The sequence below is a fragment of the Galleria mellonella genome, unplaced genomic scaffold (assembly GCF_026898425.1).
Source record: "Galleria mellonella isolate WM207_F2 unplaced genomic scaffold, CSIRO_AGI_GalMel_v1 utg38, whole genome shotgun sequence".
NCBI lineage: Eukaryota > Metazoa > Arthropoda > Insecta > Lepidoptera > Pyralidae > Galleria > Galleria mellonella.
Window position 1 is genome coordinate 9,974,833 of NW_026442090.1, and position 121,896 is coordinate 10,096,728.

At 31.2% G+C, this 121,896-nt stretch overlaps 4 protein-coding genes across 6 annotated transcripts; all 4 read left to right on the forward strand.

Moving 5' to 3' along the window:
• Positions 1 to 3,951: 3,951 nt before the first annotated feature.
• On the forward strand, positions 3,952 to 12,735 carry LOC113511335 (kynurenine formamidase). Of its 2 annotated transcripts, none has more exons than XM_052897919.1 (5): positions 3,952 to 4,199; positions 5,950 to 6,093; positions 8,165 to 8,266; positions 9,389 to 9,602; positions 10,961 to 12,735. In XM_052897919.1, the coding sequence occupies exons 1-5, from the start codon at positions 4,109 to 4,111 to the stop codon at positions 11,418 to 11,420; spliced, it is 1,011 nt and encodes a 336-aa protein (XP_052753879.1). In that variant the 5' UTR covers positions 3,952 to 4,108; the 3' UTR covers positions 11,421 to 12,735. The 2 variants fall into 2 exon arrangements, with proteins under 2 accessions (XP_052753879.1, XP_052753878.1); XM_052897918.1 differs by having other exon boundaries at positions 3,952 to 4,195; positions 5,946 to 6,093.
• Positions 12,736 to 24,439: 11,704 nt separating this feature from the next.
• Positions 24,440 to 92,154, forward strand: LOC113522945 (uncharacterized). The gene is made up of 3 exons (XM_026908800.3): positions 24,440 to 24,719; positions 88,946 to 89,714; positions 90,538 to 92,154. The coding sequence occupies exons 1-3, from the start codon at positions 24,711 to 24,713 to the stop codon at positions 90,750 to 90,752; spliced, it is 993 nt and encodes a 330-aa protein (XP_026764601.2). The 5' UTR covers positions 24,440 to 24,710; the 3' UTR covers positions 90,753 to 92,154.
• A 183-nt stretch (positions 92,155 to 92,337) lies between these two features.
• LOC113522679 (probable maleylacetoacetate isomerase 1) lies at positions 92,338 to 109,099 on the forward strand. 2 transcript variants are annotated; one of them, XM_026908447.3, is made up of 5 exons: positions 92,338 to 92,485; positions 93,109 to 93,364; positions 104,651 to 104,769; positions 107,914 to 108,131; positions 108,901 to 109,099. In XM_026908447.3, the coding sequence occupies exons 2-5, from the start codon at positions 93,151 to 93,153 to the stop codon at positions 109,010 to 109,012; spliced, it is 663 nt and encodes a 220-aa protein (XP_026764248.1). In that variant the 5' UTR covers positions 92,338 to 92,485; positions 93,109 to 93,150; the 3' UTR covers positions 109,013 to 109,099. The 2 variants fall into 2 exon arrangements, with proteins under 2 accessions (XP_026764248.1, XP_026764249.1); XM_026908448.3 differs by having other exon boundaries at positions 93,178 to 93,364.
• A 1,046-nt stretch (positions 109,100 to 110,145) lies between these two features.
• LOC128201271 (uncharacterized) lies at positions 110,146 to 115,243 on the forward strand. The gene is made up of 3 exons (XM_052897739.1): positions 110,146 to 112,522; positions 112,611 to 114,118; positions 114,596 to 115,243. Exons 1-3 carry the CDS (start codon positions 110,146 to 110,148, stop codon positions 115,241 to 115,243), a joined length of 4,533 nt encoding a protein of 1,510 aa, XP_052753699.1.
• Positions 115,244 to 121,896: the final 6,653 nt, after the last annotated feature.

Below are 121,896 nucleotides of genomic sequence, written 5' to 3' on the forward strand. Positions count from 1 at the left end.
TTTTTTTGCTCGTTTTTTTTATACAACTTAGAATCGCAAACAAGCTGACGGCCCACCTGATAGAAAGTGGTAACCGTCGCCTATAAACATGAGCAGTACCATGGACATAACAGAGTATACTGTTTCGCCCGTGATACCCCCCATACGTTGCCATTCCTGAGGACTTGATCATTTTCTTAATCTAAATATTACTACTATTGCGTGTCATTTTTATTAGGATCATAGTTACTACCCTTAATCTATATCTTGAATTATATGATCTAAGCATATGTTCTATTTAATTAAAAAGAAACAACGAATGCGTTGTGTATTCAAAACGGCTGTCCAATTTAATTAATTTCGTAGCCCCCAACCCTACCCATCTATGTTTGTTTAATTAAAGACATTTACGTCCACAATGTCGCTCCTCGGACAGTTGCTTGTACAATTAGACAGAACTCAAACATTGCTGTGACGACTCTAGCCCCAACAAACTTTCACTGAAACACAAACATATAACCTTAATGATGTAATTAAGAACAAAACAAAAATAGTAGGGTCAATTAATATATATTTAAATAAAAAAAAAGTTCTTGGAACTTATATGCGCTTAAAAACTGACAGTTTATAGATTAAATTGTGCTGCTTTACAAATTGCTACTAAAATTATACGAGTGTATAAACAGGAAATAGATTCGTTTATACTCGTAGTCAAATGACCTAGTATTTAACTTTTTAATAAGCACCTTTTTGTAATAAGCTATAACGGGTACTTAGTACTTTTTTAAGTGGTCGAGATTCTGTTCTTTTCAATTTCCTCCTTTCCCTTCGTATTCCTTTACCTAGTTCAATTCTAGTATTTATAATTGAGAAGGAATTTAGTCTTAATAATTTAGAAGTATATAATTTGATTTCCTCTTTTATTCTTATCAATAATATTAAATTATATATATATATTTGATTTGGCGAATGCACTCTATGCCGTCCAATATGAACAGAAAAAAAATGGTCGAGAACTTGTTTAATTTATATGTGCATATTTGCATTTCTGACTATAGTTTTAGTGGAGATAAAGTTAACAAACTAAATAAAACCGAAAATTAGTGTCACGTTAAATTCAAATATATGTATTTGGCGAAATAAAAATTAAGTATTATGTTCACTACTCCGATTAAAATAGAATCTATTTTTCATTCGACATACAACTTAAGCTGTTGAGGTTATAAACTAGTTATTTTACGTATACATTCAATTTACGACGTAAACAAAATAGAAAAAAAATATTTCTCGAAATTTCCACGGAAAAGAGAGATAACGATATATATCTTGTTTGTCCATGAAATGTCTCTGGTACTATTTGAAGTTAGTATTATTACTATTTGTACGACTGTGTTTATTAAGATACGATGAAACTCATAGAAGGTTATAGTAAATAATAATACAGAAATAAATAATTTATTCATAATCCTGAACAAGTAGATTTTGTTTCATACAAAAACACGGACTTCAATTGTAAAAAAAAAGTTACTCGTATTTTGATTTAAAAGACTTAAATACTGAACGGACTTTAATAAAATTTCTATGGGACTTAAATGACATTTGGTCAATGGTTTAGTTATATCCTAACTTAGGGCATAGAATACTATATACACTGATTCACGCGGGTAAAGATACAATGAGTATAAAATAATATAAAAATGACAATATGTGTGTACCTATAGGTAGGTCAGCTTAAAAACTTTTTAAATAATGTAACTAACTCTTCAGTGTGGTAGAGGCCAGTTTCATTTTGTACTGCTTTAATAAAAATGTAAACAACTCCTAAAGATGTCCAGCAAAAGCTGACGTTTCCAGCCCTTCCTTAGCCTGACCCCTATTGAAACAGAAAAGTACATACTCTCTCGAGACATTCTGCTATTACGGAAGCTTCGTCTATGAAAATTTACTATAGTCGATTCTGGTATAGAAATGGGAAATATGAACAATTACTTTATCTATGTTATCTAAATGATTTTATGTAACTTTATTACAAGTTAATAAAACTTATATAATTTACATTTATTGTTGGTAAACGGCAATGTTCTGAATTAGATACTTCTTATGATGTCTTTACAACAGTAAAGTACTTATAAAATTTAAATACAATTCTTATTACCTAAATTAATTTTTGTTTGTTTTGTGTTTCAACTATAATCAAAGAGATTAGAGGTGAAACATATGTTGCAAAATGTGTGTAAACAAAATGGTAGTCGAAGATTGATGGCTAATATGGAAGGTTGTGGAACTTGGCAGTCATACACATACTAATGGTAGCGGAATTAAACAAAATAATTTTAATTAAATAACCAATGATATAAACTTAAACAAGATAACATGTAGTTCAGTAAAATAAATTAAATTCGTTAGGTATGCATACGTGTATGCATGTACGTAAGTAGGTAATTGGTAATAATTCATGCTCATCAAGTAGCGCTCATGAGGTAATGAATACGTGTCACCATTTCTTTCCATCGTCAGGATGTCCTAAAAGGCGATTAAAAGGATAAAATACACCGGTTCTCTCTCGAATTAAAACTTTAACTAAGTCGCCTGTCCAACATGCTATAAGTAACTAGAAACATTTCCTTATGGAGAGAGACGCGCTAAACCTTATCAACCTATTAGTTGTTGCCCGTAGCTTTACACGTTTGATTTCGTATTTTCCCTTTAAGCTAAAATTTTTAATCGACTTAAGAAAAAAGGTTCTCAATACGGTTGTATTTTTTCAAATTTCTTTCCTCATAATTCCGTCATTTATAAACTGATTAATAATTTTTTATCTGAAAGGATATACATTCAGATTGGTCTCATAGAAATTTTTCTAAAACCGGTTTAATAGTTTAGTTTTTAAACCAAAATAATCGGTTTTGTAGCGTGTTTTTGTAGAACAAAATTTTAGTCAGTATGTTTTTGTGGAACAAAATCTTAAACTATTAAAAAACACTTCTTAGCGGATGTTTACATTACAAAATAAACCTGTGATTCAAATTTCAGTTGTCTAGATTAAGCAATTTTTGCTGTGTGTTGGTAGTCAGTCAAACTAAACAATTTTGTAAATATTAATTAATATCCCATATAAGATTGTTAAGTTAACATGAAATCCTTCTAACAGAAACTAAAGACATATGGACTGTTCTATTACAAGAATTGCCTGGTCCCTACACAGAATATGATCAAAGATTACATATAGGATTGAAAGACATATGTACAATAATGTATACGGGGGAGAAAAGGGATTGCTAGTAATGGAGTTTAACACCATCATTGATAGCAATACACCCTATCAGATCGACCTCAACCTTAAATTCGTTATAATGGGCTAACTGACTTGCTTTGATCCTCACTTATCACCACTCACTAGTATTCCGCAAGCATAGTGCAGGCGGACCATTACCATTCTATCGTTACCCACTAAAAACACAAAAAATAATTCGTACACCTTTTTTTAGGGACCAGGTCACCTAGAAAATAATCTTAAAAACACCAATGATTAACTAATAGTATGCTATTCCTGCATAAACTAAAATAAATTACAGCATTAAAAGATATTGGTGTGTTATTTTGAATGTGGATAAAAATATCTCAACACTTAAAGTTGTTTTCACAGACAATGTATGGAAAGAAACGCAAAATCATTTAGAATTAGACTGTAAATTTAGTATTAATTGTTATTTAACTTACCCAGACGTTTATGAGAAAAATATTTATACAGACACATGTTTATTTATAGAGACAAAGAAATAGATAAAATATCTATGTATAAGGAGATTTTGTCCTTTATGCGTCGGAAAAATGAAAATAATAACTTAAGTATATCAACTGGATTATCTTAGACGGTAGGTAGATCGCAGAGAAAATTTGGAAACACCAATTCTGTTACTGCGATAAGATAAACGAATATAGTGGTATATATACAACACGTTTCTTATCGTGTTATTAACTCGCAAGTAAACTTTTTAAAGTATCGTACATTTATTCTGTTCTAATGTTTATTTTGTTATACTGTTTACGAATTTTAAACTTGAGTATTGAAATTAATTTTCTAACTATAAACTGATGGGTACATGTGTACCTAAGACTAATACCAACTATGTTGAAACTGAAATTATTTCATATATTCTTATATAAAATTAATATGTTTCTCACCAATATCAGCACGATTTTCAAGACGGAAAAGGTAACTTTTTTAATACTAATTAAAAGTCGTGTCATATTGTGTTCTACTCATACCTTCAAGTAATTTAAATTAACCTTATTGGGGGGAATGGTATTGTTAGTAATGAGACTAGAGGCCCCATTGCTAACAATATACCTTATCGGGTCAACCTCCACCCAGTTCTCCATGGAAACCATCTTGATTGTTTTTTTATGAATTCCTCAACTTTGGGCCAACTGACCTGCTTTCATTCTCACCTATCATCCCTCACTTGTGCCCCGCCAGTATATATAGTTAGCGCAGGCGGAGTTAACTATACCATTATCATCCTTTAAAAAAATAACCTTATTTATGTAAACATAATGTGATATTTTCATACTAACGCTAACTACGGGATTTTTAATAAACATGTTTATGATTGAAGACTTCTGCGTTTTACGCGATTTCAAGCAATTTAAGCTCTACGTAATTCCTATTAATATAATAAATGCAAACGTTTGTAACAATGGATGAATGGATGAATAAGTGGTCATTATTCTTGCACGCAAAAATTACTGAACGGACTTGAATGAAATTTGGTGCACGGGTAGGTAAGTAGGTAGGTTTGGTGTACCCTAACTCAGCACATCATCATATCAACCTTTAACTGTCCACTGCTGCACATAAGCCTTCCCTTTGGGGTTTTGTCAGTAGTTGCCATGGATGGCAGGCGGATTGGCAACCGCAGTCAGGCTTTGAAGATGTTTTAAGAGGGCCGCTGCTGCCCGTCCCTCGCCCTCTCTTAGTCGGCTTTTACGACACCCAAGGGAAAGGAAGGGGTGTCTTATTCTATGCCAGAACCACACGGCTAGTACATATGATATTTATTTTGAATGCTAATTCACGAGTTTAATTTTTTCAAGTTACTAATTTAAGCCGCGAGATAAAGCTACTAATTTATAAATCTTTTAATTAATTATTAAAAAAAATATTATTTAACAGGTACTTAAGTTTTAAATACACGATTGAGAAATTTTGTTAAAATTCATTGAGGATTTTCTTGTAGCGATGTAACAAAGAGACATAAATTTTAAGACTGATATGGTTCCCATCTTGTGTTTATACTCCATGTTCTGACATTTGATAATATTTTATTATCTTATCATCATCATCATCATCAAAACAACCTTTGACTGTCCACTCCTGAACATAGCCTCCCCCTTACGGTGTTTTGCCAGTAGTTGCCATACTTGGCAAACAGATTGGTACTCACAGTTAGACTTTAGAGATGTTTTAAAAAGGACACTGCGGCCCATTCCCGGCTCTCCCTTAGTCGCCTCTTACGACACCACGGCAATATCACTATCATAAATGTGAACAAATCAACAGGCGTTCATAGGCTACAGTAACCGCTTACCATCGACTGGGCCGTATGCTTATTTGCCACCGCAATAGTATAAAAAATTGTACAATCGACAGGTAAAATATGATATTCAATCGACTTGAAAAAGAAGAAGTTCTTAATTTAGTATTTTTATGTTTATTACTCCATAAAGTTGTAAACCGATTTGGAAAGGTCTTTTTTATTCAAAAGTATATAGTTACAGATTAGAACTCTTTCATGTCCTAAATAAAAAAAAATATATTATCTTATCCTAAGGTTTCTTTTAAATACAACTTTAAGAAAATTATTTCATTTACCTAAAACGACACACTACAGTTGCAAGTCCTATTCATACTTGTCTCGTTTTTTAACAACTTTTTTTAATTTACACTTGTACATTTATTCCAGGTACCACAGTTAAAAGAGCAGTCGAGCAATATGTCTGTTATACTAGAATCTTTGGATTTGGAAAGGGAGTATACTCCAAGCATGTGGTCAGAAAGGTTCGCCACCTCTCAAGAAGTGCTCCAGCATCACGTACAGCATGTAACTGAAGGTATTATAAGTATACTTAATACTCTCAATATATTGATTTCAAATGTACAAATATTAGTGACTTAAAAGGTTGACTTGTATGGCGCACAGAGCAAGTAATAACTACGTTATAATATGGCAGGAAAGAAAGCTTTTTTTAATATCTAAAAATAAACCCACTAAACAAAGGCCACTTCTTCATTCTTTCAAATACGTTGGATCGACAAGCAGAATACAAAATCATTGGTCAATTATTCTTTCAATTACTATTGAATAAACCATTATAGTCGACTTAAATTTTATTTATTAGTCAAAATGGACACTGAATATTGCTATTTACGTGGTATTGATTTAAGTATTAAAACGGGTCAAAATATTCATTACTAATGCATATAATCTTATCTTATAGATATTTTAAAATAGATTATATTCGCAACGATAAAAATAACAATCCTTATCAGAATTTAGATTTTTGTTTTAAAAATAAAACTGCAAAAAAAGACATTTGCAAACATTAATGTTCTCAATCAATTTAAAGTGGCCTAAATATTTATTATATTTAACAATGCTTAGACATATTTAAAAACAGAAGCCCTAATATATTTTTATTGTCTACTGTATTTTTATTTTTCTTTTATCGAAAAAAGAATGTTGCGTTAGTTTGACCATTTGGAAAGGATGTATAAAAGAAAAGTTACGAAACAGATTAATCAAGCACGAATGAATGTAGATGACAGCCATGCAAACACAACTGCTTCACGGTTGAAACACGAATGGGACGTACCCAAGCAATCGACTTTTGTACAAAGTCTCCCTCTGATGTATAAAAGAAAAGTTACGAAACAGATTAATCAAGCACGAATGAATGTAGATGACAGTAGAGACCGCCCTAAATGGCCATTCGTGTCGGTCAAATAAGCAATGTGCTAAAGGACCAAATTAAAACTACCTGTATCTGGCAAATGTGTATGAATAGATTGATGAATGTGAAGGAAGCGAAAGAGGTGTGTTTGAATCGGAGCATTTCACATCCCATTGTTCCTATCTACTCCAATGGGAAACCGGAGTGATGAATATGTATGAATTTTTACTATACACCTATATTTGATTTGTATTGTATTTTACAAAATATTTTTATTATTGCTTATCATACGGTATGTAATCATATCATAATCTAGCCTAGCAACTTGTCGTCATACTCGCATTTTATCCTCAACTGTAAACAGTAAATAACAATAATTAGTATTGTTTTATTTAATACCTAGTGTTTTTTTTGTTTTGTTTTATTGGAAAGCTGTTATTATAATATCATCATCATTAGCAATGGGCTGGTAAGTCCAATGCCACTCCAGCTTGCATATCCATCGGGTTATGTCGTTCACAATGGTTCTTCTGCGGATATCCTTATTTTGAATTCCATCACGCAATGAAACACCGAGCATAGCCCTTTCCATAACTCGCTGAGCAACTCGGAAATCCCCTCTTAGTACCCAAATGCAATAAGCTAAAAAACCACTATATAAAATTTTATGTTTATAGACTGCAGTTTTTTGGCTGTACTTATTTTGATTACTTAATACATTTCTTCTTCTATAATATACTTCGAAATATATTCATTTATGTAGATCTACTGTATCGGTACCGCCGGCTGCATTAAATCTCCGCAGACAATTTCTCATTCCATGAATTTGGCTAAGTTCAGATGACATGCGTTTATACTGAGTGTATGAATTATACATTTTTACAAACAAACAATTCTATGTGTTGTATTTGACGTACAGCAAATAATGCCAGTTGTTTCTCGTCTGTTAATATCCTAATTTGGAATGCAGTGTTCAAAATAATTAATGCGAAAGTTTATAAAGATATTTAGATGTTAGTATGTTTGTTATTCAATAATGTTTAAATGATACGATGGATTTGATTGAAATTTAGTACACGGATTGGTTTTAGGCTTACTTAATACATAGAAGACTTTATATATTGATTCACGCGAGTGAAGTGAGAACAATTATTAATCTTCAATAAAAGTTAAAGTTTTTGCAATTTTATGATTAATTAATGACCTATTTAAAAAATGGTAACATTTTCAGCCAGCGAGGTTGCTACAAACAAAATTCCTCATAAACTGGAAATTGAATATGGATCTACAAATGGACAGAAACTAGACATTCTCGGTACAGATCTTCCAGATGGTAAGCGGATTTCAGTATTTGTTCTCATAGCTAACAAACTCGACTTCACAAACAAGCTGACGATCCAAGTAATCAAATGAAAGTGGTAAACTTCGTCAACACATCGTACACGTAGGCAGCATCATGGACAACACAGAAAATACATACTATTTAGAAATTTATGTATACTTCTAACTTTATCCGTCAGGAATATCTTGAAATAGAGTATTATTCTATTAATATTATTATCCTTTAGACACAAAATGAAATCAATGGTCAAGCTTGAAAGATAGGACGGTATAACACTATCTAACTAGATGAGTTATAAAATCTGTACTAATATTGTAAAAAGGAAAAATTTGATTATTTGTAATGGATAAACACAAAAACTACTCAATCAATTATAAAACTTCTGCCACCTATAGTAAGCTACATTATCAGCTTTTCTATCTACCCGTGTAAAGGCGGGCTAGATCACTAAAAGTATATAAACAAATGACAAATATTAATTAAGACGAAAATACATAAAACCTATGATTCACAGTGTCATGTCAACACAAATTCATATCGATTCACAATGTAAGCTTTAGAGCATAATGTAGAGCGGTTGTTATCAGACATCCCTTAAATTAATGAGGTGGAAGGATGTGGAAAAATAAATTGAAAAACACTCGTGTGTTTCACGATTAAGTAAAAAAATCTCAATTCTAACAATATTAATTGACGCAATCACAAATTTTAGTTAATTACATCATTAAAGTTATAATTTTGTGCTCTATTGAGTAGTATGTTATTATTAAATAATTGTATTTTGAAATCCAATTTACGCCTCCTTGCTAATGTTTCTCATCATAAGTCTGTAACATTATTTTGTTCTAATATAATTTCGGATTGTTTGTGTTGTGTTAATTAAGTTCATTTCATTTACGGCAACTGTCGAAATGTACCTTTATATAAATAAAAAAAATCTTAGAATAATGTATTTATTTGTATTTATAACATACTAGATATTTTAGATAGATATTTTTCTGGTTTCTAAACAATTCATATGTGCTTTGCCCCTTATGGGATACATAGATATACTTATTAGTAAATTATGCATGTATAAAAGAAAGCTTACTTTTTTATATTTGAAATTCACAGATTCACCAATACTTGTATACGTGCACGGGGGGTATTGGCAGGAGATGTCACGAGAAATATCAAGATATCCAGCATTGCCTCTATATCGGTCTAAGATCAAGACCATTGTAGTGGGATACGACCTCTGTCCGACCGCAACACTGGCAGAAATTGTCAATCAGATCCTGTCAGCTGCCAAATTTGTGTTCGAATATGCTGAAAAAATGGATAGCAGGTGAGAAATATGATTTCTATAATTTGTATCACTGAAATGTGATAATATATAATTTTATACCATCATGATTTATTCTGTGATTTATAAATGGTACCTTCTTTCTAAATCGTCATAAAGATTTTGTAAGTTTTCAGCAATTTATGATCACCATATTTTTTGTCTTTTGATAAAAAAATATTATTCAGTTGTAAAAATTATATTATATATTTGTTATACTTACTGAAAATTATTAAATAAATAAAAGCTATGAGCCCCAATAGTTTTATCTGCAACTGGTATGATACTGAAAATCTTTTATACTAGCCTTAATACAATATGTATACAACCATCCACATATATTCTTCTCGAAAAAAAAGCAGCAGTTTTAATCACCTAGTTCGTTAGTTCCTATTACTCAACTAATACTCCAAAAACACTTAATCCGTATCCAAAACTACCTCTTAAAGAGAGATATAATAAATAAAAACAAATAATAACAATTATTATTTATATATATGTGTATATCTGTAATCGATACTGTATTCTTACAATTAAAACAAATCTGACAACGCTCTCCTTTTAACGATAATAAAATAAGTAAAGTCTTATTCTCAAACAGTTATCTCATTTATCTTGACTTTCAGTATTTAACATGAATAAATAATACATTTATCCAAAGCGATTCCTATCTGGCTCTATAGACGAATTCAAGATCGAAGGATAACAGCCGGTATTCAGCATTAACATACAGAATGTAGATCGGGCCTTATCATTCAAATTGAGTTGTTGAATAAATTCTAACAGCTTAGACCAGGAATGACAAATTTTATAGCAGAAAATTCTTACTTGAATCTTTTCCCACTTGTTTCGTACTTCAAAAATTGAGTAAAGCCATGCATGCATATGCGTGCAGTATGATCTCTGGAGAATGATGCAATTTCATTTAAAGATACCATTCACACATTTCACCGCGAAGGCATAGATAAACCACGCCAGTCGTCTCTCCACTGGAGCGTAAATGTTAAAATTTTGCAACTCCTGATTTATCTCAAGAATTGCATAATGCAAAAGGATGGGCATCATTTTAGTTTATTCTGTCAATTACATAATGGTATTTTTGTCTAGAAACGATTGTCAGTATAATTTACAACAGTCATGCCACTTTTTTTGCAATTCCAAGTTGCTTAAAAAATAAGTAGGTATGTACTGATTTCTTATTAATCAGTTTGGTACTTCAAGTAACACATAAATAGCAACCTTCAATTCAATCTATGAAAACAATAACGTATAACTCGATGTAGTATAATGATAATGAACGTATAATATTTTGTATAATAATTTTGTATAATTAGTTTTCACCAACAGCTGCTTACTTACAGGGGAGTATACTTCGCTGGACACTCAGCCGGGGCGCATCTTGTAGCAAAACTCCTATCCAACGGTGACTTCCTTGAGAGTACCGTGGGATCCTCCCGTCTTCGTGGGGCGTTCCTCGTGTCTGGTGTATACGACCTTCGAGAACTTACCCACACTACTGTTAATGACGCCGTCCAGCTGCCAAACGAATGGGCCATCCCTCTTTCACCACAGTTTGATTCTTACACGCATTTGCAAGAAAGAAAAGTACGGATATACATTTTGGCGGGACAAAATGACAGTCCCACATTCAAAAGACAATCCAGAGAGTTTTACGAACTGCTGCACAACACATGCCTAATGCAAAATATGTATTTGGAAATAAAAGACAATATGGACCATTTTGACATTGTAGAATGTTTCGCGAATGACGATAATTTTCTTAAGAATTTGTTGGTGCATGACATACGGAAGCATCTGTGAATTTGTTCAAGTTACCTGACGACTGCCCAAGCATGTTTGATGACATTAAATTTATAAGTAACTTGTAGAAGCGCTAGATATGTTTTGTGTTCTTAAAAATGTATGTGCATATTGCAATAATATTATTTACAACCAACTTCAAAAAGAAGGAGGTTCTCAATTCGTTTGTATTATTTTTATATTGGTTACCGTTATTTGTAACTCCGTCAATTGTAAACCGATTTGAAAAAATAACAATTTTTTAAAGGTTATACCTTACAGAATGGTCCAATAAAAGTTTTACCAAAATCGGCTCGGTAGTCTAGTTTTGAAATCTAAATAATTGATTTTACCACAATTGTAGTCGATTTTTTTTTGTGGAACACAGTCTTAATTATAAAATGTATTTATCTTCAAATAGTACCGTCCATAGTATAAATAGGTTATAAGTGCATATTGAAATATAATTTAATACATCATTATCATAATATCATAGGTGTCTTTGAACAAAAAAGTTTACTTTAAGAATTTTTAAAATACCTTCTATAATATAATAATAATAATGTCGTTAATTGTCCTAATAAATTTAATTTTAAGAATATACAATTTTCTGATTTAATTAATTATTATTATAATGCGATGTTCACAATGCTATTTTAGGTTGTTTGTTCTAGCTATTAAGGAATGGTCGCAATTAAGGACCTGTTTACAAAAGGACGCGCTTCAATTAAAACTTTTCCTATATACACCTGTACATATTGGTATAATAAATTACCATGCATACTTATATAAAAATTCTACAATAAAAACGCAAGTAAATCTACAAAAACATCTATTAATGTGAATGGTTCTGAATGGTGCTCTTGACTATATATTAATTCCCATTTATAATCATAATTTCCAAGTTTAACTAATGTTAAAACTAACCATATGGTTTCTATTATAATCTACACTATCATGTTTAGGTACGCTAAACAGGCTTTCGAGGATTTCCACGCTTGGCAGGCGGGTTGACAGTCGTAGTTAGGCTTTGGTAATGTTTAAAGAGCGGCACTGCTACCCCTCCCTCTACCATTCAGTTCCCTTAGTCCTCCCTTACAGCATTCTTACAAAAGAAAGAGGAGTTTTATTCAATGCTGGGATCACACAGCCAAACCAAAGTACAATTGAATTAAAAATTTATATTTTGCATTCAAATTCTAAAGACTGATATTACTCATGGTTGTAAAAATTAAAATGGCAATTATTTTTTAATATTTTTATTATAATGTTGTCTTTTAACGTTTTCTATATTTTATATTATAATCTTATGAGAAATATATAAATATAGTATGAGTACCGTTGTATTATTGATATAATCTTTCTTGTTGCTTATCGCAGCTATTTATCGCGACCTCTCCCGAACGGAAGGACCTGAACGAAATCTCCCGATATTTCCCATCCCGTAACATCGTAAAATGAATCTATATTCAATGTTTCAGATTTTCAACCTTAGTGGTTTAGTCTGTGCGTAATAAATCAGACAGAGTAAGTCTTTATAGGTAGGTAAGTAGTCATAGGTAACGAGTTCTTTCGGAGCAATGGAAAGACAAATAATGATCCCGCATAAGAGTAGCTATTTAGATATGGAACTATATATGTATCTATGGGTAGCCCGCATTAAAAAATACTTGGATGTACAAGACATATATAGATTACGGATAGCAATTGCGGCCCTGAACAAAGCGAGAAAAACTTATCGCGTCTTTATTAATTGAAATAAAACCTCCGTAATCTATGGATTGTCTATAAGCTAAATTTCCTTTTATATATTATGCACATATGTTGTAGCATGTAATTTTAGAAGATTTTTTTATGACTGAAATATACACTCCTATAATTATTGTTTCTAGTTGTTTTAAGTCTAGAAAAACGAAACAAATTTATAGATTAATTTTGTTTGCAAGAAAATATTCCACGTCTATACAGGTTACGACACTATGAGATAAAGATTATATGCGTATAGTTTATGATTAAGTTCTATCACACTACAGGCAGTACAACAAAATAGACTTTTTTGTGATGTTCAAACTAATTCGCAGTGCATTTTAAGGATCAAAATTGAACGTCAAAAATAAATGTATGTAGCTGTAGAGGACCATAAACAGGTTGTCCAGCGTGCTGCTCATGTCTATAAGTGACAATTCCTACTTTGCAGTTACATCGTTGTTTGCCATTATACGTTGCATTAAAAATACAATGAAACCAATAAGGAAATTTTGTTAAATATCAATTTTAATATATGACCAAAAAAATGTTACGTAGAAATAGAGATAGGCAAAACAATAAAAAATCTCTATAACTATTATCCTTACTAGGTAATTTTATAAACGTGAAAGTAAATTTGTTTGTTTGTTACCTTTTAGCGTTTTACTGTCTTAACGAATTATTTTGAAATTTGATATATACGTACATGGGATACCAAGAATATAGACTACGTTTTATCTCAATCAGTAAACATCAGGCCTACCCTTAAATAATATCATTAGCACTTCAATTTGATGCCAATAAAATTTTGTACTGTACTCATGAAATAACAATTAGAGAGTTCATCCTCGTATCCTAGAGCCTAGATAGTCGCGTACAACGCGATTCCATAGATGTTGTTTCCGACGAACGCTAGTACTTTATAAATGTCAGTTAGGAGATATGTAATAGTAGTTACTTTTTTATAAAACTTGAAAACCAAGCTAACAGTCGAATCATTTCTTACCATGGACATAAAACTAGTTTAGCTGGGGTTCTTCTACAATAACTCATTCTTCAATTCGAAACATAACAGAAATATAGCATACACTGCTAAAAAAACATTTGCTGTGGCTCTCTTCAGGGTCTTAATATCTCTTAAAGCATTAAATAGGTACCATGTCTTGGTATTGCAGATGTTCATAGGCTACGGTAACCGCTTACCAGCAGGTGAGCCGTATGTTTGTTTGCTACCTCAGTGCTATAGAAAGAGTTATTCAAACATATTCGTTTCACGACAGAAATACGAATGAGACAGAGGTACCCAAACAAACGAGTTTTGGACAAAGTCTCCCTCTATCAAGCTTTGATCTATTCTTATAACAAAATTACAAAAAAAAAGGATAGAACTAAAAAAAATATTTTACCTGTATCCAGTACCTATATCTACTATGTCGTTATCGTACTAGTTTCGAGATATATATATTAAATTATAGCAGTCGAATCAAATGGAGCTAAAAGCAAAAACGATCTACCTACTTACAAAATAAATCGTGTTTATTGTATTGATATGTCTGCAACAGGAATGTCAGTGGAAATAAAAATCAACAAATAGCTACTATTGAACATAATTCATTTCGGGACAGGACAATAGCCTGAGGAAATTGCCGAGAAGTATATCGGTATAATATACAGTGCCTTTTTGATATTAGAAATTTATTATTAAAACTATACCTCTTTTCACTGGTTATTCGATTAGAATTATATAATATTTAATTCTGCTACCATTAGTATGTGTGACTGCCAACACTCAAAAATTGCCCACCACTGTTAATACTACAGATAATATAATACTATACTAGTAACCATAGTAAGTGCCACAATTTTTCATATTAGCCATCTGTCTCCAACTGCCAAATAGTGGTATGGACCTATCCTCAGATAATACCTAGTTCAGTAAAATATACTTCCTTTTGTTAAATATATTTATCAATATTTATTAATTATGACGTCGCAACAATATCTTGCCGTGTGGTCCCGAAATAGAGTAGGCCACCCGTTCCTTTGCGGTAGGTGTCATAAGAATCGACTAAGGAGGGCGAGGGATGGGCAGCAGTGTCCCTCTTAAAATATCTCTATAGTCTAACTGCGGTTGCCAACCCGCCTGCCAAGCGTGGCAACTACTGGCAAAACCCCTTAAGGGGGAGGCTTATGTTCAGCAGTGGAAAGTTTACAAGTGGACAGTGAACAATATCTTGAGAAATTTATTGTGATACCAATATTTTATTATCGAGGGAAAGGCATTGTAAAAAAAAAGCAAATTAATTCTCCTTGCTAAAAAAATGCCACGTCAGGTCCATACTGTCCTCCATGAAAACCATCATGGTTAATTCCTAATAAATTCATTATGATTATCTTAGTGGCCTCTTTTCATTTCATCTATTTTTACTCACTTGTACTCCGATAGCGTATACGGGGTTACAATTTCACTATTATCATTAAAAATTGTTTTTTTTATTATTAGACATTGCCGAATCAATAAATAATTGGAAAACTAAGCAAAATAACATTTTGCTCAGCTGATATACAGTGCCTTGCTAATATTGTTAAGTTACAAAACGTGCAATTACTACTGTTATAAAGAGAAAACATTAGATCTTCTCTTTATAATAGGTAAACTCAAAAAAATTCTACCTATATATTTATTTATTTAAACTTTAATGCACAGTAAAATTCTATGTACAATTGGCGGACTTAAGACCGGACGGTGTTCTCTACCAGTCAACCATTGGCCAAACCGAGAAATACATAGGCGCTGCATTATTGAATAGAGGAAAAATATATACCTGCGTGAATCCAGAGCGGGTTGCTAGTCTCATATACTTTTGAAATAAACTAATGATATCACTTTTCATTTCTACTCTGTACTAAAGTCTGTCCCTGTACTTGACAGTATAATGTACCTTTAAGTCACTCGCGCGTTGCGACCCTTACGACATAAAGGTCTTGATTCACCTATATAAATAACTGCTTAACGACAGAAACAAGTGAGATAGAGGAGAACGCAAACAACTTTGTACAAAGACTTCCTCTAATTTAAGTTTTAAGAATTAAATATCTGATTGATGTGAAAAAAGAGTCCACTAAAGAAGTCTTTGTGATTTCGTCAATGTATTTTAGAGTCTTAATTACAAGATTTATTTCAGTGCGAAAATTACAGTGGTTCACGAGATTTACGAGCGGTTACTGATTAACGATGGTATTAATTCTTATAAGCCATTAGCCTTCCTGCCTAATTTGTATTTAAGTCGTAACTGTAAATTTCAGACAATAGAGGTTGCTGGAGTAATGGACTAAGGAACATTTTGGGTAAGAATCATCACCTGTCAAACTCTGTGGTTTCTAGAGGAAACTGTTAGGTTTATAAGCATGATTCAATGTACAAGGTGTTCTTTTATGAACCAACTTCAAAAAGGTGGACGTTCAATCGTGTTAACTCGATTGTTATTTTTTTGTGTGTAGTGGAACACACAAAAATATAAATAATCGAATGAGAGATGGAATATCACATGCGATAACTTTGCCAACTCTGTATAAATTAATACGATGATAACAAATAATATTTTAATGAAGTTACCTCTCTGTTAGTCTTATACTTACAACATCAAGATTAAAATACATATTTTTATGAAATTGTGAATTCTGTTTTTGTTTTTCACTTGTTGACCCATAGCGAGTCTCTGACGCCTGTCATTTAAATAAACCTATATATAATATTACACTAGCTTCTGCTAGCGATTTGTAGCTCAGAATTTAGCTATCACAACAAAATGTGAATTAGTTTCTAAAATATATGTTTAGTATCTAATATACACTCAAAAACCGTGTGTGGGAGATATTGTGTTTGTAAACGCAAATTACCTTCTTACACTAAAATTATTAAACTAAATTATATAAAGCAGGAAAGTCGTTGTTTATAGTTCTATTTTCTACTCCTATGTAAATTTCTGGTAAGGGTTTTAGCCGATTATTTTTATTGTATATTTTACGTAAATAGGTATTCTTTAAACATAGGTATTTACGAGTATATAGAAATTAGCTATCATACAATTTATTCAACCGACTTTAAAAAGAGAGATTTTCAATTCGATTGTATTTTTGTATATTATCTTGTAACGCCGCTAGTTGTAAACCAATTTTATAAAATTTTTACTTATCTAAAAGGATATACTCACAGATTGGTCCCATGTAAATTTTATAAAAATCGATTTAGTGGTTTAGTTTTAGTGGTTTTACTATAATTTAAGTATTTTTTTTTTGTGGAACACAATTTTTATAATGTTATATACAAGTAAAAAACGTGTGTGGACTGTATACGAGTATAATTATAAATTTCCATCAATCACATAAAAAAGTATTGAAATATGGTTTTCATATTTATTTTCCTTATTACTGTTCCTTTTTTTATATATTTTGTGCCATTATGCTGTATAGGGAAGAACACTGCTTATCCTAAAGTACAGTAATTACCTATTTAGGTAGCAAGGTTTCGCCATTTACTTTGAAATTAACTTATTATTATTAATAAATTTAATTATCTAAGAAAACTTACAATTAATAGTAAACTAATATTATTATCATTACTGTTAATTTGCAATTAATAAATTGTCATACGTTTATTTAAAAATTATTTAAAAAGTCAGATTTTTATTCTCAAATACCTATATATTTTGAACATTACATATTCTGTACATTTATACCGTCTCTCCCGTTCCATCTACCAAATGAATGACATATACCTACCCATTTCCTAATATTCTAATGAATATATAACTATTTTGCTGTTAATTATTATTCATAAAGCACGACTCCAATATGACAGTAAAAGCATTTTAGATTTATGTCAATTAATTGTACCCACGCTATTCCGCCTACCATAGGTAGGTTGGCCTTCGTTCAATCTGAACAGTACAATTTGAAAATTTATTCTCATTGAAAACAGAATCTAGTCATCTCAGATAAAAGTAAAAATATATAAACAGATACCGTGATACAGATACAGATGTAAACGCCGTGTAGGACGACCCCCCCACTAGATGGAGTGACGACCTGAAATGCATTACAGTGTCAGTGGACGCAAGTGGCTCCGGACCGTTCTTTATGGCAGTCTATGGGGGAGGCTTATGTTCAGCAATGGACGGATTATAGTTGGCTATATATATGGTTGGTATATGTATATATATATATATATATATATATATATATATATATATATATATATATATATATATATATATATATATATATATATATATATATATACATAACTTGCACGTCATCTTAAATTTAAGTAATCTAGAAATGACAACAGCGTTACAAGTTTTTTACTATGTAATCCAATTACTCCGAATGATTTAGCTAGGAAATATATTTTTTGCTTACCTTTCATCAAGTTTGGGTCTTTAAAGGCTTTAACATAAAACAAAAACAGTTTTTGTTTGGACATACCTATCGTGACATTTCGAAATTTAGGGCCCTACATGCACCCACGTCGTATTAATAATAAACTTTTTGTTTGACATCTTATTTCTATCAAACCCCTACTTAGTATAAAAATATACAGGTGAAGTGACGCAAAACTAAAAGTTACCCGAATTTTAGAATATGATGTATAAGAGAAGAAATTTTGTGAACCAAAAATTAAAAAATGACAAACGATATTTTTTATTGCGTTTCGATCCGTATTTGTTTGTTTGTAATGTAATAACAACTGAGTTAAAGGACATCTCGAGAAAGCCCGACTAAAAAATAGAGAAGCATGTTTCCGTGGTAAAATATTCAATTTTAGATAAAACATGATCCTAGAACAATACTAACGATTTCAATTTTAACCTATAACTATTTTTATTTATGTTTCAAGTATATTTATTTTTTATACAACTTAAAATGGCAAACAAGCTGACGGCCCACCTGATGGAAAGTGGTAACCGTCGCCAATAGACATGAGCAGTACCATAGACATAACAGTGTATAGTGTGTAACTGTTTCGCCCATGATACCCCCCATGCGTTGCCATTCCTGAGGACTCTAGTATTATTCCTCTGTACCCTGTAATCTAAAATAAATAAATAAATAAATATATGTATATATTGCACTTCAATTTACATTTAGACAATTTATTTTTATTTATATAGATCTATTATAAGTATCTCATTGTAATTATTTCTTGTAATTATTTAATTTATAATAAGTTTACTATTGAAATCTTTTGGAGGAAACAATAAAGAGTATCTATCTATCTATCTACTAAGGCAGAGCGAGGGATGAGTGCAAACCCTCTTAAAACGTTGCAACTACTGGCAATACTCCCCTTATGGGTAAGGCTTATGTCCAGCAGTGGACAGTTAACGGCTGAAATAATAATAATAATAATAAGTACTTACTGTGATACTACGAAAACTGTTAATTGTTAAGGAATTATTTTATCTATGACTATTTTAACTAACCTACTACTACTACTTCCGTGACGTCACAGACGTCTGTGCTTACGTATAGATGCTCACTGTTATAATCAAGTAAAAATATTATCGAAAGCTTTTTTGTATATTCCTGAAGAATATATATTGTGAATATAGGAATACTGTTGAAATTTTTGCAAAAATAAAGTGAACAAAGTTTTATAACTTTGCGTCAGTCCAAAAGTACTTTTTTTTTCGAGTTGTGTAAATTGGAACAATAATATGAATAATATCATATAAATATGTATAGAGTAGAAAAAATAGGATTAGATAAATATTAAAAAGTGTATTAGGGTGTGCGGGAAATTTTTATATCAGCGAAAAATCCATGGATTAGGCCTGTGTAAATACCCTATATAAACTGAAATGGATCATAATAGACAAGTAGACGTGACATATTTTGACTTCAAAAAAGCATTTGATCGCGTTCACAATGATATTTTTTAAAAAAGTTCTCATGGAAGGATTTACACCTAAACTTTTAAAATTATTTATTAGTTATTTTCCGATCGCTCGCAATACGTCCAATTACATGGTTATCGATCTGAATCCTATGTTACCGGCCTGTGTGAATATACCCTGGGTCCATTGCAGTTCCTAATTATGATATGATGCCAGATGTTGTTAACACTGCTCAGTGTCTCATGTTTGCTGACGATGTGAAGCTATTCATGGCTATCGGAACCATGGAAGACTGTGTAACTCTACAGCGAGATATTGACAACGTTGTGGCATGGGCTGGACATAATAACTTGGAATTTAATATTTCAAAGTGTAAAACATTCACGCGGTCTCGTGTTCCCCATTCTTATGTCTACAATATATCTGGTACGCCGCTTGAACGTGTGTCACAAATACGCGATTTAGGCCTTACGCTGGACACTGCTTTAACTTTTAATAATCATATAACCATCGTTTGTAGTCGTGCATATAAATCGTCAGGTTTTGTGATAAGACAGTCGGCACAACTTCAAGATAAAGGTGCAATATTATTATTATATTATTCATTTGTACGAAGCATTTTAGAATTCAATTCAATTATTTGGAACCCTCATGAAACAAAATACAAGATAATGATAGAAAGAGTTCAGAGGAAATTTGCACGTGTTCTATATAGTAAACTTTACGGCTACTATCCTTATTTGTACCCATCACTGTTCGTATCCGGTATGGTAGGTCTAGACACGCTCGAGGTAAGGCGAAAGTGCAATTTGATGATGCACTATTATCAGTTGCTCAACGGCGGAATAGACAATCCTGCAACTCTTAGCCGTTGTTCTTTGTACGCACCCCAACGCTGCATGCGATTGCGTGCTTGTAGACTACTATCGGCACCGCCGGTTCGTACCTGTACTGCTCAGTTTGCTCCCACGTATCAGGCTATTTCTCTGCTCAATCTCTGATTGCTCAGCAGCCAGATATTGACATATTTAATTACAAAAGAAGTATATTTTTAAAATGTTGTACAAAATTTGTAAGTTTGTGAAATAAAACTTTGGCTCACTACACGTTTTGGGAAACTGTAAGTGTAGTGAGAAATTTTCAAATAAATAAATAAATAAATAAATAAATAAATACCCCAAGATGTATATAGGTGCACCCTTCCTGACGTTGTACAAAATGTAACTCCAAAATACCAAGAAATAATAAAGGGAGTATTGAGTATTGCGATATGAGAATCTCAAACTGAAGCCGAGAACTCCACAGTAATGGAAATTACTGCAGATTTCCTCAAATGAGATATCGCACATGAGCTTCACCAGTTAACTAATGAGGTAAAAAGTCGAGTTTAAAGCATAAAAATGTAAACTAATAAAACTTAGGAGTACTGTAAATATCGTTATTGTCACTTGGATAAGCTGAAGGGTAGGATGAAGGATATAGAGCGACGAGTGAATGAGAGATGTATCAATGCTATTACAGATACAACTAGAACTCTGGAGTTAATAGTACAGAAGTTAAAACCTCAAATTAATGTTCGTGATAAGGACCTACTCGCAAATGATGTGAAGATCGCGGGCATACCGTCGCGTCGTCGTCGTCGGATAAAGCGTGGTGCTGTACAGTTTGTGGTAATATAATTTGTTAAGAAGTTTGGATTTTTCATTACTCAATGAAAAATTAAATGTTAGATCGAATTTATATGAAACTTCGTACGCAAATAGACCATACTATATATTTCTATCATGTGTGTTATATACATATTTTATGTATGTATATTAACACTCAGAATAGGTAACCCTTGCAGAAAAATTTCGTCTACACTTAAATACAAGTTTTTTTTTTTTATTTGTAACATTATAGTTTATATTAAGCTAATGTTTTCCAAACATTTTTTTAATAATAATCCCAAGGATAATAGCAAATATGTATACAGTATTAAAATTTATTATTTTAAATGTGAAATAAGACATCTTTTTTCGTCATTTTCTTTTATGTGACATTGACCTTTTGCTCAAAGCAAATTAGGGTTTTGGAGGTAAGATTTTCTATTCAGTTATTAATGTACAAATGCCTTCGGAGAGATGATTCCTTTCATATCTACACCCTATATAAATAAATCCCAGTTGGCCCTTTCGCGTAAGCTTACCTTACGAAGGACGTTAGACGATAAACATAAAAGAATTTCAATAATGCTTTGGAGAAATTTATATATTATATATCCATATTTGACTTTCAAAGGGGGTGAGTGGACATCAAATAGATTAAATATATCACAGCATATTTTTTATCTATTGGGATTTACTTAGTACCTTTTTTATCTGTATACTGTGTACTTATACTACAGATAAAAAAGTACCCTCAAAAAATATGTCATGTAACGTAAAAAGAAAATGTCACAGGCACTTTTAATATTAATAAAGTTTGTTTGAACGTTTGGGGTAAGTAATTTTCTGTACTACGGATCCGATTTAAAAATTCTTTCATTGTTAGTAAGATACTATTATTAAGTGTCATGGACTACTTTTTTTTTTGTAAATATATAATGTTTCAATAATCAATCATAATAAATGTAATTGAAATAGGCAAAAATTCTAAAATATGGCGCGGGCTATTTAAGCGGTTTGAAAAAAAGAAATAAAATCTATAGCAAAAACATTAATTACTTTTAGATTTACAAAAATCACTAATCACTATATATCTAAGTTTAATATTTTAGCCAAATAAATAGTTTTTATGTTAAAAGTGAAACAAGCCGTTCATTTTATAATGCTTTCATTTTTCATACACCCCAAAATATCAACCTTATCACAGATAACATAATACTATACTAAAACGTGTTGAACACTTTAAAAGTTATAAAAACAAATATTACATCCGTGCAAAATCGAGGCGGGTCGCTAGTCCTTAATATATGTCATGTAATTATTCTAAAGGGAAGATGAATTCATTCGACGATTCATTTCAATCAATTCTACTCTTAACTAATCCTAAAGCAATTTGGATAATTATTTTACAATATGTATATTTATTCATGATTTAAGCTGTTTATTTACAATGTAAAATCTAATGTAAAACCACGTGGTATGAAAGTATATTTTTTTTATTTTATACTCATGCTGTTCTTTTGCTTTACTTACTTTATATTAGTAATTGCCAATTTCAGTTGGGCGATTATCAAACAATTTCTCCTTTTAGATATTAGAAAAATAGAGAGCGTTATGGTCTAGTGTCTTGTTACTGGAACGACTCTTAGGCCTCAATGGTCGTAAGCTCTAATCATGGACATTATTTTGTTCAAGAAGTTTCGTCATACCAAATTTTAGGATTCAAACATTCTATAATTTGCTATCATCGTCATCATTTTAAAGAATGGTTTGAAGGATGGGATATGGCGTGAATTTACTGGGTACAGAAGAATAACACCTGAGTCCTCAGGAATGGCAACGCATGGGGGGTATCATGGGCGAAACAGTATACTCTGTTATGTCCATGGTACTGCTCATGTCTATAGGCGACGGTTACCACTTTACATCAGGTGGGTCGTCAGCTTGTTTGCCATTCTAAGTTATATAAAAAAAAAAAAAAAAAAAAAAGAGCGGTCCTGAACCACCTGCATACATAGACTCTTTGTCTTAATTTCCTATGCTATTAATTCATTAAATATAGCATTTATGCAAAAACTTTACTAATTTTATTTTTTGACTAGCTCACCAGTAATAGTCATGTTTTTAGGTGATCATATAAACTATTAACAATCTAGTCTATAGAACAGCCTTAGACTATGGCAAAGACTGGCACAACCAGTTATTTTGATTAAAAAATTACTTTTTAAATGCCACATTTGTGTTGTGCCACATTTAAAGTCAATGTTTTGGAACACAATCTTAATTGCGACTATGATACGCGATTACTTCGCTTCTTTTAAACTACTTTTTGAAATTCTTTTTAGTTGTTAGGGTTTGTTTTTGCGTTAATCTTATATTAAGCTTTCGAATCGTTATTTAAAGCGTAAACTATCGAGGATTATTCTGATATTTGAAAACATCTAATCAAACTTCTGCGTAACTCGTCGGTTGATATACCTGAATTTTTCCTTTCGATTGAAAGTGCTTTTTATTTTTGCAGAGCAAAAAATGCATGTTGCGAAGCAAAATGTACATATAATGACGATTTCGCTTTGATTTTTAAGATACTGGTGTCTAGAAAACATCTCGGAATTTATTGATGCGCATGAGTGCATGTGTGTGTGTTCACGAAATCTTTTTTTTTTTTTGACGGAGCTATGCGTACTTGTATGTACTAAGTTTTTCGTGGAGGCTGCGTAAAGTTCGACTTGGTAGCGTACTACGAAGGCGGGCGGCAGAGGGCAGACCGCCGCGCGCCGCCGCCCTGTGTACACTCCGCGACTTCGCAACATGTGAACCAAATATGCGATTGCCGAAACTTTATAAAAACAGTAAAACATTCACATAAGAACTGTGAATTTACATAGCAATATCACCAATATTCACGTTAGATTACTTAATTATACTTAATAAAAGTTTCCAAATAGTTATTTAGATATCAACTAGTTTTTCGACGTGTATATTAAATGTCGAAGTAGTTTCCTGTGCTTATCGTCGACATGCTAAAGGTAAGTATGTTTTTTATTAACAATATATTAAATTGATTTTTAATAATGTCAAGTAGATATGCAAAGAAAATATAAACTTTATTAAAGTATAAAACACAAACTAAAAAGCACTAAACAAAAGTCAAGAATTATATCAGAAAGCAAACTCAGAAACATTTTAATTTTTTTTATAATAAATATAATAATATTTTATTATTTATTATTATTTTTATTATTATACTTCCAAAAATTTTTGAGTGTCCTCATATATTCCTCCACATAACTTTCCCGCCATTATTCTAAATGGGAAGCGCTCTATATTGATACACCTACATATGTGCGTATGTAGGTATTTGAAAAAACAAAATATAATTTAAATTTTGGTTATTAATTATTTTTTTATTTATAGTAATAGGAAAATTAAAATCAAAAGATATTTATATTCCGCTTTTCTTATAGGTAACGTTTTTATTTGACTTTTACATATGTGCCTATTGGAAATATAAGAACTGTAACATTTTCCTTATTGAGAAAAAAATATCACATGGAACATAAAAGCAATAATGGTGTCAGATGTTCTATAAATAAGTACCTAATTTCCATATAAATTAATTCTTACCAAAAATATAGCTAACGATATACGTTAGTGATGAATAGAAAAATATAAATTATTTCTTATATAGGTATAATATATTCTATTGTCTAATATTGCACTGCATTTCCACCAAACGTAGATACCTATGAATGTATATGGTGATATATGTATAAAACATAATTTTAATTTAAGTATATAACAAAAAGCGGTTCTATTAAAGTACTTATTAACATAGTTTTGCATGCAAACAGGAGTATTGATTTTATCATTATTTTGTTATAAATAATGATCATCATTCAAATATATCTGTTGCTGTCAAAAACAGCAACCAAAGTGAACCATTCATTATGCATTGAATATAGGCCTATCCATTTATGATCAGAAAACTTGAAAGACGCGCTTCACTTTCCCCAGGGACTGCATGGGCTTCAGCACGCATTACGTGTATGCCGAACCCTCTATATAGATACGGGAATATGCAATGGAATTATCTTATTACTTCCTACTTGTACTTAATGTAAAAGTTTATTATAGACATCAACATTCTGATGTAATGTTTTTTCATTATTGAATCATTATTAAAAGGTTGTATTGATTTGAATTAAATTTGATACACGGATGGATTATATACAGAATTCATTAAAAATTCTAATAAGGTGAAGTGCAAGTAGCCTAGAATGGTGCGATGAGCGTTATACCACAATAAACTAGTTGTATTCAATGGCTTTGCCCACATGAATTAGAAAAGTATTTTATGTGGATATGATCTATCTAATTTTATTCAAATTAGTACTAAATGCAAATTTAAGAGAAACAAACATCTTAACAAATTGTCGCATTAATTTATAAGCAAAAGAATAAGACGCAGGATGTTGCCGTTTCGTTCTACCTCAAGCATGCGGTAGCGATAATTTAGCAATCACCTATAGATGGAGACCTACAATATTATGATAAATTAGATCTGTCATGTCATTATCATTATACGATAAATCGTATATTAGCAGGCAAGGGTATCGAGACTCTTGGAAACCAGCGTGTATGTATAAGACGATTCATAAAAGTGGATAAAGCAAGATATGTGTAAAGACAGAGCTCTCTTTGATAGTTCTCAGTCGGTATCAGTCAATATTCCCGGTAAAAAGAATAGCCTAGATAAATTTTAATATATCTTAGCCCTTAAAAGTGGTGATACTGAGGCATTAGAGGATGCGGAATAGTAGGTACTATTACTATATTGTAAATAATATAATACAAGTGATTAATATAAATGCTGTGAGGGAATGGATTGTTGATAATGAGGCCATACCCAGTCAGGACGACCTTCACACAGCCCCTCCTGGATCACTAGAAATGATTCCTAGTGAATTCACCACAATTAGTCAAATGACTGGCTTCATCTTCATCTATCATCAGTTATTGGTGCCCTGCCAGCGTATACCAATAGCGCAGGCGGGGTGAGGTTACTATCCCACTTCAACCTCATTAAATATCAGCAGTGTTAGTCATATATCTATGAGCGACGGTTCGTATTTTAAGGTGGACCATCAGCTTGTTTATCATTTCCAACAAATAATTAGACGATGCGACCATCGCGCAAAAACCCGACAGTTAAATTTTGCAACACTTTCCAATTCTATATCCAATAGCTCTTACACTTTATTTTTTATCATATAAGTCCATAACACGTTAACAAATTTTTTATTAAGATCTATTTTGGCTAATAATCAATACGCTCAGCTGAGCATCCTATTAAGTATTTCCTTCCTTTGCCAATCATGCAAAAAATAACGCACGACTTTTTTTATATGAGACCGTTGAAATAAATATTGCATTCTAAAAAAATATTAAAAGTGAAGGCTTTGATAAATTAGAGGCACTTTCTAAATTAAGGTCTACGCCCTCTCGACGTGAAAGGCAATAACCTAGCGGGATTATAATTATAAGGGTGATATGATTTGTAAATATTAGTTATTTATAGCCTGCGCAGGCAAAAGACATGCCCACAAATAAAATGTCTCATTGTGTTTGCCTCGTCTTCTCAGGTTTTGAATGTCCCATGATAGAGAATCCTCCTCATAATTTTTCATTCGGTTATAATAAAAAACCCTAAAATTACACAAAGGAAAATTGTTCATCGATTGTGCAGGCCTTTAAAATGTATTTACCCTTTACATGGCAAGAACTTTCTTCCGCTGTTTCACTTCTATCATATCATATCAATGGCGCTACTCCTTACCTTTCAATAAATTCTCCATCTCAGCTCCTGCCCTTAGATTTTCTCTGCATTGGCATTTTTTAAGTGAAGAGCTCTATCATAGGATCTAGCTCATCTTGCGAGAGACGAATGGATACTGCCAGATTCCTATCGACTAAAACAACATAGTATTCTACTGTATTTCTCGTCGTAATTGCAAGCTCACTTTCTTATGCAATTGATTCCAGCAGAAAAGCCTCCAGCCGTTTCTGCTGGGGTCACAATTGAGCCTTTCTCCTCGTAGCAGGAACACTTATTAGTTCTCTTTTTTCATGCTCCACAGGGGCACACTAGTACTCTGTACTATATACACTCAAGGAGCATCCTACTTCTTGAATTCCAATGATAAGCACCAGATCCCCTTACCTTCGCAATGAAGAAGTTACATCACAATCCCAAGAATTTTGGCATTTGATCTCTGTCAATAAAGAGACAATATAAAAGCAAACAACCACTGCAACGTATTAAACCCGACACGCCAAATCTCCCGTGTCTACCTATATCCCTAAAAATCCTGCAGCACTTAAGGCTCGTAACACATAGTGCCGTGCAACCGTCTGCAATAACTTTGTGACTTTTTTAAAAAATTAAAAATTATGTTTAAGAAACAAAAAAATCTTTCGACTACGGAGTTATTAAGCGTGGCAACTACTGGCAACCTCACTCTCTCCATTATGAGGGAGACCTATGTTCAACAATGGACAATTAACGGCTGATGTATTATTAATAATAAAATAAAAATCGAAGTTTTTGCACATAGCATCATAGCATCTTATGTCTAACTTATATCTATGAAGACATGTTATTTATTGCTCCTAGAAGCGCATCAGCCGCAACTATTGACTCGTGCTCTTCCTCACTACTCTCAGTAGGATGTGAGCGAAGCTTCGTAAAGACGTTTTTAAAAGTACATACGACTAAATGTCTTTTTGAGGGTCCAGGCTCTTCCTAGAAAATAAACTCAAGTACGCCAATGAACAACACAAATGCACAAAATTTTATAAATTATAAACCGTATTTCAATCTTTTGGTCTTTTAATAGCTTAAAAGAGCATAATTTTATGTTAATTGCTGGCTAATTTTATCAAGATTGTTATAAAAAATGTAACAAACTTTTAAGTATTAAATAATATATATGATAGGATTTTATACCAAATTAAATTTGCACAGTATTGTTACCGGAACTTAAGCAAATTGAGAGTGGAACTCGTAATTTATTTCGAAATGCTGAGAAAACAACTGTAATTCGTCTACATTATTAATTTCGTCTCAGCTAACGAGTTGTAAGGATTAGTGAAACAAACAACGAGCTACGACATTTTATTAAATTACAATACCGTAGGTATAGTCAGCACAAAAATAGATTTACGCATCGAAATACCAAACAATCGTTCAATCAAATTTCCACAAAGACTGTACACTGTTAGTTTTTTTTTATTATTATACATATGAAGGTACAGCTTTGCCGTTGTCCCATTTATTTGGGGCCATCGTATATGTCCTCCTTTTCCACTGATATATATCAACTGTCATACTAGGGTTTAATTCTCTTTTGTGCATATTATCCTTCTTAAAATCCATCCACCTTTTATTTCACCATCCCTTATCCTTTAGTACTACAATATTTATTTGATTTCGTTGCTGTCTGTAGACACTTGTAGGGATAACAAATAAACATCGATAATGAACTGACTACAAAACACTTTGCTAAATTAATTTTCTTAGTTTATTTTGATCTTTAAAATGGAGTTAGATGATTGATTTGTTTTATCTCGTTTTAATATAAATACTGTTCTATTGAAAACTAGTTGTGAATAACGACTTTGCCCGTATAAGGTAAAAAATATATATAATAAATAGTATATACATATGTTAATCTAGTTGAGTCCCATTCGTTTGCTGGTTAAGCGCAACTGCTTAATGAAGTTTTACATTTAATTGAAAACAATTTATTAAAATATACGTGATAAACGTATTTCTATATTGTCTAAGTGATGATTTTATTTTTATTTTTATGATTATTAGAAACGAACCTTCTTTTTGTTTTAACTTATAGATTTTTATACATAAAACTAAATGTAAAATAAATAAAGTATTTAATTAAAAAAAATATTTTGTACCTTTTATAAACAATGACGGTGATGATAAATCGCTCAACACAGTCATAGATACATACACGCGCGCGCACACATCGCATACATATACGAGTAAATGTGTATTAAATGCAGCCTGTTCATTTAGTCTCCATGACACAAGATAATCCTAGTTAAGAGACGATTATGCGAAAGTAATAACATAGATATATATTAAACTTTCTATTGTAACTTTCTTAAATAAATATTTCTCATTTATTACAAACTTTATGTAGCTTTGTAACTGGTCCGTGTGTCAAAATCTTTTGCAGTTGTTAATTTATTGTCATTGTTGTAAAGCCCTTAAACCCATAAATAAATAAACGTCATAAAAACCTAATAGACTAAATTCGTTTTAACGTCATTATTAATCATTCTTCGAGAATTTTTATGAAATAAATCGATTGTATCATTAGTCATGCTCATGAGTCATTGGAAAAAAATATATTAGGAATACTTTTAATAATCCTTAATGCTTTTCTAAGTAAAGTAATAAAGCATTGGCATTCATATAATATGCAGGCCAGGACCGTTCCTTATGACAGTCTGTGGGGGAGGCCTAAGTTTAGCAGTGAACATATAATGACTGAGATGATGATGTTAATGATAATCTATATAAAATTTAACAGATTCGATACATTTTAAAATAAAGTAAACGTTTTGAAAGCATGTATGATGTGCTCAGAATAAAAATCTTCTTTTGTTAGAAACTCTCGGGCTTTCATGGGATTAAAATGGTTCATAACTTTAACGAAATGTGACAACGTCGCAATTATCTGTAAATTTTCAAAAACAAATACTTAAATATTTAAATAATTTCTCATTAAAAATTGTTTAATTATTTTTGATAGCTTTTAGCTGTCATATTTATGTTATTATACCTTCATGTATAGCCCTGCTACATTTAAGGTAGATAAATTTAACAATACCCTAAATTGCATTTCGTATTTAACATCATTTAGATACGTACACTTCAAAAAATTGCACACTGTTCTTCGACGTTGGGGTAAAACTCGTATATTACGCGGACTTATAGCTAGTAAACTAGAAACATTATTATCTATTTGAATAAATCTTGATTATAGAAAAATATCAAAATCATAATAAAATATAACTCTAACTAACAAGGTGATGAGAAGAATTTGTTGACTGTTCTCATTATAGTAAATGTAATACTCGATAATATATAAATAAATGACCAATAGTGTACCATCTTCTTAAATATGTGAATAAAAAATGGAAAGGATAGGAGCTTTGTTTTATATCGTATGCGTATGTATCTGAAGGTCCTTTACCCAATATCGTTTAAGACATTTTGTTCTTCATAAAAAAAAAAAAAACTTGAAAGGTTAGTTTTACTTAAAAGGAACTCTTTTATGTCAACTTTATAAATTGTTAAAACGTCTATTGTTCTTATATTTCGCTAAATAAACTATGAATCAATTTCTCTAGTATTAAAATGTGCGATTGGGTTTTGTAAAATTTATTTTAAAATAACTTTTAGAATAGGAAACTAAATGTCACGCTAAATTAAGATTATTATTCGGAAAAGAATGAAGGAGAATTCAGAGAAGAAAATTCTATTTAAAATTAGTGAAGTCATATAAAAAATTACAAATAAAATTAAAACCTCTACCTTTTGTTAACCACTTAAAAAACCAGAACCATACCATATGAGACCCAAATTCACACAATTTATATATATAAAACCGAAACTAAATAGTATGTAAATTGTTAAATAAGTACTCGTAGTACATAAAAGGTCTAAGCGCGATTGCCAATCCGCTTGCCAAACGTGACAACTACTGGCAAACCCCTTCTTAAGTAAAAGGCCTATGATTAGCAGTGGACAATTAACGATTGATATAATTATGTAAATTAACAAACCACAAAAAGTGTATGTACATCCATTATAATACACCACGCAATACAAAAATTTCGAATTATTAAATAGAATGAAACGATACTCATTTCATAACTAACAGTAAAATTGTATTACACACAGGATATGTGAATAGATCTATTTTAGCCAAACGCCATCCATGACGCGATTGCAGGACGCATTGCTCCATCTAGATATATCCATTAAATGATCGTGGTAAGAAAAATATCTTCAGACTGTAGTCTTCTTATTGAGGAAATCTTTGTTCAGATTAGGATAACATATGTTAGAGTAATCTATCAAGGTTTCAAAGGAAATATCTGCGGCCGACAGACGGTTACGCGAAAGATATAAGGGTTCTGTTTAATTACTAATTTCATAAGGGTTCCTTTTATATTATGAAAATTAAAAGCTTTTAATTAAAACCGTCGTTCATATTAACTGGCAATGTCGTTTTTAAACGGTTGTTTATTTTTGGGAACGTTAGGGTAAAAACCTATAAAATTATGACATAATTGTATTTAAAATTTTTAATTAAAACATTTAACGAAAAGCAAAATAACAAAAAAGCATCCATTAAACTAACTTACCAAAGTATGGAAACGTTGCAATTATCTGCCAATTTCCAAAAACAAATATATAAAATTTCAATGTTTCCGATTGACTATTTAAAAAGCGCGTTACGTAGTACGTTAATACATTAATCATAGAAAATGTTCTATATAAATTATTACCAAAAAAAAAATATTCGCTGCATATTTTATTTTGGAATTTTCCAAATGCACATTTTCCATTAAACTAAAATTTTTAGTGATAGCTTAATAAGAATATTATTGTACGATTAATGATTTAGTTTGAAAATTGACATATTGTTTCTGACAATTGACGGATAACTACGACGTTGCTACACTTCAATATATATAATGTTAAAAATGATCTTAAAGAAAATTCTAATGAAAATATTTATTTATTCATTAAAATAATATTATTGACCAAAAGAGAATGAAACTTAGGTGGACTTACTGCTAGTAGTATTCTCTACAATTCACCCCTTTCAAGTGTCTACAATTCATTCTCTACAATTCACTGACGTCTCCTTAAAACCTACCGTGCTTTTCTTTGAATTCTTAATAAATAGGTTTCTTATAGTTGGCATATATTTAGCACTAAACTAACGAGGTATTTAAGGAATATTTAAAGTAATGTAATATGTATATTTTTACTTAATTACTGTATATTTAATCAATCTTACTAGTTACTATAAAAATGTGCAAGTGTCTTTATTTTTTAACGTCCTCACGATTAAAGCAATTAGAAGATATTTGGCTTATCTACATATACATAGATTAACCTTTCCAGTCTATTAATAGGTCAAACAAACAATATTAATAAACCTATAAATTGTAATAGTTTATTGCCGAAAATAAATTGCAGTATACAAAATTAAAAGGATTAACAGTTTAATTGGCAATCAGAATATACTGAGCAGTCTTCTGAATTACTGTGCCTTACTTGTATATGCACATCAGTACGAATGCGTTATACCGCAGATAGTATGTTATACTATGGTTATTATATATAGGCAAGGCTGCTTATCAGTTCAAGTGACAAGGGTAAACCCCTGTCACTCCAGCTCAGGTATTAGTTAACTAATTGGTATATTTAACAATTAGTTTCCACTTATTGCAAATATTTTTGATTCAGGTATTTTTTAACATTATAGTTCAATATTTTGTATAACTTTTTTTTATTGTAAGCAAAGACTCAAGATCCTTCAAAAATAAAATAAAAATACAATGAATTCATGATATTGTATCACAGAGTGCTATTTAACTACTTAAGTCGTAATTAACAAAGTATTAAATCAAGTATAAAGAAAAATAAGTATTAAACCCTTAAAGCTTAGGAGAGATTTTGTCTCGCACTACGTATTCTATCGCTTGTATAACGGACTGTACTTAGAGGAATTGTTCAATGTAATAGCCACAGTCATTTTCTACCATCGTACTTCTAGTCACCGCCAGGATGTTTACCCCCCTTGATGGTTGTGTATAGCGCGGTTTCAGACATGTTTCCTCCCATGAACACTCAGATTATGGAATGATCTCCCTGTCGAAGTTTCTTCAACATCGGATTCTTCATAAAAGGGGTATAGAGATTTCTTTAGGGTCGATAACGCTCGCGTAATTTTGGCCTGGCCGTATCTTATGAACGCTTATCATGTTTCTTGTAATCGCATACCATCAGGTAGGCCATTAGCTTCTTTGTCACCTCAGTGATATAAAAAAACAACTATCATATCCATTTACATCTTTTGTGAAAAGAAGTGTATATGTTTTTATTTTTCAATACACAGATATTTTAAATAAGTGTAAAAAAAAATTTAATATTATAGGTACTTTAATCGTATGAAATGGCATTTCAATTTACTAGAACCATTTTTTTTAATACTAGTTGAAACTGTTCATTACTCAGTGGGGGCAACGAACTAAAACCCTTGACTCTTTTGCCATAAGCTTTGTCCATTAATTTTTACCATAAATAGGCGATATCGATAGCGCACACATGAAATCTGAGAATAAAAATAGTTCTACTACTGATAACAAATATATATCTACCAAGGTAAGATTTTAAACAAAAATCGTGTACTTCTGTCCCATTCGTGTTTCTATCGTGAAGCAGTTGTGTTTGCATGGCTGTGTTTTGGATTGAATTTACAGGGTACAGACGAATAACACCTTAGTCCTTAGGAATGGCAACGCATGTAGGGTATTATGGGCAAAACGGTATATTCTGTTACATCCATGGTATTGCTCATGTCTATAGGTGATGGTTAACACTTCCCATTAGGTGGGTCATCCGCAATCATGTTGTAACATATCGAATATAATTTAAAAAAAAATCCTTATTATTTTGGGTAAGATGAAAAATAATTTATGTAAATAAAAAATGGTCTTATCGTAAGCAATTTCTTTAAACAATATATTTGTAAGCAATCTCTTCTAAGTAATCTTTGAGTAAATAACATCGAGTAAAAAGATTTAATGAACAAGAAGAAGGACAGAAGAGATCGTCGTTATACCCAGGTCATTCATCTTCATATCAAATTCCGTACTCAAAATAACAAAATAATAAACAATCCTTCAAGGCTTCAATATACAGTAAGAAAATATAATAAAATATATTTCTACAAGTCAGTAAAGAAAATTCAAACAATACTCTAGGCTACAATTTGAGGTTGGCATATTTTATGTCTTTCGCCGACGCAGTCAAATTACTGCGCTTGTCTAGTTAAATGAAGAATCCAACAGTGAAATGACTCGTCAATATACAAATTAACGAACCCTAGCAGGTTAAGAATGCTCTTCGAATTCCAAGACCAGCAATTAGTAAAGACTAATGACCGACAACGAATTGTTGAGAAAATAGCTTAAATTCTGATTCATTACTTTGTTAATGATTTCACACCACTTATTTAATATTAAAACGTTCATTTGTCAATAATCCTAATGGAGTAAAATTATTTATTAGATTAGCCCAAATATTATAAGAGCATATAAAATATATTTTTATACTAGCCATAAATTAAAGATAGTACCTGCGGGTAACAGCTGACGCGACTGACGTCAATCTGTCAGAAGATGTATTTAACATAGATTTAACATCAATATTTTTTTAAATATTTGAATTGGCAGCTAGGAACAATTCGTGTAAAAAAAGAAAATAATTCTACGTTTTCTTGAGCAATTTTTCTCTTCATAAAAACCTTCCTGAGACTTTGATTGAAAATAAAAACATATTGACTAACTTGATCCTGCCTAATTCTGCGTAATTTAGATAATTTTTTTGTATCAAATTATATTACCGCGGGCCAAAATTTTTTATGTTCTGTAACGGCATTTTTTTTTTAATCAACCTAGTCTAGAAAATGTTTAATCCCATTACTTACAATCTTCTTGCACTTTTGAAAAAAACCGCGTTTTATTTTTGTTTCTAAAAGAATTTAGTCAGCCAAACGTCAAATTAGCTGACTGATTTTGACACGTTTTTAATACAAATTAAGTATTAAAATTAAGTACATGAAGTATAAAATGATACATTACGAAGATAAATAGTACTTAAAATTATATATGAATAATTAGTTCATTATATTTGTAACATACTAGATTTAATGGGCATATATAATGTTTCTTTGGTCCAGCCATTCCCTAGTTTTGCGCTTATCTTACATTTTTATTTATATAGATTGCTTGTAAAGATAATTCTGTTTTTCTAATAAAATGTCCGTAAATTTCTTCGGCTACCTAGGTGTTGTTTTTATATTCTTTTTTTTATTTTCTATTTGATGTACCTATGTTTTTGACATTTTTATAGACGTCTAAATATATACAGTTTTACGTGACGTGCACAGTTGTTATTGTTCCCCAGTCACACTACGGCTATATTCCATTTCAATTATTTGAATGACGAAAATAAACCACAAATATATATGTATTGAGAATTTAAAGTCATTTATTTATCAAATCAAAAAATATAAAACATTTTGATGAAATACTAGTATCATAACTTTTAGACTAACGTTGCATGATTTATAGTTCTCATCTCTTATAAACCATAAAGTAAAAATGTTTTAGTATATTTTTTCGACGCTGTTAGTGATCTGTTACCCGCGCAATATCATAAGGCACGAATTGCATTATGATTTTATTCCTATTGAAATAGAGCGTCATTACGTTAAGTATATAAAAAATACAAAGGCAACAATGAACCAATAATAATGACGAAGTTTTGAAATAGGCTGAGATTAAAATAGCATCCTTTGAAGAGAGGATTTTAAAGTGAACATGTTCACCAAGGAAACTTGAGTTGAATTGAAAGTCAAAGTCTCCTATAATTACACGACACGTTGAGCTATTACATTGTTGACGTTGACTTAGAATCTTTTGTCTTTTTCATTTCATTCATGAACCTGTTGTTCTAATTTGTTATGTAACAAGGGTAGATTCTTAGTTTTAAGTATCGCTTTCAATTTCACTTTGTAGTAATGACCTTCCATACATCTTTATAAACGTCCACTTAAACATATTTATTAGTGGAATTATCGCATTATGAAACATATCAATCACTCTACTGAAATATCGTATATTACGGAATAACTTAGCCTATTTCGTAATCTAATAAATATGTATTAGACAGCACATCAGCGTTGCCGTGAAAATGTAAAACAAATAGCATTACTTACGAGTACTTATTGCAAATATGGAATAAGTAAATTACGTCTATCCTTCAACAAGATGTGTGTGAGGTATTAAAAATGTTATTTTTGATGTCAGTATTTACTTATCTGTCTTTCTTAACTTGAAATTCTTGAAAGAATAATTAAATAGGTAGATAAAATTTTACCTTAAAATTTTAAAATTCTCTCATTATTATAGTTTTAAATATTATTTATCTCCATGTACTCGTTCATGCCTTCAAAGCTCAAACAAAAAGATTTTACAATTGACAGTTGACTTACTTATATATATAATAATTATGTTTATATTTTTACTAATTTTTATTTATTACTAATTTATACTAATTTGTATCTATGTATATATATGCATAATTTTATTTATCTATACGCTTTAACTAACTATATAGCTACAAATAATATTATTTATTATTTATTATATTATTTTTGCACCATATATGTTATGCTTTATATAAAAACCCCTATAGACATTTTCTCCTTGCGGGCTCTCAAGGCTGACTGAAATAAATCCCTTTAAGGGAGAAGTTCGCTTATGTACATTTTTCTTATAACCTCATATCTATATTATAAGTAAATGTACAAAAGCATACAAATAAATAAATAAATACTCGAATATTCACATTGGCGTATTTAAAGTTCTTTTCTAGGGAGGCCTAGCTTCTTAAAAAAGATGCATATGCATTCTTAAAGGTGTTTTTAAAGCTTTACTCACATTCTAGGGTGGACATATCTAATTTTTACTTTTAATATGATATAAGAAAATTTTGACGTTTTCTCTTCGGTTTATGCAAAAACCACAAACAACCATTAGCCAATATAAATTAGAAAGATAGCGGACATAGCCCACTTTGCTGACGATACTTTGAATAACCCGTCACTGACCTTATTAATACAAATAGCAATTTTTCTCCTGCCTTAGAATGGTTTCAAGAATATCGAGAAGTACTCAAATAACAAAATGTAATTTTTTGAAAAGGTAACAGTGACTTTTTGCCCGTTTTTCATAACTGAAATTGAGTTGCAAGAATTATAAAAAATTACTATTGAAAAATGCTATTTAAGTTTACCTGAATAAAAGTTATTTCTTTTTGTTTTTCTAATATATATATTGTTCACAATAATATTGGCGGATAATGTGTCTATGTGTTGGATAATTATTGTAATATTTATATCTCTATGTACTTATTAATTATGTTAGCTATTGAAAACTGTTTGTATTCCTGTGCGATATGACGATACCAAAGAAGTAAACTTGGGTAATATTGGTACTACTACAATATCTATATTTTAGGTTCTTCTGGACATTGTTAGCGGAAAAAAGGTCATTACCCATTCCCCGATATCATCCGTATTTGTCGAATATCTATATTAATTTCGATCGGGTTTCTCATTTCGACATTAAATGATAAATAACAGACATTTAACAAATTCGTTTTTGGACCAGTTTATATATTATAAATATTGTAACTAAAATATATAGATATTGCTGTATAATATCCACCCCAACAAAGAAGATGATTCGTTATGAAAATTATTTTTTGTGATTTTACTTGTTGGTTTAATTTTATTTTTACCACTGACAATATTTTTTTTCACAATACATATTGTTTTGTTGGATTGATAAACGTATTATATCGTATAATGCTAATAATACTGGCCATACTATATACAATGCAATTAATATTTACTACGTAAAAACACTATATTTCAATGTTTTGAAAATTTACAACTCTATCCGATTGGATTCGAATCCACACTCATTAGTATCCAAGCTAAGTTTAGTCCTAGTTACACCACCACTAGTTGGATCGAACTATCGAAAGATGCATTTTTCAAATTGGTATTATTTCAGATTTCTCAAATGCAGGGTTATAAATGCAAAATATTTTTTGGTTTAATATTTTAGAATTCCAGTAAACTAAATAATTGAAAATAAGTTATTTATATAAGATAGCAATTTAACAAATCTAAAAACATAAGTATTAATTATATTAATAAGAATTAGTTATATTTATATAAGTTCACACTTTAGGACACTTACTCAAAGTGACTTTAATTTGAATTAAGGGTACCTGACCCTTATCTAATGTAACTGGAATTTAATCTGTCCAAATAGCTATTGCATCTGTGTGTAGTATGACAAGAATATTAGGATAGTAAATGTGTGTAATGTAACTGTAATCTTATTCAGATTCAGGGCTAGTTAAAAGCTCCATTATCATATTATCTAAGTACCTGTAGTTAAGACGAAAACAATATATATTTTGTCACTATAGTCCAGATTATTTAGATCGATTTAAACAAATTATTACAAAGAATATTATAACAAAGAACAGTTTTTTTTTTCCTTTTTTAAGCGATTTAAAAAAAAAACGTGGATATTAATTTTTAAAACATTGATGTCGCTGATTTTTTAGATTATTAAAATCTTAAGATATTATCTATTATCATTAGAAGATAGGCAAAGAAAACTAAGTGCTAACTGGGCATCACTACAGTGATACTGTGATGCCTATAATACACCTCATGTGTTGTCATTCCTGAGGACTGTGACGTTATGCCTCTGTACCCTATAATTTCACTGCCATAACGTCGGAGTGGGACTATTTAAACCGATCTACTTTTGTATAAAGTCTTTCCCTGGTACCTAAAATAATATTTATATGCTCTTGTAAGAGCATCAAAATGTTCTACAGATTATTCTACTGTAGTAGTAGCATATAAGAAAATGCATATATGTAATATTCACAATTATTTTTGTAATTTAATACGGTAGATGTAGTAGCATTCTCACGTCCCTTACACATTATTTATGCAGTATATATTTGTAATTTTATCATCATATTTATTTTTCTCCTAGGAAAATTTTGTTACTATGAATGGTAATTAATGGGCTGCGTATTTTAAGGTGATATTTCTAGCTGCTACGTGTTAAAATATTTACCTTAATGCGAACCTGTCCCACGCTCCAATAAACCTACTCAATATCCACCATCTTATTTTCTCAAGAGACATGACATTTTGTTTTTATATTATATTTACATATAATCGAATATACCTTTGACCTGGTCATGACATAAATACGGACTTCAAATTAATATTTTCATTTACATTATTTTAAAGTTGAAAGAGTTTGTTAAATTTTTAAAAATAATTTTTATATATTTACGAAACAGATATCAAGAATTACAGTTTTTCCAATTCATATGGCAAGTTTTTATATTACTTATACTAATTGCTCTATCGTTTCTTTTAATAAATAATATAATAATAAATTATTTTACATAATGTACAATACATTTTACATTAATTAATTAACACCAGAAATGAACTCCGTTACCATCTTGTGAATACTTATTTAACGTATTATTAAGAAGACACTGGCATGTGTGAGGGGAAAATATTTAGCTGTATTTCGGTTTGATGAGTGAAATATATCAGTTAAATTGCAAATACGTGAGCATATCTTAATTCTCAAGAAAATCATCATCAGAATTGCTCTCCCGTGGCTGTCGTAAAAGGCGACTAAGGGAGGGCGAGGGATGGGCAGAAGTGTCCCTCTTAAAAAATCTCCAAAACGAAACTGCGGTTGCCAATCTGCCTGCCAAGCGTGGCAACTACTGGCAAAACCCCTCAGGGGGGAGGCTTATGTTTAGCAGTGGACAGTTAAAAGTCGATATGATGATGATAAATATATGTTATTTTTTCTCCTACCCAATCGAAATTACACGGACGAAGTTATGAGTAAAGATTAATTTGAAACAAACACGACAATTAATCTGAATTTCCATTTATACTTATGTATAAATAATATAGATAGATACTCTTTATTGTTTCCTCCATAAGATTACAAAAGTAAACTTATTATAAATACAAACAATTACAAGAAAAAAAATACACTAAGAAAACAGGTAGCCTTATTGCTAAGAGCGATCTCTTCCAGGCAACCTTTGGATGGAGAAGAGTAATTATAAACAGTTTGACTGGAGGCACGAAACTCTGTTCGTTTTTTTTAAATAGATATAGGGATATGCATATAATATAATAAGGTAATCCTTTACTCCTTTAGAGGCCAGTTAAAAATAAAACTAAATAACAACTCACTGCACTGACTAGTGTCTACTACTCACACTATAGACAATGGTTTTTCATCCGACTTCAAAAAGAGGAGGAGGTTCTCAAATTGGTTTTTTTTTTACGTTAAATCTCCGACATTTATAAACCAATTTAGAAAATTCTATCTAACGTCCTATAGTTATTTATATATATATATATTGTAACAAGGATAAATATATTTCGATAGTAAAGCTATATATACAAGGAACGCAATAATCAACAAAGCACCTAAATGAACACTTCGGTGCTGTTTATTGAGGACGTTTTCTGACGCTATTTTAGTTTCCTTAGTAGGTAACAGAGACAATAGGATTCCAACAGCATCTTTCCTTTCATCTATTATCAATAATGTTTGTCTTATGCATTCAATAAAGGTATTTAGACTATAGGCGTATAGGCATAATTCTATTAATATTGTTAACGTGATGTATGGTTATTTGGACGTTTGCGTATTTGTATGTTTGTCACACAATCATGCATACACGTCTAAAGAGATTTGAAATTTGGTACACGATTGGGTTATATTCCAATTTAATACATAGGATACTTTACATTGGCCGTGTTGTCCCGGCATAGAATTTGCCACCTCTTCTTTCTCGTAGGTGTCGTAAGAGGCGACTAAGGCAGGGTGAGGATGGGCAACAGCGTCTCTCTTGAAACATCTCTAAAGTCTGACTGCGGTTATCAATCTGCCTGTCAAGCATCGTATCTAGTGGCAAAACCCCCCAAAGGGAGGTTTATGTTCAGCAGTGGACAGTTGGCTGATATAATGATGATGATGTTACTTTATATATGCTAATACACGCGGACAACACTATAGGAAACAATATTGTGATATTACGTGAAAGTTTTTTTATGATACTTAGGATATCAAATAAGCTGATGACCTACCTAATGGAAAGTGTTTTTTTGTTAGGTAATAGTGTTTCTCTAAGCCTAGGAGCTATTTACGCTTCGCTATTACGAAATTAAGCGTTAAGGTGTTTAAACGGTTTTTTATCTTTTATTGTTTTCTTTTTTTATTATTCTTTAAAAGTAGGTATCAGTAGGTAAAAGTAGGTATAGGTTATGGAACGTTCTAACCATCGCCAATATACATGAACAATACGATGACCATTGCATATTATGCAATACGCCAAGTACTCCTCATGCATTGCCATTCCTGAGGACTAAAATATTAATCCTCTGTACCTAGTAACTTCTATGCCACAATGATAAATAATAAAAAATAATCATAATTTCCACCCTTCAAACCAAAACACAGCAAAAACATGTTTAGGACATAGGTTCCCTTTTTTGCATAAAGTTTCCCACTGTTTTTTCTCCGTAGTGAGTTCAAAATAGAGTGAACAATCACTATTTGGATTGAATAAGGACAAGGTTACTTTTTATCTTGAACTATCGACATACCTTACTATACTTTGTACAAAAGTCGATTGCTTGGGTACCTTTGTCCCATTCGTGTTTCAACCGTAAAGTAGTTGTGTTTGCATGGCTGTGTTTCGATTTGAAGGGTGGGATAAGCGTGAATTTACTGGGTACGGAGGAATAACACCTGAGTCCTCAGAAATGGCAAGGCATGGGGGGTATCATAGGCGAAACAATATACTGTGTTATGTCCATTTGGTTTATGGTTATCACTTTCCATCAGGTGGGCCGTTAGCTTGTTTGCCATTCTAAATTGTATAAAAAAAAATAAAAAAATAGTTTACTAATACTTTATGGATTATTAGGATGAACGAGATATGAGATGGGCTATTATTTTTTATATACAGATATTATAAAACATTTTGATAGCATTTTGATCAAGTCCATATTAAAATAAATATTTCAGGTATTTCTATCTTTACTAAAATCTACTTGATAAAATCGAAATTATTAGCATTACTTAAAGGGAATTTGAGGCTCGTCTACATAGCGCGTTCAATCAAGTAAATATGGAAAGCTTTATTATATCGTTCTTCGAACTATATTTCTTTGAGATAAATTTTCAAATTCGCTGGTAGAATACTTTATTAAAATAATGCTAATTATTTCGAATTTAATACTTTAACAGCTCAAACAGTAAACATAAAATTTCTTATTTACTTATCTACCAAAATAGTATTCAGCATGGCGACAGACATAATTTTATTCTGATCATTATTAATGTCTCAATCACGTAAAGGAAGTCGTGGGCACAATAAGTCATTATGATATAATAAGTAATCACTTCTACGTATTTTTATTCATGTATTATTCATTCATAGTACTTATCTATACCTATGCAGGCACGCGATGTATTTCCACAGACTAGTAATATTACGAATACTGTTTTACGAGTAATACATGGTAATAAAAATATCCCATCATAAACATAAAATTTTACAAATCTATTTTTTTTAACGCGCCACCTACCTACGAATCGTATTTATGCTTTAATTCCTTCTACCCAAAGGTTGTCTGGAAAAGATTGCTTAGCAATAAGACCGCCTTTTGTACTACACTATACGTATTGAAAATTGTTTAACAAATCATGTTATGTTGGTGCAATAAAGTGTTAAATAAATAAAAAAATAAATAAATAAAATGTAAAAAAACATCAAGTTTCACAACGCAGTTCATCCACTACAAAAAGTCGTAAGATCTCATATAAAACCAAATCTATTATTTTAGTTTGTATATATAGGAGCACCTATTCAACAACTTGGTTATAAATTGTTATCCAAGCTATTATCTATTAACATGTATAGTGACCGTATCAATTTTAGACATCTTTATTTCTATAATAATTATAATGACTTGGTAATTGCTTGGCAACATATTCTACTAATAAAATATTTTATTCTTTGTTTATTCTTATGCGCACTATTTAAATTTATTTAGTAATTGAAAGAGTAGATTTTGTATAAGATTATTCTTTTATAATTATGTTCAAAAGTGCTGATACGGCTGATGATGATACGGCTATGTTCGACTTTACGGGGACACTATCGTACTCCCTTGGTTACGTACTTACCTTTGCTCAAAAAATCTCGTTTAGATACTTATTATTAAATCTGCGATATTTATTTATACTTTGTTGTTGTGCATATATATTTATATATATATATATATTAAAGAATACTATATTTTAAACTCGGAGGAAAGAATAACGTTATTTTAATTAATATAATTAACCACATTTTAATTTTCTTATTGTTAATGCTGTTAAATTCGGTGGTAGTTTATTGTCTCAAAAAGTACACTTTTTTTAATAGATATTAATGGAACGATAATCTCCCCCGCTATATACTGGCGGAGCACCAGTAAGCGAAGATAAGAAGATTGAAAAGGCAGGTCAGAATACATGTAATGAATACATCTGGAATTCAGTACGATGATTTCCAGAGGGAACCACATGGAAGTCGACCTGACAGGGCATATTGCTAGCGATGGGACTGGTAGTGCGCATAGTAATACTATCAATCATTGCCCCACCCCTTAAACATTACTTGACCTACGAAGAAGTAAGCAAAGAACTGTTATTTGATGTAGGTCCGACAATATTAATATAGCATATATTGCAAGTACAAACATTATAATGTATACACAAAGCATTATGTTAAAACTTTGTTGGGTTCCCATTACAATGAACATAATTCCTAGCAATTAACAGAGAAAAGCTAAGATATGGGAACATTCAGCGATGCTACGTCACAGTCAAGTGTAGACCTACTCATAACCACCTCGTAAATCAGGAACGTGTTATCTTGTCGAAATGCCGCTGGCACAAAGACAATACTCCCGCTTTTATACTTCAAAATTAAGCCTTTACAACCATTAAGTTACATATTGTCAAAGCTTTTATGTTCGTCTTGTGTAATATATTTTCCGTTTACTTAGAAATTGTTCGCTATTATTAGATCCTGCAGCTAAAAGATAACTGTAACCAAATCAATAATTTGCTTGTTCATCACCTCTTTACATTCCCTTTTACCAACACAAATGTAATTTATTGTCAATCGACAAGGATGAGATAATTTTATGATATTACTAAATAATAATCTATATCGCTGTAAATATTTCCGCTTACTTATTTATCATCGTATTCTTACGCTTTCTTTCAATTTTTTGGGCATCTGCTTCAATTGCTTCCATTCAGATCTATTTTGGACGATCAAAGTCCTGTTCTCACAATATCGTTATTAACTTTTTATTCTTTAGTTATTCTAACCTTTCTATGTCTTTTTTAATTTTATAGATTTCATTCTAATCATCATCTTCCTTTTAACCATTATCTATCCATTGCTGAACATAGATCTCCCCCATAGACTGCCATAAGAAATGGTCCTCAGCCACTTAATTCAAATGCTTCCTTATCTGTCCTACTCATCTACTGCCATTACAATTTCGCACGTATATTGTGATTCGATTCATTTTGAATAACCCGCCGATTTAAATAGTTTTCTTAAGTTGAAGGCGTAATATAAACGGATTAGTAAATTTTCATTAGCAAGTTATACGGAACGAATCGTATTACTAAGCACCTCTTTTAAACACCAATCTCTTTAGAGTGTCTTCTGAGGCATTTGCAACATTGCAAAACGTTTGCAAGTTTCCACACAAAGTACAAGTTTCTCTTGCCCTTTGAGCCACGGTTGACTTAGAAAGTTCTTCGTAAACCGTTCAGTCTCACCATTTTAATATTATATCTAAATCTACTTCGACATTTATCTAGTAATATATAATATTATTGCTATAATAAAAAAAAATGAAAGGCTATTTTTAAATACACAATCGGAACTTAACGCGATGAAAAAGGTTTTACATGTTAACAGTACCTACATACATGTTTCTTTATTGCCGACGTTTCGACGTAGATTGCACCACGTAGTGGTCACGACAGGACGAAAACAACGCGAAAGTTTAAAATTTCTTTTTTTAAGTATTTATTATCATTCTCTGTACTGATTTCTTAAATAAAATTTTATCTATTTTCTCTTGGAAAGAGAGGAATTAATGGGCATTAATAATTTATATAGATGTCCAAAAATTTCAGCTAATATAAATTAAATAAACCCCTTATAAAATTTATTTAAGTGAAATTGGCACATTTATTCTTCTCTTTTCGTCGAGTTTATATGATACTTTAACAGTATTTATTGCACATCATCAATGGTTAATATTTCAATATCTCTTACATAATTTTACAATTTTCCTCTTCTGTTAAATAAATATATTGTATTTACGAACACATGCAAGGTTTTGATACTACGGTCATGATACCGTGTCTTTATTTACTTTTATTTAGAAGGCAAAGTTATAAAACTTGTGTGTATCCAGGGAAAAAACTTCAAACTTCACAATAAGTAAACAACTTATGTGTGTTTACTTGTATTAAAACGGGATCAACAAAATTCTATGTATTTTTTACAATATAATAAAGAGATAAAATAGACTGTACTCGTATAAAGAACAGTTAATATTTAGATTTAGGGCTTCTAGATTTCATTTAAAATTCTAAATCTGATATAGTGCTCTTGAAATATACGTTCACTACACCAATTTGTTGGAAAGAGCAATAAAGAGTGTCTATTTATCTATAAGTATTCAATATGAATTATAATTATTTCCCAAGGAAAATCCCACGGGATTTGGAGGCAACTACTTTGCACGGATGCAGCGAGTTCAAATATGAATAATTTCCATATTTAAAGTTATACTGTGAAATTAGTTCGTTAGTGTGTTTCGAAATTAAACAATCGCGCTAATATCATCTATTTTTAAGTAATAACGAACAGTTATGTTAATTTAAATTTAAACTATATAGAAAATGATATAGATATAAATATGATTACAGATGCAGGTGGCTCAGAAGCGTTTTTTATGGCAATAGCAGGCTGACATGATAATGACGATATTGATAAATAAATAAGACTTTTGAAAAATTTTTATATTTGACTTACTTATATCATTAAATAGAGCCTCAAAACAAAAGCTCTGACAAAAATGTTCTATCTCTTTAGGGTTCCATACTAAAAAGTTACAAGGGAATGGTTGTGATCCAAACAAAAAATATTTTATCACCGAGTAAATTTATGAAATGTAAAATTTGAAATTATTACAGTTTAAAAAGATATATAATATATGAACTTTACAGGAAAAATAAAACAAAGTTTCTAACTAGCACTGTTTTTGAAAAATTATCAAAGACTCTCCAAAATAAACTTACTTATACGGTTTAGTCATTTTACAACACAGATACGGCTCAAAATAAGAAATTACTTAAATAAGATTAATTAAATAAGAAATTAATATTAATAGTAATCTACTAGATATATATTTCAATAAAGTAATAATAATTCAATAATAGCCGCGTGGTCCCGACATAGAATAGGCCACCCCTTCCTTTCCCGTGGGTGTCGTAAGAAACAATTAAGGGAAGGCGTTGGATGGGCAGCAGCGTCTTAACTGGACGGACTGGTCTGCATTGGTCACTGCAACCAATTCTTTTTATTGATTTGTTTTAATTATATACTATATACTTTAAATTTTATGATCTAGTAGTTGGTTCCTTTATTTGCAAATTATGTATATAGTTAAACTTTTTGAAAAAAACGACAGTTGAGTTTCCTGCTTGTTCTTCTTGGCTGAAATTACGTTGCTATTGAGCGGTAATGAAAAAATGACTATTCAAAAATGCTCAAATCTGAGTTTACTTGAATATAAATATTTCTTTCTTTCTTTCGAAGTAATTTCCATTTTTCGGCGTAATTATTTAATTATTCTTATCATACAAAAGCATTCAAACCTACTCTATTACCTGCAGTCAATTCCCAATATCCCCGCTTTCGTCTTTTACCTTATTTCGAATTGATCTTCTGATACGAGTAGATTCTAATTAAATTATGATAAGGTCCAATAATTGGATTACTTATTTCTTATTCCGAACGTAAGTTAATAAAATTGAATTCAGTAAGTCATCTTAAGACTACTAATTAACGTCGTATAATTCCTTTGGAATTAACACCATTTTATTTACATTACAAACTTTTGCCCGCGGCTTCGTATGCGTAGATTTTAGAAGTAGGAAATGTAATGAAATACACCATTTTTAGATAGCGTATCAAGATATCTGATAGAAAACATCATCTGGTGTTAAATCTGTTAAATGTACATACATTATGTGTAAGAAAGTTTAAATAAATAACATAACCTACATTTTAAAATTTACCTGTGAAAACCACGTTCAATTTGGTGCAGAAGTTTTTTTGTAATGCCAGAACAAATATACAGACAGAAAGACAAAAATCCTGAAAATTAAGATCTTGGCTTTTATTTCTCATAATAAGACCTCTTATCTATTTACCCCGGTCACGCAAGCGAAGTCATAGATAAAAACTATACTAATTAACCGTTCCCTATTACTGGGCGTCACATACCCTTTCTTTCAATAGTCTGGCTTCAAATTGAAGGATATTCTCAAATTGATTATATTAGTACGTATATGACCAATACGGAGAGAGCTCCTCTTGATTAAATGAACATCACAATTCGTTTAGAATTAACAAAGATATTGCGTAGCTAAGATACCCAAAAAAATACCGTGGAATGAAACGAAGTTAAACCTCCATCCTTTATTATTAATTCACTGCGACCACGTATATTGCGAGTGTGTGGGCCTTATGGATACTTTTCTTGTTCATGTTTTAAAAGCCAGGTAGAGCCTCTGATCTAACTACTAATATTTTACTAAACAACTAAATAATTAGAAAAATTATATCCGTTCAGATAAACAATAAAATTTTCAAATCGGCTTATCAACAAAAGACTTCTAAGGTAACATAAAAAAAAATGAATTGAGATCCTTCACATTTCTTAAGTCGATTGAAAATTATATTTTGTCATACAATATAGGAATTAATCATCTCATGATTACCTATAGAATGTATTTATTTATGGTGAAAATGGAATAACAGCCCTGCCTACGCTAACGGAATAATCTGGTGGAATACCAGTGAAGAGTGATAGATGAGAATGAAAACAGGTCTTCCAATCATGACAAATTCATCAGGAAATACCTACGATGATTTGCAGAAGGGACCGCGTGAAGGTCAACCTGGTTCGATATATAAATTCCCTACCCTTATAAAATGTATAGGAGAAAGGAATTATTAGTAATAGAGATTAGCGAGACATATAATACTTTATACTACGTCTTCGTAGACGTAGTATGAAGTTACCAACAACAGGCGGGCCTATTACCAGCAACAGGTGTAAATCACGGCTTCACACATTGAATACTGAGAATCAGAAGTCTATAGCTCACATAATACAAAAGAGAGCAAATGACAACTATCTATCCTCTCTCTTCATTTATTTCTTTCATTATTCGTCCATAGATGCCATGTTGAATTCGCGGAAACGTCAAACAGAAGATTAGATATTGTTATTCTTGTAACCATTATTATTTGAATGTTGTTGGAGCAAATTTTTGTATTGATTAATTTCCGGAGGTTTCAATTAAAAACTGTAATTATAATTTTTAATTATTTGCGATAAATTACGTTGTGAATTGCGTTAGTAGACAACAGAACACCAAACATAATAAGTAAAAGTTGTATCATTTTATCTACTACAATACTTAGATTTCATCTTAGTATTTATAGATTTCAATATTCCACAATAATCCCCAGAGTATTGAAATCAATAACTATAAAATATTTTATAATTAGATATAGGCGTGAAAATTTTATAGGTAAGAGCACAGAGCAAGTAATCCTATGTGGTAAGAGGAATTTCACTTTTAAACATCCAAAAAAATTAAAAAATAAATAGCTGTCATTTTCAATATGTAGCATTTTTGTAAGATGGGATAGTTACTTAAACAGAGACTCATTTGAAATCATAGATTAAGGTAGTACCTACGTCTTATCGGACGATATACAATACTACTATGTAGTTTGTGGTGTAATCTATCAGGTCAACCTCTATACGGTCCTGCCGCAGTAACGATCTCGGTTAACCGAGATTAATTTGCCATTTTGATCCAAACTGACTTGACTTTATCCTCAGATATCATTCCTCACCTTTGGGGAGGGAAGAGATTGTTAGTAATGCGAAATACTAGTTCCATTGCTAGCAATATACCCTGTCAGATGACCTCCACGTAGTCCCCCCTGAAAACCATCGTGCTGGATTCCAAGTGTATTCATCTTGATGTGCTAACTGACCTGCCTTTTCATTTTCACCTATCATCCCCTCACTGGTGTCCTTCCAGCATATAATACTGTACATGCAGGCGGAGTTACTATTTCATTATTATCCATTAAAAAAATGGTATCCCTTTAACGTAAAAGAATTTACTATATTCATACATTTAAAATCCTATATACCTATACATATGATCTGTTGAAATCATTTTAGCATAGAGGTCCTTTCCATTAACTGCAATAAATGTCGATTTTGTGCAAAAATGGCCAATATAATTGCTTTTATCGCAGTAGCTCGAGGCTGGTTTACTCAACAATAAAATACCTAACCCCACAGAGAGTGCGGTATTTATGATGTATTTCTATTTAACAGTATTTTCACGCACAACCACCTCTTCGCCGAATGTTATTGATCAAAAATGAGCAAGAATTATGTAATGTAAATGTTATGTAAATATATTTTGGTCAATTTGTCTAGCAGTTTACGTGTGTTTTTACTAGTAATAATAATTTTTAGACATCGTCCTAAAGAATTATTGGAAAAATGTTCACTTTGATGATTATAAGGAAAAATGAGAAAAACAAGGAAAATTACATCAGATGGAACTGCTAATATCCAAGTAACATGCAATACATGATAGTATTAAGGTGATTAGGTTGGTTAATAATACAAACAAAAATGCTCTATTATTTTTTCTCATCTTATTTCATCTCATTTATTAATTATTTATTACAAAAATAATTCAAATTACGAAATAATATAGTCATTACAATAGAATTCTCTAGTTGAACTAGCTATATTCCTTAGTTTTGATTACGTGAATTGGAATGCATAATCCTTACTAATATGAAAAACGTGAAAAAAAAACATGAGTTTGTTTGTTACCTTATAGTGTCTTCAATCACTTTAAATTTGATATATATTCCATCCCTCTGGTAATGCAATTTATAAAAAAATTGCAAAGAAGCAACAATAGAAGATAAAGTCCTAAATAAAGTATAGATTTTTAAAAAAGATTTAAAAAAAAGAGGGAGACTTTGTTCAAAAGTCGTTTGCTTGGGCTCCTCTGCCTCATTCGTGTTTCTACCGTGAAGCAGTTGTGTTTGCATAGCTGTGTTTCGATTTGGGTGGGATATGCCAGTGGATTTACAGGATACTGAGAAATAACACCCGAGACTTCAGGAATAGCAACGCATAAGGGGCATCATGGGCGAAACAGTACACTCTGTTATGTCCATAGTACTACTTATGTCTGTAGGTAACAGTTACCACTTTTCATCAGGTGGACCTTTAGCTTGTTTGTCATTCTAAGTTGCATAAAAAAAATAATAGATGTTATTGGGAGTTATCAGTAAAGGTTAATTGATAAGTACCTACTTAAATATTTAACATAGTTTCTATGTTTCACTAAAACTACTTCGAACTGAACTAATGTACTACCTAATAAAATGTTGTTCTCCTTAAAAGCCTGCTGAGTCGGTATCCGTCCAGTGGACGCACAAATAAGCAGCAATGATAATATTACTATCCCATTTGTAGAAGATTGCGCCTAACTTCATTTATCAAAACGACGCTACGCTTCCAGATATTTTTTCCTACTTCATTTTTAAAATAAAATACCTAACTAGCTTCTTGCTCAATATTCCGTACGCATGGATTTTGGAAATAGGAAATTCAGATAAATAAACCACTTCTAGTTGGTGTATCAAAATAAAACATACGCTAGATTTTAAGTTAAGCGTTCAGAAATACAACTATTATAAAAAGAAAATATTATCCAATTTGGTAGAGTAGTTTTTGCGTGATACCGGAACAAATATACAGACAGAAAAACAGACCGAAATTCTAAAAATTATTATGATCCCTCATATATTTTTTTCTTAAATACCTTCTATTTACAAACATTATCTAGTTGCAATTTGCTACCGACTTTAAAAAGACGAAAACTTTCAATTCTTTGTATTTTTTTTTACGTTTGCTACTTCATAACTCTGTTAGTTGTAAACCTATTTGAAAAATTCTTTTTTTTTTATCTAAAAGTATATACATACAAATTGCACTCATATAACTTTTATCAAAATCAATTCAGTACTTTTAAATTAAAATAACTAGTTTTGACACAATTGGAGTCGATTTAATTTATATCATGTTAATATGATAAGTTAGTAAGCACGATAAATAAACTGTACAAAATTATTTAGATAAAATAGATACTTCTTTTTGTTCTTAGCTCTTTTCCAATTTATGTGGGTTGACTCTCCTAATTTTGCGTCTCGTGGGAGATTTGACCTGAATTGTTAAGTTAAGCAATTCATTTTCTAATGTTTTGCCATATTTATTGCCTAAAAATCGTCTTTCTTGAAAGTGAATTTGTTTACTTGTTTGTTACTTTTGACGTTTTAATAGTTTTTTTAATTAAAAAATAATAATAATTATTATGAAATGTGGGATATATATTGATATTATTTAGTAAGAAAAATGACATAAGCTGTCAAAAAAAATATGCCTAGGTGATAAATCAAACAAATATCTATAAATAGCACCCATTGACTGTTATATCTTTATAACTCGATCCGACAAAAAAAATCTTTTTCAGGACACTTATGTTTAACTTTACGTGATAAATAAAAGAAAAAATACTAAAAAACGTAGTTCTTAATATTTTTATTTTCTTAGAAAAAAATAAGTATAAATATTATCCTTGAGTAATCAATGCTTTATTATCGTGAGTTTTTGTGTACAAAAAGATTTTTTGATGTTCACCGCAGGTCTCTCCTAACTCAAGTCTCTCATGTGTGAAGTACTTACCTATATAAAATTACAGAAGGACGGTTGGGTCGAGTGCTATTCCATGCTGATGTCCTATCAACTCAAAGGTCCTTTGGCATACAGCACACAACTTCACTGTATGGAAAGAAATACATCATGCTCTAAGTTACGTCAACATTCTGCACACACTCTTACCTAAAATATTAAGAGTAAGGATCCCTTAATCTTATGCCTAAATATTTGACAGTTTCAATAACATTTTTGATTGTTTTTACATAGATTAAGATTTATAAATTCATGTCTATACTTAAACATGTACAAACAACAACACTATTAAATGACCAGCAGTCCAACACGTCATAAAATTTGTATTAGCGTCATGGTCTTCGATGGAGATGATTGTCGAGATATTTATACATCTATGTACAATATGATGTACCTTAGAAATAAAACGTACCTTTCTTACAAAAGGTTGGTCATAATGGATATAGCAAGTCTAATTAATCATTCAGGAAACTGATCAAAACTTGCTTTAAGAAAGATACGGTTAATCTGGATATAATTCACAAATATTTTATAGAAAATTGTGTTAAAAATTCAAATATTATTTAAAGACTTCGATTGATATAATTTTTGATTCACCCTGATCCGAAATCGTCCCACAGAGTGCGATTTCAGAGAAGTTTCCTCCCGCGAATACTCAGGTTGTAGATTGACATTGTCGAGGATTCCCTTAGAGACTACAGCATGGGGCTCTTTAAAAAGAATGTAATAAGGTCTCTTAAGGATCGGTAGCGGTATATTACTGGCAATGGAGTTCTTGGACGCAATTACAAACAATCTCCCATCAATTTCATTCCCCTCACCCCTGTCCCTGACGTTGCATGCGTCCACAGACTACAGTAACATTTACACTCACATTATTATTAAAAGAATTCATTATTGTTACTGGGTTTCTCCTATTATGACTAAATCTGTATATAAAATTAAAAAAAAAAACTTATTATCTATGAGTATTCTGTAAAATCGTGGACCCATCATTAAGGACCTTAATAAGATCGATAGTGTAGCAGTGCATTAAATTTTTACAGTTGACCGAACACATGTCCAGCGCCTGTACACTTCATGTATGTATCGATTGTTAATAAATGCCTTAGACTTCTTTATAATTCATATGCACACTCACATTTTCTACGTGTATGAATGAAATGGCATTATAAATGAGCCTTACTTTCCTTGAAAGCATATCTTATTTATGATCGTATTTGTATTGGAAATACTTTTACATTTCAATTATTGTCTTTACTAACAAAAGAGAATTATTTATTTATTTTATTTATGTATACTTTTGCACGCATTGGAAAATGTCTACAGGGCGGACTTAATGCCTGATAGCATTCTTTACCAGTCAACCGCCACGCCAAACAAAGACAGCAAATGGCGGTGCACAGATTAGTTTGTTTTCTTTATTTATTTGTTACCTCTTTACGACTTAACGGTTTAACTAATCGTCATAAAATTTTCCATAGACGTAATAATTGGCATGAAATAGGACATAAATTACTTTTTATTTAGTCAGTCAATATGTCCCATGCAAGCAGACGAATTCACAAACATCACTAATTTTCTAATATTTATTGTACGATTAAAAAAAGATTCGAAGCAGACACCTAATGAAATGTTAGGTCGACTAGTAAAAACTCAGGTTATAGCAAAAAGCGGTTCATACAAAAATTACTAAAATATAATTCACACATTTTTTTTCATATTTTACTTACATTTTCTATAACGATTTACAATCAATAAATTGTCAAGAATATAATAAAAACGCGTTTATTTGTATTAGTTTGTCGTATTTTAACTATTATTATCGAATATATCATGGGGAGGGTTCTGAGGAATTGTTCGGATTGATATCCACTGCTGATTTTTATCATCGTACAACCCGCCACTGTGTATTTTTCAAGGTACTTTCTTCCACACACAACCACTCTTTGGAATCAACTTCTAACACTTCTAACAGCAGTATTTCCAAACCGATACGATATCGTAACCTTCATGAAAAGAGCGTATTCCTTTTTAAAAGGCCGGCAGCCAACTCCAGTGCCTCTGATGTTGCGGGTGATAATGGGCGGCGGTAGTCATTTACCATCAGATGAGCCGCATGCTCGTTTGCCCCTGAGTTATAAAAGAAGTATTATAACTCATTAAGGATGAAGGAGGTATTCAATTAGATATATGTAATATATACATATGTATTATGTGTTCCTACATAATGCGATATATTCATTAATACTGAATTGATTTTGCTTGTTTTCATTAACCTTTAGCTACAAAGAACTCTTAATGCCATTATACTACAATGAAAATAAAAAAAAACATTACTAAATAGGTATTACAAATTACAAAATAAACAGACAGGTAACTTACGATAATTCTTATTAAATGTACATTCGTACCAATTTCATCTTAAATGCTTTAACCCTGTAATTCGTCAGTGAAAACAGATTTAGATTATTACTGGCCTGTCATGTTTATCTAAACACTTTCAATTTATAAATCCAACCGTAAATTGAATTATTCAGATGAAATTGGATTCCCGCGGTTTGAGATATCTCAATTCGCTAATAATGGGATAAAATTAGATTACACTTTCTATGTTAACACAGTTTCCTCAATTCGTATTTTCACGTTTACTCTTTCAACAGAATTATATTTATATCGTAAATTATTTTCTTATTACTTTTATTTCATTTGTATAGTAAATAACTTGATAACTCACCTAAGGGAGAACAGCAACTATCGCCTATCATATATAATGATGTATAATGATGGAACACCTCGTGCGTTGCAATTCGTCTATACCTTACAATTTCATTATAACGTCTAACTCTATAAAGCGAAGTAAACCGCGCAAGCAGAACTACGTAATGGCAGAAAGATGTGCGGAAAAGAAGTATTCATGCGGGCGTTTTTTTTATACACATATTCCCTCTTTATCATGAAGTCGATATTATCGCAGTATAAAGAACTACTTATCATTATATTATGCATAGGAATATAATGAAATGTTTTTTATTCAGTATATAATTTTATCGGATAATGTCTATTGAATGACAATGAGATATCTAATATCCGGTTTGTTACTTATTTTCCAAGACCTCCCCCGCAATGTTTCAATAAAAGCGATTAAATTATCATATTTTTAAATTTGTTTATCCTATTATGTATTCGCAGATTCAATAGGTATAAATGACTTCGTGTCTCATCAAATTGAGTGAAATGTATATAGTTATATATAGTAGGTACATATATACCTATAAATAAAATATTTGTTAAGCGTTGAAACAGGACTGACCCATGTCAACGTCAGTGTACATAGGAGGTTTTATAATTTTTGTTTAAATAATACCTACCCCTAAAGCTACTGTGTATTTTAATAAACAGAACATTTTACTTAGAGATTTACCAAATACATTTTCTCCGCTGTCTATACATAACTATATTAGCAGCCACCTAAGTGTTAAAGTTCAGGTTAAAAATCTAATTTATCTCTAAACTTAACGGCGTGGAACGATGTCTACATACTAAATATGAAAATAATCGTTATCTTACAAAAATACTAGTATTATGTATACGTGTATTTTAGTGTAAATACTAGAAATTATATCTTTGTTATTATAACTAACAATTATAATTAACTAACCTCAATATTATAAATACCCTGCAAGTGGCTTAAATAGGACCATTAAAAAAAGAAGGAAGTTCTCAATTCGGTTGTATATTTTTTGTTATGTTTATGTTTGTTAGCTCGTACTGCTCCAGTTATAAACCGATTTGAAAATTTATTGTTTTTATCTGAAAGGATATACTTACAGCTTGATCCCAAAGGAATTTTATTAAAAGCGGTTTAGTAGTTTACTTTTTAAACCAAAGTAACTGGTTTTGCTGCAACTGAAGTCAGTTTTTTTTTTTTTATGGAACACAATCTTAAATTTTAGTATCATCATATTTGTCTGTCAAATCATTTGTATTACCATTTTCTTATAGTTTAAAATAGATCTTCAAGAAACATGCGTAATAATAAATATGTGTATATAAAAAGAAATAGGAAGGCTCTTAAAAAAGTTGTTTTTTTTTTTACTTTCCAGCTTCCATATATCTCAAAACGGATCAGAGGAAAAAAGTATTTAGATCTCCTTAAATGAGTAGTTGAGAAAGTCTTCTATAGAACGTAATATCTTCTATAAATAATTTGGCATTACATTATAAACAAGCTTTCACTAAAACGTAGAGAGTGACAGAGCAATTGTGAAACGCTTTAGAACGTTCTAGGAATCCGATACAGTCTCGGCCAACTCTCGAGAACAGCGATTCCTAAAGTGGATTTCGCGGAACACAAAGGGTTCCGTAGGAAAAACATAAGGAATTTCACGAATGAGCGATATTTCTATTTTCGTTAATTACCGTTTGATATGGGATTATATAACATAAAATAAATATAATTTTAATAACGGTTAAACAAATTTTAAAAATTTAAAAACTATTGTTCCAAGAAAAATCATTATTTCTGTAAATGATGGTCATATGATATATTGTACTATGTGCTTACTTATAGACATATTGCTATACTAGCTTTCCAGTAATAAAACAGTATTTTTTTAATGGGTGATAATAGAATGGTAACCTCGCCTGCGCTATCGGCGGAGCACGGAGCACTAGTGAGTGGTGATAGGTAAAGATAAAAGGACAAATCAGTTAAGCCATCGTGATGAATACACCTGGAATTCAGCACGATGGTTGCCGGAGGAGACCACGTGGAGGTAGACCTGGTTGGGTATATTGCTAGCAATGGGGCCTTATCTCCATTATTAACAATCCCCCTCCCCTCCAATAAACCAGTCAATATGCAATGATCGTTTCCATTATTTATACTAATGAGCCACCCTTACATATAACATCATGTCTTCTTAACTCTCATTAGGAATATAAGACTTGTAGAAGTATTTTTTTATTTTTTATTTTATGCAACTTAGAACTTTGTATGCCAAACAAGCTGACGACCCACCTGATGGTAAGTGGTAACCGTCGCCTTTAGACTTGAGCAGTACCATGGGCATAAAAGAGTATACTGTTTCACCCATGATACCCCCATACGTTGCCATTCCTGAGTGTTATTCCTCTGTACCCTGTAAATTCACTGTCATATCCCACCCTTTAAACCGAAACACAGCCATGTAAACACAACTGCTTCGTGGTAGAAACACGAATGAGACAGAGATGGCCAAGCAAACGACTTTTGTACAAAACTGGAAAATTTACTTTTTTAATAATAATAGCGATAAAAATCTTATTACTAATATTTACAATTAGCTACCCGCCCCAGGTTAGCAGGAATGTAATCTTCAGTCTCGCTCACTCACTTTTTTTTTCATTTTTAATACACATGTATAAAAAATGTATGTACCATATACATATATGTATATTTATACAAAAAAATCTTAATTACAAAAAGCAAGGTAAAGAGGTAACAATGAGCGGCCTTATCGATAAATAGCGAAAATATTATCAACATACGTAGTCTGTACTTTGAGGGGTACAATAAAGAATTTTTCATTCATTCACTGTTTACTGCAACTATTGTAACTTTTGTTTTTCAATATTTGCACGCTTGACTTAAGTAGATTTTGTAAGATACTTTTAATTTATAAGATCTAACGTTTTATACCAAAAATAAAAGCAAATAAAAATATTATTATTATGTTCCGTGCGATATTCCAAATATTTTTTTGTCAATCAAATTTTATTGTAACATTTGCAAATACAGCAAAAAGAATTAGTGATATATACGTAGCTGTTCAGAACTGATTCGCTTAACACATTTCATAATATATTTATTTCTATTTTTAATTAAAAATATGTAAATTAATATCATATAATAATAACATCGCCTCGTAGATTATTAGCCGATTAAGAAAATCTGAGTACAATAATCTCTGCAAATTTATGAGCTTTCTGACGTCTCGTACTTAATCACCTGATTGTATTAAGTAAATCCCAAAATCTTTTACTGAAATTTGAAAATCGTATACTTAGAATTTATTAAAAATCTAAATATATTATCCTTATATTTATTATCTTCGTGTAGAATACAATTTATATTTTTAATAATAATGAACATTCTAAAAACTTAAATCAGAAATTATTTATTATACAGGGCTTGAACAGAAATTAATGAATAAATCATATCTACGGTATAAGAAATTAAAATGAAAAATAAAAATACATGCTTAGGTTAATAACCCTAAACGTAGGATAAAGATCATTACAAACTAGACATTTAATTGTAATTAATCATTTCCCACAGTTTCGTTCAAGTAATCAGTTTACATATTCGTCATTCCCGAGAAAATTTCCAAAAATCCTTTCTAATCATTTATGACATTTATATAAGTAACTCCTGTACAAAATTTCCTATTTCTTGGCCTATTTACGTATTTCGACCTTATGATCTGCCAGTCAATTTTTGTTATACTTTTATACCACACCTACTTGGACAGTAGCTACTATTTCCTCATAAAGCCAGTCACTGACGGAGCTATAATATATTTTATTACGTCACCATAATATAGGACAAATATAACACAATATATTACGGTATAGTAAACCGCAAAGCTAATGAGTTCAAAAATATATATTAGGTTATAGACGCCGTCTGTGGCAGCTTGCTATAACATATGCTTAGTGTATTAATATATATTATACCTCCATCTATAGTATAATGGGCTTAAAACGAGGGAAGATTAATTATTTTCATAACAGATTACAAAATTCAGATAACAATAGTAGCTACATATAGGTGGAGAAAGAAAGAGATATGCGAACTTTATTAACAGTTCAAAATTAAAATAAATAAAATCAAGTCTTACAATTTTTTATTTAATTCTGTTTATCTTCAGGAACTTTTTCTATTTCAGTACTGGGTATCGATAATGTAGGGATTAAATTAAGTTTGTTTGTCTCGAACAAACTGTGAATTTTTAATATTATTCTTTATGATACTTTGAAAAAAAAACTATTGAGGAACGTCTGTATATATATATTTTTACTGGTTTTTCTAATTTTCTGAATTATTGCCTTCGTGTTTATTACCTTATTAATAATTGATTGAATAGATTACAATAAAATTTTGTAATCGCCTATTTGAATTGGAGCATTTGACCGTTGTTTCTGTCAACCTCAATTGAATACAGGCATAACATGTGTAGTTTTTTAATGTGTGATAATGGAATGGTAACCGCACCTGCGCTATCGGTATACACAGGCGGGGCACCAATGAAGGACGATAGGTGAGGATGAAGCAAGTCAGTTAGCCCATCGTGATGAATTCAACAAGAATTGTTCACGATGGTTACCAGGGGGTACCACGTGGAGGTTGACTTAATAGGGCATATTGCAATATCAAATTCCATTGCTAACAATCCCTTTCCCCCCTAACATGTATAGTTATAATTGAGTATTAGCAGAATCGTTCCAAATATAAAATACAATTTAACCCTGCATTATATTATGTTGCATAAATTGTATATAAAATAATTTATTAATTAAAATTTTATTTTTTCATTTCTACGAAAAAAAATTTCTTGTGTAAAGTATACAGGGTGAAATTGAAATAATTTGCATACTTTAATTACAGTGTCTTCCAATAAAACTGATTATTTCTTATTTAAATAAACATCCAATGAAAAAACGACAAAATTTTTAATCTCTCATCATCATATTAACCGTTAACTGTCCACTGCTGAATAGTTCTTTAATTTAGAACGCCTTTAGGAACGGTTCCGAACCACCTGCATAATATTATATTTTAGTAACTTAAATACAAGTAATATCTGAACATATTATACTAGAATGGCAGATCCAAAAGTATTTTGTCTTTTCGTCATCATCAACATATCAGCCGTTAACTGTCCACTGCTGAACATAGGCCTATCCCATAAGGGGGTTTATGTTTTTTTTTATACCACTGAAGTGGCAAACAAGCATACGGCCCACCTGATGGTAAGTGGTTACCGTAGCCTATGAACACCTGCAATACCAGAGGCATTACGCGTGCGTTGCCGACCCTGAAGAAACCTCTTTATCCCCTTTATGTTTTGCCAACAATTGCCACGCTTTGCTGATATTTTGTGTGTGATGTTGAAGAGGGACGCTGCTGTCCATCCTTCGACCATTAAATTTTTTTAGTCGCCTCTTACGACGAAAAAGAAAGAAAGGAAAGGGTGGCCCATTCTATTCAGAGGCGGCATTGTCTTTAACAGTTTTGTCTTTTATCGACCTATTTTTTTTAATGTATAAAAAATTTATTGTATTTTATATATAAGTGATTTTCGGTACAGTTTAGTCGCATAGTTCAATACTATGAAACGAAACTACGTGACTGAGCCCAACCTTATCTCGTTTTGTCCCGTCCCCGTAGGAATTTGCGAAAATCCTTCTTTTTAATGGATGCCTACATCATACGGGGAAACCGGAAAAACCATTATGGAAAATTTCAAGTTCCTATGCTTAAGGAGGACACCCTTTGAGATCAATCAATGAGTGGTATTTCGCTTCTATATTCTAAAATAGTATCAATTCACCAAAAGAAATAAGTGACTGATTACCAACAACTGTGACGTTTGTACTTGAACTGAAGGTTAGGATTCAAATTAAATTTGCTTTAATCATACTAGCCGTTTCCCGTGGATTTGCCTGCAGAAATCAGCACGTGTGTAAAATATGCTAGAATATAACCTATGCGTATATATATAAATGATACAAATAGATCTTTTATTTCATTGTAGGTATATAGGTATTAAAGTTGTTACAGTTATTGAAAATAGGTATATAGTATTTGTTAGACTGGTATAAATATAGAACATTAGGTGCGACTTCATTCGCGTCATCAGAGTATAATTACCAATTGCACTATGCTAGTGAAATTTGTAAGAAAACGTATTTCTCGTTATTTTAAATTACATACTGTATAGGCTTTTTTTTAGAAATTATATACATACAAATATCAATATTAAATGTACAAAGAATTTAAGGTACTTAATTGAATAAGGATTAATGCTGTATTGCTTAAAATCGCGTCGTAATTAAACCATTATTTCTCGAAAAAAAGTAAAGATTAAAAAAATTCTTTTTATTAAAAAATGACGGACTCTAATATAAATAGACATATATCATTATCGGACTTTTTTGTAGATCTTAATTTAAGGTGTATAATACTGTAGTACATTATTTTGATCTATCTCGTAGGGTTCAGCCAGCGTTTGCAATGTAAACGTAAACAAATGTGTTCATTCGTCCCATTTGTGTCTCAACCGTAAAGCATATATATATATCATGGCTGTGTTTCGGTTTGAATACTGTAATGATTATTTTTATCAGAGTACAGAGGAATAACGTAAACAAATGAGTCCTCATTTGGAATGGCAACGCATTGGGGCTGTGTATCATGGGCGAAATAATATACTCTATTATGTCCATGGTATTGCTCATGTCTATAGCCGACGGTTACTACTTTTCTTAGGTGGGCCGTCAGCTTGTTTGCCATTCTAAGTTGTACAAAAAAATTACGACATCACATTAGAGACCTCTAAAATTATCAGTGTTCCTCTACTATATTTTGCATATATTATACATATAAATCTTTCTCTTGAATCACTCTATCTATTAAAAAATCTCTGTCAAAATCCGTTACGTAGTTTTAAAGATCTTAGCATACATAGGAGCAGACATATAGGAAGTGACTTTGTTTAATACTATGTAGTGATTTTCACCCCATTTCCACCGTTTGGGGTTGTATTTTGATAAAAAGAATAAAATCCGTATGTATTCATTTTACTGAGAAGCTTTAATATTAAATTTTATTCTTCTTACTTTAAAAATTACGGTTTTCCCTTCCAAATCTCAATCCAAATAAAGGAATTTTCGCCAGTTCGTTGTTTTTTAAAACTATTTTTTAAATACTTATTTAAAAAAATAATAAATAAAACAAATAAATATTATTATACAATAGTACGCAATTAGTAATTACACAAAAAGATAACACAACACATATACAGTTTATATATAGAAAAAATACAATCAAATAGGAAAATTACAGCTTTAAATCGATTGAAAAGATTTAAAAAATAATAATAGAAATTATTTATTACATACTTAATAAATTTATATTCAATAACGTTTGATACTCAAGCGACGATACTCGTGTATATATATTTCATATTTGTAATTGAATTTAACATCAATACAATAAAGTGCGCGCTCGGAAAAGTCGGGCACGACTGCTATTAGTATGACTTATAGCTAGTTCAAGATAGTAAGGTTACCTAACTAAGTCACCTAGTAGGTGTATGCTTTTTATTTGCGTTGCTTTCATAACTCCTTACACCTAATATATATTTAAGAACTTGGATAACAATAAAATATATTTTTCTTTCAATCTACTTTCCTTTACATGCATAAACAATTCAGAAATAATATTTTTTTTATTGTCCCTACGGAATATCAAACATGGAATAACCATTAGTGCTTGTCATAATTTTCAAACTTAATGGTTTGGGGAAAAGGATTGTTAGTAATGGTGTGTTAATCCCTATTACTAGCAATACATCCTGACAGGTTGACCTCCACGCGGCTCTCTCTGAAAACCATTGCGTTTAATTCTTGTTAAATTCATCATGATTGGCTCATTGATGGGTTCAACTTTATTTATCACCACTTATTGGTACGTCGTTAACGTATGCCGATAACATAAACAGGGTTACCATTCGATTTTTACCCATAAATAGGAAAAAAGACCTTGATAATCTAGCGGCTTAACACATTAATTTACATTCCGATGGCTGCGAGTTCGATTTCCAGAAAAAGAAAAATTATTCATGAGTATGTCGTTTAATATTAATATTGGTATTATCTATGTATTAAATAGTAGGTATTAAATAAGTACTTAAAAATAAAATGTAATGTGTATTTCTATAAATTTTCTAATATCCATAACACAAGCTTCGCTATCAGATAAACCTTCACGCGGTCGCCCTGGAAACCATCGTGTTGTCGTGCGCGGGCATAACCACGAGCAATGGCTAGTTCATTATATTATAACAAAATAGTCAATACATTTCTAATATGCGTCGTCATTACTATGCAAGTAGTATCTAAACGAAAACAATTTAAGTGTCTCACTGTAATTTGATCCTTATACCTGCGAACGCCATGAATTATTAATATAAAACACTAACTAACGAAAAAGGTTTATTACCAATACAATACGACACGCCTCATTGATTTATTGGTTCCACTACTAGAGCCCTTGAGTTTCTTGGTTCGAACTTCTGTTTTATACAATTGACATCGATTTAACTTAATATGCGGTTTTTCCATGTCATTTTACTTTGGACTTTATAAAAATATAAATAAAACGTTATTTATTACTAGGGATCCACCCCGGTTACAGCGTGTAGATAAATAGAAAACATAAATTAATATATATTATACATATTAATATCTATATTATAAGTGAATTTACAAAAGCATGTAAATATATAAATGATATTTTTATATAATAACATTAACTTTTTTATACTTTAGAATACACCGTAGTAATTTTCGTAGGAATCTATATATTTTTTTTACTTAAATAATATATACTAATAATTAATATATGTAGAAAACTATATTATCAGCGAGTAAAATTTGATTATTCGCTGATAATATAGTTTTCTACAAGTAAAAAAATTTTTAAAATAGGTTAAGTAATTTTTAATTTTATCTGTTACAAAAAAAAAACCATATAAATAATCAAATCGTTCTTTTTTATATTATTAGCGTAGATTAACAAGTAAATTTTACATTTTGTTTCTCAAAACAATAACTTCAACAAAACGTGCCAATAAATGACAAAATATTGAATTGAAATTTATTTGAATTTAAAATGCACATTGTGACTCTTTAGAATATGAATAGATGTGTATAGCTATATATTAATATATTATACCTAAATATATTAGTTACAATAATACAATATTATTCCAATATTGAAATGCAGAACTCATATATATATATATATATATATATATATATATATATATATATATAGTATAGTATAGTAGTATAGACAATATCGAAATAGATAATGACCTTTTTCCTGTAATTAATGACCAGAAGAACCCAATATATCGATATCGGAACAAATCAACATTACTCATGCCTATTGAGAATTTATAGACTTCTATATTAATATTAAACCAAAGAACGATTTGATTATTTATTTGTAATGGATAAACTCAAAAACTATTCAATCGATCGAAAATTCTTGCACCTATAGGAAGATACATTATTAGTGAGTAACATGGGCTATATATTAGTTTCAAAAATTCTATCTGCCTGTGCAAAGTTGGGCCAGATTTAATATATATTTATTATTAATATAATTTTTAATATTCATGGCAGATACCTTTTTTATGCAACTTAAAATGACAAACAAGCTGACGACTTACCTGATGGAAAACCGTCGCCTATAGACATGCAGTATTATGAATATAACAGAGTATACTGTTTCGCCCATGATACCCCCCATACGTTGCCATTCCAGAGGACTCAGGTGTTATTCCTCTGTACCCTGTAAATTCACTGCCATGTCCCACCCTTCAATACCTACAGTCTTTATTACGGAATTCTAAGAAAGTGAAAAGTATGTATGCATAATATTGACAGATTGTAACAAAAATAACATAATGTTCCGAAAACCAATACGACGGTAGATTTGTGAAATTGACACAGCTATCCCCAAGGAATGCGAAGAGTAATACGAGAGGTTAATGTTACAAACAAGTACCTTAAATTTTACTTTACAACAAAAAAAGGAAATCCAATCATAATGACACATTTAATTAAAGATATATATTTATATGTATATATATGTATATATATATGTATATATATATATATATATATATATATATATATATATATATATATATATATATATATATATATATATATATATATATATATTAACCCCCTTATTTATAAAATCTAAAACATCCTACAAACCTATTTTAACTATTAGAGTATTTTGTCACTGTCTTTAAATCTTTTTAAATCAGATATTAGCGGAAATGAAAAAGACAAAACCCTTATGTAACTAAATTAAATTTATGAGAGATTGCCATCTTCATTTTTGCCATCTTCCTGATATACCACAAAAGTAACCAAAAAGTATACAGCCCGTGAAACGATAAACGGTCACTATAGTATATGGACACCTGCATCATTAGAAATGACACGTGTATGTTGCCAACACTGAAAAACGAAATAGAAAAGATTTTGTTTTTCTACAGTTTTATTTACTCTATAAAAATACCTGCTTCAATCGTCATCAAATTATATTATTATTCTATCAAATTTAAAAATAAAACCGTTTAACAATGATCAAAATTTATTCAAATTATGCAAAGTAATCGCGTAAAAAGCCATAAAAAAATAAAAACAAACTGAGAACGTCCTTTTTTACGTTTAACAAACCACGCACCTACGTGAAAAGTTCAAAAACTGTTGTAATATTTCTTTCCTTGTCCTTCCGTTCCAAGGAAAAAGGTCGTTTCTCATGAATACTGCCGCTAGATTAAGGAATGTAATCTCTTCCGTTATACAAAAAAAAAAAATCCAGAAATCTCTCGTCCTACTATAATGGCACGAACACAAGTGTCGCATCGTTCAATAGGCTTGATCGAATAATGTTGGGCTAAGTGGGTTTTAAACACTATTGAGTTACGTTGCCTAAAAGGATTCGGATCGATGGGCCCTTCATAATAAGTGATACGTCTACTGATAGGTAAATATCACTTGGAGTATAGTAGTTCTGAGAGAATTGTAAACATTGATACTGGGACGTTGATATACTTTATCGGTTTTTTTTTTTTTATGCAACTTAGAATGGTAAACAAGCTAACGGCCCACCTGATGGAACGTGGTAACCGTCGCCTATAGACATAAGCAATATCAAAGACATAACAGAGTATACTGTTTCGCCTATGACACCTCCCATGCGTTGCTTTGCCATTGCATTGCATTGCCAAGGACTCAGGTGTTATTCCTCTGTGCCCTGTAAATTCACTAGCATATACCACCCTTCAAACCGAAACACAGCCATGCAAACACAACTGCTTTACGGTAGAAACACGAATTAGAAAGAGGTGCCCAAGCAAACGACTTTTGTACATAGTCTCTCTCTGGTTAACTTTATCTGTGGGCTGAAATCTCAATCGTTATTCATAAGCAATAATTTTATTCGAAATTATTCGAAATTCGACATGGGTCGAAAAACAATAATTTTAAATTCCCATACTAAAACGTATACATACGTAAAAATTAATACCTATTGATACATACCTGATTACAAGTCAATCAATGGTCTTCTGGCCTTCCTGGTGGGGAACGCTAGGTGGAGGACTCGGGGTGAACCCTCGGCTTTTTCCACGACTTCAACTCCGGGTGACCGAGTTACTGGTTCTAAGCCTCTCCTAATGGGTGTGACATAGTCTTCTCGATCTGAATGGTGATGATAGCTTCAATCCTCTTCTTCTATTTTCTACATTTTATTACCTGATTACATGCACCTACTTCGTTGTAACTTACCAGTAGATAACGTTGCAACACATTAACACTGTCTGTATGACAAATTTTATGACTATTGATTAAGCTGTTAGCGCTTTTCGCCGAAGTACCGGCACAGCCACGGATTCGCTTTTACATTTTACTGCAACCCTGAAAGCGGTGGCCTACGCTTATATTAAATTTAAATTTAATATTAGTAAACACTCTATTTGTGGTCCTAGCATAGAATGTGCCACCCTTTTCTTTCTCGTGGATGTCGTAAGATGGGACTAAGGAAACTTGATGATCGAGAGATGGGCAACAGCGTCCACCTTATAACATCACCAAAGGCCAACTACGGTTGCCAAGCGTGGCAATTACTAACAAAACTCTTCTTATAGTGATGGGTTCTGTTCAGCAGTGGACAGTTAACGACTGATATGACGATGATGATTAGTAAACACTAGGGTAATTATAATAATTTTATTCATCTATATGTTATCGCAAGATCCCTTGCAGAAATTAATCAGATACTATATATTTTAAGTAATATATATGTGTATAGTCTTTGGTTTAGCGTTGTGCGAGATGTTTACAGAAATCTACGCAATTTCCCCTAAGCGGAACTAAGCGGAACCCATTTCAGCAGTTCCCGTTCCAAACCCCAAAAAATTTTTCATAACAGATGCATAAATCACATGTGTCCCTTGGTTGGGGAAATTTGGGATAAGGCAGTGGGTAGCATCTCACTTTTATACATTGTTGTTGCCAAAAATAAGTTTTTATTATTAACCATGGGTTTCAAACCAAGCATTGGTTTCAAAGGTAGGAAAACCAATGCAATAGACTACTTCTAGATGGCGTATCAAGACAAAATAAACCTACACCAATTTTTGAGTTACATCTTCAGGAACACAACTATGAACCACATTCAAATTAGTGCAGTTGCTTTTGTCTGATGTCTGAACAGACAAACAGACAAAATTATTTAAAAAATACTATTTTTGCTTCTATTGCACTTATTACGACACTCGCATATTTTTTTCTTAAATATCTCCCACGTACAGACAACGACTAGTTACCACTTTATTATAGTAAGGTTATAATAACATAATAATACTAAATATATTATAATTTTATTTATCATTTACACTTGCTATTATCTCTACTCGCAACTTTAATCGCGTGGTAGTCACCGCTATTATTAATGTGAATAAATTAAACTTATTCTATTATAATATAAAATTTTATAATAATATTGAGGATTTTTCTACGTAGAAACAACATAATTTTATTCAAGCTATATACCACGATCAAACTAAATACGATACTAAAACAAACACAAGTTTTTAAGTTGGTTTATTACCATTACATAAAATTTCATTGAAATATTTGAAAATATCTAAATATTTTCATATGCCATTGTAACAAGAAGATAAATTGTTATCAGTTTTAAAATAGTTGATATAGTTTTTATTTCTTAGCAAAAAATTCGTGAAAATACAATGACATTTCAATCACAGCGTAATTTATCTGTGGTACAATGGTATTTATGACACAATTCATATCTATAAATATGACTGTTACCATTTTCCATCAAATTGTTAAGTTTGAACGTGAACAGATTTGATTTTTTTTTTTCTTTTTTGAAGGAGCCTCCATACAAAAATCGTCTGCTTGGGTACTTCTTTTTTTTTTTAATTATAGCACGACGTGTAACCACACCATACTAAGCGAACATAGAACATTCCGTCTTATTCGTATTTCTGCCTGGAAACAATTGTTCTTACATAACTGAGTTTCTATTTAAATTCGAAGAATAATAAAAAAATAAACTGTCACAACAATCTGTAGCCATTTAAATATGATTTTAGCTTAGATTACATAAATAGAGTGTCTCCATAGAAATGGTTCGAGAAAAACGGGTCACATACACACAACATGTCCATAGAATTTTGCGTGATAAATAATTATGAGTGATTCTTTTGTAACTTCTATATTTATTTTGTATTATAATTTCTGCATTCTTTTTAATGCATAAACACTCATTTTATTTATTAAATAATACGGTAAGATTTTATGTATAAATATACTGTAAGTACACCGATAAAAAACGAGTCAGCTAATTGTCATATTGACAAAAAGTTAAGTCGTTTTTGAGGCTTCGTGCTTTATCTATATAAACTAAGCATTTTAGCTAGATATATGAAAATAAGTATCTATATAAATTTGGTGTACAAGATTTATGAATTGATAAATTTTATGTATCAAATAAAACTATTCATACATATTATACAAAAAAGTTCTAATTCAGTGTGGGATCAACACAGAAATTCATTACTAGATCAGCATGGAAAATAAAAGTTTACAAACACACATATCTTTGTGTTAAAAGTTTAATTTTATTAAAAAAATATCTTGAAAATTGATTCGAATTAGCGAAAATATTATAAACGTACATATAATAATACATACATAGTATATGTACAGACTAGATACCTTTGAAAATGATTAAAATAAATTATAACCAGTAAACAGGGCAAATGTTTTCAAAAACATATTCAATATACTTCCTTCAAATATTAAAAAATAACAGCCAAGACGTAGGTTGTTTTCCTTTATCCTGATAAGTAGATCTATAAATACAAAACCATTAGGTATAAGACACAGCAAACAGAATAATTATAAACATTTGTTTTTTATATAACACTATAAAACTTTGTACCATATTAAAAATTTAGATTATCGCAGATAGAGCATCGAGTTTCAACAAGTTAACGTTTTGTCAGCTAATTGTCAAATTAGCAGATTAAGTGTTTTGTTTATTTATAAAAATATCCTCAATCTGAAAGACTCCGATATAAATGTCTATCAAATTATTAAAAATAAATATTCAGCTATAAAAATTCTACATAATTATGATTGTCATTCAAACGGCTACTTAATACTGGAAACAAATAATCTCGTTATTTTCGCAAATAAAGAAAATATTACAAAAATAAATATAGCAATTATAAAAATAGCAATAGCGAAATAAATAAAATATTAATAACAAAATAAATGACTCGAGACATTTACCTTTAAAGGCTTTTGAAGACTCTTTAAAAATACAAGTGAACATTTCTTTTATAAATAATTTCTTAGCTTAGCATTCATTTGTTGCCCCATTGTAAACAACACGTCAAATTGAATATTCTACATTCGTAGAGACATTACAAAAATTAATTGAGCTGAATCATAAACCTTCGAGATAAGAGATTTTTTTTAATTTCTCATCATCTCTGAAATTACAAAGCCAACATCTAAATTAAATGCCACATTTAATTAAATATCCACATACTTGTGAAATGTTCACATATGAAATGTCTACGTAATATTAAAATGTAACATTCGAATAAGACTTTTTTTATTTGAAATTTTATTAAATTTGAAATATGCAATTTTTTTAATAATAAAAATTATGTCCATTATTAGCATATGGTAGAATATTGAGTTTACATAATCAATGTGCAATTATACATAAATAATATTATCGGTTCTTGAGTAGGCCATATGGCAAAACTGATCAGATATTATTATAAATATAAAATTATAAAATAGACAAAGTATTTTCTACAATTTTTATTTCATACGCACTTTATAATTTCTATTGGTGATGTAATCGTTTACGACTAATGTTTACTAGATTGCAACGCATTATATAAAAAAAAATTATAAATATTTTTATTTCAATTTAATACTTATATGACTTAGCCGTGTAGATCCCGGCATAGAATAGGCCACCCCTTCCTTTCTCGTGGGTGTCGTAAGAGGCAACTAAAGGAGATGGAGAGATGGGCAGCAGCGTCCCTCTTGAAACATCACCAAAAACTAAACTGCGGTTGCCAACCTGCCTGACAAGCATGGCAACTACTGACGAAACCCCCCTTACAGGGGAGGCTATGTTCAGCAGTGGACAGCTAACGGCTTATACAACAACTTAAGATTGAAAAATAAAATCACTAGATTAATGTTATATATTCAGCATTAAAAAATAAAATCAATACGGAACAAGAGGCGATACTTAAAAGCTTTTCAAATGTATAAGTCATAAAACAAGGATTACATTTATTTTTTTGCTACGAACAATACCATAAAATTGACCGTTGAGGAAAGAATAGTTTGATGACGAATTCACCGCGTGTCTTCTATATATGTCCCGATTAATAAAATATCGATCTAGTTATCAAAATTTTTTAGATGTAAAAAGCATTTAATATATTTATATATATATATAATATATGATTACGTATATATGATTAATCTAAATCTTAACACAATGAAACATAATTGAAAGGCATTTGAGATTATATTCATGCATTTTCGCAATACAGTAACTTTAATTAAAATCCAATACTTTTTGAACCTTTTCAAAAATCATTTTATCTACTGATAATATAGTACATATGCATAAGCTGTTTATTCCACTTACAAAGATTGTATTTTTTATTTCTTCGATGCACTCAATTTTCAATCCAAATTACTTTGACATGACATTCTTTCGATATGTAAATAATAAATATCTTAATAAACAAACCAATATTGGATCAAAGTATATTTTGGACTTTATGTGAATAAACACTTTAGTATCTATATTAGAAGACTAAAAATAAAATTTAACAATATATGGCCCTGCCAGCAAATGTACATTTTCAATACGGAACAAGAGGCGATACTTAAAAGCTTTTCAAATGTATAAGTCATAAAACGTTTAGTACTCAGGATTACATTTATTTTACGACCTTTGCTACGAACAATACCATAAAATTGACCGTTGAGGAAAGAATAGTTTGATGACGATTAGTTTCTTTAAACCGCGTGTCTTCTATTTAAATGTCACGCGATTAATAAAATATCGATCTAAAGCAAAGTTATCAAAATATATTTTAGTTAAATACTGACTTTAAAAAGCATTTAATATTGTTTATTTATAAATTATTTTGGTTTATATGAGCGTTTATTTCACTTGCTTCTTTTATTTTCTGATTATCTGTCAGCTATATTTAATAACAAAACCATGCAAATGAAAAAAGATTAATCAATTTTATGTGGTAAGTTTCCAGAAACTTCTTTAACACAATGAAACATAATTGAAAGTAGCATTTGATAATACGACTCTTGCCATATATTTTTCCGGTACATATTATGTATGCATTTTCGCAATGCCCATTTGGCATAATTATAAGTAACTTTAATTAAAATCCAATACTTTCACGAATTGAACCTTTTCAAAAATCATCCCCAATAATTATAACTAGCTAGTCTGATAATATAGTACATATACATAAGAACCTGTTTATTAAAAGACTTTTTGGATTATTATTACATATTACTACTTCACATTATTCCAGATTTTCATCGATGCTCTATTTTTGTACTATTCTTAATAACGTGGATGCACTCAATTTTCAATCTATGAAGCAAATTGCAACACCTCATTTTTGCGACATGACATATGTTAAGTAGGATATACATATGTACATTTGTTTATCGTAAATAACTGTAAATAATAAATATCTTAATAAACAAACCAATATTGGATCAAAGTATATTTTCAAAGTACTATTTAGACTTTATGTGAATAAACCAACTTTAGTATTCTTTCTTAGAACTATATTAGAAGACTAAAAATAAAATTTAACAATATATGGCCAAAAAGCTGCCAGTACATCAACAACATTTATTAGTAAAAAATATTTAAAAAATACACAAAATATTACTCATAGAAATACTGAATGGGTTAATGTAATTAATATTTTAATAACGCTAAAATAAGTAATAAAAAAAGCTTTTATCAAAAGTTACTAAAATTACTAAAATAATTTACCTAATAAGATTTTATTATCTGTCTATTAAAAATCATCCAATGTTCCATAATTAAATTGTAATTAAGACCACCCTTATAAACATCGCTGAAAATTATAATGAATCATATTCATCTTTCGTAAACAATTCAGAAATTTTGTTTTAAAATTTATTAATGATAAAGAAAATAGAAAACATCGTGATTATTTTTTACATTGTCTTTACTCATGTATTAATTTAAAAATTGCCCGGCTTGTTTCCAACTCGATGGGAGACCATACTCATGAGCGCGATTCGCAGCTATTAAATAATCACAATACAATGTTACTCATAATAATAATTATTAAACAATAGTAAGTATATGTATATATAATGATAACGTTTAATACCATTGTTGTGTTTGCATGGCAGTGTTTCGGTTTGAAGGGTGGGATATAGCGTGAATTTACAGGATACAGAGGAATAACACCTGAGTTCTCAGGAATGGCAACGCATGGGGGGTATCATGGGTGAAACAGTATACTCTATTATGTCCATAACAGAGTTATTATGTCAATGGTACTGCTCACGTCTATAGGCGACGGTTACCGCTTTCCTCAGGTGGGCCGTCAGTTTGTAAATTTATTAAAACTAGTAACTAGTTATTAGTTTAAATAAATTTACATTTGTATGTAAATTTATATTTGCCTACAAAGAATACCGCGATTAAATAATTTAGAAACCATATTTTATATTCTTATATTATTTATATTTCTAAATATACTTCAATCTGAATAGAAAATAACAATGGCTCTACAAAGTTGCCAGTTGGCAAAGAATATTATTTCTGTGCCTTACCTTATATTCCTGTGTTGTATACAAATGATGAAAGTAAATAAATAATAAATAAGTATATTGGAAATTCGAAATTTCACTAAATTAAATATCGATATTCGTCCAACACTAGTATAACTGCAACTAACCTGAGTATCTTATCCCCGCAACGTTCATGTTTCCGGCAAACTAGTGCTCCATTCAAAGTTAGTTTTCACAGGAAAACCATTGAGACCGTTCCAGGGAACTTTTTCCAAAACTAATGAGAAAAATATGGATAACAATCTATTATAAATAAATGTGGTTAAATAACTGCATTAGTTATTCAATTTAATTACTGTAGCTATGTTCGAAACTTTATTAATGTGGTAACGTAAACTACAGTAATTCGTTATAATATTATTTAGTGGTAACCGTTACTTATAGACATGAAAAGCACCATGCCTGCCACCAGGATACACTGTAACACTTATGGTGATGTATTGCAATTTCTAAAAACTAAGATGTTTTGCTTTCGTATTAATTAATTTCGTTCGTTCATTCACCGTATTATGCCCTTCAAACCGAAATAGAGTGATACCCATGCAGACACTTTGAGTATTTTATCCTAACATCATTAAAGTGACTATTTACGAATGTTGTAATGCATAATTGTCATATAGATTTAAATTTTATATTATATAGATAGAGTGTCTCCATAGAAATGTTTCGAAAAAAACGGCTCAACTTTTTCATACAATTTTGCGTGATAAATAATTATGAGTGATTCCTTTATAACTTCTATATTTATGTTCTCTTATAATTTCTACATATTTTTAATTTGTAAAAACTCATTTTAGTCATTAAATAATACGTCAAGATATATTTTATGCGTAAGCATATAGAACACTAATAAATATTCTTTAAATACACTTTTTAGAAAGTAAAGTATTTGTTCCTGTATAATTTCAACAAAATCGAATTTAAACTGCAATTTAATATTATTATAATGGCTTTATAATACACAAACAAACGAATAGGACTTAATTAACCTTTTTTTATAGAACATATTAAAATATAAAACCCAAAAATATGACGCAAAACTGTCTATCTCTTAAAAATAAAAGGGAAAATTTTATTCTACTTTTTGTGTTACGCTCGATTACACAGAGAGACACCGCATACAACTTTAACTATACTCGGCACATTATAGACGGGTAACAGATTTTACCTTCATGTATAATATATAATATTATTTTACTAATGTTACTTTTTATCTTACCCGTATAATAAAATTGTAAACAGGCGATGTTTGCATGTGAGAAGTATTTGAAAAGAAATAGATATAAAGAGATATCAGACAAAACAATAAATAATATTTAGGAATTTTGTCTGTACATCTGTATATTTGTTCGGGTATCACGCAAAAAGTACTGCACCCAATTCGATACGGTTTTCACACTCATATTCCTAAAGATGTACCTTAAAAACTGGTACATATTTTATCTTGTTTCGCCATCTAGAAACCGTATATTTTTTTGGTATTCCAAGATATGTTGATTATGAATAAATTATTATTATTCTAAAATACAACCGTACGAATTAGCGGGCAAAAACTACTTAAATATATATTTAATTCCACTTCATTTCTCTATTACGAAAGTTAAATGACCTTTATTTGAAAGAATACTTATTATCTTTTAGTATCTAGTATAAAACAATATTGTCATCCAAACTAGGTCTGTTCCTTTGCTTATTTCTTCACGATTTTGACACAAGTTGCGCTAATACTTAAATATTTTTTACGAAAAGTTTATATATAATGTAATGTAATACCCACCTTCGCGAAACTGGGGTAGGTAACTAGTTTAGTCAATATTATTTATTCGTTAATCTGTGTCATAAATATACGCCAAGAAGGTACAAGATCGCCAAGAAAGCCAACTTCATAGAATAAAAATGCTACAACGTGACTTACAGATTCATGAAAACATTCAAATAGGAGAAAGTATCCTTAATAATATAAAAAATGTGAAAGTGACTTTGTTTGTTTGTGACTTAATAGCGTCTTAACTGCTTAACCAGTCGGTATGAAATTTGGGATACGCGTGCTGTATGAGATGGTGAAAGACATAGGCTGATTTTTATCCCGGTCAATAACCATGTCGCGGCCACGCGAGCGAAGTCGCGGATAAAAGCTTTTCAATTACAAATTATTAAATTAATTGCTCTAAAAATCACAGTTATTCTTTCAATCTAAAAATGGCTTAATGTCAGCTGTCAACCGCACCGTGCTGCAACGCGCAGAATATAACCATGTTACTTGCTTTTATATTACAAAAGCTATTTATTAATGACAAACGAAAGAGGATCTATATACTAAACTCTTTTTAAAACACCGTTTACATTTATAAATTCTCTACATATTTCTAAGGAAAATTAATAAGAAATTCTGAATTTAAATGCAGTCTGAGTCGATTTGATTCCACTAAGCCTAATATAGTGCTAAATATTGTCAGGCTAATTACATACAGTTGTTACATGTATTGAAGTCCATATCTATGGTCAGTTACGAGTCTGTCTATAAAACTTTCATAGAGAGCTCCGTCGCAGATGTCGTAATTTTTTATACCAAGCCAAATACCAGATTTTTACTACTCCTATATGAATAGGGCTGTGCAGCAAGATAATATACAGTTCGACTGTTCTGTCGAACTTAAAGTTTAAGGTAAACCCCTATGCTGACATTTTGCATGAGAATATAAACAATATATTTTTTTAATTTTAATATTTGTAAAATATTAAAATAGTTAATATACCTCATTATTTAGATTACACTCCCACAATGGTGGCTCTGACGATTCTATTAGGAATTATAGTCTTGACCACATTTTTTTCTGGTTTAATGAGCTATTAATTGGTTAAATTAATATATATCAGGCCGAGTTTCGTTATAGTGAAACTTTAAAATATATGACAATATCTTAACAAAGTGGTGACGGTTACCGCTTTCCATTAGGTGGGCCGTCAGCTTGTTTGCCATTCTAAGTTGTATAAAAAAAAGTTACTAGACAGAGTATTAACTTTCATAGCACAATGATAAAACACATTTCTTCATAGAAATATATTATAATATTTGGTTCTCTGAAACCATGATAATTTATGTTTATCTGTATTAAATGGATTTATATTTTATTCATTTTCATCGATTGACTGATTTAAATCTTGTAAATATAGAATAATATTTTTTTTATAATGTAGTTTATTATTTTTTAAATATTAATATATTAAAAAAATAATAATTGTTAAAAATAATCATAATAATTTCGCTTACTACAATTCAGTAATACTAAAATAAAATATCATTAAAAGTTATTTATTTGTAAGGGACTAGATGAATATCATAATTTAAGATCGTATATTTATTAAACACAAGAACCTTTAAGCAATATTAATTCTAATACATCTCCTAAAAATAAACGGTGACGTTCTTATGTGAAAAAATGGTGATTATTTAGTAATTTTGGATACATATTAGTCTCGTCGTCTCCGTGTTTAAAAAAACTATTAATACTTGAAATCCTACTTCACTTACAAATAAAAACATTAATATTTTAAAAAACCCCAACACAAAAATCTATTTTAAACTCTTCTTTTAAAAGTTTAAGTCTTTTATCTTTTAAAAATACTTAATTAGTAATAATTTGCGATTTAAATTTCATCGCATTGAGAGACCGCTAAATAAATTGAAAATGCACACACTGCTAATACTGATATTATCAACTATTTCTTATTCCAATGTTAGGTCGATCATTATTTAAGATCAAGTTATTGAGATCATTGTAATGAGCTTAAACACGATATATTTGCTGTAAGTGACTGAGGAGTTGGATATCCTTTATGCTGCAAAATCAGCTCAAAGAAATACCATCGAAGTAACGGTACCCCCTTTTAAACAATTCGGACTTGTAGAAGTTGGCGTATTCCCTTCGTCAACTAAAAATCTTCTTATAATCTTCAAACGCCTGAACATATATTCATAAATTATAGCAAAGAAACATCTCGATCACATCAGCTTTCAAACAAAAAACACATCTAAATCGGTCTAGCTCTTTGAGAACTATAATGCCACAGACAGATACACAGATAGACAGGTTCAACTTATTACTTCTTCTTCCTTTACTATCCTTTACTACTTCTTTTTACAACGAGAGTTAATAAATAAACTTACAAAACTTATAAATAATTCTTATAATTCATAATAAATAAAAAAAAAATCCGCCTTACTGTACTTATACAATTGTTTCGTTATATTTATTAATTGTCTTGCTTATTTCCTATATTGTTTAATGCAAATAAAGTATACTCATTCATTCATTCAAATAATATAATAGTCGTGCCCCAGTCTCACTACCCAGGCTTAGACCTCAAAGTTCGCAAGTTCGGTTCTGCTACGAGTAAGTTTGGAACTAACTCTAAAGTGATGGAAAACACAACAAATCCGATTACACCAAATGACAGTAGTAGGTACACTCCTGCTACGTTGGGTTCTAATATGCTCGACTAAATTCGAATGAATATGTATATATCTCGATTTCAATTTGGATAAACCCCGTAAAAACTACCATTAAATCCAACGATATATCTACATTTTTGTACGTAACTACTACATATGATAACAACTGTATAACGACTAAGCGGAAGCCGAATCAGCTAGCAGTTACAGGAATATACGGACGAAGTAATAAACCACGAACCATCCTAAACATTGTTTACCAAACTCTTATTAGTAGTGATCCCAAAATAACAGAAAATAGCTGTTTTATATCACTATGGTTGACTGTTTAAATAAAAACAATCGCCCACAATAATATTTTTTATTTATTTCCCTTATTTCCGTTTCACAAGAGTCATGATTGCTTGTTGTGATTGGTTAAATAAATACCGCAAAGCAAAATAATAAATTATATTATATCAGTTTGTATTAAAATGACTATAATCTCTTTAAATATAAACTAATAAAAACGCAAATAAAACGATTAACTTGAACCAGACATAAGAGTCTAAGTAGACTTAGACTTGAAAAGTTTCAATAGTAGTACAAATCAAAAATCTATTAATTAATGAAATCTATAATGTATTCATAAAAAATAAATTAAATTAATAATTAGTCAAAATAATATTTATGATCCGTACCCAACCCAAAGGTCCCCATAACACTTGCAGCATTTCTACGTTGTAATTAATTGAATAATTGTATTAAATATAATAATCTGGTAATACCATTAATATTATTATTACCAGATTGTTATACCATAATCAACATTCAGATTTCAAACTAAAGTGCAAATTTTAAGTGACAACACAATAAGAATATTATATAACATATTAAGTAGCTAGCAGAATTTGTTTTAGATAATCAGTCGAAAATACTAAAATTTCTTAAATTGATTTTCAAAATTTACAGATAATAGCGACGTTGCTATACTTCGATAAGCTAAAGTTATGAATTCTATTAAAGCGTTAAGAGGTGTTTGTTACCTCTCAACAATCAATCAAACAAACAATCTCATTTTCTCTTTTATAATATGACAAATCGTAAACATATCAACGTACATAAAACGGAACAGCCTGCATTCACAAACTCTCTGCAGTATACATTATAGTCAATGCTTCGTCTATTGAAGTGTCGTTTTACACAGTACTCGTATTAACCTATATGTGGTCACTACTTTCCTTCGTTCTTTATTTATTTTTCCTCTTTCTTTATTATAAACGTAATAACTTAATGACGTGATCGTACGTTCATTTAACTTTCTATAATTAACAAAACTAGAAACTTTAAACTCAAACTCCAAATGAAAAATTATAGGTGATTTACTGGTAATTTTCCCTTTCATGTTATCTTCTTGGCCGAACTCGTAGTACATAAATCAGTAATTCAATGAACACAAAAGATGATTATGAAAAGGCTATACAGTACTAAATTAAATTAAATTTTACGTAGCATAAATTGATAACAGGTATATTTTGTGCCACAGAATACCTTTATAACAACAATTTCAATCATAAATACAGAAACACACACACGTACACACCTACAGAGAGTGAGGAATACTGATACATTAAATTGGAAAGATTTGGATGTAGAACACGAAATTGTATGCTAACAAGTAGATTTTACTTTGCAACAAAAAATTTTTTCTTTGCCAAAGTTTCACGGGAGCGAAGCCACGGAAAACAGTTAGTAATTAAATAAACATCGAATTTAAAACTCAATTTGAATTCCTTGCTACTCTAGCTAACTTTCACTAACTATAAGATTAAATAAATGTAAATTTTACACTACGATTTTCTGTAACACTTCTGCAATTTTGTTTTACCTGTGGCATAGATATATACATAACATAATGCTTTACTTGCTACTGCATGAAATTGCCACAGGATGTATTTTCATGGAAAGGTCAAATTGTCAACGTCACTCACAAGCAACGCATAAAGCCTAGCTCTGATATTAACTTTGCGTTTTAATTCTGCAAAAATAATTTACATGTCTAAAACTTGACACTGGACGGACAGCGCAAATGGCTGCCGCATGTTATAACGGAGTCCCAACTTAATTAAATACCACAAAAACTGTCCCAAATTGTTAATACTGTAATAATATATGTTTTAATTATAAAAGTCTATAATAAAATTCTTACACTAATAATGTACCCATATTAAAACAATATATTTTTTACTTATTTCTAACTACCTACATTCACAACTATGTCCATGTAACAAAGATAAAAATAAGGTTATATCCTTCGCCATCTGCAATACTACATGATATTCCAAACTTTATATCACTGAACATATTATTTAATCTGTGACATTGAGCTATTAAAATGCAAAGAAATAACAGAACAAACTTACTTTTACACGGTATGTTAATAAGGATTTTATATGTTCTGTGTAATGTACATAAAATTTCATGTAATTTTACGTATATAATTTTTTTTTTTTATTAGATGAGAGGTAAACGAGCAGGCAGTTCACTTAATGAAGAATACAACGTTGCCTAATGAACACTTATGCAAAACTAAGGGAGTTGGTATTGCATAAGTGTTCATTAGGCATTAGTGTAGATACAGTTTTGGAGAACCCCCATTTTACACAGTGCACATTTTTGGTTTTATTTCTTTATTTATATTTAAAATAGCTGTTTCCTGTGGTATCTCTCACTTACATCATTCGCATCTCTTCAAAATGGTCGCACCTAATTGGCTCGTTCCTTTTTTGTTGTGTTTGTAATTATCAGAAACTTTGTATGAAAGAAAAATCAGAAAAGTTGATCTTATTTTCTTCATTAGTATACTTGTGTGGAGTCCAAAACGGCCAGCTGGTTTTAATATAAACCATAATTATAAGTGTTAAATTAGAATATAATTCATCCATGTACCATATTTTATTCAAATGCGTTTAGTCGTTTAAGCGTGATTGAACAGAAATAACGTTCAAAGTTTTACAAACTTTCACGCTTATATTAATAGAATTATATTACTATTGATTCTAAATCATCTAACTTTTGGATATTGCATTTCTTATTCTTATATTAAAATTTCTTTATTAAAAACAATATTTCTCTCTCATTACCAATTTCGTACAGTCATTTCGCTCACGCCCGTATTACAATATCCGTACACCGCAAGATTTGGAAAGTAACGAAAACATTGTCACAATAAGTTCCTTTACAACATAAATGCCTTATATGAAAATATATATAAAGCGTAACGATCGAGAAGTATCCGAGCAATAAAGCTGAACCAAAATTGACAGAGTTAAGCGAGCATAGCCCCAGATAAAAATATTTACGAAGGATCCCGAATATTCTATTGGAAACTTTCTGGAACATAAACCTTAATGAATATTTGCATTGACGCATAAGTATGTATATATATGCATATTTGTTTACCTAACAAATATCGTCGCAGTCATTTTCAACTGTCATTTTATAGTATTATTAATAGTCTACCTTTTAAAGATACTTAGCCCACAATATTTCTTATGTCTTTTTATATTATTTGGAATGACAATCAAGCTAACAATCTCCTGATATGTATGGTAGGTAACCGTCATCTATTCGTTCGACCTTCCCGTATCCGTCCTTTTCCCTTCATTCCATTCATTTCATTTCATTCTTTTCATTGCTAACAATATACCCTGTCATGTCGACATCATCGTGGTTCCCCCGGAAACCATCGTTCTTAATTCTAATTGAATAACTGACCTGACTTTTCATCCTGTCAAGTCGACCTTTACGTGGTTCCTCCTGAAAACCATCGCGCTGAATTCCTAATATATTTTATATTAATGCCAATGTATTATATATATATATATATATATATATATATATATATATATATATATATATATATATATATATATATATATATATATATATATATATATATATATATATATATATATATACTGCTCATGTCTATAGGCGACGGTTACCACTTTCCATCAGGTGGACCGTCAGCTTGTTTGCCGTTCTAAGTTGCATAACAATACAACTATAATTCGAATGATGATCAAATAGAACAGCAAAATATATCTAACAAATTTCTTAAAAAATTTTTCCTCGATTAAAAGAATGGTTGTTTACTATTCGTATCTTTAGAAATTTCTATGGGGATAAGAACTATCCAAATTTCTCAAAGGCGAATCAGCGGATTTACTTTTAGTTTAAGTATGGCATTATTGGTATTAGAAAATTCTCTCATCTTTTATAATAGTGGATTAATTATTGAATATATTTATATTCAACAATATTTAGATATTACTTATAGGAATGCCTAACAATGTTATTAATTTGTTCAAAATATTAATAGAAAATATTTAGTTAACTTTAGTATATCTATTGCATTATTTACTTATTTTCTAAGTTAATAATTACTCAAAAACAAGGAATTTCTTTATGAGTTGTGTATATGTAAAGCGATATTCGCCTATTCTGGCTTGATTTTGCTAATTCCTTTTAAGATAAATATAAGATTTATTCCTGTATTGGTCCGATCTTATTAATGTTGTGATAAAAGCTGTTGTCTTTTTGAGAAACAAATTAATAATTACATTTAATAACTATCCAAGCGTATCTATATTTTTTTAACCCTGCCTACGCTATTGGCATACGCTGGTGTGGCACCAGTAAGGTATGATAGATGAAGATTAAAACACGTCGATTAGCCTATCGTGACTAATTCTTAATATTCCACAAGAATTAATCAAGATGGTATCCATCGTAGTTCCCTACGAGGAGGTCGACCTAAAAGAGTATGTTGGTGGGGAAAGGGATTGTTAGCAATGGAGTTTGACAGCCCCATTGCTAGCAAAGTGCCCTATTAGGTCGACCTCCACGTGGTTCCCCCTGGAAACCATTGTGAACAATTGTTGTTGAATTCGTCACGATGAGCCAACTGACCTGCTTCATCCTCACCTATCATCCTTCACTGATGTCCCGTCAGCGTATACCGATAGCGCAGGCGGGGTTACCATTCCATTATCACCCTTTAAAAAAAATAGAGTATGTTACTAGCAATAAAGCTGTTAAATCCTGATTACTAACAATCCTTTCCCTCCCGTATCGCCGTAGCTGGTACCTGCATACCATTATGTCGTTTTACATATGAAGACACTTGCGATGCGTTGTACTAATCACAGAAAGATCGCATAGCAAAATTTGTATCGTGACTATGACGCTAAGACGACTACGACGAAAAGCTATGACGAGTTCTGAGCATTAGTTTGTATAACCAGCATAACAAATACATACAAGTATGTATCTACAGAAGCCAATAACATGTATTTATTACTTGTCTAAGCTACTGCACGTATCAGTTAAATAAACTTCCAAAAAATTTGACCAAGATAAATCAGAAATTAATTAATATCTACACTATTAATCATAGAGATGGTGACCTTTTGCGCCAAAGGTCTTGTACCCCCATTGTTGTACACGAATGGTTCTGTCATGGCTTATCAGAAGATGGCTTTACGGTCTCTCCAAAATAACAAGGCACAGTCATTTTTAAATGATTAAAACATTTTAGAGGTATATATTTCTCTTTTATACCTATCTAAATCAAAATACTTAATTCTTTGTTATTATTATAAATTTAAAAGAGAGTTTGTTTATTTTATTTTTTATAACACAGGTGGCAAATGAGCTTGGAGCTCACCTGATAGTAATTGACTATCGCTTCCTATGAACACACCTAAGGAAATGCAGGTGTACTGCTGGCCTTTAAAAAAGGACACGTTCTTTTCTTGAATGTTACAATATCGTATCGGTTTGGAAATACTACTACTGGAAATTGATTCCAATATGATGTGACTGAAAGAAGGTGCCATGAAAAATGTATCGTGGGAAACCGCCACTCATCTAGATGGTTGAGCTGGAACTTTAGTTTGTTATGTTACACGACGTTGAAATTTAACAGTAGATATCTATATATTTATGTGTGTGTGTGTGTGTGTGTGTTCATGTAAGAAACAAAATACTTGTTTTGTATGAAAGTACGTATGAACTTTTAACTTTTCTCTTCTTTGCAAGTAATAAAATTCTATGAAATCAGTAAAGATAATTTCAATTAATTTATACTAAATATACGGAAATTATTAATTATCAGTACTATAGAGAAATCTAAAATAGATAACTATTGTTAAATTAATTATGAATAGAATTTTGTAGATAATGAAAATGCCTGGAGAAACTAGCTTAAAACAGGTATGCTAAAAATAATCTATAGATTAAAAATTATACACAACTCATTAAGAAATTAATTTATGCAGGAAAACAATATTCTTTCTTTAATATCTAAACCTAACTGGATTAAATATTCAACAAAGAAGACAAGTAAGATAGTAACCTCAAAAAAGAATATTTTGTCAACTTCAATTTTGACAAAATCAGTAATAACTTTTTTAGTAATATTAAATCTTAACATTCTAAGCAAAAAGTTTTTATATTTGTATATTTGTTTGTAGTGGATAAAATAAAAAAAAAACTATTTTACCGATTTTAAAAATTCTTTTATCTTTCGTAAACAACACTATCAGAGAGGAATATAGACTGTATTATTTTCTATAACACGTACAAAGCCGAAACGAGTCACTATTACCTAATAAGCTCACTATTCATGTTTTAAAGCACGCCGATATGGACGACGAAATTATTTATAGACAAATTTAAATAGGTATTTGGACAGAGTGTGACCGCAAATAAAATGCACACTATATCCTTCTTCTCAAATACTAGATGCACATTAAACTAACACATTTTTTGGATGCATGACACATTACTACTGTCCGTGTAACTCGTTCGTTTCTACCTCGATCATCAATATTGTAGAATGAGCTCCCTTCTTCAGTTTTTCCCTTACAATAGATACCTACTATATGGAGCATTTCAAAAACGTACCTACAAACATTTAAAAAAGCGGCAACACAAGCAATCCCTCGTATTTCAAATGTTCATGCACAACGGTAGTTGTTATCCATCAAGTAGACCGTCTGCTCGTTTGTCCCCCTAATAATAAAAAAACCTTAGTTGGCCTTTAAAGTACCGAGAGGTAACCAAATAAATTCTTCAAAGTAATATGAAACTCTTGCTAATATTAATTCGAACATTGACGCCTGAGAATAATGACCTAATAATTATGTAGCATACGTCACAAACGAGAAGTAGTAGGTACTCGTTAATTACTGACACTTCAGGGTTTAGAGAACCATTAATAACCTTTATTGCTTCCTGGCCCGTCACTAAGTACGATATCTGCTGAAAACGTGTATTACTTACTAACAACAACAAAAAAGACAATAACTTACGCAATAATAACTTTCTTTTATGACTAATAAATCTTGCAATAATTGAAACTTTGAAGCAGGATTGGCTGTTTCTCCTCTATTAAGGCATATAGCCTTAGTAATATTTATTACTAATCTAAAAGTGAGTATGTTTGTTTGTTGTTTCGTACCACCTTAACAACGGTTTAACAAATCGTTATGAAATTAGATACGAGTATATATGCAGCTACTATTTGGAATGGAGAAGCATATAAGTTACTTTTTATTTCCAGTCAATTAACATATCTCAGGCACGCGGATGAAGTCGCGAGTAAAAAGTAGTCATATTTTTTTATGAAAACTAGTAGAATCATTAGATTCCAATGGGTAGGTATCCCAATTTTAATTGTCCTCATCTTTGCAAAAAGTAATGCTGTGACAGAAAGTACCTTTGTTTCCTTTACTTATACTCTACGACATTGCATCTTACCAAATTTCATGATTTCAAGGCAAATAGGAAATACCCTACAGATGTTTACAAATATTAAAACATATAAACGGTCGTATCTTCTGACTGTGTTGACTTAAAAGTTAGATTTTTTGACAGCTTCAAGGGATTGCAAACTTGAGTATTTATATTACCTAGGTAATTTCAGCACAATATTTCTACGCAATCCTGAGAAATATAGTCTTGACAGTAGGACAGACAGACACACAACAAAGCGATCATATAAGGGTTCCATTTTTCCTTGCAAGGTACGTAATCCAAAAACCAAAAGGCAATTAATTATCTAATTCACGTTTCTACTTTAATCACGTTATATAATTATTAGAAACCAAAGATAAACTAGTCTTAAATGATTGACGAGACTCAAACAAATTATTTGTATGAAAAATATTTACATCTAGGCCAAAAACTGATAGACAGGCGAACATTGCAATTACTAAACATTCCATTGGCGAAAAATTGTTAAAAGGTCATATTGCAACAATTTCATTGAACATTTATTTATTTTTTCAATTATTATACAATTTCTTTTAACATTATCATTGAATTACTTACACGTAAATCGTTTCAATAAAAAAACGTTCGAGTTTGCATATTATATCGTCTACAATTTATTAATCATTCAGACAAAAGAAACTTACCTGCTCAAATATTTTTTTATTGTAATTTATATTTTTTTAACACAAGTAATGAAATTTGCACCAAAACATAGTTACTTAATACTAACAGTTTATCTTTGGTTTGAGTATTATTAGCACATAGATAAACGATGTCAATATCCTTTAAAAAAAATGTACGCTGACGTCATCAAATTATATTACATCTAAACAATTATATCACGATGTCTATATAAATATATTACAAAATACACAGTAGGTTCGGCTTTATCCACATTTTCCACGGAATCATAATTCTTATTTACACTTATTGGTCAATCCATCAATACGAAAGTAGACGTAAGGTGACAATACTAAGAGATTGTCTGGTCAGATAAAATGTATTTATTAGTAACTAGCTTTTTACGCCCCTACATTGTACACGTTAATTTCAGGCGTAAAAAAAAACAATAAAACAGACTTCTAAATAGTGTATCACATTAAAACATACACAAGATTTTAAATTAGACCTTTAGGAATACAACTGTGAAAATTGCCTCTAATTTGGTACAGTAGTTTTTGCGCTGTAACTGGGAAAAATAAAATACAACAGAATTTCTAAAATTTATTAATTTTGTCTTCTATTGCTCTTATTAAGACCCTTCTCATTATTTTTTCTTAAATATGTCACATAAACAATAAGAGACACAAAAAGAGTTATACACATTATACTGCACAGGAAAGTTCCATTCCAATATCACCCCACCATACAGTATAGATAGTAAGTCAATTTACATAATGTTCTTAATTTCTTTTTCGTACCAATCAATAACTACCTGCAACAGTGGTTGTGACATTGGGTGGAGAAGGGATTGTTAGTAATGGGGATCAGTAGCCTCATTGCTAGCAATATACCCTGTCAGATCGGCCTCCTCGTGGTTCCCCCTGGAAATCATCGTGATTGATTTACTGTTAGATTCGTCACGGTAGGCTAACTGACCTGCCTTATAGTCACCTATCATCCCTCACTGGTGCCCCACCAGTATATATTAATAACGCAGTATAATAATTCATTAAAAAAAGTGATTCTGACTTACTGCAATTTTTGAAATAGTAAAACAACTTCGCTAGCTATGTCTGTCTGTTTTTCACTTATTTCTTTTAAACCACGCAGTAGATTTTGATAAAAAATTCGCTATCTTTTACATAGTTTTTTTACCGAAGGTTTGTGTATACAACACACCCCAATAAAACCTTTTCCCAAATAAATAATTGGACCTTTATTTTCTATATTTCAAACAATATTTGAGCATAGATACATCATTCAGTGAAATATAGGAAACCCCAATAATTAAATAAAAGTTTAATAAATAGTATTATATGAATAAATTTGCATTTTATATTCAATAACTTAATTCTCTCTGTCACATACGTATTTTTTATATTGTGGATGTTTATTATTCGACTAATTGAAAACTTGATTACTTTTTTTAATATAAAAGACTGGAAAAGTTTCGTTATCTATTTAGAGGCCCCTATAAAACAGTAAAGTTTTATCTTAACACTACACTGCGAAGATATGCAAATCGCCAACCCCAATGACGTACCCGTAACTTCATTGAACTAACTAATCTGAATATTCCGTCTTAGACAAAGACGCATCTATTTTGGTTAATTAATTACGAAAACAATCATTGATGTGAATTAAAGGTGTACTGGTATAGGTTAGAGTTTCATAATTTGAAATTATAGTATCAACATAATATTTCAAATATTAAGCAACCTACTTTATTATTGCAATCAGTTTCAGATAGTTTTCTTTTATAAATACAACTTTCTTATTGTTTCAGATGCGCCAATTTCTTGTTCCTGTTATACTACTCGCAATAATAGCGCTTTCTTCAAGTAATGTACTTCCAATTATATCCTTATATGAAGTAAAAACAGAGCCATTTGACTTAAACAGCCAAAATGACAATATCTTTAGTAATAAATTTCAAACTAGAAATATTCTGAATGATATATTTTATAATGTACCAATTGGTACAACTGAAAATAATAAATATGCAAAAATTCGTAAACTTAAATATGACGAATGGGATAATAATCGAGTTGAAAATGATCTTAATAACATAAAGAAGGACAACAGATATAATGGAAAAGGATTTCGAAAAGAACAGTGGCACAACTATCCGAGACAATTAGATCGCCTTCATAAATATTTGTATGATGACAATATTATTGATAAACGAAATTCAAACCCTGAAGATACCACAGACTATATGGATGAACTTGAACCGAAATTTCTTGATAGAAATAATGATTTAACTACCAACGAATTTCTTATATACAATAACGGTGATGAGCCAAATATTTATGATGCAGCTATAGCGACTACTAACCCCTTTTTAATTCTTAAAATACGTTTAGCATGTTTGAGTAATAAATTAGAAAGTATTGATTTATCTAAAGATATAAGCACCATATTGTCTGAACCATCATCAAGTATTGATAAAAAAGAAGAAGAAAAAATATTTGCTAATGAATTAAACCCCTCTGTGGATGCAGTCAAAGTAAAACGAGAAAACTTGAGTGAATCACCAGAAAAAGAACTTACAGGTGGGAAACATTAAATCTATTACTTAAATATACAAGAGTAGTTCGCTAGCAGAGCGCTTTTTAAACAATCAATCAGAAGCATTGAAAAATGTCCAATAACTTTTGAAAATTATCAAATAATTGTAATGTTCCCGTACTTCGTTCCGAAATATCTAAAAATTTGTTATTATATAAAGATTCTAGGAGTATTGACACCAATACTCATGTATGGAAGCAAATCGTGGGCATGACAGAAGAAGCATGAAATCAGGATAAATTCTGTAAAGATGAGAGTTTTGAGAAGTGTATTACATTAAAATATGTGGTATTACATTAAAAGAAAGAGTGAGAAATAGAGCGATTAGAAAGAAGTGTGGTCTGAAAGATGATGTAGTGACAAAGATCCAAAAGGAAATGTTGCATTAATTTGGCCATTTTGAGAGGATGGATACAAAAGAATTATTAAAATGATTTATCAAGACCGCAATTCGAAAACACATCAATTATCATCTCCAAAAGTAATAGGATCCTCGGTGTTAATATCTCGCGCACTGTAGAGTTCCAAGGTCATCTAGAAGATAGGGCCAAGCTGGCATCCAAAAAGCTCCAGTTGCTTAATAAAGTGAAACGGCATTTTAAAGTGTATCTATTATTACATAGAAAAATTACAAAATTAATACCAGTTTAAGTAGCTGTTTCCTTATTATTCAAACTGAATATTTTTTTAAGTTATCTAGAAATCACAGAAGGTCATTCATTTATTTCTGTCAAGACTATAATCTAATTTATTCCCATTACATCCTACAGCACAATTACTTTCATATAATTTATTATTTTTTTCCAGAAAACGATTTAAATGGAAAAAGGTCAGTAAAAAAGAGAATATTTTCACTTTGGAGCCGTTTACAAAGTCTCAGTCCCAAAGGACATGAACTGCATCATCGCCGGCACATTCATTCCTTCTACGGTTTACCAAATAATGGTGGAAGTGGGGTCATATCAGCAGAAACCAGAGCGACTTTAATGCGACCTCCTGGATCTCCTTTAAGATGGGGTTAACCTACTTATTAAGTCCTATACAACACTGATTGAATTTATTATTTTTTATGTTTATGAATGAAATGGAGAAACAAAAATCGATTCAATAAATTTTCATTGTTCTATTGAAATTTATGTTCCTTATCTAAGCATTATTTACTCCTAACATGTTCATAAGCCTTTAAGTCTGCAGTTAATGATATATTCATAAATCTTGCTTTGTGTAAGTGAAGTGTGTAAGATCGGTAATTAGGAGATTGTATGAGACCCTGTTTACTAAGACCTACTTATTTACACATTATATATAATGTGCAACAATAAATTTATTATAAAATCCTTGTTTCTCGTATTAATAAAATAAACTTAAAGAATAAGATAAAATTAAATAAAAAGGTGAATTAAAAGTTCACAGATATAGCAGTTCATACATTACAGCAGCGGCCAGCAACTGAGGCATTGATGGACGAACGTGCAAATGTGGACCGAGGCGTAGCCGAGGCATACATACGTGAGTCCATCAATACCTAACTGTGGCCAAGGCTTGTATAATACTTTTCTCAAACAATGCGCGGAAATCAAAAACATAATTTTACTTTTTAAGTTCAATAGCGAATAACGAACAATAACAGTTTTTCACGCTCCATAATGTTCCTTTGTTTTTTTTTTTCAATAAACAGCTTTCTATTTGCAAGCTAGTTCGAAATTTAAATAAAACCTTTTATTAGTTACCTCCTTGTAGCCATGTTTCGAAGTATAAGGTCATTCCATTTTTAAACTACAGGACAGATATGAGTTTACATAGTGATTTATCTGGCCGCAAAACACGACAGATACAGATTTTCATACAACTTTTGCCGGCCGCTGCCCGCATGTATCTGGCCAGTACGGCAATTTTGATTTATCTCGAAGAAGATTGTCAAAATAATGCTCTCATTTCCAAGCATGTTTGAGAAAATAATATTTTTTTGTTTCTCCATTACTTTAAATAATTTATTATTGACTGTCAGAAGTCAATAATTACTAATAATCCGTAGATGGATTTATTCACTAAGCTGAATAGTACAATAATAATGACCAAACATATTTATCGAATGTGTGTTTGGTGGTAGAACATTTGTGACATATATTTGTATCGACTGTTTTTACGATATCATACAAATAATTAATTATGATACAACATAATAATATATAAGTAGAAAAATATAGATTCGTAAGTATTGGACTGTGGAATATTAGATATTTTTATTTCAATTTGCAGCATATAAATAATGATGCTTATTGTCGTATATATTTATAGTCGAAGTTCCATAGACATTTTACTTCCACGCCTATTGTGTCTATACTTAGTAAAGGTATTTTATTAACTCTCATGATAATAAAATTACGTATATTGTCATCATATATGTAAATAAATACCATGTATATCAGCTTTCCTGTTTTATTTCATAAACTCATAAAAGAAACTGCTAAATAGTATGAACAATCCTTCAAATGAAAATAGTTTATTTCTAGCGACATCTCGCTGTGTATGTGTGAATTACTAAACCAATATCAATGTTTCTCTTAAAATATAAAAGTGATAACAGGCAAGTGTCATTGTTACAACATAAACACCTACTCTGTGATTTGCATATCAGTAAGAACATTGTGTTACTATTGACATAATTTAATCTAAAAACATTTCAATAAGAACATCAAATTTTAAGTTTATCTAGTTTATTCATTATCATTTCAAGATTTTTTTAATAATGGGAGTAAGTATATTATTTACTACTTATATATAGATAGGATTCTACTTACTGCAATATTTATTTAAGATCGCCATAGACTTGAACATATACTGAATAATAAATTAAAAATAAAACTCAAGTTTACTAATCCACGTTGTTATAAAACTCAAACATTATATATAACTAATGTATGTTTATAAGTTTATAACCTCAAAGAAATTAGAAATTCTTTCATTAATATGTATCTAAACAAATTTTGATACTTATACATAGATTATATTAAATAGGGTTGCCAACTTTTTATTGCTCAACCCCAATGATTCCTACACTAAGTTAAAATAGTTGAAATGAAAAAAAATACTTACCTAAATACCTACAATATGAAGTAGATCTTCCTCTTGGGTTACAAATACATTTTTATACACCAAACATAATATAGAACTAAATATATATATATATAAAAAAAACGTATCCAATGTAATATGTATATGTATGTAGATGTAGATATAGTATTTTTCAACGATTCGGTGCAATAAAATAACAGTTCAATTAAATAATCGTAACGAAATTTGACATACACATAATACATACTTATGATGGAGAAAAACATATACCATTTTTCATCTCGATCAATTTACCCCGGACAGGCGGAAAAGCTGCGGGTAAAGACTAATAAATCATATACCTAAATGACACCTTTTGTAACTACCTCCAAGGGTGAGAGTCGCGCAATCCTCTACGGCTTCTGGTCATCTTCTTGTTCATGGCGAGTACGTGCTGGTTTAAACCTAAAAAGCATTGTATTCGAAGAACGGAACATTGATATCGTAAAGGAGCAATCTCAACTCACCGACAAATATAAGAACATCAATCCTTCACAGAAAGTACCAGCCCTGATTATTGGTAAGGATTTCACCAAATTGTATTGTCTATTTTAGCAAAACATAGTGTACGAAATTGCCGTATGGTCACGGCATAGAATAGACCTCTTCCTTGCTCGTGGATGTCATAAGAGGCCACAACCATTAAGTTCCCTTAGAACTTAATGGTTGGGGTATGGGCAGCAATTTTCCTCTTAAAACACCACCAAAATCTAACTGCGGTTGCCAATCCGCCTGTCAAGCATGGAAACTACTTGCAAAACTCCCCTTTTGGGAGAGACCTATGTTCAACAATGAACAATAGACGGCTGATATGATGATAATGAATGAACGAGTGAATGTAAACAAATAAATAATCTGGCCATAAACCAATCTGCTGGTCTGCAATAATAGTACAAATTAGAAAATCTTTTGATTTGACACTTATTTAATTTTTGCGATAAATTCAACTTAGTTATTTTTTTCATTAAGTTTTATTGAAATAAACTATACAAAATATAATACCTAATACTCTAATCTAACTATTTCTAATATGAGTTCCGCGGAAACTAGGGCTCTTGTAGAAAAGTCTCCAAGGTTGCACGAAATTATTTCCACAATGATTCAGTTTTATTCTTCATGTTAAAAATTAAGTAGAGAATAAAGTATTTTACTTTTAAAATATTTGTAATAAACGCTTTTTTTTTCTTATTTAAACTAGTGTTTCATAAAATAAAAGGCATTTGTGGATATTTTGTTATCTCAAAAGTTTAGAAACCCCTATTATAATCTGTCTACAACTTCATCTTTTTAAATTTATACGAGTATGAAATCAATATAATAACTCTTTCAATTACAAAAATAATCAAAATCGTTCGCAATTGAGGAAAATATAGCGTAATGTACACAAAAATTACAATCAAATTAGAAACCTCCATCCATGTTTTACGTATGATAAAAAAGATCACCTTCTTGTAAACGAATTACTGGGATTGATGAAATCTATTGTGAATTTTGTAACAAACAGAGTAATACAATATCACGTCGAGATCACATCTAAATGAAATCTCGAGTCCAAAGTCTATCTGAAAATAACATATAAGTATTTGAAATAATTTGGATGAATGTCGTTTGGGAAAAATTCTATTACCCGAGCAAAGCTCAAATGTGAATAATAAAATCTTCAAGTTCTTATACCTGTCACCAGTATTTTATTTGTTTTAAAAATAAAAAATCTTTAAACCCCGTACAAAATACCTAGTAGACGTAAAAGCAGCTCATAACAGTAAAATAGAAATGTGCCTCGCCTAGATTTATGCATAGCCTCTCCGCATAAAAGCCACAATAGGTTCGACGTTGTTATCTATAATATAATACTACCGCATACTTTAGCATATAGCATTTCATCGATAACAACCGTAAACTTAAAATTGTGGCTTGAATTAGTCTAAAAGTATATATAGACAATTATATATAAGATAATTTAGGATAAGTTCCATCAAATGTATTAACTGAATATTTTTCCTAAATAGACATTTTGAACCTTCCTTACTAACACAACGTGTCCAACTATTAAGTTACTTATATACCTAGTTAGTGTGTCTAAATCTGTGTTTCGGTCATTGGGAGAAACGCTCGCTATTACTAATAAACTATGAACTAATTTCGATTTCACCGAATATAACGTAATATTTTGATAGAAAATATACACACATCTTATAGAATATAAACATACATATAAAATATTTACAGTTCCACATACAGATTGAAAAAAGTATAAAATACTGAAAGTTAATATGCTATTAGATAACACTTTGTACATGTATGTACATATATTGATAAAAGCTTCTAATATGCCAATATCGCTTTGATGTCCCCAAATGGGTTCAATATATTCACGTTTCACAAATAACATAAATACGGGGATGTATATTTCGTGTAGACAATTTTTCCATTCTATATGCCAGTACAGTACAAATAACTTCGGAGTTGTATATAACAAAGTAAGTAAGTACAAAAGATTTTGTAAATCACAAATAAGTGACATTATTACCTTATTAATAGATATAAAAAAAAATATTTTGTTTCAAAATTGTCTATAAAAGTTAATCGAAGAAGATAAGATTCTTTACTCATCACGATAAGAAGAACTGATTCTATCAACTATAAACATTGGTTGGTTGGACACTTAACAGCGATCATCGAAACTTAAGATTGAATCTCGACTTGAACTTTCGAATATTTTAAATTTATATTAAAATTATTGCCAATACACTTTGTACAACACAAAGATGTGTCAGACCTTACACGGTTAGTACATAATAGTAATAAAGAACTAAGATAGAATATTTCGCATATACCATACTACTTCTTGTGATAAATTTATTCTTAATTTTGTCCATTTTTTGTCATACCACACATTCATCTCAACATATGCATCTCTGCTAGATGCAGTCCTCTTTCATCTATCACCTTTGCTAGCCAACACTTCAATGCGTACAAGATAGCAAGCCGAATTATGCTCTTATAAATTTTCCTCTTAAGTTTAAGGGGAATTCGCGAGTCACAGATGATTGCCGTAACCTACCGCGATTTCATTCATCCTGCGTTAATTCAGTGCTTTACTGTTCGGTCTAATTCACCATCACTTTATAGGAGTGTACCGAGGTATAGTAGTCCCATCAAGATTTATGACTAGGACTAGAGAAACCGCCGAAATCGCAAAATATGCATTCAGTTTTGGTTCTGCTAATTTTGAAGTCAAAACTCTTTGTTGTCATTTTACCAATCTGTTCTGGACCTCAGCTCTATCCTCACCGACAAGAATAATGTCATCGGCAAACAGCATATATCAGGTAGCTTCTTCTGTCTAGACTCGCTTTCAAAGCATCTATTATCAACAAGAGAAGTAAAGGCTTAAGGTCGATTCCTAGTCCACCCCACGATCACATTAAACTCGTCGTTGTTGCCAATGGCCGTCCAAACATATGTACGAAATTGACTCATATGGTCCGAATTTAATAGTAGGTAGTATTAGAGATAATAATTTCAGAGGTCCAATATGGCGAAGTTAAATATATTTTATCGTGAATTCTCTATCAACCTATATATTATGTCAACAGATTCTCTGGTTTACTCTTTTGGAAAGTTAAAGAATAAAACGTGAATAAGGACTGCTTCAGGGCAAACAGGCGAAGTTAGAAGTTTTCGAGTAATGAGTGCCTATTGACTGGAGAAAGTTTGTGTGTTAGCAGAACAAAAATCTTTTCTATAATAACATTGTTCTTTTCATGTCTATTGGGTAATATTGAACAATTAGAAATACAACACAAGGTACATTGATTATTTAACGATAACAATTTGTATTATTTTATTCATCATTCGCATTATATTACCACGCATGTCAGAAATAGGTAGTTTTTCGAGAGATTGAGAAACCACTTTAATAATAGTAACAAGTAACTACTTATTACTACTACTAACTTCTATAATAACATATCAATCAAACACACTCACATTACTTTGTAAACTTAAGATATTATAATTGAAAGTTTACGCAGTCAAATGTCAAATCTAAACGCAGCTTATTACAGGAAGATGTTACAGTGAGAGGTTGTTGCTATATAATTTATATAGACTGACAAATGATACCTACCCGCATTGCTCCCAATTTGGGCTTGCGATGTGCACATATTTAGCTCAGTAATCGCTGATGTCATCACTCGACAACGGCCCATCGTCCTCAACAATAGGCCCTTGCCTCGATAGAGTGCACACTTAGACAGCTTTGCTATTAACCACGTCGTTAACATATTAAATTGATGCCTATACGCGTAAGTATATTATTGTATAGATCTTAAAATGCTTGATATTTGTTACTACAAAATGCTTTCTCGTTGGGAAGTAGGTACTTAAAATAAAGAGAAGTTTTCCAAAAAATCTTACTAAATCTCATTGATAGGAAAAGGAGGACAATGAACTTTTTATTTTCCTCTTATTTGACAAAAATGTTCTGCAGTGAAACAGGTGACAGAAACACAATCACGTAGACTGTGTGATAATTTGAAGGGTGGAATATGGCAGTGAAATTACAGGGTACAGAGGCATAACAACATAGTGCACAGTCTCGTGGGTGCCACAGTGTGTTTTATGCTATAGATGGTACTGTTCACGTCTACAGGCGATGGTTACTACTGTCCATCTGTTGGACTGTCAGCTTGTTTGCCATTTTAAGTATCATAAAAAATAAAATATTTAATATCTCGTAAATAAATATCAATAGGTGATGATCCAATGAAAAATATCTTACATAACAAATGAACATTCCTTAATAATAACCCAAAATCCAGCAATAGTATTTAGTAGAGAATATTGATCGAAAATAGTGCAATATTATCGAGGTCTAAAATAAAGTATGTTACAGCCGAATGACATTGGAATACATATTTAAAGCATGTACAAGCAAAACAACTTCTATGAACTTAGTAAACGAAGTAATATTTTATTTCATTAATTAATTAATTGGTTCTTTTTTATATTTAAATATAGAAAAGAACCAATGAAAGGGTGCATCGTATATAATTATTTCCAGTATTAAAACGCCACAAGGAATCATATTTTCATTAATATATCACACTTAACGTAATCATCATCATCCTCATACCAGCCGTTAACTATCCACTGCTAAACATAAGTCTCCCCCTTGGGGGGTTGTGCCAGTTGTTGTCACGCTTGACAGGCGGATTAGCAACCGCAGTTAAAATTTGGTGAAATTTTAAAAGAAACGCTGGTGCCCATTCTTCGACCATTAAATTCCCTTAGTCACTCCTTACGACACCGACGCGAAAGGAAGAGCTGACCAATTCTATACTGAGTCCACACGGCTAACTATTTAACGTAATAGTTACAAATATTTTTTTCGAATTTTCAGAGAAAAGAGAAATTATAATTGTTATTTTACTTTCATTTTAAAATATAGCCTTAACTACATTTGAACGCAAATTAAATAGGATTTAAATAGGTTATCTTCGATAACCGTTCGGAAAGTTTACAAATGGATATTTGGATGGAAATATAAATGTCGTAGCTACAAAGATATGGCGTTATCAACACAAAGAAAGCGTTATCCATTAAGGCTTTAATGGAATGATTTTGTTAAGAATTCAGAGATAACGATCCGTTTAAAGGGGCCGCCGAAGACATCAGCGCGCTTTCATTAATTTAAATCAGCGATGTTGCTATTCTTGCATATAGTCCTACTAATATTTTAAATGTAAAAGTTTGTAACTTATGATATTTTGATATTTAGCACTCAATCAAAGGCACTGACGAAAAACTTGAGAATGTTGCTCTTTATAAATCAGTTAAATATTTAAATTAAATAATAAAAACAAAGTAATAGAAACTTTTTTCTCAATACGGTACCATGAGTGTCACAGTGTACTCTGTAATATTCATTTCATGACGATTACCACTTTTTACCAGGTGCACCGTGCATTGTTCACCACTCTGCACACTTTTACATAAAAAAACAACTAAAGTACGTACAAATACATATAATAGCTATTTTATACTAATGTAGGCTGTTGTACACAAATTATTAATTTCATTATTGACAGCATTGGTAAAAGTAATTATTTTCTGTATTTGTTAGATAATAATTTTAATTTTTTTTTTATTAAATCCTATTAATATTATAAATGCGGAAGTTTGTAACGATAAATGGATGGATATTTTAGGATGACTTAAATTTGATATACCTACGGGTCGATTATATAACTTAGCACATAGGATACATTATGTACCTACTGATTCATGCAGGCAAAACCGCGGGATAGGGCTAGTAATAATATATGCCACAGAATCACACCAATCGTATGATTCCCAAACTGTGAAACGAGAAACCAAACAATGTAATGGGAGCACAGCTCAAAAAAAACTTTTTGTTTATTGATCTAACTTTTAGATGTATCAATAACTTCATACTCGTAGTAATACCAGATTCTTTCACCTTTTACTCATTGGACGACCAGACGGGGCGAGAGCCTACATCGTAGATATACTATTTATACACACAAAGCGTTTTCCGTTTTCATGATGCATATGGCCAAGGAGTGTAACTTTTTCCTGCTTATGTTTTCCCATCCAAATATGAGCTGCACTAATTTAAGCCAAATGTGAATAGACTATTCGTAAGTCTGCAAACTCTAATTTAAACCACATCATCGCTTTCTATCAAGTGAGATCAATCGATGGACTCTTCAATAGTAAAAAAAATATGTCCTAATTTCCAACTAGTACTCGGGATGTAACATAGAAATAATCATAAAACCACATAAAACTCAATGCGTCTGGCTCGCCAATCAAGCGTAGTTTAAGTTTAGACCAACGTTCTATTAAACAGTTAGGTCAACAACATCACAAATGGCTATTTATTAGATGTGTCGCCATATAATAAAGACAACATTGAAAAAGTTCATATAAATTGGTAACTATTTGGGTCATTGAATCTTGTGAACGCTTGTTAACAATTCATGATTAGACGAATATAACATTGTATAGAAAAGACACGAATGTAAGGGTCGATCCTATTATGCCACGGACAGCACGGTATATCCTATGGCATCTAGAGTATCTGCAGGTTGGAAAGTGGTAAACTTTCCATCAAGTGGGCTGTAGATTTGATTGCCGTTAAGTTCTTAATTAAAAACAGCAGATAATATTATTTCCAAATTCAATCGGTATTACGAGAGTATTAATTGTAAATTACTAACTTTTACCCATGACTTCGTCCGCGTGACCGGGATGCATTTATGCCTTCTCCATCCCAAATAATACGTTTATAACAAATTTCATAGTGATTGGTTAAACCGTTAAGCGCTATAAGTTAATAAAGAAAAAACTCACTTTCACATTTATAATAATACACATTTATTATAAATATTTAGTTTCGTTTAGGATTAAATTAATGAAAATAAAAACTAGTCAAACTTTCTCGATCTAATTTCATGTCAGTTAAACTGGTAGTAATATAATAATATTAATATATAATGTGTGAAACTTTTAACAATAAAACAAAAACATTATTAAAGAGACAGGCTTCTTAATACAAAAATTCAGTTACAGGTAAAAGCCTATAATATACTCTAACATATTCCATGATTACATATATGTATAAAAAAATTAATAATATTACAAATTCGACCGATACTCGTGGGTTCGTTCCCGCACAATACAAACATTTGTATTCATGAGTATGTCTATTTGTATTGGTCTGGGTGAATTCTATGTATAGTATGTATGTATTTAAAAAAATATGAGTACATGAAATATAAGTTGTGTAGTGCCCATAAAAAATGCTCTGCTTAATTTTGAACTACATGGCGTTGTGTAATTTGCTTAGTACTATTAGTAATATTATTATTACATGGTACATATTATATATCTATATATATATAGTGTAGTTAACGTTCGATTGATTAATTTGAAATGTATTATATAAGGTTGATTACTTTATAGGGAATGACACGATAACAGTAGAATAACCTCTTCCTAACGATAATGGCGGCGCGTCTACGTGTTTACTCGGTACAATGATCAAAGTATTTAATGGGGGACGCATAGTTGCCATATAAAAACACCTGTGTACAATAAACTAAAGCTTAAACAAATTTTCTGATGGAATCCATTACAAGGTTGGCTGTATTAAAATACTAAACATCTCATTTCTTGATTAGGACCTGAGAGTTCTAAGGCTAGCTGATGTAGGTGCTATGAGTACTTGAGTAATAAGTTATTATGTTCGTTATTTCCAAATTAAAAGAAAATTGTATTGCCCATTTATAATATATAAAACTAACCGTATCTCGTGACCTTGTCCGCAGTATATAAAATACCACGTTTTAATCTAAAGTTATGATCTATCTGAATTCTGTAAATCCGTTCCATTTACACATGTTTGATTAATAAACATTCAAACTTGCATATTTATAACATTAGTGGGAAGTAGATAGGATAAACAAATAATTTTTTTTTGTTATTATCATAAAATTTTATTATTTTATATTTATAGTTAACATATAACTCGTGAAATATTTGAGACATAAACATTGATGGTGGAATTGTCTATGAATTACTAGTACTTATGGTAGATAACGTAATGAAACAGCAATGCGTTTGTTGTTACCACAAGAATAAATTAATCTTCAAGGCTACTAACTAATAAATAACTCAATACATTAGTCTCGAGTTACAAGAGTTAGATATTAATTAAAAAAAAATTAAGTAAAATAAATAAAATTTGGCTTATTGATAGATAGACAGTAACTATGCCATAATATTTCTGTAATGTCAAAAAACTTTCCAACAATTGGCCTTTCACTTTCTTAGTAGTTTTGTTAAAACGAAAAAGTAATGATAAAAATCAATTATTTCGCTAATAGTAATTATTATTATTAAGAAGTCATTTTTATTATTTTAATAAATCAATATCTCAATACCTATCGTCTAGGTGTAAATTTAGAGTTTTCCGTCGCAAAGAGAGTTTGTTTGTGTTGTTTTTTCAAATATATATATATTTATTTATTTATTTATTCTTTATTGCACAATAAAATTTTGTACAAATGGCGAGCTTAATGCCATATGGCATTCTCTACCAGCTAATCATTGGGTAAAAACAGTATATATATATATGCGTATGATGTATATTTTTGTTTATTTGTATTAACAACGTCACAGATATCATCGCTATCTTAACTTCTTACACCAACACACATCTATTGTATACCAACCATAACATTGTGAAATATCTGGCATTATCGTAACTCTTATGAAATCACTATCAGTGATTGTCAGTCGTTTCCCGTTGAGATAATTATCTCAAACAATATCAAACAATGTCAATTACTTATGTACAATTATAAAAAATATAAATGAAATTTGCCATTTGCCATTCACTCCAAGGTCTTTTAGAGGCTGTTAAGAAATGAAAGAAAGAGAATTTATTGTTAGCAAATTTATTATAAAAACTAAAAACGAAAACTAGTGTACCTACTCTGTTGCAAAATTATACAAATTTACAATCATCGACACTGCAGACGATTTGGAAGAAAAATAAAAAATTAAATTATTATAGCAATCAATCAATTAAAATATATTTATTCCAATTTTCTTAGAATTATTCGTGTAAACCTATCACAGACTATTATGATATACCAACTTCATAGTATTTGCATAAAATATGTAGATTCATCTGAATATAAATAAATAATAGCAAAAAACTCGACAATTACTTTTTTATAAATATATTATAGTGCAAATGAAGACTTTTTAATATAAATTAGTACAGAAACAACCAACATAAAGTCAAATCTGTATTAACAAAACCAATCAGCAATATTAACTGAAACAGAGCAGTTGCTTCCACAAGCAGCTTTTACTGCGCATTCATCATTACGCTCATATGAAGGGTAAATTTAATTTCAAACTAAGAAGAAAATGAGAATAGTTTATGGATACTTGCGTGATGATAACTCTGTGAATGTGTCTATGACAAATTAGAGTAATTATTAGTTTAAAACAAACTTATGGTAATATTAGAACCTCATACTGATAATTTATCATATAAATTTTCCTTCACTCCCTCTTATTATGACAGTTTTGACACAAAACTGTAGCCGGAATTTGGGTGACAATTTATATGTAACATATTTGACAAATGATAGTAAATATTTTTATAAAATAATCAAAGAAAAAAGACGTTTTCTATTATTGAAAAATTTCCTATGAATCCTATTTTCATACAACCGTAACTACACAAACACTCATATACAACTTTTAATAATAATTTTATATAAATTATAATGTGATAATTTTATTAAAAACTATCACATTTGCATATATTAAAAATATATAAATGTGATAATGTACCTTTATCTCGCTCATGAACGTAGTATAACGTATTCTTACTAATATTGTTACCTTTTAGCGTCTTAACAACTTAACCATGAAATTTGATATGTTAATATGAATATTATAGACTTTTTACCCTGGTCAGTAAACATATCCCGCTCATGCAGACGAAGTTGCGAGTATAAGCTACTTTATAATGTGCGGCCCACTTGTTTTTCTGTCGTGAAGCAGCTGGGTTTGGATGATTATGTTTCTACTTAAAGGATGGGATATAGCAGTATAATTACAATAAAAGGAAGTACAGCACCATAGTACTCAGAAATGGCATCGCATGAGAAGTACCACAAGCTTACTAGTATACTCTGTCATGTCTATGGCGCTATTAATAGCTATAGCTGACCTAAGCAATATAATAAAAAAAATAGACACTGTTATTTATATAAATCAAATAATATAAAAGAAAATGCTAAAACGGGACAATTCATTCTACCGCTTTTGCATAAAATTGCTTTTCTTATTATTTTTTAGTCACGTAATATATTGAAATTTATTTTTAAATTAATTTTAGTGCTCCGTTATGAAATTTCCAAAACCATACCTATCTTTTAATACATAAGTAACTAACTATATTTTAATGCATTATGTAGACAAAGAAAGGATTTTTAACCGTAAAGGACTAAAGCATATATTGAGTATATAATAGTAAGCATTAGTACATAAATTATAAACCTAACACGAGTATAGTACACAGATCCAGTTTTAGTCAGGGATTTTTTTTATGTAACTTGATGATTTAAACAAGCTGATGGCTCACTTGATAAAAAAATTAATACTGTCGCTCATAGAATATCCCAAGCACTGCCATTCGTGAAAATGAAGATGTTATACCTCCGTAAATTACTTGTTTTAAAAATAATAAGTACCTATCTGTTACTAATTTTATAATTGATTAGTATTTATCCATCTTTTTTTCAATAAATTGACAATTTTCAATGCTATGTAAAACCTTATGAATATAACAGTACACTGATTCGTGATATTAAATTTAAATCATAATTTCTAAAAATCGTGATAAGTTAAGATCTTGTGAGCACAATAAATTCAAGGGTCTGAGTGCACTCGACGCGAGCCCAGGTACTTATTACTTATTAAATTCGTTTAAAATTTGAATTATTATAATCTCCTTTAAACCTAGTAACAGTTATTTGGATAGTATTTTATTATAAATAATTAAAAAAAAATCAGACTTATCATACCAATATGGCACTGAAACAAGAATAAGTCACATTTATGGATATTGATGATCAGTTCAGAATTGAAAAAATTATCATTACCCACTCAAAAAAAATTCTTCCTTTTCGAAGACATATAAAATGTAACATATCAAGTACTTCGCCAATTAATATTATATATTGTACAGATGGACAAACTTTAGTGGAATCGATGGCAATACTTCAATATCTGGAAGATACACGTCCCGAACCTCGCTTGACACCCAATGATCCATTGCAGAAAGCGCGTATGAGAGAAATATGTGAGGTAAGATTCTTATCGATTTTTTAATCTTCGACGTAGATAATGTGCTTCTAACTGTATCTTACAATATAATTAAACTCATTTATACACATAAGAACCGCAAAAAACCAACATAAAAAACATAACCCAAAGGATAAGCAAGCTGAAGTGGCAATGGACTGGTCACATAACTCGAAGAACCGATAACCGATGGGGAAGAAAGGTTCTTGAGTGGCGATCCCGTACGGGCAAATACAGTGTAAGACAACCCCCACTAAATTGAATGACGGCCTGAAATGCATTGCAGTGGATGCAGATGGTTTAAAACCGTTCTTTATGGCAGTCTATGGGGGAGACTTATGTCCAGCAGTGGATTTAAATGATTTCTTGATAGATATTATAATCCAGAGTTACCAACACTACGATCGACAATATATCTCTAACTGTACCATCTGGCATATTAATTTAACTCATATATATACCTATGTCCGCCCATCACACCCTTTACATTCCAGGAAATGCTTGGAGAAAATCCAATTTAACAAGAAAAAATACAATTTGTGAGTTGTCCAAAATGTTCAGGTAGTTGCCTACTATTCAATCCTATCCCACTAATAATATAAATGTCAAAGTTTGTAAAGATGTTTGGATATTTCTTACTCCATCACATATCAACGGCTAAACGGATCTGAATAATATTTTGGTACACAAGTAAATAAAGTATCTAGATTAAATAGGATTATATATTATATAATAAATAGGATAGTTTTTACCGTACTCACTTGAAATATAAACATAGCTACTGAATATAAAGAACCGATTTATCTACATTGAATATTTATAAAAACGTTATAAAAGTTATGTCAAGCTCAGAGCAGACAAAATAGTTTTTTCTGTTCTGTAATATTCGGGATAGACTATGTAGAAGCCAAAACAATCAAGAGTACAAGTTGTGCAGGTTGAGTCGATTCTAAGGAATTTCCATCGCATTTATCGTATCGCATAACGCGAATAGTTATAATAACAAATATTTATTATTATAACTATTCACTGCTGAACATAGGCCTTTCCTATTAATGAGGGTTTTGCCAGTAGTTGCCACGCTTGGCAGGCGGATTGGCAATTACACTAAGGATTTATTGATGTTTTAAGAGGGAGACTACTTACTGTCCATCCCTCAACCATTAAGTTCCCTTAGTCGTCTCTTATGGCACCCACGGGAAAGGAATGGGTGGCCCATTCTATACTGGGACCACACGGCTTAATGGTCATATATATTAATTTTGTCACCGTCTAAAACACTGGTATGTTTTTTTAATGATTTATATCAACTACGTTCAATATTAGGACTATAAAAATACTCAACTCAATATAAACGAAGGTGTGGTTATTAGTAGTATTTATTAAATACATTGGCTTTCCCACTTAACACTGTATATGAAATAGATTCTGTAGATACCTACGTGCAGGAAAGTGGATACTAGGGGTTCGTAATTGGATCGCATGATTAAACACTCACAACCCGCGTTGAGAGTGGAGGATACTCCAATATAACAGAAGGCGCTGGATTTTGACAATCAATTTCCGCAGCAGGCAATGATCTACGAGTTTATCGAAATTGGTCGATGTGAAGAGATTTAATTCAACAAATTTGCAATTTAATATAGGATTTCGTAATACTAACAAAATTTAAATCAAATTTGTGTTGCCATATTTCGACTTAATCCTTTTGTCAAACAAATTAAAATAAAACATTTAAATACATCTCTATTATAAATACTTGTACGAGTAAGTATTTATTAAATCTCAAGTATTTTCCATTAGTTTTTACTTATAAAGAGTTTGTTTTGTATTCAAATATTTATAATTTTATAATCCAATTGTAATAAATTTTGTTTTAGTTAAAGTAAATTATTAATGATATATTATACCTCAAATAAGGTAATAGTTGTTCGAACTACGTAAAAAACGTGTTAAAAATATATAGAAAAATGGCTCAAAGTTCACTTCAAATATTTTTAATTGAAATTTTAATTATATTATTAATATAATCACCATATTATCAAGACACCTACACAGTCTCATATTAAATTGTAGCGGTGTTTCATTAATTATTAGAAACCGTATCCAATCTACTTACCTTTCTCCTGCCTTTTAACTTTTATTAGTTTCTTTAACTATTCTTGAACATACAAGTAACATGATGGCGCCCAACGTGGGAGACTGTTTATACACAATTTGTATCTCTAATATTCGTTGAAATGTCAGTTTCATAATACTTAAAATGGCAACCTGATTCATGATAATATCATAAACTAGCTGTTGCCAAAGGTTCTTTATTAGCAGATGCTTATGTTATAAAGTAATGTAAATGTATGTTTCTAATTTTTTCCTAATTGCCTTGTGGCTCCGGCATAGAATGGATCATCCCTTTCTTTCCCGTGAGTATCGTAAGAGCGACTAAGAGAACTTAATGGTCGAAGAATGAGCAGTAGCATTCCTCTTAAAACTGATGTTTTCAAGATCACCAAAGCCTAACTGCGGTTGCCATCCCGCCTGCCAAGCATGGCAACTACTGGCAAAATACCCCTTGTGGGGGAGGCCTGTGTTTAGCAGTGGACAGTTGATGGCTGATATGATGATGATAATGTTCCTAATTTTAGCTTTTTACGAGTAGACTTAGTACTTTTGGTTATGTGTAGATAGTCAGTCAGAGAAAAAAAATTATAAGTATAGATTATTAAATCATTATATCCCATGTTTCATTGTTATAACTTTTCCATAAATTTATATAGAAATCTGATATTCCAAAACTATCTGCTAGAGACGCAACTAAATTCCTAACGTGATAGATACCATAGGCATCAAAGTGCAGTCTACTACGTTCACAATCCTATTCACTTTCCACTATGTGAACCGTCAACTTATAAGTACAACTCACACTAATCAATCTGTCTCAGGTGACGGCTTTCATATCACAGAAACCATTTCTACGTATTACGAATTTGTCTTACAACAAAAATACATTATATGAAAGTCTATCAATAAAAGTCACACATAACTCAACGAAGATAAAAAGATAGTATCGCTGAAATGTTTGACTGAACATTCATCCCCCTATGTAAAAGTGATTTCTTTGTTCGTTTTAATTGTTTTCTCATTTTTCAGACAATAGTGTCTGGTATCCAACCACTACAGAACATTGGACTCAAGTCCCATTTTACAACGGAATATCAATACCAACAGTTTACAAAATACTGGTGCGACCGAGGGCTGCAGACTCTAGAAAATCTTCTCCAGAAAACTACTGGCTTGTATTGTGTTGGAGACCAAATTACTATGGCTGACCTATGCCTTGTTCCTCAGTTATTTAATGCAACAACTAGGCAAGTTCATAGAAATAAGTTTAAATAAAAAAAAGAATATTTTATTTTAGAACTCTGTAAACGTTTTCTTTTACATTTTCACCTGTTGTATATTAACATATTTACTTGTATTCAGTTTAGTATTACATGATGATTGATTCATTGCAATTTAAAAGTGTTTTATCGTTTTGTATTCTGTTTTTATATAATTTGGAATACAGATGTTTTGCCTTTAGATCTTATAATATTACGATCATAAGCCATTCGTCAAACCAAAACATAGTCATGTAAACATAGATTCTTGGCAGCAGAAACACCAAACGAACGAATGCTATAAAGTTTCCTTTTCATTCGATCTTAGTAAAGTTGTTTAATGTAGATATTTCTTGAACTATAAATTATACACCCGTTATATTACACTTTGGTCTTAAACTCTGATATATAAAAATGTAGGTACTGTAACAATTACTGTAAGGTTGCTAAATAATGAAAACTAATCCGGATTATTATGTAAAGATTGTTTTGTTATGATCTGTTTTATTATGATGTATCTCTTAAACTATGAGATTCATAAATATTGGGATAATAAATTGTCCACCCGTTCTATTACACTCTGGTCTAAGACGCTAATATATAAAAATGTAGGTACTGTAACAATTACTGTGAGGTTGCTCAATAATGAAAACTAATCCGGATTATTATATAAAGATTGTTTTGTTATGATAAAACAATTGTTATTATTTATACACCTGTATTGTTTCTAGTGTATAATACTTTTATTTGTTTACAGGTTAGAGTTGAGTCTAGACAAATATCCTACCTTGTCAAGATTATATAAAAATCTACTCAAAGAAAAAGTGTTCGAAGAAACTCATCCAAAAGCCGTCAGGCCAAAACCGTAATTTCTACAGCAAATTACCTAGATATGACACTTTGTAAATTGTTATTGTATTAATATTATCATAAATATATACTCGTACATTATCTTATATTGTTATTTATATGTATATACTACCAAACCTATCTTATTCAAAGTTACAAGCAAAATACAAACTAGTGAACCAATGTCATTAACAACACAAAAAAACTGACTTCAATTGTAGTAAACCCAATTATTTTGATTTAAAAACTAAACTACTGTCCGATTTTGATAAAATTTCTATGGAATTAATATGTAGGTATGACCTTTCAGGTAAAAATAAGAATTTTTCAAATTAGTTTATAACTGACGGGGTTATGAGGTAATTAACAGAATTTTTAAGACGACTTCCCTCTTTTTGAAGACGGTTGGTAAATATAATCTCATCATATGTATATGCTTTAAACATTTCCGAACGCAACATGCTTCTACCCTCCTTACCTATCCATATTTCCTATCAAATCTGGGATCACATCGGGGGGTAGACGGATAAATTAAGTCTATAATCCAACTGCGTGTCGAGCTGATCGAGTTCCGCCAAGATCACAAAAAAAGGCTCCACCAGTTGCGAATTAGTCAATCAGCCGCGATCTCCGCGCAACTTACAGTGGTATTTCAGCGAAATCAACATAAGTGTTAGATATTTAGAAGAGAGAACGAGAACGCGTACAAAGACCTACACGCGGGGACTACGTGAACCAGGTTTGTCCTTTACCCTTCTTTTTATCCAACATCCTTTCCTTGGTCCTTCGACCCGATATCCTCATCCTTTATTAAATCTAAAAATCATCCATATTTCATCATCAAAATCAAAAAATCATCCTATAAATTTATTGCGTCATCTTTTTTTTTTTTTTTTTTTTTTTTTTTTTTGTTCATATTAACCCCCATTCTATATTTAATTGTACGTGTCATTTCCATTCAAATTGCCTTGTGGTCAAATGACACTTCCTTTTGGTATTTAATTGTTGGCGACACTGAATATCATAGAAACGTCATCAGAGCTGTCAATATTCGATCAATTTCAACTTGTCATTTTATTTTGTTTACATTTATATTTCAATTTACCTTTGCATATAAAATTATTACTATTTCTGAAAATAAACACTAAAAACAATGGCTAATATAAAAGCGTATATCACCAATTGTGATCGTAATTATAAAAACATGAAAATTGTGTATGAACTGGCAGGTAAACTTAGTCAAAGCACCAATATCACTCCTCAAGAACGATCTAGTTTTCTAGTTCGATATAAGGACATTGAACGTTTTAGGCAACAATTTGAAGAAGCTTTTACCATTATTATGTCTAGTCCAGAGGCTATGAGTGACAAATCTCGCGAAGAATTAGAAGTTAGGTATTCAGCCTTCATGGACATGTACTATTCTATTCAAGTTTTACATAGTTCATTTGAAACAAAAAGTAGCAATAGTACTCAACAAGTATCAGTTAAATCAGAACCTGGCATACATCTTCCGAACATATCCCTAAGTAGGTATACAGGTGTGTACACTGAATGGCCAAATTTTATTTCTATATTCAATAGTTTAATACATAATAATGATAGCTTGAGCCCAATTCAAAAATTGCATTATTTGCTGAGTGTTTTAGATAAAGAACCACTTTCTTTAGTGAAACATTTAGTAATATCTAATGAGAACTACAATGTTGCTTATAATCTATTAATTGCACGCTATGAAAACAAGAGAGTGATCGCTGATAAACATGTAGAAGCAATTCTTAACTTACCAACTTTAGCACAGTTATCTTTAAAAAATTTAACCAAGTTTGTTTACACTATAAAGGAAAATACTCAAGCCCTTAATGCTCTAAACATAGATACAAAATCATGGGATTTTCTTTTACTTCACATTATTCTCAGAAAATTGTCCCTTGAATTAAGAAGTAAATTTGAATCTCAAGTAGATGCTAGGAGTATACCATCATTTAACAATTTAATTACATTCTTAGAAAATCAACTATATATTTTAGAAAATTTAAATACATGTACACATAAGGCTTCTACCAGCAGTTCATTGACAGTTGTTGAATCCAAACAGCTTAACAAAAATAAACCTTATATGGTTGTGTGTCCCTGCTGTCAGGAAAATCATAGTATATACCATTGTTCCAAATTTGATGCAATGACTCCAGAACAAAGAAAATCCTTTGTTTATCAGAATAAATTGTGTTTTAATTGTTTACGGACTCATCACATTGCTAAATGCATCTCACGTAGTGTATGTGGAGTATGTCATGGCCGTCATCATACAAAGCTACACATCATGTCTAATACAGTAAGGCCTAATCCAACGGAAGAAGTTGCTGTGTCCACATTAGGCTCCATCATGCAACTTCAATCAAGTAATGATGAGCGACAGTTTACTATGATATTGGGTACCGTTTCTGTTTGTGTACGGGATGTCAATGGGCAATATCATTCAGCCCGTGCATTGATAGACAATGGTTCCCAAGTTTCTATTATATCTGAAAGTCTTGCTCAGCAGTTAAGGCTACCACGTACACCGTCGAGATGTGTACTTGGATTAGGTGCTTCATCAGCCAAGCAAACTAGAGGTACAATACATTGCCATATAAAATCGGTACATGATTCCTCCAAATTCATTTCTACTGACTGTTTAATAATGAAACGTATAACAGGTAATCTTCCTTCTGTTGAAGTCAACTCTTGCATCATGGATAAATGTAGAAATTTAGTTTTAGCGGACAAAAACTTTTCAGTTCCAGGACAAATAGATCTTCTTTTGGGTATTGACACATATAATCAAATTCTGGATGGCAAGCGGTGTAGCCTGGGTGATGACATGCCCACTGCACATTCATCCTTATTCGGTTGGGTTATTATGGGCAGAGCACCAGCAGCATCACAGCACTCTTATAGTGTAATTTCGATGGCCTGCACAGGTGATCCTTTCTTCAATCTTTCTAGGTTCTGGGAGTCAGAGGAACCTCCCAGCCAGCCTATACGGGATCCTGAAGATATTCTTTGTGAAAAACATTTTACTGACACCCACACGAGAGATGACACAGGTCGTTTCATTGTACGGTTACCATTCAAAGTAGATCACAAGCCTTTGGGAGAAACACACACTACCGCTTTAAAGCGATTTCATAATTTAGAGCGCCGCATGTTAAAGGATGACAAATTGCATGAATTATATGTAGCCTTTATGAAAGATTACATTGAAGCTGGCCATATGCGTGAAGTATCAACTCCTGTTTCAAGGGAGCGATATTACATTCCGCATCATGGCATACTACGAGAACATAGTAGCACCACAAAACTTCGTGCTGTATACGATGCTTCGGCCTCTAGCTCCACTGGTGTTTCCCTCAATCAGATACTTATGTCTGGCCCCAAACTTCAAAAAAGTATTGAAGATATAATTTTGCGTTTTAGAATCCATAAAGTTGTCTTCACATGTGACATAAAACAAATGTACCGCCAGGTACGTATGCATAATGAAGATTGTAAATATCAAACTATCTTCTGGCGTGCATCACCTGATGAGCCGCTGAAGCAATATGAATTGATCACAGTAACATATGGCGTCACCAGCTCTGCATATTCGTGTCATTCATGAGCTGGCTCACATAAATTCCAGCCAGCATCCTGAGGCTTGTAGAGTGTTGCTAGAGGACACATTCGTAGACGACGTTGTCAGTGGTTCTCATAGTTTTGACTCTGCTCAGCACCTGCAACAAGAACTTGTTAACATTCTATCTCAAGGCGGCTTTGCTTTACGTAAATGGTCTAGCAATTCAAAGGAGTTTTTGGAGTTGTTTGCTTCAGATCACTGCGAGCCACCTTACCGTTTCGAAGAGCATGGTGATAATGTTTACAAGATTTTGGGCATCGAGTGGAACGCAAAAACTGACAGTTTCATTTATCGTGTTTCAAATATTAGCGACGTCATGACAATGCGTGGTGTACTTTCTAATATTGCCAGACTTTACGATCCATGTGGATTCCTTGCGCCTGTCACTTTCTATGCAAAGCACATCATGCAACAATTGTGGGCAAGTCAGTGTGGATGGGATGATCCTCTTCCTCCTGCCATACAGGAAAGTTGGTCAGAGCTAATTTCAAATTTTCATCAACTCGATAAAGTATCGATACCACGTTGGGTAATCACTAATCAACCATTGGTTTGTCAGCTACACGGTTTTAGTGATGCGTCTGAACGCGGATACGCTGCGTGTGTCTATCTGCGCGTCCAGAATGCTCATGGTATTTCGACTCAACTATTACTCGCAAAATCGCGTGTAGCACCTCTTAAACAAAAACTTACCATTCCAAAATTGGAATTAAACGGTGCACTTTTACTTATACGTCTTACAAAACACGTATTTGACATCTTAAATGTCAAAGTCAAAATTAGTAGTGTTGTTGCTTGGTGCGATTCAAGTATAGTTCTTTCATGGCTTAAAACTTCTCCTCATAAACTTCAAACGTATGAGGGTAATCGTGTATCCCAGATTCAAAATCTGTTTCCCGATGTTACATGGAAGCATGTACCGTCCATGATGAATCCAGCTGATCCAGCCAGTCGAGGTCTCAGTCCTGCTGAATTAGTTGATCATCCTTTATGGTGGTGTCCAAAATGGCTTGAGCTGGACGACTCAACATGGCCAGATAACATTCCTGACCTAAGTGAAGCGGAATTACCTGGCATGAAGTCTTCACCGTTTGAAGTCTATGTGACTCAGACGGTTGATGAATTTCCTGCTCTTACAAAATTCAGCTCGTTTCCCAAGTTACAGTCTGTGGTAGCTTGGTGTAAGCGCTTTATTTACAACCTGCGTAACTATTCTCAACGAAGAACTGGACCTCTTAGCGTATGCGAGTTGAGTGCAAGCACGCACACTATTGTCCGGCTAGTTCAGTCTTCGGAGTTTTTGGAAACTTCTAGAAGGTTACGTGAGGACAAACCTCTCAAGGGTTGTCTTTTAAGGCTCAACCTATTTCTTGATCAGGACGGCCTTATTAGAGTTGGTGGAAGACTTATCAACTCAAATTTACCCTACAACGCAAAGTATCCGCTTCTACTTCCAAAAACTCACCATGTAACACGGTTAATAATCGATCATTATCATCGTATTTTTTTGCATTCAGGCTTAAATTCCCTCATGAATTTATTGCAACAAAATTATTGGATTTTATCAGCGCGTCGAATAATCCGCCAACAAATATTTCGTTGCCACAGATGTTATAGATCTCGACCTAAGTCCATTGAACCATTCATGGGAGATTTGCCATCTCATCGAGTGACGTCGTGTCGACCTTTTGAAAAAGTAGGAGTCGATTTCGCAGGTCCTTTTTCCTTAAAGACATCTCGAATTCGAAACGCCAAATCTGTTAAATCATATCTTTGTATTTTTGTATGCTTTACGACTAAGTGCGTCCATCTAGAAATTGTTTCAGAGTTGTCCACTGAAGCATTTTTAGCCTGCTTTGATCGATTTGTTTCTCGTAGAGGTCTTCCCAGCGACGTTTTTAGTGACTGCGGTACTAATTTTATCGGTACTCGAAATTATTTAAAGAACGTAACTCAGCACATTAAAAATTCACATGAAGAAATTCACAAACATTTAGCACGTCAACAAGTAGTTTGGCATTTGAATCCTCCCGCCAGTCCACATATGGGCGGTTTGTGGGAAAGCGCCGTGCGCTCTGCCAAGATTATTTTAACTCGAGTTATCGGCGATCGCTCACTGGTTTTCGAAGAATTAGCTACCATTTTTGCCAAGGTTGAAGCTGCATTAAATTCGCGTCCTTTAGTCCCTATAACTAATGATTCAAACGATTTGGATGTTCTAACACCGGGCCATTTCCTCATCGGTAAACCCCTTCAGGCATTGCCTGAGGAGGAAATGACAGAATCTAATCTTTTAAAACGATGGCAATTAGTTCGTCAAATAACTCAGCATTTTTGGAAACGTTGGCAAACCGAATACCTTCACACATTGCAACAACGACCCAAATGGCTTGCTAGGCTACCTAATGTCCAAGTAGGTGATTTGGTCTTGCTAAAGGAATCCGCTTTGCCACCGCTTCGATGGAAGACAGCCCGCGTAACAAGGGTTTATCCAGGTTCTGACGGCACTGTTAGGGTGGTTGAATTAAAAACTTCAGCTGGTAGTCTACTTCGTCCAGTAACTAAAATTTGCCCGTTATTATGCCAAGCCTAATTAAATCAATGTTCTTATACCATAGAATCATAGCTTCTAGTAGTAGTGTATTTTAGTAGTAATCAAACTTATTATTATTATTATTATTTTTTTACTTAAGCCAATGTTTTTAGAAATCCTTGACTCTCTTATTCTTATTTATTATCTAATTTGCTAAAGAGCCTGGTAGCTCTTTGGGGGCGATATGGTAAATATAATCTCATCATATGTATATGCTTTAAACATTTCCGAACGCAACATGCTTCTACCCTCCTTACCTATCCATATTTCCTATCAAATCTGGGATCACATCGGGGGGTAGACGGATAAATTAAGTCTATAATCCAACTGCGTGTCGAGCTGATCGAGTTCCGCCAAGATCACAAAAAAAGGCTCCACCAGTTGCGAATTAGTCAATCAGCCGCGATCTCCGCGCAACTTACAGTGGTATTTCAGCGAAATCAACATAAGTGTTAGATATTTAGAAGAGAGAACGAGAACGCGTACAAAGACCTACACGCGGGGACTACGTGAACCAGGTTTGTCCTTTACCCTTCTTTTTATCCAACAACGGTTAAAAAAGAAGTTTTTTTCTTCATTATTTTACCAAACAATCATCATCTTCCTACCTTTATCCCAATTATTTGGGCTCGGCGTAATATGATTTTATCCATATTACAAAAAGATTTGGTTTTTAGTTTTATGACCGGCCACCTGCCTGACGTCAACCCTCTTTGGGAATGCATTTGTTGGTGGTTTCTACCACCTACGGTATGGAGGAAAGGATTGAGGAAAAAAGAAAGGAAACGTTGGAAAAGCGTAAGGCAAATTGGTGAATGAGGGGAATAAGGGACTTCTGTGGGAAAGGACACTGCAGGTGCGGAATGAACTGGGACACTGCAGCGGCTCGGGAGGCTGGGATCGCATACCCGTATGCCCTTATTCTAGAGTCGGACAGATTTCTAGAGAAGAACACCCCTGACGCTATCATCATCACATCATCAACATGATAATTTTGTATTATAAATTCCATTTAATAAAACTAATTGCTTGGTCCCGAAACTAGATTATCCTGTGTGTGGAAAACTAAACAACGTACATCTGGGAAAATAATCTACAAATGAACAAAATTTATTTCCTAAATTACCCTAAACTAAGAATCTAATCCATGATAATGACGATTACTACATGATCACTGTTTATCCATCAGGATAAACAGTTCAACTGAATGCTTAACTTGCATGTGTATGAATTATTTAATTGCTGCAATGTGTGGTATATATTTTAAAACTTAGACTAAATGTCACCACAAGCCCCTATTTTAAAATGTATATGACCCATTAAGGTATCTAAATAATAAATTAAACAATGTTACCCACTGACAGGGACGCGATCCAACAGAATTCTAATCCTAATAAAAACCTAATAACCTAATAATATATATATATATAGAGGGTCCACCAGAGGGAGACTTTGTACAAAAGTCGATTGCTTGGGTACCTCTGTCCCATTCGTGTTTCAACCGTGAAGCAGTTATGTTTGCATGGCTGTGTTTCGGTTTGAAGGGTGGGATATGACGTGAATTTACAGGGTACAGAGGAATAATACCTGAGTCCTCAGGAATGGCAACGCATGGGGGGTATCATGGGCGAAACAGTATACTCCGTTATGTCCATGGTACTGCTCATGTCTATAGGTGACCGTTACCACTTTCCATCAGGTGGGCCGTCAGCTTGTTTGCCATTCTAAGTTGTATAAAAAAAATTTAGACCTGGCCCATCTCAATTATGGGGACAAAATAGCGAATAACAATAAATACGTTTGAAATAAGTATAAAATAAATGAACTATCACAAGTAAGTAATATATTAAATGCTTAAATACACTTCATATAAACAAACAATATCTATGCATATATATCTGCTATTGTTCAAATACCAACTAATCCATGTATTATTCAAAGCTGACACGAATATCTAGGCATCATTGCGAGGAAACTATACCTACCTATGTTTAACCGATTCGTATCTACGAGTTCAGTGAGTCAAGGTTGCTTGAATTAGGGCAAATGTTTAAGGTCGAAGTTTATCAGCTACAATGAAATCAAAATCTTAAAAAAATAATATTTATACTTAAGACCTAATTTTGTAAATAAAATGTGGACTATTTAAGATTAATCATGTAATAAAAAATAATATAATACTCATTTAGCATTTTTATAAAGTTGTTAATATAGGAATGATAATTATATTATTGAAAAAAATACTTACAAAAGTCCTTCAGGAATATACCTTACTTTAAGTGTATAGTTTCTGTTTTATAAAATAAAGACTTTTAAAGTTAAAGAAGTTAAAGCAAAATTATTTCATTTAAACAGCAAAACCAGACACCAAAGCTACGATGGTCTGATGACATAAAGAGATAACGAGACTGCAGATCCGAGAAACACATACATAAGAAGACGACATAAGAAGACGCATAGAAGATGCATATCTTAAGTATCGGCCCATCAGATGCTGATCGAAATTTTGATGCTAATGATTTTATTAATTCTATAAAAAAAAATAGGTATATCATATGAGTTGTCAACAAGTATAATTTGAACAAAAGATTACGTTTTGTGATTCAGCTTTATCGAATGTTTCCGTACCCGTAATCCGAGCACGAGGCACTGAAATACCTACATGTACGCACGATATAATCCATTCTACTTTATTATTAAAGATATTTTTATACTTGTGTTCTTAATAGTGTATTTTTGCATTCAATAAAAGCTAATATAAAAACATGTTTGTATAAAACAATACCGTAAGGAACAATAAAGATTTATTGTTATAGGTACCTTTTTAAATAAACATTGTCGTGTAATAGAGAAACTGCTGTATCGCTTTTTTATGCATTTAGTTTTGCAAAGAATTTTTATCTTTTATCAGTAAAACCTCTCGCCACAGAGTTGGAGTTTGCCTTCATTTCTTGTGTGCGTGGCGTACTACTACTGTTCGTCATCGCATCCCTTTTATTTCTACCTCTTACATCTAAGTTATAGAATAAGCTCCCGTGTTCAATTTTCCCTTTACAATATAATATGGGGTATTTCCAAAAACGTGCCTACACATTTTAAAGGCCGGCACCGCACAAGCAAATCCTTCATTTTGCATGTATTCGTGGGCGATGGTAGCCGTTTTCCATCAGGAAGACCATCTGCTCGTTTGCCTTCCTAACAATAAAAGAAATAAAGGTCATCTTACTATAAAAAAGCTTAAAGGAAACTTGCCTATATAAATACAGAACCGTTTGCCACTGACCCTTCTCATAAGCTTCCTCAACTTTTTTTGTATAATAATATGATACCTAAAAGACAACACACACATTTTATCTTGACATAATAAAACAATTTTAATGCTAACATCTTAATGCTGGTAACCTTGCTAATATGTAAAATTACTTCTTTTTTTTTTCATATTGGTAAATTAGAATATCTAAATAAAGGAAATGGATATATTTTCCTTTTTTTTTTCAACACAAATAACTTTTTTTTGGAATTTTGCAATGTCAGTCAGAGTCACATAGAAAATTGACAGGTAAAAATATAGTGATTACTGCAGGTACTATCCTTAATATATAAGTTATGGAGTGTAGATGTAAAGAAAACCTTTCTTTGTATATGAAAAAGTGTCCGTCAAAAGGCGTTAAATTAGAATGACACTACAGTAGCAGGTGGGTTAATTTTCAAAAGGAAAACCTAAAATATAAAAACAATAATATAATGTATAATCAACGTTTTATTAACTATCATTATAAACTTTTAATTAATGATTTCAACTCAGCGCACTTCTCTTCAATAACAATTGCCAAATTCATTTCATAATCTCTCTCCAAAGAGGGTTAACGTCAGACAGGCGTCCGGTCGTAAAACTATAAACCAAATCTTTTTGTAGTATAGATAAAAAAAATTACGCTGACCCACAATAATAATTGGGATATGGGTAGAAGGATGATGATAAATCTCTAGCTACTACTGCCGCCAATCTGAAACGATTTAGAACTTTTATTTACAGCTTACATTCTTACATACACACAGCTCTCATATCGTCATAGTCTCTGTCATAGTCATAGTATTCTACATACTAACGGATCTGACAAATATTACATATATAGATCCATCAGTATTCTACGACTATGACGATATGAGATACATAGTAACCTTTACTTCTACTATTCACACTATAAATGATTACTTCTCAATGCCTACCTATACGATATCATGACAAGAAAAAATAAATGATAAAAATAGAGATAAGAGATATACTCATAAATTAGATAGTACTTGCGGTTCTTCTACGTACTACTTCACGGAATGAAAAATATAAATAAAATTTGAGATTTCTTTGAGTTGTCAGACATAATGCATAACCAGACATTTTGTAAATAAGGAGATAGAGTTTTAAAAATAAATATTTACTTATCTATTTTTAAGTCTATCGTCTAACATTAATACGAAGTTTAGTGTATATACATATTTACGAAAATAGATATATAGACAGACGTTATTATTTAACTCTAGAGACACGGTTTGTCTCCACAAAGATATATAAGTAAGTATAAAAAGATATATAAGTAAATATTCAAAATTAAAATAAATACCCTTTACTTCAAAATAACATACCCTATTTTATATTAAATAGATCCAACGTTAATGTACACTTGTCGATATCGTCAATATTCGTAATTTCATGTTATCTTTTCATAATAGGACCCCTGCATATTCGGCCACTGGTAACTGATGGTTGTCGTCTTCATCTCGACAAGTTGCATTTACCAATAATTCATTTATGTGTACGTATGTTATTTACATTGTTTAACATTCTAAAAATACGAATCAATAAAACAATCTTTATTTCTTTAATAAGCAAGTAACAAACAATTATGATCAGATAGATACAGCCTAAGAACAAATCTTTGGATACGCCAAAAAATAAAAACAACTTTTAACACATAGATTGTTATTAGTGTACTTTTTCAACTATATGCAAACGTTGATCGTTAGTAACCGCAAGTACCATGCTTAATCTATGAGAAACTCAAACATCAGGTATATATTTATATCTTTTTGATGAAGACAAAAACAAATAGTAGATACTCAACCAATTCTGACGACCTACGCAAATCAAAGAAGTTCCACATCACTCTCACTATCTACAACTTTCTTGTTCGAATGAAAACTTTTATAACTAAGTTTCCTTCGAATGTGTACCCATCATGTATTTTCTGTCTGTTTAATGGAATGTTGACGAAAGAAATGTAGACATATCATTACAATATTTACAAAGATTCTAGTAAAACAAACTGATATTGTACCTATGATCGTTTATTACCAGTATTTTCAGACCTCGAACGTGAGATGTCCAAACAAATCACGTTGGACGCTTTTACGATTTACCGCCTTACGACACGACGTAATTTTATCGTCAAAATAAATATAATACAAAAACAAAATGTGTGCAGATTTATGAAGATATTTTTACTTTTTTATACACGTCCAATACAGGATGGAACAAAAATCGAATACGAGTCGGAAACTAAAAAGTTCGGATCTCCTATGGAGATTTTATTTTCCATATGTATTTTTTTTTATATTTGAACACGTGTTTTTTTTTTAGAATATTTCAGTTTCATTAAAACGCTCTTTTGAAACGTTGCTAATTATTTCTATTTCATTCTATTTATATTGACAAAATGTATTAAATCGAAGAAAGCGTTATATCGATGACGCTTTCTTCGATTTAATACATTTTGTCTTCATTTGTGTCGTGCCTATAAAAGCGTGCCATGTTACGGTTTATATAAAGCGCCTATTGACTTCAAATACCTAGAAACTGTAGAACAATCACGTTTTTCTGAATCTTGCCACCTGACGTGTGTCTGAAAGTGAGTTATGAATTATTTTCTGTCTGTCTAAACCAAACGTTACGTTGCAATAACGTATCGGCCGTTTCAGACAATGCTTCGTGTTATGACAACTTCTATTTATATTGTTTATAAGAAACTACTGGATTTTCCTGTATATTTTGTATATAATCCTGACACCTCAATATGAAGTTAAATTAAAAGTAACATTATTATTAGTGAACTGAATACCCTATAAGTCCTATTATCGCTCGATCGATTCTATTAATACGTTAGATTCATTCCCATTCGATTAGAAATCTCGTTGAAATCCGTAGCACCTTTTTCTTACCGTAGAGCAATAAATACCAAATTCAAATTCAAATTCAAATTCAAAAATCATTTATTCATGTAGGACATTTTAGCCGCTTATGAACGTCAAATTTTTACATTATAATTTTATATTTTCCCTACCGTCCAGTTCGGTATATAGATCCAATTGAGAAGAACTGGCAAGAAACTCAATTGATTTACTTTTTTTTTTAAAGCCAGTTTATTTACAATGTATATTTATATAGGTGTCTATGTCTAACATTAAATGAAAATTCAGTGCATGAACAACTATCGCCATGCACACTCGTCATTCAAGTAATCGTTTAGTGAGTAATAGGCTTTGCTCAGTAAATATGATTTAACAGATGTTTTGAATTTATTTAAGGGTAATTCCAACATATCCTTTGGTATCTTATTGTAAATTTTTATACCTATTCCCATAAAACCGTATATGTG

What these genes read in the sequence shown, in the direction of transcription:
- LOC113511335 (XM_052897919.1), top strand. Translation starts at nt 4,109, where the DNA reads ATGTTGAAACTGAAATTATTTCATATATTCTTATATAAAATTAATATG. An exon ending in TTTCAAGACGGAAAAGGTAA is followed by an intron (nt 4,200 to 5,949) that starts CTTTTTTAATAC and finishes TATTCCAGGTAC; the next exon opens with CACAGTTAAAAGAGCAGTCG. An exon ending in CGGTACAGATCTTCCAGATG is followed by an intron (nt 8,267 to 9,388) that starts GTAAGCGGATTT and finishes TGAAATTCACAG; the next exon opens with ATTCACCAATACTTGTATAC.
- LOC113522945 (XM_026908800.3), top strand. An exon ending in ACCAGAAAAAGAACTTACAG is followed by an intron (nt 89,715 to 90,537) that starts GTGGGAAACATT and finishes ATTTTTTTCCAG; the next exon opens with AAAACGATTTAAATGGAAAA.
- LOC113522679 (XM_026908447.3), top strand. Translation starts at nt 93,151, where the DNA reads ATGACACCTTTTGTAACTACCTCCAAGGGTGAGAGTCGCGCAATCCTC. An exon ending in AGTACCAGCCCTGATTATTG is followed by an intron (nt 93,365 to 104,650) that starts GTAAGGATTTCA and finishes TATATTGTACAG; the next exon opens with ATGGACAAACTTTAGTGGAA. An exon ending in TTATTTAATGCAACAACTAG is followed by an intron (nt 108,132 to 108,900) that starts GCAAGTTCATAG and finishes ATTTGTTTACAG; the next exon opens with GTTAGAGTTGAGTCTAGACA.
- LOC128201271 (XM_052897739.1), top strand. Translation starts at nt 110,146, where the DNA reads ATGGCTAATATAAAAGCGTATATCACCAATTGTGATCGTAATTATAAA. An exon ending in ACGTATGCATAATGAAGATT is followed by an intron (nt 112,523 to 112,610) that starts GTAAATATCAAA and finishes TGGCGTCACCAG; the next exon opens with CTCTGCATATTCGTGTCATT. An exon ending in TACTTCCAAAAACTCACCAT is followed by an intron (nt 114,119 to 114,595) that starts GTAACACGGTTA and finishes AATTATTTAAAG; the next exon opens with AACGTAACTCAGCACATTAA.